The sequence below is a fragment of the Megalops cyprinoides genome, chromosome 5 (assembly GCF_013368585.1).
Source record: "Megalops cyprinoides isolate fMegCyp1 chromosome 5, fMegCyp1.pri, whole genome shotgun sequence".
NCBI lineage: Eukaryota > Metazoa > Chordata > Actinopteri > Elopiformes > Megalopidae > Megalops > Megalops cyprinoides.
This window is the reverse complement of record NC_050587.1, coordinates 26,590,164-26,732,987: the sequence shown is the minus strand read 5'-3', so window position 1 is coordinate 26,732,987 and position 142,824 is coordinate 26,590,164. Positions and strand designations below refer to the sequence as shown.

General features: G+C 40.9%; 3 protein-coding genes across 5 annotated transcripts; all 3 read left to right on the top strand.

Moving 5' to 3' along the window:
- The first annotated feature begins 10,082 nt into the window (after window positions 1-10,082).
- On the top strand, window positions 10,083-22,399 carry LOC118778282 (leukemia inhibitory factor receptor-like). The gene is made up of 17 exons (XM_036529751.1): window positions 10,083-10,131; window positions 10,432-10,583; window positions 11,267-11,420; window positions 11,630-11,926; window positions 13,079-13,202; window positions 13,446-13,594; window positions 14,620-14,750; window positions 15,346-15,499; window positions 15,926-15,990; window positions 16,415-16,655; window positions 17,539-17,721; window positions 18,307-18,408; window positions 18,980-19,129; window positions 20,069-20,209; window positions 20,346-20,439; window positions 21,467-21,533; window positions 21,748-22,399. Exons 2-17 carry the CDS (start codon window positions 10,443-10,445, stop codon window positions 22,351-22,353), a joined length of 2,799 nt encoding a protein of 932 aa, XP_036385644.1. The 5' UTR covers window positions 10,083-10,131; window positions 10,432-10,442; the 3' UTR covers window positions 22,354-22,399.
- An 11,233-nt stretch (window positions 22,400-33,632) lies between these two features.
- On the top strand, window positions 33,633-122,877 carry myo5b (myosin VB). Of its 3 annotated transcripts, XM_036528398.1 has the most exons (40): window positions 33,633-34,145; window positions 72,518-72,628; window positions 73,148-73,319; window positions 75,830-75,974; window positions 80,638-80,794; window positions 81,789-81,932; window positions 82,446-82,527; window positions 83,711-83,818; window positions 85,569-85,678; window positions 86,301-86,566; window positions 87,446-87,527; window positions 87,807-87,947; window positions 88,539-88,661; window positions 90,390-90,473; window positions 94,131-94,277; window positions 94,975-95,072; window positions 96,937-97,023; window positions 98,602-98,713; window positions 99,537-99,748; window positions 100,162-100,318; window positions 100,816-101,055; window positions 101,810-102,046; window positions 103,494-103,587; window positions 105,215-105,354; window positions 105,819-105,938; window positions 106,557-106,691; window positions 109,247-109,315; window positions 111,246-111,482; window positions 113,077-113,171; window positions 114,443-114,520; window positions 117,863-118,061; window positions 118,370-118,463; window positions 118,573-118,719; window positions 118,873-119,024; window positions 120,037-120,126; window positions 120,344-120,494; window positions 120,929-121,223; window positions 121,554-121,728; window positions 121,914-121,994; window positions 122,109-122,877. In XM_036528398.1, exons 1-40 carry the CDS (start codon window positions 34,119-34,121, stop codon window positions 122,259-122,261), a joined length of 5,547 nt encoding a protein of 1,848 aa, XP_036384291.1. In that variant the 5' UTR covers window positions 33,633-34,118; the 3' UTR covers window positions 122,262-122,877. The 3 variants fall into 3 exon arrangements, with proteins under 3 accessions (XP_036384291.1, XP_036384290.1, XP_036384288.1); XM_036528397.1 differs by lacking the exon at window positions 114,443-114,520; XM_036528395.1 differs by lacking the exon at window positions 114,443-114,520 and having other exon boundaries at window positions 113,074-113,171.
- Window positions 122,878-126,838: 3,961 nt separating this feature from the next.
- Window positions 126,839-138,772, top strand: LOC118777715 (SWI/SNF-related matrix-associated actin-dependent regulator of chromatin subfamily A containing DEAD/H box 1B-like). Its single transcript, XM_036528831.1, has 23 exons — window positions 126,839-126,909; window positions 127,526-127,649; window positions 127,964-128,102; window positions 128,433-128,499; window positions 129,137-129,228; window positions 129,369-129,467; window positions 129,696-129,774; window positions 129,930-130,462; window positions 130,695-130,891; window positions 131,651-131,741; window positions 131,983-132,082; window positions 132,192-132,251; window positions 132,373-132,448; window positions 132,940-133,075; window positions 133,238-133,369; window positions 133,905-134,000; window positions 134,152-134,269; window positions 134,516-134,631; window positions 134,780-134,968; window positions 135,209-135,327; window positions 136,569-136,751; window positions 136,845-136,954; window positions 138,681-138,772. Exons 1-23 carry the CDS (start codon window positions 126,849-126,851, stop codon window positions 138,740-138,742), a joined length of 2,979 nt encoding a protein of 992 aa, XP_036384724.1. The 5' UTR covers window positions 126,839-126,848; the 3' UTR covers window positions 138,743-138,772.
- Window positions 138,773-142,824: the final 4,052 nt, after the last annotated feature.

Here is a 142,824-nt window from a genome sequence, read left to right as displayed (position 1 = left end):
CAGATAGCATGTTAGGATATCAGACATGAATATCCTGAGAAGATTATTCATCTGATGGTCGAAAGCATACAATGTAAAGTCAAATCAGTTTTCACCGTGAACTGAAATTAGTCTGAATGTGAACTCGGTGAACTTCCACAGAACTTTCCATTCATGGGGCATTGGAAAGTAGTCCCAGATGTTGGGGGCTGGACTAATGCATACATAGCAGACAAACATATCAGGCAGACGTGTGGTTGCATACAATGTTTTTTTCACAGAAGAAGAAAGTGCAGGAACATTTGAACTTCCCAAGTTGGATGATCCATGAGTAGAGGCATTAAACAAAATACATTTGAATGATCAACTGAATAATGACAATGTACCAGGACTGAGCAGTACAAAATGTATGATTTGAAAGACCCTCTAGTCTCACCAAGGCATCTAGAATCTAATTTGATTTTGTAGGGAGTACAGGGCAAATGTTGGAATCCCTGGGTGTGCTGTGTCAGAAAGATGGACACTAAAGGAATTTACTTTAGGACCAACACAAAAAAGCTCAGATGGTTCTTACTCAAACTGAATATATGCATAAATACTGATTAACTATTAGACATTTTTGTAAATCCATCATGTGCATTAGTCTTAAATGAGATATGAAAGTGCAACAAGTATTGAAATGCTTTTTGTGATGTCTGCCAGGTATATGACTCTTCTTCAGTGCATGAATAAGCTAGGGTGTGGCAGTCTTCTACCTTTTCCACCACCATGAAAATATGTTAATACAACTGTGCTGTGCTCTGAAACCGCTCATGTGGGTTTCCACATTCACACACTGTACAGTGTCAGTTATAACTGTATTACCAAATATTATTTTTGATCTCAAAATGCTGCATGAAATACTAGTTTTGGTGTGTATGGCATTACTATGCATTACTAGGAAGAAACTGAGCTGTTGTTAAAAAAAAATATAAAAATAACAACACTTTTCATATTTTAACTTTGTGTGTGTGACTTGTATTTCTGCACATGTAAACCATATCACAAGAGAAAAAGCAAATTAACAATAAAATAATCTGTATAAAAGTATCCCATTTTACAAATATTTACAAATCAACTTAATTTAAAAGCCACAGTTTGGGGTGGTTTCAGTTTGTACATTATCAACAAAAAACCTCAACAGAATTGCTTTCACAATTGGCTTGACTTGGCAAAATGCTGTCATTGCTGTCACGCCCTTTCCTTGGAAAAACGCAGGATGAGTAGTCGTTGAGTATGATCTTAATTAACGCATGCAACTCCCCTTCTCGGAACGCCTTTTTTTTTTTTTGCTTACTTTTATGGCTGTTGGGAAAAAAGTGCTTCCGTCTGTCTGGGGCGTCTCTCCCATATTGGTTTTCAAGAAATCCTGAAAATATACCGTACGTTTCTCAGTAACAGTGGGTCTACTTTCTGTAGTGTTTAATATATGCTGTCACTCCAGACTGGACGAACTGGCGAGGCTGCTGTCTGGGTTAACCTATGTGCAAACGTGTGAAGACTTCAGTGAACCTCGTGTGTCACACGTCAGACTTTGATTTTTATGGGATTTGATTTAAGGGTAACATCGGAGACTGTGCCAATAGACTACTGCACACTCAGTGCTGATTACTGGAATCGTAACCGTAAGTACTGGTTTTTGTCAGTTGTCTGACAGTTATCGAGCGAATGCTAACTGAGAAGGCTTGGCTGGAGTTATTTTAAGGAGAGGGTTTTTTATTTATCCTTTTATATTTTTCAAAATATTTAGGAAGTGGGATTTATCAGTGGAATGTTTAACTTTTTTTTCTGGTTTGACAACATGGAGGAAAATTGAAGGCAGGATATTGGTGATGCTGTAGAGGTGCCCAGGTAGACTGGTATGCTGTTGAAGGAGACTGCTCCGCGCTGCCCAGCTTTAGTTTACTATCAGGTCAATGTTCAGCTAGATGGGAAGATGATGCTATTCTTCAAGCAGTGGATCTGGCGCACGTTACACCTATGAAAACTCCGATAAGCGCTCCATCGTACAGCTACATAGGAAGGCTTTTTTTAAGGTAATGGGAGCCTGTATACGAGTTGGAGCGATGTTGGGAAGGACGATACGCTGAGCGAGGGAATGACAAAATTGACAGTTGGAATTATGGAATTGAGGCTTCAAACTGGTTCACCAACACATGATAAGAGACATATATATGTATGTTTTTTCCTGTGGGCGTAAACTCGTGTCCCCGTTATCATTTTATATTATTGTAAGGTATTTTATGTTTTAAATTCATACAACATAGTATGTTTGTGTTTATGACGTGAATGCTAAATTACCGTATGGGGATAATGCATTGCTAATAAAATACTAATGATCTAATGACCTGTATGCCAAGGGCCGGGAGTCACATTTAGGCAGACTTTCCATTCCACAAGCGTGTAAAGGAGAGCAAAAAAATAGATAAAACACAAAGAGGGTTAGACTTAAGTTTCCTCTTTAACAGACTAGGTGATTGCCTTCTCAGAGTCTGAGCCCTAAAGGATTCACTGTGGAACCTTTCAGTGTCAGCCCAATTTCCATGTGTAGTATTGCCATGTATCATGGATTCTGTGTTCTAGTGACTGATATATCAGGGTATACTTGGCTCCCATTGTGTAGTCAGGTTGCACAAGTTAATTTATGGTAGGGCTTGAATGATGCTAAGCTCACACTCACTAGTCTGAGTGTTGTAAGCCTGGTCTGACAGTGTTGTTTATTTCATTTGAACGGATACACTCATGCTCTGTTGTGCTGGAAGTATCTGGCTAAATGCATATAATGTAAATGTAATGTGTACAAACATCTGAGTTTTTCCTCAGACTGTAAGCCACAATGACATTTAACCATATGCACATGCATAAGTAGTACAAGAAACAGGCTGTGTTCCAGATTGTGAATTGTATGCTACTGTATGTAGTTGCAGACTTGCTGGCATGTACTTCTAAGCATACATCTGAGTACATACCACCAAGTATATGAGCATGCATTTTCCACAAAAATGGTTAGATTGCAATGCATAGTTCCATAACCTTTGACATACTATGTAAGAAATAATGAGTAGATTTATCTTGCAAGTAATGAGTCGGCTTCATTGCATTCCAGTCTTCAGTGGACTGATGTGCAGTAGCACAGTTTTTTTTTTTCAAGCCATATTTAATGTGTTGGCTGCAAAGGTCCATACTCATGTGTCTACTAGCTAGTTAATTTGGCCATAATGTCTTGTATCTTAAACTGTCTGAGAGTATTTGGGGGGGGGGGGGGGGGGCTGTAGGGGAAATTTCATTAATGCTAGCCTTATGTCAGTGGACAGCTGTTTCTATCTTTAAAATTATAACATTCATTAGGAATATGAAATGTTTTTGTCACAGATCATTGAAAATTTGTTTCATTACTGGCTTTTGATTCTCCTCCTTGGAAAGTGTTATTTCTTTACAGTTTCTGTTTTTAATTGCTGAACTGTTCTTCAGTGACTTGAAGACAAATGCTGTTGCAATAGGGGTTTTGAGAGCAGGATCTCTATTCAGGCCTTTAGGTGTAGAGTAGGCATGGTTATATTTGTTTTTTCTACACTGATGCTAACAACTGAGGCATAAAATATTCATTGGTTGGGCGTGACATGAAAAAAAACTTACAGCATGAGGAGTGTAAATGTTAAGAATTGTTTTCCATGACAGACTTTGCAAATGAAGTAAGCATATTACAAACATGTTTTATTTCACAGTGCCCTCTTAACAGCAGCTGCAAGGACTTTGCTTCAGGAAGACAATAAGGTTTTATTTATTCATATTTTCCTCTGTATTCATTTCTTTGCCTTTGTAGATGAAAGAATGGCAAGCCTGTCATCTGTTATGCTTTGTTAACAGATGCCACAGTGGGTTGATGGCATCTATCTGTCATATATATATATATATATATATATATATATATAGGTGACAAATGAGTCAATGCCACTATCATTGGGGTTATGTTAAAAAAATGTATTAAATTCTGTTTGTGGTTGTCTTGTATTATTTCTAAGAGCCACTCTTGTACAATGTCTGTATATATACAGCTTATATATAAGCCATAGCTATTGACTTTCTAAGGAAAAAGTGTGTTGAATGTAATATATGAAAATGTCTGCATAAAATTGAGTTCACTATTTACATGGTTGTATGTGTGTAGTCTAGCAAATAATTTCATCGTTATCTCTAAAATCAAAAGTACATCAAAATTCAAATTTACTCGTATGCATCCCTTTTCCATGAGCTCAAGTAAAGACCTTTATTTCTGTAGAAGATTGTAGTGTTTGGACATTTGTCATTCTAGAGTAGACTGAAGATGGCCCTCTTAGGTCACAGTCCTTGTTCTCAGATCATAGCCTATAGTATCATAGCATGTAACTCGCTTAACAATAAAATTGATTCTGCAAGCCAGTCTTCACCTGAGTATGGGTTGGCTTTGCTGTGTGAATGTGGATGGTTTCTCATTCTCAGCTCCGAATTATAGATGGTTGCAAGCATCTGTACAGCAACCTTAGCTGTGTTGAAAGGGTACTACTGATCCGTGAAGGACAAAGATTGCTGTGGATAGGATGACTAGTGTATGATCACACCACATTCACAGTTTTGCACATGCCCCAGACAAGCTGTTGCCTGAAGGGCTTGTTTTGAAAAAAGTTAAAAAAAAAACGCTTCACAAATACTGTTACATGGTTCTCTCAGTCTGGCCACATGCTGTAAACGAATAGTGATGCTGATTGGCCATACATCCTTTTTTTAGTAGAAATGAGAGATGTGCAGGGCATGTATCTGAGAGAGGACTTAATTTAGGCATCTTAACATTGGTACAGGTAAGATGATTTGTGCCGGCTTTCCCTTCCTTAGGTTGCCAGACAAGCTATTACTTGCCCCTTCGTAGGTATTTCAGGTTCATTAAGAACATATTTTGTCTGTCTTGCTTATAGCTTTCCTAGTAACACACTGCACTAATGAATGTTGTGGTTTGTTTTAAAATTGAATGAGAAGTGTGAAGGAGAGGACTTCATCTCTCACTGTGTTCACAACATTTGTTACGGTACATAAGAATATGTGTTGCTTGTATTTTAAAGCAGTGGAGTGTGGTGCTGAATATTTGGTTAATTGTGGAAGGTTCCTGAACATCCACTTAGCATCCTACCTACAGAAGATTAAATCCATCAACCTCTAACTGTATAATCCTCACTGCGTGTGTGTTGAATGTGTGCAGATGAGTTAAATACATGTGTGTTCCTAGAGCAGATTGAGTTCAGTTGTGCTTCAGTTTAATACTAAATTTGTTTTTGTAACATGTACCTTCTGCTTTTTCATGGGTGGTTCATCAGCCAGCACAGCACAACAGACTATTGTGTTAATAATGCAACCCCCCCCCCCCCCCCCCCACACACACACACACACACACACACACACACACACACACACACACACACATACACACACACACACACACTCACCCCTACACATGCAGATCCGGGGTAAACATCACTGCAACTTTGCAGCTTAACAAAACACTATTCTACAGTCCCCACCATCATACTCAGTAACCAAATTTATGAGGTAAACACTGGGATGATATGCAAAATTTGGTTTTCAAGTGTCTTGTGTCTCTAACAAACCTCACTGTAGCATTTCCCTGAGATTAGTTGAATCAAAGGCTGCTTTTATGATCTTTACTATGCGTTACTATATGAATATAGGTAGGTAGATGGACAACATAGAGTAATGTGTTTTTTCAGTGTTCTGATGAATGAAGGAAGGAAATCTTAACAATGGTCAGAGAGCAGGATTTCACTGCTGACCTCAGCATCCTGTAGTGGCAGACATGTTCTTGCACTTTCAACTGTGCCCCACATTAATGTTGGGAAAAGTGGCAGAATTGCTCTTTACAGGATCAGACAAATAACACTGAAAGAATGAAGTTCCAGAAGTTAAACCTGTCACACCAAGATCAGAGCTGATTCTACTCATCTGGATTTGAAGACTGTCTGTTAGCAGTATAGTACTATATAGTTGTGCAGATACATCCTAGGTGCTTTTACATAGACATATACAATAAGTCCACAGCATGAAAATCCTGTTTGATTTGCATGAAAACATTCTGCCCTGTGTTGTGTCCTGAGTGGAGGTAGACAAAGAGCACTGCCATTTGATGTATACAGCATATAACCTAGATGAAAAGGCACATCTAATTTAGAACAATGTAGCAGAACACCTTTTGCCAAAATTATTCTAAATTTTGTGGCTGTTAAGGCATTTATGCTCCAGGTGCAAGCATGTGGAATTTTGTTTTTAAAACTCAACTGGTTCATGAAGTGTTTCCTTAGGCTATCAGAAGCAAGCAAACCTGCCAGATGTGAATTTGATATTTTTTACAATAAAGCATGTCTCTATTCTTCACAGCTCACTGTGACTATGGGCGGCAGTGTAGCATAGTGGTTAAGGAGCAGGTCTCATAACTGAAAGGTTGCTGGTTTGATTTGAGGGCACTGCTGCTGAACCCTTGGGCAAGGTGTTTAACCCATAATTGTCTCGGTAAGTATCCAGCTGTATAAGTGGATAACATTGTAAAAAAAACTGTAATTGAAATAAGTCACTCTGGATAAGAGCATCTGCTACATGCCAGTAATGTAATGTAATGTAATCGATTTTGTTTAATGTTACGCTTCCTGCAATTGGTACAATAATGTTTAATTTTAGAACAGCTGAGTAGTTAGCTGGGGACCTTCATAGCCATTGCATAGCTAACCAAACTATACTATATACTAGCTAGCTAGTATTGTTGCAACAGGAACAGCTGCTGCTAATGTGATTCATGTTTTAAGTTGCTTGAAAGTGGAGAAAATGTGCATAATTAGATGAGGTGTCTCACTCACGTGCAGTTCATGACTCCACTTCAGCCACCCACCTGTTGTGCTCAGGTCTCGCCTCCTCTGCATGAATGTGTTTACTGCGTAAATACAATTCAAGTAATTTCTAGTTGTGACACCACAACATTCTGAACAGGTCCTGGGTAAATTATTTTAGTTTTTACAATCTCTATACTATCAGTGTTACAGGGTGCGTTTTTACTACTTACCCAAATGTTGGGCATTGTCATATCATACCTGCCCCTGACATTTTTAAGAACTCTTTTTGTATATGCACCTTTACTGTGACTGTGTTCCTGTTTAATTTTTTCAAGTGAGCCTCAGTCAGTTGAGGGCCTTGTTCCAAGTACAGGGTGAACCCTACATCTCTGCCATGTTATTTGTTGACAGTAGTCAGAAGCCCGCCTTAGCAGAATAAGTTGGTTTTGTTCCACTGTGGTAGATTGAGGATATTTGACGGGGTTGTTGGAACATGTTCAGATGCCTGAGTTGCTCAGATGGCAGTCAGTATGCCCATCTTCTGTTACATGTTTGTTTTTCATGTACTGTGGAACTTGAAGCATGAAAAATAGTGGTGCTGGCATGCACATAGAAGATTTCTTTTCCAATGTCCTGTGGCCCTGTGTGACTGCAGGAGATGTTGCACTGGGAGATGAGCCTGACGCACAACTGGTGATTATAATAATTGTGTGGGGAAAAAGGGGGAAGAAATTAAGAAAAAAGGAGTGAAAAATGTTGTAGGAGGCCATAGAATATTTGCTTTGCTTATTGTGATGCTGAAATTTGCAGCAATTGCCATGTTATTTTTTAGTTTAAGAAGTTGTAGAAAGTGAGTAATGCTGTTGCCATTACAAAAGAGCAGTGAAACTGCCTCCAGTACATATCGTAAGATTTGTGGGAATTGAATCATTTCCTGAATCAGTGAAACTCAGAGAATAAACTGGGGTAAGTTTCAGTTTGAGACATGATTTCTCTCTTCCAGGAATATTTACTGAAAATCTTTCAGCAGCATACTGTAGGTCAAAGATAGGGTGCCCTGGTCCGGGATGTCAGGGTCTCAGCTGCTGCTGCTGCTTCCCAAAATAACCAACAGGCAGCCCTGATAACTTCCTGTCAGGGTTCCCAGCTACTGCTTCCTTGGGTAACCACCAGATGGCCTCACTTCCTGTTTGTTCCTGTCTCATTTAGCTAATGTTTCACACCTGTGTTGATTAGTTATTGTTGTCACCCGTGTTGTCTGATATTTAAGCCCTGCCCTTTACCGTCCTAGTTGCTCAGTCTTGAGTTGCCATGTTTTGTGTATCCACTCCTGTGCCAAGCATGATTTTGTGTTGTGGCGCTTCTTGAGTCTTGAGTAAAGAAAACTTTTTGAAGCAACATTTGTGTCCTGGGTCTTCTCTGTGTTTGGATTTATCCTGCTCCTTGCAACACTCAAGTTCTCCATGTGTTCTCTGGTTGTTGCTCCATCCAATTTCTAAATTGCTTACTTGGATCAATATTATGAAGAAATATGGATGGTGAAGTGCTGAGTGCATGAAGCACAAGGCTAGTTGCATTCATTTAGCATTGTAATTTACAGGATTTAGAATTTATAGAATTAGCTTGTCCTTCCTGAAGGTCATAATTCAATTTTCCAACTTTTGTATAACAAGAATTTCCATTGGTGCATACTGCACACATAGCCTTCTTTTAGATAGGGGCCATCCAGTTTTTACTATGATACTATCATAGATAAGAGCTTAGTATTTGATTTATATCCAGACTAATATGTCAAAATGTAAAAAGGACTTGGAGAAACACCTTGAATGTTTAAGACAATTGATTTACAGCCCACATCTGGTTCAGAGCCCTGGTACTGGCATACCAGGTCCTCAGCCATACTGCCCCTTAGATGTTGAAGCTTGCCTTGCCTTGCCCTCCATGCTAGTTGTCTGTTTGTTCTCTCTGAGACTCAACACTTATGTTAAGGCTTGGCTTTCCAGTCATGGAATGAGCTATTTAAGAAATACCTGAAGGTTTACCTCTAAAAACTGCATATGGGTTCATCAGCCTAACAGTACCACTCCAGCTGCAAAAACGCCTGGCTGCTGTTTCAAGTTAACATTGACAGTTCATGACTTGTAACTGGTTAATGCTAGAGCTTCATTTGGTGACTTGTTGAATTTTATCAGGTGGCTGTATATTTCCTTTTAGGCAGTTATATGTTAATGCTTATACTGCACCTGCTTAATTGTTATTTGAAGCCTGCATTGTATGTTCAAATTGAACAGGAAATAATAAAGAACTGTAGGAAAGAGAGCCTGCAATTCTGCACACATGGTAGTTTCAGGAGAAAACAATGACTTTCTTCCAGGAAAGTGGCACAAAGTCCTACCTTACTCCTCAAATTAAACAGTCATATGAGACATGAAGTCCATCTAGAGTGCAAGTACAGTTACAGCCTTCTTCTGTGTAATTTTGAGTATTTAAACTCCTTTTCATTATTAATTTAATAATTCACACAAATCAGCATTCATTTTTGTTGAAGGAAAAAATACTTATCTTTTTCACATTGAATTAAAAACATTTACATTTACATTTATTTATTTAGCAGACGCTTTTATCCAAAGCGACTTACAAAAGTGCATACAGTAAGTATAGAGACAGTACGGGGACAGGATGTGTACAGTTCCACAATGAGACAATTCTCAGCTGAGAGCAAGGTCTGTTTGAGGTCACAGTACTATCAGATTTGTACAACTACAGCGTATAGGACAACTAATACGATACACCTTCAAACAGCAAACTTCAACAACTTCAAACAGCGCAATGAGTGTCAGGGTAAAGGCGGCAACAAAAAACAATTTAAAAAGCATAGCAATTTACAACAGCACTGATTGGGGGGGGAGGCAGCAATTGTGTGCTGGGTCAGTCCAGGTAGAGTCTGAAGAGGTGCGTCTTCAGGCCCCGTCTGAAGGAATGGGGTGAAGGAGCTGTCCGTAGCAGGACAGGGAGTTCTTTTCACCACTGGGAAGCAAACATCTGCTATTGGCAAGTCCACCAGTCCTTGTGACTAATTCCATGGTCTCACTCATTTTTCCTCTCTTTGTGCAGTTGTAACTGGTGATTACTTTGCTCTCTCCCTGAGCTGGAACTGCAGCCCGATGCTCCTTGCAGATCATGCATAGCTGGCAGCTATTGGCTCTGCTTGTGGTCCTTAGCATTCAAGAGAACTATTCCACACATGGTGAGTTCAGAACCCGGTCCAGGATCACATCAAATCTAACCCACCTCTTGACTCTGTAAACTATAGCCTAACTTTAGGGCACACAACTAAAAAAAAACAGTCACACATCGGGAGAAGTTTAGTTTATGGTAATGAATGACAAAAATACTTTTTTGTGAAATTTGCACAATAGTGTTGGAGGGTGCTGAAATTTAGCTGTGGGTAGATAGAAATGTGCATGTTTATGGATAAGTTTGCCAATGTCATTGGTGACTATGGAGCAGTGCATACTGGGATGCTGAGGGGCAAATGTGTCAGCAGGGCTCCATGTGATGAAGGTGGATCCAGAGTGGACGTTGCAAAGAATTTCTGTCACATGGAGGGATGACCTTGATTTCACCAAAAACATAAATGGGAAATTTTACTATGAAATTGAAGTCCTCCACACTGAAACATACCATGTTCAGCATCATGTAAGTGCTTGTTTTTTACTAGAGAGAAAGAATATCTACTCATCTGAAGCAACAGTTGAGTACAATGTGCAAGACACAGCAGGATTTAATTAGAATATTCAAATTTCAATGCAATGCTTTATTTACAACAAATATTTCAAACACCTTGGAACAAGATTCTTCTCTTTTCCTACAACCACTTTGCATCTTGGAAAGGACAGCTTTACATAAACTGAATATTCAAAGTTAGTGTGATTCTGTTTTTTTTTTTTTTGTCCTTTGATCCTTTGACCCTATTATTGTTGCCGCTAATAATTGTCATATATTTATCAATATAATGAGCGCTTTGAATTATAGGGTTGTATGGCTTTTAAGTCAAAAATTACTCATAAACAGAAATGCTTTTTGTTAATTTTCTGTTCAACTGGTTAAAAACCTAAAATTACTTTTGAAAAAACTTTTAAAATGTATATAGATCTCATTCAAAACAATGCTATGATGTGTGACTTGTAAAACTTTATATTGTGTCTGAAAGCTGTGCAGATAGATCTGTGTATCTCTAAGCTATTGTTAACTTGCTACATTAAACTTCCAAGAGCATTTCTTTATGGTTAAATCAAAGTGGATGGCCTGTTTAAGGGAAAGGCATTTTAGGTTCTGACTGACAGTATAATTCATTGTGAGATGGTCTGGTAAATGCACAGGAGGCTATTGAGGTGAGACCAGACCAGGTTGGCAAGGTCCATCACTGGAACTGGACGTCCCCCATTCCCTTGGAATGCACCTCCCACTCAGTCAGAGTCCGCTCCCAACACCAAGGACGCAGCAGCCCGTGGACCCCCCTACAGACCATCCCTGGTCAGTATAATCACAGAAACATACTGTATATACACCACACAACCAACTGCCAGAGTGTTGATGTCATGACACATGACAGGCGTCTTAAGAATTCTCTAGTAGAAAGAGAAGTAACAGTTACATGTGAAATTCAACTAACAACACAATGACTCATTGAATTGCATTAAAAGCAGGATTACTGCACATGCTGCATTTTGTCTCCCTTCCAGGGAAAGATGTTTCCTCCCACAAACACATGCAGGTGTTTCCAAAGGATAGAGTGATCACCCCTGGCAGCAGCCTGATGTTCTGCTGCATACTGAGAGAGGGACATGAATTAAATACAATAGATTATGACATTATTGGGAAAACAAGTATTCACCTGAATGCCACCCAGATCAGCAATCGAACCTACGCCGTGGACATCATCGAGCACAACCAGAAGCCATCTGAAAGCGCTGGCAATGATGTGTTCTGTTCTAGTACTGCAGAGGACGGAACACAAGGTGCCACTGTATTTGTTGGCTGTAAGTATATTTCTCAGGATTCCTTGAGCTCCACCCCTAGAGCTGTGCATTTTGTTTTTTTTTTCAGAGTTTCACTAAATTGACTTAAGTATTTCAGTGGCCTATTTTCATTCCACTGAACATTTAAGGAGCTGTCGTTTACATTCATGTGTATTGCTCTGGCAGGTGCTCTTATCCAGAGTGACTTACAAAAAATACATTCGGCACAGTTAGGCCAGTAATTTCACCAATACTGAAGCATTAGTGGCATCCTTGAAATGTAGTATCATTTTGTGAAATATAAAGACAGTAAATCCTGCCATAAGGTACACAACCATATTATCCTACCACCAGTTTCCAGCTAGATATGGCCTCGTGCTTGTATGATCCCTCAGTCTTGTATGTCCAGATTGAAGTTTTTTGATAGAATTTTTCTTTTTTCTAATGACCTTGTGTGATTGGTTTAAGCTGTTCCAAAATGATTTTACAAATAATCTTCTCTTGGGGCCCTGCAAGAGTTCAGTGAAACCCACTGTGCCTGCTCATTTGTGGTCCCATATACCCTTATCATGTTACATCAGCAGTGAACCAAACATTGATCCTGATTTCTTTCCATAATTTCCTTTTTTGTTGAAATATGTTTTTAGATGTTTGTTTGTTCAGATATATTGATAGTACTCATACATATTTCATTCAGTTGAAAGAATTAAAACTGGTTTAGTAAATAGGGTCCTAGGACCTATTCTGAGGAGCACTGGTGTGGCCTTGAAGAACCTTCAGCCCACCAAGCAATCATGTATAATTTACATGTGCACATTAGTGGCTAAGGAATGATAGGGTTCTGGTTTTTAAGCTGTTTGTAAAGCTCGGGACTACTTGTTTATGTGCACTTTTTCTGGAGTTTGTCTAAAGTGATTGAAGCCCACAGATCTGCCCCACTGATAACAAATGAAGGATATATCAGAAACAAAATGAGAAACTAAAAACTAACAAATAATGAAATAATGAAAAAATAGTATCAATGAAAGTATCACATAAAGACAGTTGAGGTGTAGTCAAATTGAATGAAATGACTAACAATCAGTAACAGGATACAAACATAATGATAGCAAATTATGTTCGTTGGTTGGATCAGAGGTCAGATGATCGTGACTTGTGACCTCCTCCCTTTAGATCCCCCTGATGACCAGGACTTTGTGTGCGAAACGGATCTTGTGTCTGTGGAGTGTCAATGGAACCAGGGTCGGCCCACATACCTGGTGGGAAAGCATAGGACTCAGTACACCCTGAATGGAAGGTACAACACCTGCAAGCTGTCATGCCTCCAAGGTCTCCCAAAATACCTTCAGAGCGAGTTATGTAAATGACCTTGAGGTTAAGTTTTCTCCCGGTCTGTCAGTTGTATTCAGTGCACTGAATATGATTTTGGTATATGATTTTGTAACAGTGGGCCTCCTATTCTAGTTCTCACAGTTCTCAGACTCAATTAATGCCTTTTAAAATAATATTAATCTCATCATTTTAACCTACTACTTCTCAGACGTTGTGAGGAAGCTGAATCAGGTGGACCAGTACGGCATTGCAAATGGACTATGAATGGGAAACAGGAAGAGATGACCTGGAACTTGACTGCCAAAAACCAATTAGGCAGCGTGGAGCTCACAGACACAGCAGATCTCATGCACAGACGTAAGACCTCCCCATTCCACTGGTCCAATGGCACCAACAAGTAATCATTTGAGGGTCCATGCTGAGTTGAAGCTGTCCACTTTGGAACACATCCTAAAATCATAAAATCATAAAAATCATAAAAATATTACTCATTGCCATCACTTTCACGTGCCATGAGTATGTTTGGGTATTTGGTAATGGTGATCCCTTTGTTATGTCCTAACTCAGTGCTTCCAGTCCTGGTTCTGGATTTAGTCCTCAGGAGTTTTACATCATTGAAGATTGATTTAGCTTTTCAGCAAATAGTGGTCTGAATCTGAGGGCACTTGATTGCCTTCTGCTTTAACCCTTCCGCGTGTACAGTCACACTGGTGTGATTATCCCTTTCGCACGTATGGTCAAACCGGTGTGATTAGAACACTAGATTGGACAAATTCCAGCTAACGTTAGCTTTGAGGAAACAGTGATTCAATGTAACAAAGTACAGCAAATGCAGTAGTGATAACTATGAGAAGCTTAATAACAAAAACTAAAACATAACAAACCACGTAATGTAATACACGCTACATAACATTAAATAAGTCACATACGAAAGGGTTAAATAATGTTATGGATGAGAAGTGTAGTTGCATGTGTGCAAAACAATGCTCATTTGGATTGGTTTCGAATGAATTAAGATTCAATGGTTGTCCTCTTAATTGTGGTATGTAGCCTGGGAAATTAAAGAACTATTTTATTAACTGAGACAGTTTTGTTTGAAGATCAGACATTAAAAATGTAATTTGAAGAAAAAACTTAGCTTTTGCCTTTTTAAAAACACACAGCTCCATGAACTGATAGCAGATAACTGTCAATAAATGTCAAATCTAAACCAACAGTTACAAGAGTAGTGGTAACTTGGTAACTAAAGTTTGAAATACCCCTCTGTGGCAACTCCCAAGATGAGGTCTTAAGGCCTTAAGTGGTAGCTTTGGAAGGCAGCTTTAAAGTGTAAACTCAGGGTCCTCTTGCACCCACAGCTGGTCTGCTGATTCTCTCCACAGTTCATCTACAGGCACCATCAGACGTGGCAACAGAGGTACACGCCCGAAACGCCACTGTTAAGTGGAAATGGAATGTTACAGAGTACCAGAAATTGCCATTGGTGTGTCAGTTGCAACTGAATAGCAGTATGGTGAGTACCTGCTATCAAGACAGAATAAAAGAGACAAGACTTACAGAAAATATGTGGAGAACACAGCATTTTCTGTCATGTTGCTTCTGTAGGAGGCATTGATTTGAAGGGCTGCTTTCTGAAGGAGTGTCAGTGTTGAGTTAGGTAAGGTTTGTATTAGTTTTTTTCAGTCGTTCTCTGGAAAAGATCTAGAGACTTGTTTGAAAATGAATCCGAAAGAGGGTGTTGAGCCGGTTGTAATCAGAAAACACCAAGTTCGTGGTCCTTACAAGGCAGATTTATCTATCCTCAACACATGCCATTTCATCTGTAAGAGGGAGTCAAACATAATCTTCATATCTTCAAAAGCAATAAAAGAGGGAGCCCACATATATTTAGTTTGGATTTTGTTGATTTTGTAAGGTAAACTTACAGCTCTTCATGCATGTTCTATTCAGCTTGACTCCCCCTTTTTAAGTTGACTTTTCCTTTTCAATTATTTACTGAGCTGGATTCAGTCCATTAAATTGAAATCAGGGCGATTCTGTGACTGCAGTTCTGTTTTTGTATATTCTGTATATTTACACATCTGTTTCGTTACTTTTTTTTTTCTCAGGAGCACTACACTGGAAAAGGAGTGTCTCTGGTGCTGTTGAAAGATCTGCTGCCTGACACGACTTACAGCCTTAAGGTGCACTGTGGCTCAGATCAGAACTTTTGGAAGTGGAGCAGCTGGAGTTCAGTGCATGTCTTCCACACCAAAGAGGACTGTGAGTAACTGGAAGCAGTTACTACACGTTCATCAGTGTCAGAAGGGATTTTATACGTTTCCAGATATGTTGCCACAAGGTGGTGCCATTTCCATGTAAATCAAACCATCCGCTGCACTTTACAACTTTGTGGGAGTTCCAGAGGTTGTGATAAAAACACAACAGTCCTGACAAACCTCTGTCTACAAAGGTCAACAGACATGCTCATCCATGCTCATAAAATTCTCTACCAAATTATTAGATAAAACCTTCTTAGTTTAACTCCTGACTAAACTGTTTTGGTTCCTGAATTAGAATTAGCAGTGGTGGTTAGAGGTACTATTCCCCCCCCCCCCCCCCCCCCCACCCACACACACACACACACACACGCTCACACACACCTGCGTGATGTGAGATTAAATCTGATTAACCCACTTCTGTTTCTAGGTCCAAATGCCCCAGACGTATGGATACAGATGGACAGCAATTACACAGGTCTTGTCATGTGGAAAGTAAGTACAGTTTTAACCCCTGTGCCATGCATGGATTTCTCTGCTCGCTTTTCAGTGAGTCCAAATCAGAATTAGTGTCAGAATTATCACACAACAATGGTCTCTCTTGACAAAATAGAAGTATTGCTACTCAGGGAAATAATGACAATATTATCATGAGCCCTATCCTGAGAGCTTTAGAGAATAGGAGTCAAGACACAGTTGCGAGTAAATGAAATAACAAAGTAGAAGGTACAAGTCTGTACTGTATTTGAATTGCTTCAGTAACATCAGTGTACCATTGCCAAAATCATCAAAAATTAAGAGTATCTAAGACTCTTCAAGGACTTAAGATGTACCTGATATGTATATAATTCTGGTCAAAGAAGAATGAGACCAGGCAGCTGTCTTTAATATTTTTGTACTTTGTTACCCCCCCCCCCAGCGTCTCTCCAAGAGTGAGAGTCATGGCCAGATCTTGGGGTATGAGGTGACTTTGGGGAGCTCCATGAAGAGGGAGACAGAGAAGTCCACTGTGGCCTGCTCTGTGGACTGTGGTCCTCCAGGCCATTGCAGTGCCCCCTTCAGACTGGGGGACGGTGGAGATCGTATTGTCACGGTTAAAGCCTTAAACTCAGCCGGCTCCTCCCCTCCTGCCAGCATCACCGTCCCCAGGCTTGTGTCAGGTGAGAGGAGGACCAGACCTGAGGGTGGCATTGTAGCAGGGTGTTTCAGGAACAGGCCTCGTAGCCAAAAGGTTGTCGATTCGATTCCCTGCTGTGGCACAAGCAACCAAGATAACAGTCTGTAATTCTGCCCTTTTCCACGAAGATCGGAATTGTGCCTTGTTTTTCCTTATACACTGCTGCTGTACCCCTGGGCAAGGTACTTAATCCACAACTGCCTCAGTAAATATCCAGCTGTATAAATGGATAACATTGTAAAAAAAATTGTAACCAATGTAAGTCGCTCTGGATAAGAGCATCTGCTAAATGATAATAATGTAATGTAATGTAATAAGGTAGCAAAAGGTGAGAGGAAACAAATCTGGTAGAAAGAGACTGACTAAGCACTCTGCTAAAAGCAGTTGGAGATCAGCGGATGTAGAGTATGATGATGTAGGATATCAGGTAAAGAGGAGCAGACTGTCAAAGCAAAACATTATTTGAAGCAAATATCATGAAATGAATTGGGGCCATGAACTGAACCAAGTAAGCAGGTAGCTTGAATGCAATGTGGAACTAGACAAGCTGAGCACCAGAATTCTGTGTACATTAGGAATATAGAGATTAGAGTGGCAGCTGAATGACAGTAAGAGTAAAGAGAATTCATGTTTTTATTTTTAAAAATATGAATACTATATAAAAGAATCAGTAAGGGCACACTTGAAAATAAAGGGTGTTGAGAGGAAAAGGAAGGGGAAGAAAGTTATGCCCAGGTCTTTAGCTCAAGGGCTATGGGAGAAAGTGACAGTCTCCAGATATTCTGTTAGGTGAACAGGAGGGAGAAATATGACTCTTGAAGGGTCATATTCTGTCACTCCATCACGACTCTGTCTTGTGTTTGCAGATGATGAGGTCACTGTCTTGTTGGTCTCGGGCAGCAGTGGCCATTTTGACTTGTCCTGGCCCCCAGGTGCCAGTGCCACCTGTGGGTACATTGTAGAGTGGTACCCCACCCACATCAGGCGTAACTGCAGTTTCAATTGGATGAAGGTGCCCGTCGGAAACACAAGCACCACAATCCAGTCAGGTGAGTCTGGGAAAACAGCTAGCACTGTGAGTGGTTATGAAGTGGAGATGTACTCTTACAAATTCCTTTGCAGAAAAATTGTCAAAGACATTTAATTGTATTGTTTTCAATTGCTACTCATAACTACTGCTAGTCAACTCAGTGAAATAGTATGCAATATTTACTACCGATAATACGTATCGTAATTAAATTTCACATATTTGATAGTGTTATATTCATTGAAACTTTTACTTTTTTGACATTATCTTGCCACCACAGAATATTGTCAATGATGAAATGGGATCGTGGGAATAACAAGTCAGGAGAGGCTGGATTAGAGACAAGAGCAAAAGCCACTTCCCAAAGTACATCTGTAGTCAAAACTGATGTCGCTTTATTTTAATACACCATGGCAGGCCAAGGCTATTCTCAGCACTATAATAGTGTTTTGCCATTTCCCTTTCTTGGCTTGTTAGTGGCAGCCAAACGAAGGTGGGGCTTCCATATCATCTCCTCCCTGGATGGAAGGGTGGATGGGTGTGTGTCTCTCTTTGTGCTTAGTCAGAACAGAGAATTTCATGACTATATTTCTGCTCTCCTTCACAGGGACCTTTGAGCCAGGGGAAAGGTACTCTTTTTCCGTCTACGCTTGCACCCCAGGAGCCCCGGAGCCTCTGGCAAGGATGCAGGGATATGCAAAGGAGCTTGGTGAGGAGGCATGGTCTGTAATTGTCCATTAGCGAGCAGTAGCAGGGGTTTGTCTGTGTTCTATTCACACTAGCCAGATCAGTCCGTTTTGCTGCACTGTTAAAAGCACTAACATTTATTAATCATTAGATAAATGAAATGAATTTCGTTTCATGCACGAAACATGAACGAAATTAACAACTGCCTTTTGAAGAGAAAAGTGGAAAGACAGAAGGAAGGAAATTGGAAGGCCTATCTTATGTTTACTGAGGATGTGAATTGTTGGGCCCCTTATCGCTCAAACTGTGACAAACAGCTTTACACAGTATAGTCACAGTATATTGTCTTGTGTGACATTGCTGAGAGTAGGCCCTTTTATGGCTGTAAGCTTTGGAGTGTTGGGCTGTGGGGGTTCCTGCTTAGAAGAGGGGATTGTGTGTTTCTGTTTCTCTCATAGAAACACAAAGTGGATCTCTCTCAGCCGTTCAGATCTTTCTTCCTGTGTGCAGTGATGCTCTCCTTTCCCAGCGTATGTGGTGAATCCCCCTTTTTTGTGTATTAACACTGTTTTCTCCCTGTTCTCTCTGGGCAGCTCCAGCCGAGGCGGTTAAAAATTTGACGGCTGAGCAGCACGGGTCAAAGATTCTGCTCCAATGGGAAGGGATTCCTCTGGAGAAGCAGAACGGATTCATCCAAGGCTATTATGTGTATATAAAGAATGGTTACCACCTCATCTCCACAGGTAACCGCAACAGAGCACTGTGCACAAACACAGGAGGCAGGCATACAGATAGAAACAAAATGTGTGCTTGGCATTGAGTGACGGTGATGTTATCACAGTGATGGTATGGTACATACATTTTGTGATCTGATGTGATGTGGTGCTAACACGCTTTGTAGCTTATCAGCCAATGTGCTATTTAAATAACCATTCATCCCAGTAATGATTTAAATAGTTATTTACCTAACTAAATAGTAACTGACATTCAGAAGTTGATTGCTAGAGTTGCTTTTGATAAATGACGAGGGGCTCCTGAGGGACACAGCTGGCAGGGCTCTTGTCTTGTGCACAAGCTGAGCCCTATGGCCCGGGCTTGAAACCAGCCATGCTGACTGCCAGCAAGGACTGGGAGCCTGCGGTGCCAGAACACTTTTGATAGGGGTGGGCAGGTCAGCTAGATTTTCCTCATCTCACTGTTCTCAGGTACTATGCAATTTATAAAACATCCGCAGGTTGCTCAGGTCAGTCATCAGTGGAGTAGCACATATACTCCAATGAGCACCAACTTATAGTGTACTATAGTGTACTGTGGGACTTGTAGTGGTCAAAACAGCCATTGGCTGCATGTGAGTGTATCGAAGGATTCCATTCACCTCACCTCATTCACCAATGTATCCCAGACAGCTGATTTGGCCAGCAGGTCAGCTCTCTAAGACCAGGAGTGGAGACCATTGATACACAGTTTTTAACTTGACAAGATTAAATAGCCAATACTGACAAATAATTTGCTAGGATTAAATATGCATTATTGATATATCTATATCTGCTGTCGTAACAGCAGAGAGAGAAGACATGTTGCAAATGAGGAAAGATGACTGATGCAGGATAGTTGATTTGTATTAATAATACAATTATCTTTATCTTGTTTTCTGTTCATCTGTTTGTTTAACACTTTGCTAGAGAACATCACAGAAGTTGATGCCAAGAGCTACACATTGAGAAACCTGCTGTACGGTGGTGTCTATGACGTCACAGTAAAGGCTTACACATTAGGGGGAGAAGATGAGGGGGCCACAGCCGTCATCAAGTTTGACCCTCCCAGTAAGTGTCATTTTACCCTGACTTAGTGTCTTAGTGTCTTTGAGTTACAATAAGGTGAAGTCAGATTCAGGCGGGTAAATCAGTCACCAACCACCAATGGTTATGTGGCATTCCTGATGTGATCTTCTTTCTGCAGCTGATTGGCTGATCGTGGGGACCTTTACCACCTCTGCTGCATTGACCTGCATCCTAATCCTCATCATTGTCTCCTGCTACTGGAAAAGGAAATGGTAAGGGAGGCTGTTTTGTTTTGACATTTAATCAAGCAAATAAGGATGTTTGATTTTTGTTCTTCTTCCAGGAGACCTCATTCCATAAAAATGTTTAGGGAATATAACTCTGACTGGAACTAATGTTTTGTTTGGGAATTGTTGACTCAGTGCTTGTGAGTGGTCTTATGGTCTCACCTGAAACAGAAGTGCTACAATGAAGAGTAGGCACTGAAGAATACAGAATGTCAAAGGACAGAGGGACAGATATAATAAAGGACTGGGTGGGCTATTTGAGTGGCAAAGGCCTGAAAATCCATGTGCGGGAGTAACTAACCGGATGCAATGGGTGAAAGTCATGATGGGTGAAAGTGGCAATTAGAAACTGGAGGATAGCGTTTCCATGCGTCTTTGCCCTCGATACATTTGCATCTGCTGGTAAGGATATGTTTAACTAAATGAAAGCATTATCCATGAAAGGATTTAGCAAAGAAATTTCTTCAGGCTGACTAGCATTTGTATTTTATTTTATTATTTTTTTTTTTACCTGCACCACTTTTTAAGTAAAAGACAGTTTTTCTTTGGAGCACCTCTAACTATCATGCCATGTTCATTTCTTCAGCTTTTTGTTTTGTGATGCAGAGCAAGTTATTTCTTTATTTATTTATTTTTTGCATGACTGGTTTTAAAGTTTTGTTCTCATGTTTCATATTTTAATGCTGTAATTGGCGTTTGCGTTTGCATGTTTTCTCATTACTTGGACCAGGTAAGGTGCCATCCACTGTGTTCTGCGACATGTGTGCAATTAAATGTCTTTTATGTGGCTACATAATTATGTTTCAGTAACTGATTGTAGTAAATGGGCAATAAACTCCATGCTCATTGACTGCAACCTCATTTAGCCCTAATACGTTTGGTTCTGCCAAACACCTTAGTAAATTTCTCCTTGTGTCAGGGGCAGAACTGTCATTCTATGCAACTTATTTGAGCTGGACTCCACAATATTGGGTATTAAGCATTCTCTGTTCTGCCCTCTTTTCTGTGACAGGGTGAAGGAGAAGATTTACCCTGAGATCCCAAAACCTAGGCTCCCAGATGAATTTTTTAAATCACACGTGAGTCCTTATTTCCCTACCTGTGCTTCACTTTTCCTGTGCCTGTCTCCAGCTGTCACACAACACAAGGAGATCTGCTTCACCTGGATTCACAAAATTTGTTATCAATACCTTGGCATTTTCCATAGTTTACTTCATAAGCATCTCTGCTTTGAGTTATCATAAAACATGGCCACTGTTGAACTTCACAAAACCAGATTTTGCTTGTCCCCAGGGGTTGTTGGACATCCGGACACTGGATGTGAACCCGTGCCCTTACAGCAAAGTGCAAGTCATGGAAAACCCACTGGACAAGCTTGGAGATGTGATCTTGGTGGAAGATGGAGATGGGTACCACCCAATCGACACAGACACCAGTGGACCCATTGTCCTCAAATCCTACAGCCAGTTGGGCAACGATCTCCAGAAGCCCGTCAACTCCTCTTCTGACTCCTCCTCCGGCTCCTATGGTTCCATACAAACCGATATCACCTACACAAGACTCCAGTGTCCCACCGTCTACTCAAGCCTGTCCTCTCCACAGGGCACTCTGCCTTCTGATGTGTACAGGCCCCAGGAGACCATGTCCTGCCCCAGGCAGCCCCAGGGTGTCCCGCGTGACCTCTATCTCCATGGAGACTCTGGAGGGTATCAGCCCCAGTCCACCCAGCCACCATTGTCTCCGGTGACGGGCGGCCTGGACAGCTCCATGAGCAGCCCCACATCTGTCAACTCCTTCACTTTACTGCTCCACAACCCTGCATTAGAGAATGCCTCAGGGCGTGCCCCTTCCCTCTCATCTTCCCCTGCCTGGTTGCAAAACCTGTTGCCGCACAAATAATAACCCCATGTGTTGCACCACAGAACTCCAACCAGGGGTGTTTAGCCTGTGCCCAGGGTGTAATAACCTGTCTAATTTCTGTGCTTATGAAGAAATGCTCTGTATTGGCATTACAAGCACGTTACGATGATGTGAACTACTAAGTACAGTGCATGTGAGCTCAGAATCAGTGAATAGACTTGCATGAGAAAGGTCTTTTGTCTATGTTTATACAACTAGACCTGGAGCAGCTCACAAATGTCTTTTCTGTGATCACAACTGTCATCTTCCATGATCACAAAGAGTGCAAGGTTGGAGAATTGTAGTTACATCAACAACAAATTGCCCAGCACTACATGTACCGACATACACCGACTATAACGGTGTATATGGTATTGTAGACTAGCACAATAGGCAAGAAACAGATTGACAGAAGATTCATAACCTATTAGAGCATATACTTTACTAAAGAAGGCAATAAAGGGTACAGGTTATTGTGTTTTATGAAGATGTACACTCCATTAAGCAGGGACTTTACCAAAAGTGATTACAGAAATGAAGTCAGTTATCATCTGTGGCTATTAACAGCTTTTTTCTCAACTGCAGTCAGGATCAGCATGGCCACCTTTGACAAAATTAATTACAAAACATAGCTGTTGTTAACAGGGTTCACTCTAAAGTCAGCAAGAATACACTAAATCATACCAGCCTTCTCCATAATCCTTGTGTCTCATATTCCCAAATAAACAGTTGATGCTGAAGACAAGTGGCATGTATCAGTCCTGGTACTTTGCCGCAATCTTTATTATGGGGTCACACACAACCTGTATATTTGTCAACAGATTGTACCTCTGGCTCCTGTACACATTTCAATTGAATGATGGGACAGATCAACGGGACACATTACAGTCAGCTGCAAACTGTCAGTTTGGAAACAATGAGTTGTGTAGAATCCATATTTATGCTCTGGTGTTGCTTTCCACGGGTTGGTGCAGTTGACATTAATGTCAACATGGCATTCGGTATAAGGAATAAACACACAGGACAGTTTGGACTGTGACATTCTAAGCAGTCACAGACATGCTGCCTGAAACCTTCAGCTGAGATTTTAATTCATGCCTGCTTTTGCAAGATGTTAGAATACACATGCAATAATCTTTCCTGTAATTTCTGACAGCCTTATTAAATTGAACTGAGCATTTCTCTTTCATGTATTAATATATTCTCCTGCCAAGATTTAACATGTGTATACTCACATTTTTGTATGTGCTAGCACTGGTATACAGGTTTCTAAACATTCTCAGGTGCTTTATTGCACAAAGTGACTGCTCTACTACATTGATGCCCCCCGCAAATATTTTAAAAATGTAGTAAATGTAGCTCGCATTGTCTAGTAGATAACAGTTTGAGTAGCAAAGTCTTTTAGCTGGTACAAGTAGAAGCACTTCTGTACATTTCCTGTCTACTGTTTTGTTATTTTATCATTTTTTTCGCAGTGCTTTAAGAGTTACATTATAGTCCTATATTAGGATTGTTTTAGGTTTATGTTATGTTTTATTTTATAAACTAATTTTGTGGTAAGATATGAGTTTGTCAATTAAAGTAAGTTTAGTTGTATTAAAACTACAAATATTTCAGCATATACAAGTGGTCCTCATGCACTTTGTATTTGCTCTTTGTAAGTGGCTTTAAATAAGATTGTGATCAGTCAAAAACTGTAAACGAGACTGTAACTGTTAAACAAAAGTTTTATTTTTCTCAAACTTCTAAAAATTTTAGATTTTACCAAAGGCAAATTATTGTAAGTCCTCAGGTTCTATTTGCCTCAAAGTATAATGGTTCCAATGTAATGGTTCCAGTGTAATGCATTTACATTTGCCTTAAGATATTACTCTGTGCTTCATTCTATACATTTGTTTGACAGGCCATAAAGGTTAAAGTACAGCCCGTAGACCTTCTTACTGGCAATGATTCCGAATGAAAGCAGGAGAAGCAGCATGGGTCAGTACAATGAAAAATTCAATGGGAATGAATTGTAACAGAGGGTCTTATTTACATCCATGTAGCGAAGAGGGACTTTTAAGACTTTTAAGATTCCCTGCACAATTCAGGAGCCTTGAACCTCTACCTACCTGGGCATTTCCTGTAAAGAGGTTCATTTACAGTTCTGGTAATGACTGTCTGAACTGAACGTAGTCCTGTCTGAAAATATTTTATAGCCAGTGAGTCCTCAAGGTGTGATTACTTAAGCCTCACTGCAGCATAAACACAAAATTAAAATATTCTTTATTATGCAATAATTTATGCAAAGGGTCATTCTGTTGCATCTGAGGCAGAGTCTGTTTTCAGAAGAAGTGAATGAACAGCTGCCCAGGAAGTAGGCTAGACCATTTAGTCATTTCTTGATGCATATGAAACACTGAACACACTGTACTAGAACAGGTTTGTAACATGATGTCTTGCACTATGGTACATGTTGATCATGACATATTACACCTGAGATCAAGGGAAACACCTTTCCAGGTCATAAACAGTGCAGCAGGGGCTAACTGAACCAGGAGAGCTGTTTTGAGCTTATGGCTGCTAAGTACACTGGGCAGGGCTCAGAGTCTTAGCCAAATAGTGGTGTAAAATATTTTTATAAGATCCTTGGGTCAATGTTAAAAGTAATTATAACAGGTATGGTGATTATCCCTCTAGAGGACTCATGTTCTATCATCTCCATGGTCACCGGCTGTTTCAATGCTGACGCCTCTCTGCGGTCCCTGTGCCTTTGCGTCTTATGCTGTGCTGTACAGTGTGCACATGGCAGTAGCCACAAGCATGTATTGCTTTCATGAAGCCACAATACTCCATGTTATATGTTTCTGTTCCAATCTGTTTATAGTGTCTCTTGTTAAATAGGGAATGTGAACCATTTTTAAAATCAAAAGTTAAAAAAGAATTTTTAGGCTTGAGTGAGACAGTGACTTTTGAGGGCGTCACTGGAGCAGGCCCTTGTTTCTCCTGCTTAACCTCTTCATTGGTTTTACTCACTGTGTCCTTCTGAGCCATATTTGTGTGTTTGTGCTTGTTTGTGTATAATGTTATGTATGCTCCTGTGTGTTGGATATGTATACACTATGGCATTTCTGTGTATTGGCAGGGAACTAGGATGAAATGGATGGGAACTAAGCTGAGCCAGCTCTGTGTTGAAGCACTTGTCTGTATCATTGTCACTATCCGTAGCACTTTTCACCAATGTAAATGTAAAGCCATGGCAAAAGTTAATTGTGTCCTTAATTCTGGGCTAAATGTGTCGCATGTGAAGTAAAAGGGGTAGTGCTAGAGGACTTTGTTAAGATTCTGGAGCAGCTCCATCACCTGACTAATGAGCTTGTGATTGAGAGGCACACAAGGAGCTGCTCACTGTCGGTGGGAAGAGACATTTGGCTTCTTTATTTCAGCAATGCTGAGCAGGTTCATTCATCTTTATAGTAAGTTGACTGGCTGGCATAGTGGTGCCAGTAAACACAGTAAGCCAGCTAGATGAAGAACAGTAGATCTGCCTAACAAGTAAGCCCATTGTTTGGTACTGCTGCCTGGAAGAATAGTCTGAATAGCGGGGATACAGACTAGCAGAATAACAGGAAGTATAGACTGAACATTAATTTTCTTCATTATTTTGAACATGGATTTTTTTTTTTTGTGCTGGTTTGCTATGTTTTGTTCGTTTTTTGATATGTTTAAGTGTGTTTTGTTTGATGGAAAGGAATTCAAAGAAGGTATCGCTCCTAGAGAGCAGGTGTTTGATTTGTGTTTTGCCTTTTGCCTGACCCAGTTTTGAAATAAAACCCGTTCTACAACTCATTTGTCCAGACTTGTAGCCTGAAACTCCGCCTGTGGTCTGTGATAGTACTCAAAACTACTTAAAACTTCTCATCTGTAGTTGACCTCAAAAGTTATAAAATGACAACTCCCCTCACAGGGAGGCAACATTATCAGATGTCAGAACAAATGGTATGTGAAATTTACAGCTAACCATACTCCTTACCAATAGAAGAGTTCCTCTACAGGATCAGTAGTAGTAAAATGTACCTTCAGACTGGACTGATCCACACTTCTCCCCACTCACTATATGAACTATGAAACTTTCTAATCCACATTTAACATCACCCAAAGGCTTTTTCCTTCTTGGGATATTTATTTTACATTTGATTATTATATCTCCAGTGTTTGTGGTGAAGAGAAGACCCTCAGACCCTCATGGAAGCATTTTGGCTCAAGTCATGCATCTTCTCATTAGCACAGCTAGCTAGCTGCATTGAATAAGGTACTAAATGGAGTCAGGATACAGGGGTCTCATGGGATTTCTCCAATGAACTGCCAAATGACATTATCTCCTTATATATGGTGCACAACTGAAACGGCAATTCAAGTCTGACACTGAACAAAAAGTCTAAAGAAATCTAACATATTTTACCAGTATTTTCTCTATAAACATTATAAAGTCAGTATTCATTGTAATGAAACTGATTTGTCATTTTTTAAGTTGTGCATGAGTATTCCTTCTTGGACATATTTGTCAAATGAGGCACAAAATATTTTGGCCAGGTATCCTATTTATCTGATGTATCTTTTTTGCTATTGAAATGTTGGTTGGAAAGATTGGAAGTTGCTTAAATGCACAGATATGATTGTCAAATGTTTGGGATTGTGTGGTAGTATTATCTGGACCAGCAACTGTCCATGGAGGATTTGGGGGAAATTTAATAACATATGGGAAAACCAAAAACAGAGGGCAAGAAAATGTCAGTGAAACTATATGTCAAAACTGGTCCACCTCCACACTTCCATACAGCACAAGTTTGAGATGTGTATGCAAAATTGCATATTACACTGGCAAATATTCCACCTGATCCACCTCAACCAATTTGCAGTCTATGTGTAAGGGCTGAAATCACTATGTTGCAAGTGTTAAACTGTACTGACCCAGTTAGGTCAATTCTTGACATGGTCTGTGTGATTGCAGATCAGTTTGTAAAAATGAAAGGCAGGATTACAAAGTGGCGAACAATTAGCTCTTGTGAGCTGCTCTTTCATCAGTGCTAAAATGCACGCCCTATTTTTCCACCCTAGTGTTAAAACAAAAGAACACAGAGTGACTCCTGAATGTTAATTACATTTACATTTATTCATTTGGCAGAGACTTTTATCCAAAGCAACTTACAAATGAGACACAGCATAACACAAGCGAAAGCCATACACAGAGTCACAGCATTAGAATAGTAATTAGCTCAAGTGAAGAAGTACCTGATAACTATTTGGGTCTCTCTTGCAGTCTTAAGCAAGTCTGGTGATCTGTAACAGCAGGATCACCTGTTATTTTCTTAATGAAATGATCCAGGCTAGCAGTGAAATATTCATTGAAAGTGTTATTTTAGGAATGGCATGATTTTCCCCCACCATCTTCCTAATTCTCCAGCTGAATTTATTTCCAAATTATTTTGTAGAACCTCAAATGATTAAGGACACTGATTGCATAATCATCCTTCACACAGTGTAGTCCAAAGCATTGACAGGTTCTTGAAGCATTAAATCCAGAAATTGAACATTATGGCCACTAGAGGGGGTAAGAACTCAGTAAATGATGATCTGTGATGTAGAATAAGTGTTTCAAACTACCTTTTCATTTCTGAAGTGTTTTTGAGACTTTAAGGGAACCCCTCAATTTTCACCTTTTGTTAGAGATCTGTAGTGCTTAACCTCCCTATGAGACATGCTCATGGAGATACTGAGGAGCATAAGCTGGGAGAAAGTTATCCAGGCTTGTCAAAGTTTAAGTAAACTGACATGCCTGAGTAAAGTGATGCAAAGTCGGTTTTTACTGACCATGTCTGAAGCTAGGTAGTCTGATGCCTCTCCTCTGATGTATTCTATGAATGTGTGACGATCTGTTGTCACCAACACAGGAAAAATCAGCTGATAAATACCTCACATTCTAGCCACGCGACATTTACAGTTTTGCTCTGATTTTCACTTTCACTCAGTTTCACTCTTTTTCATCCAAAAAACTTCATCAATGTGTACATTCACAAGGTCTGACACACAACGGGAAATTCTCTATTTCTGCAGTGATGTTAGTTGATTGTGAATGCTCCTTCTCTATTGTTTCTGCAGTTTTCAGGACGGTGGCCACATTTTATTCCAGGCTGTTTGAATACCCATGCATACATATAAACCTGCATTTCCTATAAAGATGGATTGTCAAAAGTGCTGGAAGGTAAGCTCCAGGAAACAGGCACAAACTTGCATCCATTTCTCACCCCACAGCAAAACAATTAACATGGCTACTTAAGTCTGGCCTGATTTTGACTATGTCAAGTACCACATTGCACAGAGACACAACAGAATCCAGTTCCTGGTGATCTGTAAATGTGGCAAAATGTGACATATACTGTACCTGCAGCACAATCCAGGCTTTTGTAAACATCCTGTATGTCTCCCTATGCATTCATTTAAGACATACAGTATATCTCACTGTTTTTTCATTGATGATAAGATATGGGCTGTCCTCTTAGATGGAGCTCAGAGTTGCTAAATATGGGAGAGTTTAGGTGTTGCATAATCAGGATCTTTGCATGTTTGATTGCATCACATGCAATACCAAGTGAAATTATAGGGCTAAAGCACATTTACACAGTAGTTAAGAGTAACAGTAGAAACAATTACATCCCTGTAGTCTCTGCAGATTCTGTCAGCTCTTCTCCAGGTTAATTTCAAGTGGTGGCATTAAAAAAAAAGCTAGGAAAACAGTTCGCAATGGAGTAGGGAAAGGCCTTCTTCACATTTCTTACTGTGCAAGATGCAGAATGTCATGAGCCAATAAGGATATCAGACTGCTCTATCTCAGATTTACAGCATGGGAACCAGTGACGTGAACTGAAAATGTGAACACACCAACCACACAGGGTGATGAAGGCTTGAGCGTGCGTCACATGTGTTTTCACAAATACCCTGCGCGTCAAACAGAAATTGAATTAGCCCGAGGTAAGCATGTCAAATTGGTGGCTGATGTGAGCGAGGATGGCATGAGAAGCCTGTGTTCTTGATTAGAGCTGGAAAGGAAGGCGTATTGGGTCACCTAACTGGATTGACTAGATTTTGGTAGCATCTAGGTCGTTACAGTGCCAAAGGATATGCAGAGAACTTGTTTTATCTAGAAAGGGGGTGTCCATACTAAGGCCTAAAGGCCAAACAAAGCCCATCAGCAGGTCTAATCAGGCCTCTGCAACAATTAGATAAAATATGTCTCAACAAACACCATCAGATAAGAAGCAATAGACTATAGTAGTTTCCAAGGCTGGCTGTTCAGAGGACAAATAAATACCATCCCTGCTTCAATTGCAAGGGTTCTGCCACTATGTCTATGCCTGTCATGCACAGTTTATATATCACTGGGACAGTATATGACTTACTTTCCACCTACTGATTCTTAGGCTATAATGGGTAGCGAGAGGAAACCGCACACCACCTCCATTCAATCAAACAGTGACAGACTGGCCACTGAAAAGCAGTGATCTTGTGCACTGGGTTTACTTTTACCTTGTTTTTTTGCTTTGGAGAGCATCACAAGCCTCATGTCCCAAAATGTTAGATAGGTAGCCACAGCCAATAGTTTTCAGTCTTTATAATGCTACCCTTTCCAAACTTGGGTAAACACAGCCATGTTTCATGGATATATAAGGAAATGACAACAGATTACCTGCTGGGACAAGCCGAATGTCATTGTGGAAATAGCAAAGCACAGTAACCAGTCACATTTGAGGGTCATGGTGTTTTGATAAACAAAACAGTATAGCTTGTGAAATATTTCCGAGAGAAAGAGGAGTCTGTGTGTTTATGTAGATTATGTGTGTGCATATGTATAATGTAGGTGATATTATTTTTGCATAATACTACTTAGTCTGCAGTCTTTTCTTGTTTTGACAGGCCTTCAACGAAAATGGTTAGGACACTCACAGTCTAGTCTCTATTATGAAACATGTATTTTTAAAAAGATGAGCTGCTCCATGAGCTGTCCAAGTTTTATTGGCAGTATGGCTGTCAAATCCATCCATCCAGGGCTACTGCCTGTTACTGAATCTTATTACCTCAGCTTTCTCCCAAGGAAACCAGCTTCTGTTTGTTGGTGTTTCCCATGACACCATCATGATTAACAGTCCTGTTGAGTAACCTCTTCCTACTGTTCCTTGCTGTGGTATTTACTGACACACACAAGTATTGTATTCCTAGAGGCCACCTGAAATATTTACCAGCCTCTGCAATAATAGAAACATGAAAAACAGCAGCGTGTTCTACCTTGAAATCGTAATGCATGATTTACTAGCATTAATACATTCTGAAGATCAAGCACCACTTGATGTGCTGTCACTATATGTCTGTCACACCAGCCTTCTGATTTAATTACTGTACAGATCATTGCATCATACCTCTTCTTCATCAAGCAAATACTATATCATTCTCCACACTAAAAGACAAAAAACTGAGATCTGTAATCTTTCCATTAATAAATTGTTTTCGCTCACATTTTTTAAGGATGTGACATCCTCTGACTGCTGGACATGCACACAGAGAAAGGTGTTGTCAAGCCCAATCCCATGTGCTTTAGGACAAAACAGAGCTCAGAGGTGGCTAAAATGTTTGTCCTGGAAATGTATGGTCCTGTAAGTTGCTGACATGTCTCTTATCTAGCGTCTGACTGACACCTCTGCTTACCACTCAGTCAATGGCTTTGATTTACTACTTGTGGTCTAAATTAGAAAAAAAAGACTATTGCACTTCTGATCACCAAGGGACACTGCTGACATAAAGGCTGACACACGGGGCAACAGCTACAGCCACAGTAAGAAGACATAAAGCTCTGGATAGCTTTTATTGAACAGCTTGCCCTTGCATGTTTCTCTCTCTCTTACAAAATTCTGCAAGAGGACTTAAGGGCTTTCAGAATTGATGCCCCGCCATAATGACCTCAACATGTAAACATTAAGCAATATTTGTGGAGTGAATTTACAATGACTAGGACTTCACCTCCCATCAGCCCCTCTGAAGTACTGCATAAATGCTTTCCCAGCAGGACTCACTGTGTTTGCAGGATGATTCTGCTCTGAAATAAATCAATTTTGGCAGATTAGTTGGACTCAGTTCAGATTCAGTTTGAACTCCATCATTTCAGTAGCGAGAGGTCCTGTCATTCTTCTGGTGCTGTAGAAATGTAATAGATGTTCAGTTTCTGCTATTCACAAATTCAAAATTAATTATGGGTTATTTCTAAGATAGATGCTAGGACTCTTATGAGTAAAAATGTCAGTATGTCATGTTCAGATACTTAATTCCAATTTGAACGATGAGATGTTGCACACAAGACAAATAATCATTCACAGACAGAGGTTTTCTTGAAAATAGCAACAGTTGAGTCTACCATTATTTAAACTCAGTAAACTATAGAACTGAATTAAACTGGTCCATGTAATGATGCACTTTTCTTTGCCCCCATGATACAGAGTCTCTATATTTATACAGCTATATTTATGGGTTTTTCTAACCCAAATATCATTTTATTAAGAGGTGAATCATTTGACTTTCTCTGAAATAATCAAGACTAGACATCAACAGCACAAAAAACAGATTCCACTCTGTGACATTGCCTGCAACAAATATGACGTTCTTCAGATACCTGATGATCCGCAGGTTAGCAGATTAGCGTGTGGGTATGCTGGTGTTTCAAGCATGATTGAACCTCTGTTCTTTAAAGACCTAGTGCCGTAACCGGCCAACACAATTATTTTTGACCTTGTACTTATTATGATGGGTGTAGCTCTTTTTGTATGGGTATTTTTGTTGAAATTCCAAGTTAGCTCCAGCATGTTAAAGAAGACAGTCAACACCCCATACCTGGTGAAGGAGTGGTTTGGGAGTGGAGTGATTATCTGGCGGTGGAAAATCGCTTTATTCCCTGCAGAGCAGTCCAGGCAGGTTTGAGATATTGCTCAAGCCAAGCCTCTCACACAGACTTACACAAGCAACATGGGAACATGCTGAAAAATGGGATCTTCAGAACTGTCTCAGTAGAACACATTACCCGTTTGGACACTATTGAACATTACTGAGGATACAAAGGGCATCTGCAATACAAAGAGAAGGGGAAAAAAAAACAGTAGTGAACACACAAGATGACCGAATACGAACTGTACTGTAAGGTAATATGTTTTTTTCTATGTTGTGTCTGAAGTTATTTTAAGTACTACTAGTTCTTTTTTTAAGTTGTGTGATAATAAAACATATTGCAGGTTGATTGATACTTACCCTTTGTTGGACTTCGTTACTGTACCTGCTACTGAAGAGAGTTGATCAGAGAATGAAGACAGAAATCAATGGATGTATAAGTCATATGCAACAGTTATCTAAATTTGACCAACGTTCAATCAAAACACCATTGTATCCCTTTTATGGTTCAATTAATTCATTTGTGATACAAATCTCTACTGAATAGTTCATAATTATGAAATACTACAGATTTCAATCTCAACATATATTTGCAGCTTGGATCACTGGAATACATGCAACTTCAATTTGAGTACATTTCAATTTAATGTAAAAAGTGATATATTTATATAGGCTGAGCTGGACCAATGTGGCCAATTACCTCTCTACCTTACAATCTATAGATGAGATAAGATGTTTGGTTTGTTGCTTTCCCTCCCTGCTGGCAATTATTTAACTTTTAATAAATACACCTGTGTCGTTGGGGTGAGGTGCTGATAGCTGGTGATGAATGCCTTGTGAGCCGTTTGAACGACGGGGCATGAAACAATTTTTAATGGAAAGCACAATAATGGTTGACTGTATATACGTACACACATGCATGCATGCATATATACATAAATACAACTTTATTGTGTGATTTCTGCTACATTTATGTTGGTGGAGAATCAAAAAGTGTGATTTTTCATTTTCAACGTTTAGCTTCCACGTCGCAAGAAAGAGCGTGTTTCCACTCGTTTTGATTTCCAAAAAATAGCAAATGGTTAGACTATAAACCGTAGAAATTCACAATGCGTTGTAAACAAGCACACACAAGCAGAGAGAGTTAAGCGCGCCAGTAGCTGCACTGTAGCCTTGCTGACACATGCGGCAGTCCGGCAGCCCCTGTAGCGAGCGCCTGCGAAATGCAGTGGCGCGGTGCGACCTGAGGGTGTCTCGAGTGGTAGAATGTAGAAGAGAGACTGCGCTCCCTGAGCTTCGGCTGCAGTCAAGCCTGTCAACATGAAACATGGTTGAATCCATGGATACGGGAAGGAAGTAAATGGGAGTCATTGCTTCTGTAGTTTTTTATTTTTGCTTTTTATACTTTTCCCATTAATCCCTCCCCTTAAAAATGTGCTCTAACTCACCTTTAATTTGAGGCATTGGCCGTACCTGTGGCATAGGTTTATAGGGGGAGGGTGTAACATAGTTAGACAATTAAGAAAAAAAAAAAAGAAACACCTGCTGCGAAGAGGAAAGGTCGGAAGTAGCTAGCTCGCTAGGCTACTAAAACGACACGGTGAAATTGGCCGGGCTTCTTAACTCGGGAGTTGCTACCTACATATGGAAAATGGCGACTGGACAACCATTTCTTTAGAGAGAACACACTTTATGGAAATATCGATATAAACATTTTTTCTTGAACAAAACGAACGGAGGGGTTGTGACTTGATGTTACAGTATTTGTGGTGAGGCGGAGAGGGCTTGTGAGGTGGGACAAGATGTCAGTGAACGAGCTCTACACTAAGGTGAGTGAACTAATTCAGGTTGCTTCGAGCAAGTTTTGTTCGGATGTTGGGGCAGATAGAGAAGACATGTGTGCACTATGTGTGTACGTGTAACGTTTTTTAATATGTTTATTTTTTTAATATCATACCTTGGTACTGTGTGCCCAAACGCAGACATGCACAAACATTTTAACACCATCTCTTACTGTAAACGCCGTCTTTCAAATTGTTTGCTTCAATTGTTAAGACAGAATTACTATAAAACAAACTATAATGTCAATGGCCGTGATTTGAAGAGTGTTCATTATTGTATGAACCCCCTACCACCTTATAGTTTTATATCATGTTATTGCTGACACGTTTTTAGATGCTGTAACGTTAGCCCACGCACAGTAGCCTGTGTCTATCCTACACGTCTATCCTGGTGAACAGCATAACTGCTTGAACCCAAGAATTACTTAAACTGAAGACCTTCGAGCCGCCATATCAATCGGGTTATTAAACACGTTGACACATTTTTCACATTTGACTTTGGACTCCTGATGCTACATAATTTTCTGTTATTGAATAAAGAATGGTTGCGTGTGGTATCCTAAGTGCGAAGTTTTCATGCGGGGCAAGAGCGCCATCCCTCCAATACAAAAGATGTGTTACTGCAGCCCCAAGAACAGGTGCACAAGCAAGTTAGTTTCGGTCTGGTTTCGGTGCTACCAGGGAGCATGTGAAAAGTGGTGTTTCCCCTTTTTTGCGATTGCAAGTTAATGCGCTTGTTTTATAAATGTCGTGATGGGGTGCGTCGCATCTCGGTAAACATTATCAAACATCAAAATGAAACTGAGATACAGAAAAACAAAGAGACATTGCTTGCACAAGTGCAAGTTGAGTAAAGGTTGACTGACAAAGCGTTGAGACTCCGCAAGCTCCATAAAGCGTTTCCAGGCCAGTGGACGCCGTAGGATGCTGTCATTTCTCTATAAAATGATCACTACCTCGGGAAGCGTTAAAAGTGCAAACCAGCATAATGCTTATTCCAGTAATTTTTAAATGACATGTACATTTGTGAAGTGACTGAGAGGGAACGGTTAGAATAAACGCGTTCAATATACGAAGTGGGTTTTTTTGTGTTGTGGTGTTGTGCACATGTTAGCCACAAGAGTTATTTTTCGGTACACAAACGTGTAGGACAACTTGTCGGCGGCCCCTTCACAGGCACTTTTGTAGGTAATGCAGGCAATCTGTCTGCTCTGACAGTTTAGAATCCACTGCAGTGTGGGAGGGTTGATAGTACAGTTATCATCGACAGTCATGCCGTTTTGATGCTTTAATGCAAATTTACTATTCCTTGGTTTAAAAATCGTTTGGAAAGAAAAACAATCTGGTTGAATGTACCGAACGATTAATAATCTCATAGTGATTGATTGGTGAGATGATATTTAATTAAAATCAACCTAATAAAACAAGAAGGGACGTGCAATTTGTTGAGCAGGTTTGTTGGCTTTCTGGCTTGGCCTTCTGTCAACTTATACATGTCTTGGGAGGACACCCATACTATTCTTTCAGTCACAGTCATCCTTGAATTCTTTACTGATTTATGGAAGACAACTGTAAATGGATATTGCAGATTCTCCTTTGATATCAATATTTATATTTTGTAAGCAAAGGTAGCATCTTCAAAAGATCCTACTGTGTTTCCAAGTTACAACAGAACACCTCTTAAAGTTAGATCTTTCAACTTAAACCTCACATTGAATGTGCGTAATTGCCCTATTGCGAAGCATATTAATAATTGAAGAGAAAATGAGATTGTTTAGAGAGTTCTTTACTGCTTCTTTCTGTTCTTGTTTGTCTTCATCTTATGTTATTTATACTTTTTGAAAGTATTTAATTATTGTTGTGAGGCCAACTTACCAAACAATAGTTTGAGGCCAGGCCAAACGGGCTGGAAATAATGTTTTAGCCTTTGAAGGAGAGTGTGTGTAAATGGAGTCTACTTGCTTAATGTGGCAATCCTGGAGATTATCGACGTTCTCCCAACCATCAGTTACTGAATGAGGAGGTCTTATTAGTTAAGCCTTGGAAATGGATGAAAGAACACAGGCGACATTGTGGCTGACTTACTGGATTTCGCAGAACCAGCTCTAACGTCAATCGTAGCCATTCACAGAGTGGGATGGGCTAGAGTAGAGTAAACCATTGCGGGTGGCTCTGAGCTCAGTGACTCGGTGCGTTTGCTGTAGGGATGGCACAGCATTGTTCGCATAGAGGACTGTCCTGGGCCTTTCTGAAAGTCCCAGAATCGCAGTGAAGGCAGCACCCCTGTTTAAACAGCCCTGGGGTTGTGAGCTAAAGCTTCAGGAAGGGTGGCCGTTCATTCTGTTTTATACCTGACAATCCGGTGCATTGGTAGAGATTGAGCATTTCATGACGGCAGACGTTAAAGCTGTTGGATGTCGGCCTAATTGCGCTATGCATATTCCTATGTCTGGTATTTCTGACTTCCATCAGTGAGATATCATCAGCCCTGCTATGTTGTGAAATATTTCGAATACAAAGAAAAATGCAGTATGAGAATTAAGCGATTGCCAGCTTCTCTTACAGGTTGTTGAACAATAACTTCTCACTAATATGTATTTGTATTGTTTAATAGTTTAGTCATTTCTACAAAATTAATGAAACCTAACAAATGTTTTGTGCTATTCATGAATATTACTAGTAGGACTTTTAGGATGCTTTTGAATGCAGATTTTGAGGTCATTAAGGCAAATGATGATCATGTATCAATTATTTGATTGAGATTGTTCTACTACTGTCAGTATGGCAACTTTGAGTAAGGTGATCAAAGTCTGCACTATCATTTTAACTGGATATCTATGAGAGAGCCATTTTTGACAGGGAAGTTATTTCCTCAAACTTTTGTTCATTTGCAGCCCCTCATGCAATTCTAAAGGAATGTGTTCCATGCCTGCTTTTCCCTCAAAATTAGTCTCTAAACTAGAAGCTCACAATAGTGGAACAAATTTGGCTTCTTTCCACTGGGGATAGGGGTGAGTAGGTCAGCTGGGGTTTCCATGTCTCACAGCTCTCTGGCGCCCTGCAGTTTCAGACAACCAGGGAGTTGCCTCACCTCAGATTGGCACATATTTCATTGTGGTGCACTGTGGGACTTGTAGTACAAAAAACTGCCATTGGCTTGCGTGTGAGTGTGTTGGCGAACTGCATTTGTTTGGCTTCAGCACTCCTGCAGAGCTTGTCATGGTGAGACGAGCTTATTGCATATCTAATGAAAAGGCTTGTATGAAGAGGGGAAAAAAGCATAAAAAAAGCACACCCCCATATTGTGTGGACCTTGCTTTAAATGTTGGAATTCATATTGAGTTGGAGAACAGGCTCAGGTGACACATTGCTGTTACTAATCCTCCATGACTAAGTACTGGCCCACATACTGTTGTAATGCACATCAAACAAAAGTATTGTTGTTCTTGTGCCATTGAGAAACCCTGTGTGTGTTTGTGTGTGTGTGTGTGTGTGTGTGTGTGTGTGTGTGTTGCTAAGAGTGGAATCTTAGGCTGATGTTGCTTAGACCATGGGCAAGAAAAGGTGGATTATTGATTCCAGTGTATTTCTCAAAACGGCATATTCTTTTTTCGTGTGCTTTTCTCTTACTGACTTTCTTTTTGGATCCAGTTTTTACACAAAAGGAAAAAATTACAGTGAAGTGGGTGTTTCACGATAGAAAAGATCAAGGGAGAAGGAAGGAGCAAAATAAGGTTGACATTCTAGGTGGTAAATGGAATGTTTTCCAGAGTAGGTCAAAGGCTACCTGTCGTAATTGACCTGTCTTTTCCGTCAACGTTACCGGAGGAAACATATGTGTGAGGCTTTTTGTGAACCTTTGCAAGTCGGAGGGGGGGGGGGGGGGGGGACGGAACGGACGACAGCAGGCTTCACACATAATTAAGATATAGACCCAGTACAGAAGATGTTAGCACATCAGATCGGCATGTGGTACCCATGCAGTATTTAAATGTACTGAAAAGAGTTATGATTTAGTTTTGCATTACTTGACCTGTCCCATATTACATTTGGAAATGGGCTAACTCTTGAAAATGCAGCATTGAAAAAGACTCTGTGGCAGATAGGAGGAGCACATGAAGATAACCAGGAGCCTGGAGGCAGCTAGTATGTTACACCGTCACTGGACTGCCACACTCACAAATCAGAAACCCACGTCTTTCTACTTGGCAGACCAGGAGAGATTCAGTCCTTGCACAGTGTGGGTTTGTTTCAACAAACAATAATGGATTTGATGTTGTTTGAGGCATACACATTAATTGCTAACATCTCTGCTCAACCTTGAAATAAAACGCCATTTTGGGAGCAAGCTGTGAACAAACATAACACTGACCCTGAATTTCATATTGAAAGTTAAAACAGCATTGCTTTGCTGGAGGTCAGCCCCCCCCCCCCCCCCCCCCCAATTGATAAAGATGGTGTAATTTATATTTTGAATGAATTGAAACCTGGTATGTAAAATTTAGTTTTGCACAGTTCTCAAAATCTGAGTCTGATTATAACCAACTTAGATGTGAATTTAGATTGGAGACATTTTTATTTATGATTATGATAAAAAGAAACATAACTTGCTGATGAAATATACTTGATATACTTAAACTGTACAGTATACTTGATAACTGTACTTTTCTCTTAATTCATTACAAATATAGGCTAATTAGTTTGTGACAGTGCTTTGGATTTTCTTGAAAGATGGTTTGGAGAAATTTCTCTGAAAGCTTAGCCATGTTCACACCTGTGAAATCTCTGCAAGTGCAGAATGCCATTATTTTGGATTCCCCACCTCACTCTGAAACGGAGCTTTTGGCAATTGGCGATTCCCTGTGCAGTTGGTGTCAGGATTCCTGGCTCTGAAGCTCACTGTGGGCTTCTTCCCCACCCTGGGAGTTCTTTGCCTGCTTGCAGGGTTTTGCCCTGGACTTTCGTCTTTTATAGCCTCAGAGTGAGAAATCTGGAAATCCTCCCCAGCCAAGTACTTTCAAGTGATTCCAGTTAATATAAAGCCAGGCCTTTCGAAAGTTCTAACACTATCCGTTTAGTTTGATAAAATATTAAAAGGGTTATACAGTACAAGCTGGAGATGGAAATTTGAAATGGAATTACTTTTTTATCAGGATCCTAGCTGTTGGACAGCCCTTATTATTCAAAATGTAAATTCTGCAGCCTAGGTTTGGATGATTTTTGTGATGGTTCTGTAATGACTCATATCTCTTTGACAACTGGGTAGAGAATGGTATAGAAGCCTATTTGCTCAAATCCTCAGATTGTATCAGACAAAAACTCAGTATCCACATTTTTTTAAAATGAAAAATACTTTGCTTTAATACTTAAAATCTCCCATTAGGAAAACTGTTTCATATACCACTCATCCTGTGTAAGAGCTTTCTTCTGCTTTTGTAAATGTGCAATTCCTTTTGTTCTACAGTTGTTTTCCCAAGCAAAGCTCAGCATCTCCTGTGAATGATTGGACATAGCTGAAATGTTGACCGAATTATGTTGTATTTGACATTTATCACGTCCGTATTTATAGTGCTCACTGTTAAACATTGATTACCTCTGTAAAGGCCTTCTTTTCACTGATGACAACAGACACTTCCCCTGTTGTGCTTCCCTTTTTGTGTCTATGCCATGACCATCTGTGAAAACAGGAACATGAATACTTCGCATTAGTTGACACATTGAGCCTTTGTCCTAACATCACTTGTTCCATAGGCACAGGGCCCTTCATGCTCATCATTTTTTTTTTTAATTGGTGAATTGAGCAGCAAAGGATGAATGGTGCGTGTTCAATATGAGTGAGTGGATTCAGCTGTTGAACTGGACTCCTGGTTTGCACAGTGTGATTGATTCTAACCCTGACCCTAGACCTCTGGCACAGTGCATAGGTGGGAATAGCTACAAATTAAGCCATTTTGTGCTCTTCCCCAGTTTGTGTCCTCCTAATGCTCTCTTGTCCATTTGACCCATTCCTGATAATCCCATACAAAGGGGGAAGGCAAATCCAGAAATTCCATCTGTTTTGCACTGGAGGGACAAGCCCAGCTGTCACTCAGATTTTCACATACTGCTAAAGCCAAGCTGGCATGTACAAATTAACCCCCACCCACCCCCAACCATACGTACACACGCTCACATGTGCAAGGACCCCCCCAACCCCTCCCATGTGAAAGAGACAATGATCTGGAATGAGCTTGGAGTTCAGGGCATGTATTGCCTGTTGATGGACTGTGAAAAGAGAGGCTTGTATGTCTGAAAAATTAGTATTTTTTTTTGTCTTGTCTCCCCTTGATGGCTTACTGGAGCTCACCTCTTTCTTTCCACAAAAAAGTGATTTGGGGGGGGTTGAGTAGATTTGATCAGCTCTCTTTTTAACCTTCGCCATTCTCTCTATAATCATTAATAAAAAGAAAAACCCATCTGTGTTAAGAATCTCATGCAGTATATAGTCCATTCCATGATTGCCCTACTGGGTCATGGTGGCTGTCCTCACGTTCTCATTTGGAATGCTGTTTTTGTCTATTGTCAGTAGGACTGCAGTTGTTGTTGAGCTGGATTAGCTTGAGTCATAACCCCTGTGGAGAGGTCTGGTCATGCAGACCTTAGAGTGGCTCAGTCAACATTATTAATCAGGGTTGCTTCAGAGCCACTACACTTGACCCTCTGAAACAGTGATCTTCAGTTTCAATGAGAACACTTTGTTAGGTGATAGGATGTTGGTTTTTAGTGTTGCAGGTCAGTCATCCTCCACGTTTGAATGTCTGATACCTGCTTCAGTCTCCGAATGGAAGTCCTGATCCTCATTGTGGAGATATTCTGCTGTCTTTGAAACGGAGTGTCTCTGATTCTGTGTGAGCTGTATCAGTCTGGTGAGCACAGAGCATTACGAGGGAAATGATGAAAACTGACTGAAGAATTGAAGCCATCTGTCAGCTTCCGCACGTCTGAGTGATTGGCGAGGTGTATCCATTTTGGACGAATCAGTTGCTGAGTAGTTCTGTGCTGAGGCAAGGAGATGTGTTGTGTAGACAAGATTTTATTAGAATAACTGTAACAATCTGTTTTCTTAAGATGAATGTTTTCAGACATATTTATGCTTGGAAATCTCTCTCTCTGCCCCCTCTTTCCTCCTCATTTCGCAGTGCGCAGCATGTAAGGGTTGAGGTTGATGGATGTGTGTTTGCACTTATGGAGCCTGTCACTAGATGAATGCAATCACTTTAACTGGCTTGTCACTTCTGTTAGATGTTAGAGTGTTTGGGTAAATGCGGGTCCTTCACACAAGCGTTTGCGAGAGCAGCGCTGCTGGGGTGTTGGGTAGCTTTACAGTCTGAGCAGGCTTTGTAAACAAGTGTCTGGTTCCACGAGGCGGGAGCCGTGCATTTGTAGCTCCTCCTCCTTGGGGGGTTACAGGGTCCCAGAGCACCTGGCGTCACTCCCATTGTATGGGAGACCCCTCTATCAACACAAAAACAACAGGAGGGTAACAGGTTGGGGGGAGAGAGGAAGTGACTGTGTCAGAGGCAACCTGCTCTCCCCTGTGTGAGAGCGTTAGAGGGTGACACACGACTGGTTCTGCTGTACTTCAGACTCAGGCAGATATGGGCTGGACAGCAGGAATATGGTTACAGCACATGTACAGTGTGTGTGTGTGTGTGTGTGTAATGGGGGTTTTACGGTAGGTTATTATGCAATGGAGTGAATGGAATCTGGACGCAGTAATGGCTTCATCTGATTTCGTGACTTTTGTACCTGGAAAACATGCAAGAGTCAACGCTCTCGGATGAGCAGGCAGGTCAAAGTTTAGAGCTAATCTCAGCCAGTGAGGGAGAAAGTGATCACTTCCTCCTGGACACACCCAGTCTTTACACAGAGCTGTTGTCATTGTGCTGGCACAAAAAGCAGGGCGGGGTCATTGTTGTTCCCATGGTGATGGAACACCTCTATAGGAGGCTATTTGAAGTGGCGGAACAGCAGAACTGCGAGACAGATTCTGGTTGTCTTTGAAACTTGAGCACTCTATACTAAATTTACAGGCCTGTTACACTACCTAGTCTCTCTTCCCAGCATTTCACATACTGATGTGCTCATCTGTTGCTTACACTGAACACTGTTACACTGAACCCCTCTCATACCAGAAACTGATACAACCCCGTTTTAATAGCAATTGATATTTTTGCAATAAATCTTTTGTCAAAATTCTTTCCAAGTCACCCCTAATGATGACAATTTAAGGTTTTGTTTTTTGACAGAAGGAAATCTGTAGAGCTGGCACAAGTACAGACAGGTGAGATGACGTGGTTGGCTGTTTCTGTCAGGCGAGGGAGTCTCGGCTGCCTTTGTCAGAAGACATTGCGCAACAGCTCTATATCTGTCACGTCACTGCGGAACCTGAAAGACTGCTTCTTTCTTCTACTCCTCCACAAACCTCTTGCCTCTTTCCATTGCTTTCTGTCCCTCTCTCCCCCTCTCCTCCATTCCTCCCCTGCCTGGAAAATAAAGCACATCAAATGACCTCATTGCCCTGCAGTTCACTAAGGCCACCTGTGTGCCGAAGCCAGAGCTGTGTTAAGACTGGAGGCAGAGTGAATGGCCAGCAGGGAATTAACATTGTTACTAGTGTCATTATTATTAGCTGTAGTAGTAATTGCACCATCCCAGTAAGAAAATTAAAATCCAGACATGTTAATGAGCCCTAGATGAAGGCTATAAAGGCTTGCTGTCATGTGAGTAACGGAAGCAGCTCCCCTAACACATACACAGATGTACGCACACACAGGCACACCTGTCCCATGTGGTCATATTACATCAGCAGATCTCCATATAGGTAAATGAGGAAAGGAAGCTCCTCAAGGTCTCCTCTAATTTACTGTTATTGTTTATCTCTGTCCTGTTTAATCAATGACTATCAATTCACTTTTTAAATGGATAAAAAAATTTGATCTTTTAAAATGGTGAATTCTACTTGTCATTATTCCATAACTGGTTTATAGTGATTTTTCCAACTGTAGTGTACCAAAAAAGGAAATTACCAACAAAAATGAATAATTTTAAATTATCTGTAGGTATAGGTGAACAATTTTAAAACCCTTTCGTTTTTCTAAGTTGGGTGCCCTAATGAATTAGTTCTGATGAATTGATGTCAAAATGCATGTTTAATTTTTAAAAACTATTAGGCATGCAGCTATTTAGATATCAGCTAATGCTCATGTCAAATGCTGGTGTATGCTGGCTCCAAAACCAAGAACTCTAAGAAGTCTGGAGGAAATTCAATATGGTAATAATGATCAGTAAGACCTTTTGTAGGATTTTCGTAGTATTTTCTGGTAGTTTAGCTTGAATTTAAGCTATAGTGGCACTCAGAGTGTATACTTCTGTTACTTTTAAGGGTTGCTATTGGGACCTTAGAACAAGTAATAAAATACTACATTTATCTCACCAATTTTTCTCAAAACCTAATTTTCTTCCAGGGTCCCTGCTTACACTCAAACATACAGGGTTGATCACGTTACCTCCAGAGACTCCACCTAGTGGTGGCTCGGGTAATAAATGAACAAGAACGCGGCCTACCTGCAGCTGCCTTACCTGCTTTTCTGTTGCCACTATTTGTATCACAGAGTACAAGTGTGTGGGGATGGGATTAGTAGATGAAATGACAGATTTAAAGCCGGCCAGTTGCACATGTCAAAACAGTCTAAACGCAAAGCAATAAAATGCCCAAAGAAAATCTGAATCCTGGAGCTGTCATATTTTTCACTGCTGCATTTCCTGATGCCTTCCATGACATAGCAAATCTGCTGTATGGAGAAGAGGGTCAAAACAATAACATTCAAACCTTTCCAATTTTTAAATGGACAGAGATCATGCTAGTAAGATTTTCACTGCTCAGCTGAGGCCTCTGAGTTGACTGATCTAGGCAGAATGTGCACAGAATCCCGCAGCTCAGGAGCCCAGTCAGAGCAGGTCTCGATGGGCATTGTTTGCGTCAGTCTTTATCTGATTTTAAACACTCATGTCTATTTTTATGTGAAGTTGCAAAATCCAGGGGAAATGTCAGTCAGTGAAAGCGAAAATGGGCTGCATTAAAATTGCTCTCACGTTTTGCATATTACATGTACCTTTGCCCTCTTTGTAGGGTGCTCTGGAGGAGAGCATCAGACAGGGGATTACTTGTGAATGTGTTTGGCTTTGCAGGCATTGTTGTTCTTGGGCTCTTTATTTACACGATATCTACACATTCATGAATGTTTTGCATCTGTTATGTAGTGCCCAGTTCTCATTGAATTCAATTCAATCACAAAATGTGTGTCAGCAAGAATGCTTCCCATGTTTGGAGTAAATAAAATCAAGAGAATTCTCAGCTTTTCAATTGGTTTTGTATGTTTTCCTTCCTCATGTGGCATTCCAGTTGGGTTTACTGGATTTCCATTACTTTGTTTCAGTTGTATAGCCTAACACTGAATAATGTCAGTGTGAATTGAAGATTCTGGAGTATCACATGCTTTTTTATTTTTTTGCGAACTAAAAGAATGAATGTGGAGAGGTCCCCGTCATAGTGGCATGCTTACACCCTATAAAGAATTATGACATTAATTCTTTAGTTCCAGTTAAATTAAGTAAGGGTGGATGTTGCCTGAAGTAAAGGAAAATGTTTTGAACCTTGTATTTTTAAGAAGGAAATGACCAATGTACCCAGTCCTATCTGTCATATTTGTTTATTCTTCATAGACCTGCCAGCTATTTCAATAACTGTGTGAAGAATATACTGTTGAACTCTAGTTGTCCAGAAGGTGACTGGAATGTCACTTGCTTTATGGTACAGATTACACCAGTATTAGCTTGACTGAGTTGAAATCCCCATTGATTAGAATGCAAGTCATCCTTGTTCGTAATGGCCTATGAATCACATCTGTGTGGGCTGCATATTCAGTGTTGTGAATCCACTGAGTAAAGATTCTGGGATGATTAGAAAATACTGATGGCAAGCCGCTCTTCACCAGTTTGCCAAATGGGCAATTAAGGGTGGTCACTAATAGGAATGCTGTAATGGATGTGATGTGAAGCATGTAAAAATTGCTCTCAGATTGAAAAGAAAAAAAGACCTACCCGGAAACTGACACTCGGACACTGCAGTCCAGTGTTTTGGCTGAAAGGGTAATGCATAAAGGCACACATTTCGCTTCGAAGGGGAATGGTTTGGCTTTGAAAATATTTGAAGTGGATTAAGGTGAGATCAACAGTTACGCAGTGTCTCCAGTACAATACGTTATATAAACGAATGCCATTAGCGTAAATAAAAAGAAGCGTATTCACCTTCTTCTCTTAAGATTTTCAGCATTACCTTTTGACTACCTCTACGATGGCAGCACCCTTTTCAGAAGCTGTGCATGTAGATGGGCCTTTTAGTGAAGTGGCATCGCTACTGTACCAACATGCTTTGTCTTCTCTTTGATTACAATGTGCAGTTGCCTTGTCACCGCTTGTCTGGCAAGTCGGATGTATCCGGCTGTTGGTTGTCTTAAGCCACAATTTGCCTCAATATGCTCTTCCTCTCCCTAATAATACCATCTTGCCTAGTGGTGCTGTAGTTTCAGGCCTCAACATGGAAACTCCAATGTCTTTTGACTGGTCCCAGAAGACAAATATTGACCTCTTTTTTTGGACAAGTGTACAGTGGCGTGAGTGATTGGGGAAAATGCAGATCTTCATGTTGAGCATCAGTGATACTTGTCTTTGGAGAGGTTTTAATCAGTGTAAGTCGCTATGGATAACAGTGTCTGCAAAATGATGATAATGAATGTAATTATCTTACCAGCAAGGAATGTAAAGGAATGTTCCCATTGCAATTTCACTTTGCATAACAGTGTCTCATGTCAAAGTCACAGCAATGATCCCAACACCCCTCTAGACCTGCAATATGACAAAGCAGAAAGACCCCATCCCCCACAAACCACCTTGTCAAAATAATAAGATAAGTTGATCAGCCATGTTTGTCTGTCAAAGTCAGCAATGACCAAATGCACACCCGTTTCTCATCCGAAGACCTCTCCTGATTGCATCAACTGGAAGTGGTTGTTCAGACTAATAGAAAGCCATTTCATTAAATCAGCTGAAGGAGCATTGAAATAATCAGATTGACATCAGTACATCTGTCTGTGATTCTCTGCAAACTGGGTGTTCACAGGCTGGTGTTTTATGGCACAATGGATTATGGCCATGAAATGAAGACACACCCAAATGTGTGGCTTACAGGCTCAATGTGTATGTCTACAACACTTTTAATAAGAACCGCTTCTGAGCACAAAATAAAAATATCTTTTTTTTTTCCACAGTGACCATGCACAATTGTGACTAATTAAAGAGCCATGAATTTAAGGATATTGGTAATTAAATTTCTTTTTTCCATTTCTTTTAATAAGTTACAGTTAGTAGTTTATTTGCCCATCACAGTCTCAAAATACTTTTTGTGGCTCACTGCCTTCAATTGTGTGCTGCATTCTGGAGTCCATTTCCAAGCTTCCAAGAGAGTCGAAGGGCACTATGCCAATCTCCATCCCTTTTTTTATTAATAAAATTCTGTAAAGCAATGAAACTAATATCAGCAATAACATTTCATTGTAGTTGACTTGCATCCTTTTCAGTTCTTGAATCCTTCATATCTCAGCCAATCACAAGGCTTTTATCGTGTACATGTGTGCTGTCATGATTCATGGGCCTTCTGCAAATGTCAACTTCAGAGTAGAGATCAAATGGGTCGTTAAGCTTGAGGAAATGCGATTTCGATTTGAAATAAAACCAATGTACAGAAGGAGGCCCACAAGCCAAGTGTTTTAGAAGCCCTGTTGTGATTTTTTTAAGAAGAATTCTCACATACACTGCAGTTCAAACACATTAAATGGATTTACCACCCGATTTCAAGTTCTACATCTGCGCAATAACTCCTGAAATCTTGGTGTCATTGGAATCATTGGAAATGGAAATGAAAAAACAGAAGGAGGGTGAGTGTTTAACTTGAGATATAATTGACCCATGCAATAGTATGACTCGGACTACAATGACTGCCCTTGACTGAAAGGGTTCTGGTGTGCTTTACCAGGATTGAGACCTGCTTTGATACTGTTTTGATGTCCGTAGGTTGTTATGAATGCAGACTTGAATGACAGTTGAATGTGTTTATGAAGTGCAAAATATACAGTTTGTAATCAAGCCCCATAACTAGTGTTTCTAGTTGTCTTTTTTGTTTGTTTTTGGTTTTGCCATGTACTGTATAACTCATTTTATTTTCACTTCTTCTCCCTTTAACATACCTAGACTCAGTTCATTCATGCTGCTGTCTTTCATTTCCTAATTTTTCTGCTCAGCGTTCATGTTTCAGAGTCAATATCATAATATGGCTCACTCGCAGCCCTTCACTTGAACCTTACCGCTGTGTTCATGCCTGCTCTCTCTCGCGCTTTCAGTTCTGCTCATACCAGAGCTGCTCCTTGTGTGGCCGTCTCCTCTCTGGGACCCACAGAGCAGAGAAGGACATTCCTACAGCAGGATGATGAATATGTTGAGAAGGGAAATAACCACTGGCATAAGAGGCCCTGGGGAGACATCCGTTGGTAAATAATGGGGGTGTATAAAGGTTTGGGATTAGTGCCAGGGAAGGACTTGGATCTGTGGGTATAGGGAATACTGTACTGTGAAAAGTCATGAGCACTTCCCCATACTTCATTGTGCAACTGTATGCCTTCATCCATCATATTTATGCGCCCATTGCTCTGTGAGTTTCAGGGTCTTCTGGAGAGCCTGGATTTCAGGAGAAACGGCAAGATGGATGAACAGAATATTTGCAATCAGATCATAAAATCCCATATAAATAGATGCAGTGTTTCAAAGCTGAGAGCACACAAATTTGAAGATCTGAGACATTTAATCAGTAGGTAGGAATACAACTTAACTGTGCTTCTAAACTTGGCTGAAATAAATTTGTCTGCACCTGTTCTCTTTTGTTGATATGCTAAAGACCCCTGAGTGAAGATCTGTTTAGGTCCTGGAACATTCAAAATTGCATGCCTATCTAATATATTCTACAAATATCACCTTAACAATCTGATTTGTAATAAGCTAAGATTGCCCATCACACTGCACTGTTTTCAATGAAAGTGTGATTTTTGGAAATTTAGAGTCTCTTTGACAGGTAGAAATCTTCAAAGCCTTTTGAGTTCCCCTTTATGTACCAAGTCAGCCTGTTGAGGGATTGCTGGCGTGTATGAGGCTGGAAAGACACTTGGAATCGGTTATAATTGGTTTGCTTCGAAATGTGGCTTAAAAGTGTAGTTAGTTTCCTGGCAGCATGCACTCTGTCCGAGGTATGAGTGACAGTGGTCAGAGCATCTCTGGGCCAGTTAAGCAATGGAGAAACCCAGCAGGCTGGGCATGGTTATGGGATGGGATGCCCGGGGTGGCGTTACTGAGGATTACATCATTTTGTATAGCAGATTGTCCCATCTGGTAGCTGTAGTGTAACAGAATGCCAATGACTTTGGCTGTCAGAAGCTTTACGTGTCATTACTGTAATTCACAGCGCCCATATGTCTACATTACCATTTTTTTAAGTGCAAGTTAATTATAGACATTCTGGGGTCATCGTTATTTTCAGCGCTGTTGTTCAATAAAACAATCCATTTAACTGCCAAGCTGCGGAGACCTTTTGAAGTTCATCTACATTTTAACTTGGCATCACATTTTGAATTTTTTTCTCTTTATTGTATTGGCAGTTTGAGCAGAAACATTTTTGAAACATTACAAAGCTAAAGCTAACAATCCCATCACATATTATATAATGTATTTCAATATAGTGCCTGTTATATATAATTAAAGCTCTATAACAGTACATACCTTCCAGTGCAATATGAATTATTCTTGTTCTACATAATCATTACTAAATGCAAGGGAGATGTGGCAATCAAAAGCAGTAAAATTGACACTACATTGAAATGCAGTATGGTAAAATTAGTCTGTAAATTCATTTCACTATGCTTGAAGCTTAGTGTTTTATACAAATCCTGTACAAAGTAGGAAATATGAGTTTTATGTGCACTCAGAACCTCTGAATAGGCCTTCTGTCACGAACCACTGACCAGCGCTTCTAACCTAACATTAGTTATTCCCACGCTGATTGCTCGCTATCCACACACTGCAGGGTGAACCACATGGCCTGCTTCATTATCAGTCTTCATTAGCGCAGCAGCTGCTTCAGGATGGACTCACAGTAATGATTCTGAGGATTAACAGGTGGGACCATGCACTGAGAATTCCAAGAAAATGAATGGCAAAGTGGGAGGTCCCCTCTCTCTCATAATTAAGAATTATATTTGTCATTCTGTAAGTGAGTGTCTACCTCTGATGAGTGACCGAATGCTGCACAGTCTGCAGCTCTCTTTTTTCTTAATGCTCTCCCCCCCCAGTATGAAGCGAATGTATATTCACATGTGTAATAATGTCGGTGCTTTGGCCTGGGGCAGCTCGGGGGTACAAAGGGCCATGCTGCTTTTTCTGGAGCGGGAAGCGCTCTCTCTCTCTCAGCAGCGGGATGTGAAGAGCTCTATTGTGACAGTAATTGAATAGGACGGGGAGCCAGTCCGTTGGCCAGGCTGGTTCCGCCCCTCAACTCCAAACCCAGAGGTAATGAAATCAGGCACTTACGTAATGCCAGGCAGGAGCGATGCCCCCAGGAAGCTTATCTCCTGTGTTGAAGTAGTTTTTCAGTTTTCCTTGTTGACTTTGCCGTTCATGTTTAACCGTTTGCATATTCTCTTCCTCATATGCAGGGAAAGCTGTCCTGTATAAAGGGATATGACCAGGACTGTCCAAGTCGTCTTGTCATATCTCACTCCTTTACTTGGATGCAAATATTCGTTCTGCTCTTGGCAGCCATTGTTCTGATCAAAGCATAGAAAATGGCCTCAGGCCTCTCTCCCATTTTCTTGTGTGATGTGAAATCAAGCACCAAATTTCTTTGTCCTCACTTACAAGCTTATAGGAAAAAATGTAGCTTAGAAGTTTTCAAAGCTCTGCGGCTGCTTTATGTTTATGATAATGACTTTTTTTGCTGGTCTTTTCAGTGCCCTAATTAGAGCAGGAACACATTGCTCTGTGAGACACTCTAGATCCCAGGGCTGTTCGGCACTCTGGTCTGTTTCATCTTAGTGAGACTTACGCCTCCAGATGAACGGATGAGTTATGGGTGTGCCGGCACAGGGCACATCCCAAGTGCTCTGTGCCAGCCGGAGCAGGTAGATGTCCAAACCTGGGCAGCCAAGGGTATAGCTCTCTGTGTTTCCCTAACCCTAAAAGAAGAGGATGCCTCCTGTAGGTGATCCTTTGTGCCACAGCCTGGGGTACTGTAGAGAAAGCACAGCCTGTTGCGGTTGTGGTTCTACAGGGGTCTCACTGGTGTTTGGGCCCGGGTCATGCAACATGGATGAGGACCAGAGCCAGAACTATACAGAGAAGATGTATTCGGTGAACTTCAATATTTAATTGTCAGCTATCAATGATTCACTAGAGGTAGCTTGAGAAATGGAGAGGAGTAGTAAGAGGACAGAGAGAGGAAGATGGGATAGGAACAGAGAGAGCTGAGATTGAGATGAGGTGCTCGCGTTACTCATGTCAGGTCCGCTTGAATCAATGGCTGTAATTTACCGCTGCTGCTGCTGCCCCAGTGTTTCCACCGCTGATGAGCTCCACACTGCTGCTTCTCCAAGACCTTTCCTTTCACTGCCCCTGTCTCTGCAGCGGAGTGTGCCTGCGCGCGAGCGTTGGCGTGTCAGCACGTGAGTGCGCATGCACATGAGCCTGTGCGCTCCTCTGCGCATGGAAAAAGGGAAGGGTAAAACATAATGGCAGCAGGGGCATTGTGTTTGATTGTGATAATGCCATCACTGTCCATAAACTGCATGCCTGCTGGTCTCTTGCGATTGCCTGTGCTTTTGAGTTTGTTGTACTTTGTCTGGTCTGGTGTCAGTTTGCGTATCTCCGCAGTTTGGTATGAGGACAGTAAATAAAGACATTCCTTTGTTTGTACACCTGTGAATTCTCTGGATTCTTGACTGAATTGAATTGTCTTTCCTGCAGCTCAAAGCAGTCCCAGTAAGGAGCCTCTAAAAGACACAGGGCAGCATCTACCTGTAAAGTACCTAAGATATGTAACAGCTGTAAAACATGATGTAGTCTGTGTCACACATTGGGGCTGCATATATATACGTCACAAATCCATAACTGCAGTAACCATAGCTTTGAGTAAGGAATTGAGGAAAGCCTCACAATGCTTACACTTGTATTTGTGTCCTGATTGATAAACTTGGAAGAAAAAAAGGGAACATTGGCTAAAATTTAAGATTTTTTAAGGTTAAAGAGAGGTACTTTTCTCTCTAAGAAAATGTGTGTGTGTGTGTGTGTGTGTGTGTGTGTGTGTGTGTTGACAGCTAGTCCCCAGACCTCTCATTGCTTCACCAGATTAGAGCCGTGCATCTTATCAGTTCATTAACAGCTGAAACAGTTGCTCATTCCAGTGTCTCCAGCTGAATGAGGGACACCTCCAGTTCTGCAGGACCTGAAACACCTGAATCTCAGAAACAGCTGAATTCCTGTTGGATTTAAAATGTTATTTTACGTTGACCACATAGGATATGATTGTCAGTTTAAGAAGTTGTCTTTCAGCATTAGGGGAATGGAGAATGGTATGTGTATGTGTGTATATGTATATAAAATTAGTAATATGACAAGTTTAGATAAAATGTAGCATGCACACACAGAAAGAAGAAGAGAACCCCCCACCCCTCTCTCAGATTAGTTTGAGATCTATAATGCATTGTAGAATGCTTCTAGTTCTGAAGTGAGATGACGCTCTCTTAGCATGGTGGCGGGTGCACTGTGACATTTTCTACTTATGCTTTGACCATGGGCTGGACTGGATGAGGGGAAGGAATGTGTTTTACAAACCAAATGAGCTGTTGGAGTCTCTGTGCAGGCTTTGCATGGAGCATTTGAGGAACTACAGTGTATATGAAACCTTTGCACAGCTGTGAAGCCAACACTTTATATGGAGTTTCCTAGACATCTATAGAGCTTAGAAGCTTCCCCCGAAAGTCCAACAGATCACCTGGATATCACAGCAGCCCCCAATACCTGCTTGAGGCTATATGGTACATGTTTGTGGAGAGTGGAACACCATCCACACCACACATTCAGTTTTACAATTTCTCCTAAAGTTAACCAGGGAATGCCAATGTAGAACACCAAAAACCACAATGTTTGCGAGGAGATAAAAGAAATCCCACAAAGTCCTGTGGCGTTCCTGAGCCAAAGCCCTGTGCTAGCTTTGGGACAGAAATGGAAAGAGGCATGTGGTGCTTATCTCTAATGTTCCTTCCTTCCTTGTCACCATGGCGCTTTGTGAAAAGAGTTCCTCGTCATTTGGTTATCACCCATATGTACAGCTGTAGTTGATAGAATACTTCTGGCTGCTATGAGAGAGCATGCAGCAGACTCCCGATAACCTCCTGAAAAAAGTTATTGAAGTTCAGTGCCCTCTTGATTTTAGCATGACATGTAATGAAACCCTGTTTACAGAGGACAAGTTTCCCTGGTGTCCTGAAGATGTTTATTACTTCACAACTTTGTTCTCAGCTCAGCATGTTTGGTCTCTTGTGAGTTTGTCAGTTAGGCAAATTCCCTGACTTTACTCCAAAACATTTCTTCTGGCCATTTTGCATACAGTTTTAGGCACACCCTTAGAAAGCGTTTAGAAACACCCTTCCACCCCTCAGGGGTTTTTGTTTAGGTCCCTGCGATCTGTGATGATTTGCTGCGTGACATCCATTTTAAAGTTGTTTATTTGTTCTAATTTGTCCATAGAAAAAGTAGGAACTTAAAATAATTCAAATTTAACAATATCCTTAAACCACAGTGAAATTCAGATTTGTGCACAGTGTATTTTTAGCAGGGATATTGGCTAATGTCTACCTGGGTAACTGAGCTTTAGCTTCAAAAATGTAGATGCGAGCAAGGAAGAGAAGCTGACATTACAATCTTTATCTACAAATTTCTCCAAAGCACATTTTTTGGAGGACGAATGGGCCTTGGTTCTTTGCATCATAAATGGGCCTGTATTCATTTGGGGAAGCACTGCTGACTGATATATTCTGCCTGGTTAAGAGGGTGCTGGGAACAGTCATGTTATTGAGTCTACCTTTCTGAATTGCTTATGAGCTGCTTTACTCTCTGTCCAGCAGCATTGGTGCTTTCAGCTCTCCTGTTTCACATCCACAATGTCAGCTATGCTGGGCCCACATTACAAGCGTAGCTTGAGGTTGTTATTTGTGCTGGATCAGTTTTTTTTCAGTTCTGTCTCTTGAATAAATGCATTGTTAAAAAGTTAGCCTAATTTGGAGTATTTTTCTGATCATAATTTATGTAAGCTATCTTTTGCAGCAGAGTGACATCCTGTCCTGGAATTTGTTTCCTACTAATATGAGAGCTACAATAGAGTATCCTCCACAACACTGGAACCCAATGCGACATTCGCCCACAGCTTGCCGTTACCAAGACAACTTCTTAAAATACTGATTGTGTGTGTGAGAGTGTGAATGTTTCTCTGTGTGCGTGTTAAATGAATTTGAAAAAAATGTTACCAGGTTGTAGCTAACACATCCTCTTTTTAAATCATTGGGTTTTTTAACTGTTGCTTGCAGCTGTGTTTTTTTTTTTTGTCCCTGTAAAAAATAATGAACCTTATTTAAGAATCAAATCAAAGCTCTCTTTGAAGTTAATTTTTTTCTGAGCTGAAGGATTTTTATTTCTCTCATTCATGTCTGTAGTCTTCAGGTTTGCCCACATCCAGGCACCGGAGTAAACAACACTGGTCCTGCAGTGGTGGAGGTGTTTCTGGTTATTGTCCCATCCAGCCTCTTAATATATGCTGTAAATAATTGGGTCAGTTACTGCACTAAGTGAGTGTAGGTGACCATTTGCATTGGGTGAAATACTAAGCATCTCCTGTGTGTAGCCACCTGCATTAATTACTGCAGCAAGGGATCCAATTATGTAATTAAGAGCTCATCTGGAACAAAAACCAGGACCATGTTGGGCACTCCAGGACTACATTTACCACTATCCTAACATCTTCAGCTGTTCACTCAGGAACCACTGGACATAATGCTGCACATCTGTCATGAGCATGTCTGGCAGGGGAATGGTGAGAGAGGAGGACTGATATCCAGGTCCTCTCTCTGGCATAACAGGTATTTCCTGTTTTCATCCCTCCTGTCCTCCATCAGGGTGTCACAGCTGCTTTAACTGCCATTCCTGTCTGTATTGTGCAGTCATGAGGGAGGGAGACACCAGCCACTCTTTATTCTCATCCCTTCTCCAACTGTGATTTAGATTTGTTCACATTTTATACCATGTAGTATTCTATCCTCTGAGTCTTTGTCTTCTTCCTTGTAAACCCTGTAACAGATGAAGGATCTTGTATGACCGAAGTGAGGATTTCTTACACTCTATTTAGAGTTAAGGTATCACTATCTCATACAGAGGTTTAAAGAAAAGAAAGCTATGTGTCTCGGACTGTGACACTCATGCACAAGTGGTTCAAAATTGTAAAGTGGTGGTGCAGGCCTTGTGCTGTAGAAATCAAGATTGCCTCAGAGCTTGAAGATTTTGTCTCAATCTTGTAAACTGAATTCAGGTTACTGAAAAGGTGCTTTTAGTTTTGCTGAGGCAAAACTCCCACCCACAGGAGTGTTGGTGTGGGGTGTGCATCTCTCATTTAGTGCTGGAGGGCATCAGTGTAATTTGATTCCTCCTTGTCTCTTGTGGGAAACAGGAGGAATTTATGATGACCATGCACAATTTATACAAGGTGTGGTCCTACTGGAATTTCAGTAGTTCTAAGTATTAGGCAGTCAGGCTTGAAAGCTGCTATACAGATTAGTACTAAAGCCTACCCCTGCATTCTTTCATTGATTTAATAATCTGATTTATTCATGTTTGAAATACAAACAAAAGGAGTAAAAAAAATGAAGTGGATTAAGCTGTGTGATTACTTTTCCTAAGAAATACAGAATTGGATGTAGAATAGCTACGTATGATTGATTAATGTTTATGATGTAAAAATTCACCTCCTCCAATCCTAGGAAACTTGTTAGATGGAAGTGTTGTTTATGCAGAGAAAGTACAAATCCAGTGACCCAGTGTTGTGATGGGGACTCACTTCAAACTGAAGTTCTGACTCACTGTGTTCATTAAAGATGACTTATTGCAATGTGTAGGTGCCCTGGTGTCCAGCCAATATTCCAAGTCTGATTTCCGCCTGGTCTTCTAGTACAGAATAATTTGTTAATTAAATTCCTCACTGTGCCCATGTGTGTTGAGTGTTCCTGCACAAAATGGTTGCCGTGCATCATCTAGGTGGGCATTAACATATTAGCGGTGGCTGAGTCATTTTCTACCCCAGTTTGCAAAGTGCTTACAGGGTGATGAAAGATGCTACATAAATGCAATTCTTTATTTTACAATTATAACAAAGACGCTACAGATCTTGCTGAGTACATGGAGCTCATAACCAGCCTCTGAGACAAAGTTGCCTTACACATTCCCATCTGCAGTCCATAATTACTCATGCTACAGATGGGAGAGGTGGGAGAAATGGAAGGGAGAGTAATTGTCATTCCCACACACCCAGAGTCATTTGAGTCTCTTGCCAGGGTAATTAGGTATAACAGGCTGCATGCTTTCATTATAACTTGTATCCTGTGTTGTAAGAGGTAGTTTGTGTTCTTGCTTGGTAAAAATGAACCAAAATTGTGTCTGCTGAGCAAAATCCAATGTAACCTTTTATGGCTGTTTCTATGGCTAAGTATCTTACCCAGAGGTACAGTGGCAGTACTCCACCCAGAACTGGCCGCCTTTTGGGTTACAAACCCGGCTCTTCACTACTACACACTGCTGCCCATTCTCAGCTCTCTGAAGTCTGAAGGAATGCAGTGCTGTAGGGAGTGTCAGAATAGAGCAGCTGGAGCCTCGAGGTTGTTCCACTGGGCTGTGCGGTGTGAGGAGTGCATACTCTGGGCTTCGCTGTCACGAGGGCCCAATTAATTAATATTAATGTGTGAACATATGTACTTTATGAATATAAATGATAGTATTACTGAAGATTAGAGTGGTGCCAATTATTTCCTCTCTCTAAGCTTTAGAACAAAGCTGATAGAACCGTGCACCGTCTGTGGCTCAGCCTTATGGTGGATTAACAGAGATGACTGGTATACATTCAGTACATACCCTGTGATGATGGTTATCTTTTAAAGGACCAGTGTTATTCCCTTGGTATTGCAGAGAAAAATATAGAATTACATGCCTCATAGTAGTTGTAGTTACATTACATTACATTAATAGATAGATATTACTTTGTTTTATGGTCCCATACAGATTATTGACAAAAAAATCCAATTTCCACCAAAATGTGGCCTTAGTTATTGACAGGGTAAACTGAGGGCTCTCTCGTGTCTGACTCTCCCACATGGCCTGAACAGGGCTGCCATCCTTGCCATAATTGGTAGTGCAGCCTAGAAGATCTGCCTTGACACAGCTTAAGGCTCAATAATAATATGCCTTTGTCATGTCAAAGACTTTGCCTTTCAACCCCTCTGTCCCAGTGAAAGGAGAGAGTGGGATGTGATGTGACAGGCTGATGCAGGTGCATTTGAGTGGAGGAAGGGAGGGGAAAGAGAGAGCGAGTGGTCCATCTGTGAACTCTTGATTGGCTCTAAGACTTTGCCCCCCTTTGCCCCCCTGCCCTTCCATCTCTGCTGTCTCATCTCTGCCAGAGGAGACGGCGGTAAATTTGCCATGAGTCATGGCTGCTTTGATGTGACAGAGGATGATAGACGGGAGTATGAGGGAAGGGAAAAAAGAGCCAGTCATAGGTTCACAGATGGAGGTGAAGAACATTAAACAGAAAAAAAGACTGCTGTAGATTTCTTCCTTGCTGTTCCTGCTCTGTGGTGCTGTGTAGCTCCTTCCATTTAGTCTAGTGAGTTGAGTGAGATTATCTCTTCTTTCCCTCAGATCCTTTTGTATTTGCATGATAAGAATGTGTCTCTCTTTTTCCACTTTATCTGAAAATCCCCCACACAGATGTAGTTCCAAGATCACAAACCCATTCATAAAGCTGTATGTATGAGTAATATGAAACATGTACCAGTTTGCTGCAGTTTTGCAATTCGCCTGTATTACAGTTTCTGAGAAGCAAGGAATGCTGAAGCACAGTGTGACACCCAGTCACCCACACACACACACAAACAGGCATGCACATCTGCACGCAAACTCTGTGCCTGGGTGGAACAAGGCTGAAATTTTGCATATTTGTGTATTTGTGTGTTGTATTGTGCTAATACTATTTGTGCAGTTTTTAGGGGGGAGTCACTGTCCAAGCTGTCAGCCTTCACACTGTCTTGCATCACTGCTGACTGTAAGCTTAGAAAGAGCTGTACTGTGTAGGAAATAACCTCCATCTCAACTCCCTGTTAATTTTTTTTTTTTTTTTTTTTTGAAGCAAAGTGTACAGTTGGTTAGTCCATGGGTTGGGTTTGTCCATCTGTTCTGCCTTCTGGGTCCATTCATTCAAGTGTTTTAAATTGAGCTTATTCTAGACTTTATCAGTCTCTTTGAAGAGTTTAGCACTGGAGTAATGAAATATTTTACTGTACACTAAATTGATCTGTAGTTGAAAAATGGCAAAGTACATCTTCCGTCAGTCTGTCAGTGCCTGCCCAAGTCTGAGACGGCTTTTGGTTTGGAGAATGATAGGGGAAGAATGGAGGTTAATGCGTTTCTGCATGTACTGTATAGCCCTGCCGTTTTGGAGTGTTACATAAATGGAACCTAGAACAAAGTGAAATATCCTTTGCATTATCACTAAAAATTGATAAACATGCAGGATGTTTGGGAGACACAAGGATTATGTTTTAATTGAGATGTAACTTCTCAGTCTGATTCCCTTATGTGTCTGAGCATTGTGGAGTGGAAGGCATAAGCAGTAACTCACACAAAAAAAGCATTTGTCGGGGTTTCCTCTATAAATCAGTTGGTGCTCCCATCAAACCACACTCTCGGGAACTTACAGCAAAGATTGAAATGGACTGACCCTGTAAAGACTGCATCAGAGCTGAGAGTGTTTGTTCTCCAACAGACTCCCCCCTTCCCTGCTTTATTTGACCTTCCAGTGGAGGTCAGGCATTTCTAACAGGGAATGAGAGCTCCTGGTATCAGCATGTCCTCATGTTGCATAAACAATCTGATGGCTCTTTCTAACAGTCTGCAGACTCGCTTTCAACCACCCTTTCTCAGTGTGCCAAGAGCCTTATGAGAACAGTGAAGAAACCAGGTCTCATTTTATGCTGCATTGTGTATTTTGCTTATTTTGCTATTTTGATTTCTGAAGCTAGATCTCAGATTGCAAGCTCTGTGAGAGCATGGTGGTTCTCTTCTTCATCCTTTTGTCAATGGATTGCATTCTTCTCTGGTGATGCTACAGCGAAGTCAAGCACAGACAAAAAATGTTTGTTCATTTAAAGGTTGTTCATTTATTATCTCCTTTTTTACAAATGTGATATGATATGGTTCTCATTACAACAGTACATTACAACTAGCTTGTGTGTCAAAGTACAATTCTAAGTTGTTTGTCCATAGATATACTAACCACATATTTCTGACAGATGTCCAATGCAAGGTGTTGGAGTGTCGAGATGCTGATAAAATCATTGTAAAACTTGCCTATCGGGCTAATTTTCATATTGGCTCACCAATAAAATTACAGGTTACCATATGTAAAGGTATAAATGTGTAAACCCTCTATCTCTCAGATGCAAGTCACCTAGTACAGTAATGTCACTGTTCCTGGTTTGTGGATTAATAGATCTTGATTAATGCAGGGTAGTGTGTCAAGGGAGCTGTCAGTTCCGGATTGCTTGCTATATTTTTCATTGTCCAGTTAACGATTTTACTATAGAAGGCATATAGTACTTATTCTTTTTTAAACGCATCCCTCTCTGTCTGCTGACTGATGAGACCTGAAAGAAAAATGCCTGTTGCTCATTCAGCTCATGCTGAATGCTTGTCAATGTACTGATGGCAAGGGATGGCTTAGGATTTTTTTTTTTGCAAATATACTATGGATATTTAATAATTAAATGGTACGTGATATCTGTGCATTATTGCACTACTGTACTGTTCTGGACACTTGGCACTGGCTGCAGAGTTGTGCTGGATTATTAGGTGACATAACATTGCCTTTTCCCAGACCCATAGAGCAGAGCAAAAGAAAGCATGATCTTATCTGTGCGTGAAGAGGCAGGCGACAAAGCTGAGGCAGCAGTAGAGTAGAAAAGGAATTAAGTGGCTATTATGCTTGGAGAATATGCCAGGTCTCTTGTGATGCACACACAGTAGTTTGCTCTCCAATGCAATGTTATGTAAACACAGTTCTAGTAAAGGTATAACCTGCAGGTTGTTTCATGTGAACTGGAAAGACTTTTGCACGACCCTCCTACATCTTAAGTTTGGCTCCTACAGGCAGGTTTTGGGAGAACTGCATGTAAAGCAAGTCTTCAGTAGCTTTTTTGATTAACATATTCTGATACCTAGAGCACTTCACACGAGGGAATTTACTAGGCCTAACACTTATGTTCCACAGTCACGTACTGGGATAGTGAATGTGAAATGCTTAAGGGCAGATTCAGTGACGCTAAAACAATGTCCATGTGAAATACCAAGCTGCAAGTGAAGGTACATTTTACAGGAATATCTAGATTTTTCTTAGGTTATACTTTTTACACATATGAATCAAGGAGGGCATATAAACCCTACTGGCTTTCTACATACTATATGTCTGATGGGATGAAGCTTTTGAAAACTGGTCAGCAGGAGGAAATTTGTGCTTGAGCGACTGTGCACTCTAAACACGGTGACCCTCTAACGTGGCGCTCAGAGCAGATTTTAAGGTCTGATTTGCCCTCTGCTGCGTTCAGTAGCAGACTTCAGAATCTCTGAATCATGGCCTCATTGTGTCACTCTGGGTTTTGGAGACGCTTCCCATGATGAACAGAGCACTGTCTAACGCAGGGAAGTGCTCTCCTCATTTCATTTGATGATTTCACTCTACGGCACAGGTTTGGAAATGGAGGGCGTACGCGCTGCTTTATTTTAAACTTCAAAGACTAAGACTCATCAAGACCTGATGTTCTGGGTGCAAACAATCTTAAAGTTTGTCACCTTTGATAAAATGCTGTTCTGCAGCTGTATCTGGCATTAAATCAGTAATGTATTGACAGGTAAATTTTGTTTTCTAAGTGGATGCTTGTTAAACTGCATTTTGTTTTTGATATTATTAATAAATTCCATTCCATCCCACTAACAACACACCCCATTGCAGCTCATGTCCAGTATTCATGAGTCTGTAGGGACGAACTATGCCAACACGACAGACAGGCGTACAGACACGGAAATGTCCCACCTGACGCGCAGCTGTGCATGGGGCGGAAAGGCTGGACGTGAGTGAATAAAATGAACTGAAATGGAGTGAAATGGAATAAAATGAACTAAGTGCATCTGTGAGATGTGTGTCAGGTAGATGTAGTAAGAGTAGAATTTGGATAAACAGAACTCAAGTTAAGTGTCTCTCCAACGTTTTAAAGCACAAATTCAACTCTTACTAGATTGGTGTTTCTAATGTAAATCCATGTGGTTTCATTATGGCATACAGCATGCTTGTGGAGTGAGTCAATACTTGTAATATGGGAAAAAAAATTGCATTATGAGTGATTTTGTACTCAACTCTTTATTATAATTCTTGAATCTTTGAACTCGAGATTATAGCAGTTGCTTAGCAGTCCCTTTCAAACACAGGGGATTCATGTTACGTTTGCAAAAAAAGTAATTCTTTAAGCAGTAACCATTAAAATCTAAACTTTTTCCATGTTTTCCCTTACAATGTATTTGGTATGCATATGGAAAAGCAAGGTTTCACTGGGGAGAAAGCTGATGTGACATTTATGTTTTTATGCATGAGCAATGAATAAAAACTGATTTGTTGCTCCTTGCAACAAGTGCAGTTGAATTGTAAACCTGTGTTTTAGAAAGCCTATTCTTGGTCTTACTCTCTGTAATTCTGAACCTGTGTGAATAGTACAAATGTAGTGCAGAATAAGTCTTAGTAATTTTTTCTAGCTAAGCTGTGGTCCTTGACCTTTTTAGAATTTCTGATGATGTAGTTTGTCCACTTGGGACCATACACCATGTGGGTTAATTTTGCAAATACCTTTATTATTATTTGCAATTGCTTTGTAAAAAAAAAAAAAAAAAAAAAAAAATGCAACATTTAATTGTTTGGTTCAGATTTATTTTTTGGCTCAGTGGTTTGTATTAACAGGCTTTGTATTTGTAGGGGTTCTAGTCTGCCTGAATTAAATGGTACCACAACTTTGCTATGCTTTTTTTAATTTCAATATGAATGGGAAGCAGTCCCAGACGAGCTCTTCATGCATTATTTGGGACATCTGTGTGGTTTCCGCAGAATATTTCATCAAAATTCAAATTGTAGGTGCTGTGTGTGACTTTTCTCTCATTTCTTGAAACCTGAGTATAAGAGTGGTTTGCCCCATACTTTATCACGGTATATTTCACAGAACAACCACTGTTTTTCCTTTGCATTGTAACCAGACTAAAGTCTCTAATGCGCCAGTGTGTAGTCCTGCGTTTCCCAAGTGCAAACTGGCCCGTGAGATCAGGATTTATACTCCAATTCGTATCTTGCCAGGACTGACTGTCAGTGCCCATTTCTGATGGTACTTGCAATGCCAGGCTGTGCTGCAACCCCTCCTCTTTGGTGTGGGAAGGATCAGATCTGCATAGAGCAGAAGTGAGATTTTTGTGTAAAGTAAGACCCCCTTTCCTTTGTACTTTCTCTGCCATTCTCATTCACTCCCTCTCTTTCTATGCGCTCTCACGCTGTCTTGATTTTATTCCAGAGAGGACTTACTTTAATTGGATTATTAATTTTTCATTTATGGATGAAAAATGTCCCATAAATGAAAACTGGCACAGGCGAGTCGAAATCCCAGATAGAAATGGCAATAACATTTCTCCTGAAAAGACCGAGAGCAGACAAACAGTGGAAAGTAATCCTGATGAAATGGGCTGTGGAAATGAGAGCGGGAAGCATTTACCCACCTCTTCTGAAGAGCTGCCAAGCAACAGTCAGCCCTCATTCCCTCTGTTGCTCACACTCTTGATCTCCTACTGATTTGCACACTCCCTCACTCTGTTCATGGGATGCGTTTTGTTTTCCCATTAAGCTAGGTGTTTTTAAATTGGCTTGTTGTAACGTCAGTTTCATGACTGGAAGAATCTCCCCTCTCTTGAACCTTTTTCATTGAGTGAAACGCGCTTTGATGTATTTGATACCGCGTACCTTGGTCGTGAACATGCTTTAGAACCTACATGGTATGGTAGCATCCCAAGGAAATGGCAAGAGAAGACAAGAGAAGACTGTACGTCTGCATAGTGACTCAGCCTTGTAGTGTCTGCATCAAGTGAGGACATGTGAACAGCACTATCACTACACCCTTTTTACTTTTATTAGTACATCTAAGCACATGGTCAGTAAAGTGCTGGGTTGTTGAGTAAAATCATCTACTGTTGCTAGTACCTCCTCCTAAAGTGTTCAGTAGAAGAAATATTAAAATTAATGTCTTATACGCGCCAAATGCTGAAATGCGTCATGCCTCAGAACCAGCATTTACCAGTTCTAACTCGATCACTACAGAGAGGCTGAGGTGGGTTAAATAGGCGGGTGGGGAAGCTGTTGAATCAGATGCTGTAAACAGTTGTCAGGCCTTGGAGATTGTATGGAGTATGCTTTATTCATTTCGCGTTGTGACTATACATGTAAACGGGCCTTAATTTGTAACCATTAATACACTAAATGTGAATTTAATTGGCTTTTTGCACTTAGTCTACTCACTAAAGGGCAGTCGGTATAGAGACAGATTCCCTAGCTGCTCAAAATTTTGGCAGTAACTGTAGTAGAGAGTAATTTAAGAATTTGCTATGGTATATAATGGCCAGCTAGAGTCCTAGGTCACCACAGTCAAGCAGGTTCTCATTCTCTCTTTATACACCCAACAGTCTCTGACCTCGTAAGGTAGCTAAATTGATTCAGTTCAGACAATGCTTACAGTTCGTACATGAAGTTGCTGACTGTTTCAGACTGTGGCCTTCCAGAGCCAGGGTTGAGTAGCTCCACTGTAGACATTGACTAATTCTCATAGCTAAGACAAAGCTGGTAGTGTTTGGTGATATTTCCCGCTTACACCACTGATTTTTTTTTCTTTTTTTATGTGTAGAAGAGTTCTTATGTTCCCACCTCAAGTTTGAAGAGCTCTGGATTGCTGAGCAGCACGTGCACGTGCACACAGGCTCTCATGTGAAGTTGGAATGCGTGTAGAATTAGAGATACCACGGTAGATTGCACCACTACCCAAGGTTAATGTGCATCACCACAGCTCCCCCAGTATCAGTCTTCCCTTTATTAAACGGGATTTAAAAAAAAAAAAAGCACTGCCGTCAGCGTGGCTGGCTCAGATGCGGAGTGACTCTGCTGCCTCAGGGAAGATGGCGTTCGAAGTTCAAGCACAGAATTAGATCATAGATAAGGGGAGGGGGGGACTTTGCTTTAGCAGGTTTTGCTCTTATCTATAATGCAGTCATACAGGGGAGCTAGCCTGGGCCTCACAGGAGAGTGTGACAGGTGTATATGATCCTGTTGAAATATTCAGGGCCTCCCAACAGCACAACTTGAAAGTTGCATTTTAGGTCGGGACACCGTGTTCAGTCTGTCATTGTGTGCTGCTGCTGATCCCTGTAGTGGTGAAAAAACTGCACTAAGTGCAGCACTTCTAACATTCTGTGCGACATCATGTAGAACACTTAAGGTGGGGTATTCTCATATTCAGTTTGTATCCCTCGTATTGCAAATGATGCATCACTTTTGGCTCATGAGTTATGGGGCTTTACATTGTAAAGGATCCAAAAAGAGACTCCTGGCGTAAATGTACAGTGTAGCAATGAGGGTGCTGAATCTGAAAGATCCAAGAGCTTAGATCCCGTGAGGAACACTGCTGTTGCATCTTACAGTAACGAGCAGTGGCTGATTGCCATTGTGCATAAATGAGTTATGTAATATGCCTATGGCCTGAAACGTAAGCTGTTCACGCTTAATAAAGGAATCTGCTTAAGGAAAGCAAATGAAAACATACCAAATGGGTGAGTGAAGGAATGAATAGTTCAATGTTCTCTACTAAAATGGAGACTTGTTTTCAGAATTTGTCCCTCATGGCAAATTTGTTTTCATGTGGAAAATCTACAGTACTTGACCTAAACACATTCCTGAAGGACTGTTCAGATCCTGGATAACATTGTTTATGCAGCTGTAATGTACACCATACCCGTTCCTCGTTTCACCCTTGGAATAAGTCATTTACTACCCTACACGTCTGGTGGGAAGATGGTGAGTAGAGGCAGCTTTTCCTTTTCCTACTTTCTGTCATCTGCTTTGCGGCGATGTTTACGTGATGTTGAGGTGATGTCAGGACGATGTTTTTCGGGGCGATGTTGAGAGAGCTGCATCCTCTGCTGACTCAGCTGCTACAGCCTTCTCGGAATCCTCTGTTTCCTCACACTCGCTGCTGCTCTCCTGACGGCACATATCGATATGAAAGGGCCAGCTAATAAGATGTATGGATTTTTACCGGGCTCCCACTATGAACCTCTGACACGCAATCTGAGCTCAGTGGGAGAGTTGGTTGTCGTAGGGGAGGTGAAGAGATTCCTCCCACCAGTTTGACTAAAATCAGCCAGCTGCAGCTGCCTTTAAAGCGATGCTTGTTTTCCATTTGAATGCTGTTTGCTGTCATATTTATCATTGCCTCTAGTTTCCTGTCATGGCTTTCATTGACTGTAGTATTAGTGTTAGTGAAGGTTTTATTGATGTGATGAATGTGAGTATCATCATAACTGCCAGAAAGAGATCATCGTGAGTCAGAATTGTAATTCTGATATTTTACAGAAATGCAGCATATGGTTATATGACTTGCATGGTTTGACTTACTAATGAAGTGTGTACCAATAACAATAAAAAGAAAACATAAATACAATAAGTCTTGTATCAGGTGTGAAGATAATGAAGTTCCTTCATTATCCCCCAAAGAGTAGATGCACTTGTTTAGCAGTGTGAGGCTTTTTCACATGCTTTTTGCCTCACATGGAGACTAATGTGTTATGTATTACTGCATGGTATGTATGTGTAAAGGCGTTTAAGGCCAAGACGCTATCCTGTGAAGGTTCTCTTAGGTCATAAAATACATTCACTTCTTCAGTCAGTTCTGGTTCTTTTTTTTTTTTCATTTTGTTTGAGGAGGGAGTACAGCATGGTGTACAAGTACCCGATTAGAACTAATCCAGAGTGGATCGATTGCCTGAAGCCGCAGTATCTGGAGTGCAGATTAGTCTTGTCTGGGGTGATTGGGCAGAGAGGAGAAAAAACGTACCCGTATTAATTGGACAGGAGGAAAATGGCAAGGTCAGACAAGGCTCATCTCTCTCATTCTCTTTCATGAGCTGTTGAGCCCTGAAATGGTTTAGAGCCTAGAATTGGTCCTCGGAATCTCTCTTTGTGCTACTTGTAAATTCAGGCAAACTCTTAACTGGTTATGATAATGGGAAATATATTATGCTTTTAAGTGCCACCATGATTATGTCTTTAAGCAGATGCAGCTTTGGCTCAATTGTCTTTACCTTGTCTTTGTTTTACCCAGGCATGGATTTAGTTTCTGTAATCAGGTGTCCACACTGTCAACATTTAGAACTATGCTGTGATTGTCTGTCTATTAATCAGTACTACGCAAATATATCCTTTTTCTAAAGGAGTTGCAGTTGACAACATCATATTAGTCATGAGAACTGATCTGATTGATTGGCAAGTCCTTGAATTAGCTGAACATGAAACATATATAATGCATTATGTAGCCTAAGATGGCATTAGAGGGCAAATCGTTCTAACTGGCTAATTAATCCTGGAGATCAATCAGCAGCTCATTACTCTCGTTACGCTCATTAATCATTAATCTCATTGGAAATGCTCTTATTGTTGAAACCCACACATACAGATATTCATTGGCACTTAGTTCAGGCTGTCCTGGATTAGAATTAGTTTAGTACAGTTTAGTACAGACTCAGTTTGAGGAAGAAAGCAGTAATGATTAAAGGAGAAATGTGTGTGAAATAGACCACAGTTAAACGTATGTTTTTGAAGTATACATAGATATAAACATGTACTTGACATCAGGCTGGTCAGGATCATTTATTCACTATTGTGACTTCAGAAATTCAGATATACTTGAAGTTAGTGTGGACCAGCAGAGCATGCTAATTCACTTTCCCAAGCAAAGGTTTTTAATTTATACTATCTTTGTCATCTCAAGTCAGGCTTAGTTTTTGCAATGAGGTTAAATTTCATCAATTTGCAGCACATACTTTAGTGAAACCATAGTGAACATGATCAAACAAATCACTGAGGCTCAGATGTCTTGTTCTAGATGTCAGAGTTAATTATTGCATGCAATCACACATGTTACAGGCTATAACAATGTGTCAACAGTCAAATTTTGGTATGATTTTGAAATTTACAGTAGATTCTGCAAAATACAGTCAAAAAAGGAGAATTTTACCTCTACAAGATGGAAGCTTTTTGAATAGTGTTACCTTCCTTTTCCACTCTGGCAGGATTAGCACCTAAACTGTTGCTATTGCTAAATAGTTTCACAATGACAAATATGTCATTGTTTTGGTAAGTCATCAGAGGTTTTTTCAGTACCTTATAAGAAATATCCGATAGATCCGACAGCCAGTAGATCAAATTTAACAAGTTTAGGTTAATTTCAATGAATGTATCCCATGTAGTTACTCATTTACTTTAAGAAACTGGGAAAACTTGGAAACGCTTGAGATTAAGTCAGGACGTTATCCAACTGCAGTAACTACTCAATCTACCCTGGTGAAACTGCAGGCTGGAATTTTGAGCATGTTATTCTTGTTGCCGGGAGTCTGTTTGATTAGCACACAGCGCTATCAATCTGTGGTCAGGGTCATGTCTCCTCCAGAGGCCATGGAACACAATGTCAGATGTCAAAGCAGTTTTCACAGTGCCTGAGTGCTAAACGACTTGAAAGATTGTATTCCTCTTGAGGGCACAATTCAATTACAAACCTACCCGCTGCCTGCTTAAGGAGAAAAGAAGTCGCAAAATAGCCAGTGTCACCAATAAAATTCCATGAGACCCTTGTACTGTTCTCACTGCATATATTTGTTGTGAAAACACTTCACAAGAGGTTCAAGGGGGATTAATGTCTTAATCAAACATGAGATATGGGTATGATCTGACTTCATTTTTTCAGATGGTTGTGTTCAACTCTAATATCAGTCAAAGTATTGATTCAATACAGTCACAGTGTGGTGTCCTACATTTTAAACAAACCATGGGTCAATTTGCTAGAACCAGAATTTTTAGTAAATGGCCATTCATTTTGTATGGGCGGTGTACATTGATATGTTTAGCCAACATGTCCATTCATCTACATGTCATCTGGCCAACAGTAACGAGAGTATAGTAAACGCATTCTATGATTGATGTGTCATTATGGAGTATTATTATACATTGCAGAGCATTGTAGATGCATTATATAGCATCATTGTAGAGGTACTGTGTTAATTATTCAAAATGTAGGCCTATCTTTTCATACCATAATAATATACCGTTCTAATACCTTTTTTTTCCCTACTGTTGTCTAAAAAAAGTTAAAGGAGGATTGGCTGATGGGTTCTCTGGGGGACAGACTGAGTACACAGGTCAGAGGCAACCAGACAGGATGATGGTATCATTGACAACTCGGGATTCTCTAAGCGAAAGGTGCAAAACCCAATTCCAGAAGGACAGTTTGTTCTAATCAATTCCCTGGACTCAACTGGTTCCAGTTGTTCAGGAGGCACATACATTTTCTGTGCATTTAATATTTCAGGAAAATATGTTAAAATATTTATCTAGTATGCATTACAAGTATAATCTTAAAATGTGACACATAATTTACAAAAACAAAAAAAGATCTGACTGATTAAGTGAAGGAGGAGAAAAAACATTTTCCAAGAACGGAGCTTGGCACTGCTGCTGTACAGGATCTTGTGTTCTCCTCCCTTCATTACAATAGCGTAGGCGGAGCTGGCACGCCAAATGATGACTGTTGTTTCACCCCATGTTGCTGCCTGTATATAAATGGAAATAACTGACTTTGTTCTGATTAGAATCAGTAGGGGGCCCTTGCAAATTTTTGGGGTCACATCACAATTTACGTCAAAAATCTGAATCCTGCAAAAGAATTAAAAATGACAAAAATGTAGTGCAGAGAAAGGTGGACTCAGCAATGTGTGTTATATGAGTATTACAGTATGTGTGATATTTTTGAAAGTTTTTCTGCAAGCAGGATGAGGAAATGTTTGTCTAAGGCTTCAAAGCAAAACAATAAGAAAACCTCATCTCTGGAAATGATGTGTCAGCATTTTTCATCCTGCTGTGCATTTTGCTGAAACGGAGTGTAGGAAATACAATTACAGCTATAAAAATATGTCATGCCCTTGACAACGCATTTTTCATATTCATTTTTAGAAGCAGTCGTCTAAATTAGAGTTGGCATGTTTTATTTTTGTCTGCATATGCAGTCATTGCAGAGGTTCATATTCAGCAATTAAAAGATAATGAGATTAAAGGATGAAACTAATTATTCTGGCTAATTATATAGCAGCAGTGTGTTAACGATACTCTTATCAGTTCTATCATCTGTTGCTTTCATCCTCCTCAGGCAGAAAACGATTATAGACAAAGCTGTGTGTGCGTGTGCGCATGCGTGTGTTCGTGCGTGTGCATGTGCGTCTGCATCTGCTGTTGGACTATACTGTGCTTTTTGACTATGCATTTATTATGAATACCGTGTTATTGCATCAAATATGCACTCATGGTATCACAGCACATCGAGGTAGTTAGCAGAGTCGACATACCATGCCACGCTGAGTACTACCCGTTCTCCCACCCCCCCCCCCCCGATTCTCTGCAGTCTTGAACCGAACCACACACTCTCTCAGCGACAGAATTTGTATTCTCAGCTGTCCCCTTCATCAAAGCTTACATTTTACTCTGCCCTCATATCTGTCTGAGCCTTTACATTAAAGGTAGGGGACATTAGTATCCAGCTCCATTGTGAGTGGAATCTGATATCCAAAACACAACTCCACACAACCAATGTGAATGGTGCTCAATCCTCTCGCAATCTGCCATCAGAGGATTGGAGGATTGATCCATTTGCCTCTCACTGTGTGAATGGCTCAGATTGTCACAACCTCCCGCCCTCACACTCTCACACTGGGACCCTGGGTAGCCCAGGAGGCAGTTTCTGCCTGGTCAGGTGCAGGAGAAATTGTGTTAAGAGGCAGCAATAAAGGAGTAGGCACCTCGTATCTGCAAGTTTTAATCTCTCTTCCCACGGGCGTGAGTCACACTGTTAAGTACTTTTTACTGTAGATCTTGTTATCCATGCTATTATAGTCAAAGGCCACTCCACTTGATCTGTAGCTCAGAGTCAGGTCCAGCAGTACAGGGCATACAACAGATTTGTGTTTGTTACTGATAAGTATAGCATAGTTTCCCTCTCCTCCTGTCTCCGTATTGCAGTAGTGTACTTCTGTTTGCCAGGGGCTGTGATATATGTGTGTGTGTGTGTGTGTGTGTGTGTGTGTGTGTGTGTGTGTATATATATATATATATATATATATATATATATATATATATATATATATATATATATATATATTTTTTTTTTTTTGTCTTCAGATGTCATTGTGTATAGGGCTATTGCTGCAGCATTTTCTAGAAAGTGTTTTCTATTGTTTACTAGACAAGCAACAGAAAATTGCCTTCTCACAAGACACCATTTGGCTCAATTGCAGTTTGCTGGCCTGGGGTATCATAGGTACACTGAGAGGCTGGGATGTGGGTGTGTGTGTGTATGTGAGTGAATGGAAATTGTGGATTCCATATTATGTAATCCCATCATTAAGTAGATAATGTGATGTGGAATAAATTCCAATCAAAAGTGATTTTGACTATGATTGGAATTAATAAGATAATAGATTTCTTTTTTTTTCTCTACTGTCCTGTCCTGAGTCAGGTTTTTTTAAAACTCAGAGTTAAGCAGAGAGACTTTCTGTGTATATTTGCATATTGCACCAATAGGCATTTCAGAGGATCCCATGCAGATGTCAGACAATCTGAGATAAAACCCAGAACAATCTCTCAAGGGTGCTTTTTCAAGGCCACTTACTTGCTTATGCATAGCCTACATTACTTCCAATTGTTATTATTAATTTCCTTAGTAGATGCCCTTAGTCAGGGCTACTCATAGAGCATAGACTATACAAATTTCAGTTATAATGCTGGGGGTTTTATTGAGGCATTATCATATTCATTGCTCTTATGTGTGGTGACAGTGCTCCATCTACAACATATACAAACAGTGCTTGTGTTTGACAAGTAAATTTAATGTTTTCTCAAGCATTTCTGTGCAGGGTGCATATATCTGTGTAGATGAATGCATTGTGAATACATGTGAATACTTCTGAATCTTAAGTCCCTCATGCCATCTCCATGTAGTAATAATATAGTGTGTGCATAAACGCGTGCCATGTGATGGTGAGGGCTACACAGTGGAATGCTGGGAGTATTATCCTCACAGTGTTAGGACTATTGACCAACATGGTGTGTATTTTCCAGGATCTATTCCAAGCAGTCAGCTCTTTCATACGCAGGCAAGGTATTTCAGTTCTTCACTCTGTAGAGGACATTTGGTCTCTCTTGTGCTCCCCATGTCCAGCAACGTCATTGGCTACATCTCGGCTGGCACCCTGCAAATGACCAAATCCACATCACTCAGGGAATAGTTGCACATACAGTGTAGAAATCCTTTTCACAACATGCCAGCAGAAAGTGTTTGCGCATTATATTGTCACATGAGTGATTAGCTCATGGTAATGTCTGTAAAATTACTAAACAGATGTCTCTGAACAAAAAAAATAAAAATATTAAAATGTGCCCCATTTCATTGATTTTGAGATCTTAAGGAAGGATAGAGACACAAAACCTCCAATATATGAACTGGGGATATTGTGCCTCATTCCTTGTGGTCATATTCAGGTGATTGAGGATCTGCTCTCTGTCTGCTGCATGCTCTTTAATGTTGTAGTTTGCATTTTCATTGAATTTCCACAGATATACCTGATCCTGGGTCTGGTCCAGCAATAGTTTTACTTGCAAATATAGCAATGGTTTATAGATGTTGCTAGAGTTAGCTTAGTTATGAAGATAAGGAGTGGGTTCATGTCACAGCAACATTATCTTGTCATGACTGAATAAAATTATAGTTCACTTGTCAGATATTGCTGAGTATAAACTACTGATATTCAGCTTCAAAGAGGTCGGTATCCTCATTATTCATAGGAAACCAAGCCACAAATCTCTAGGATGCAGATATATTGTTTTTATCTGGGATCAAACGTAATGGATTTCTCACATCTTGTTTCATGCCAAGCGAGGTGAGCATATCAGGTGGTGATATACGCAAAAGAATAACTACATTAGTGCTTTAATGAACACTTCAATGAATGTTGCTTTCTTAAATGTGTAAGAACGCACATGCTATACCTCAACCTATCCAAATCCAGGACCACTCTGCATTCTTACATCGTGGATGAAACGCCATTCATAACAGCAGGACTGCTGGATGCAACAGTTATACTGTGCATTCTCTATATCGTTCCTCTCGTTTCAGTATGTCCTGCATCAATGCAATGAAACCAAAAGGCAAAAAGACTTTTTTTCTTTTGCCGTTTGTTAATTAGAATTTGTGATTATTTAGGTTTTACCAAAAGGGTGTCAGTTATGATAGGCACACACTAATTATGTGTGGCCAGGCTTGAAGAACATCAGTGACTTACACCATTGTTACACAAGCGTTAGGACATGTGTGCACTGCTAAGGTGGTCATGTCAGGAGGGCAAATTAACCATTTAATCCATGAGGTGGTTTGTGCATCGCTCAACTCTGTTCAAACTGTATGTTTCAGTACACCAGGGTGTGGATCCCGGATCCAGAGGAGGTGTGGAAAGCTGCAGAGATCATCAAAGACTATAAGGAGGGAGACCCCATCCTGCACCTCAAGCTTGAGGATGAATCGGTAATCTCTCCACCCTCCAGCCTCTCAGATTCTCTAAATGTTCATTCTTCTTTAAAGGCCACTATTGTCGATGCTGTACCTTGACAAGTGAACAATGAACCTTTTTGTGGAAATGAATTTTTATCTGATCTGATTGACATAGTGTAAAATCATGTGTGTCGTTAACTGTGTTTTGGGAAGACCTGCAGACCTGCAGGTTCTGAGCATGTGAGGTGTACTTTTTAAATAACAATTGATTTTGCTTGGAGTATCATGAATAACTCATTTAACTCAGTACATTTCTCAGTTTGGTAAACTGATTTATCATTCCTCAGTTACATGGCTCTGTTAGTCCCACTGCAGGGGGAAGGATAGTAGGCTGTCAGTAATGATTGATTTATCACTTACAAGCCCCTCTTTCCTCCAAGATACCAGTTTACTAGACTCAACCCTCCACAGTATAGTCACACCTTAATTATTGAGCAGAGGGTTTATAGCGGGTTTGTTTTTCCCTTGACTGACCTCAACACTTTGTCCCAGACGCTGGAGTACCCTATTGGGCCCAAACACAACCAGCTCCCCTTCCTGCGAAACCCTGATATCCTGGTAGGAGAGAATGACCTCACTGCGCTCAGCTACCTTCATGAGCCGGCTGTGCTGCACAACCTCCGGGTCCGCTTCCTGGAGTCCAACCATATCTACACCTACTGTGGTGAGTCTCTCTGGATGTGGGATTCGCTCTGCACCTTTGAATACTTCAATGAGCATCTGTGGATGCAGATTTCATCTTACTCTTTGACAGCTACAAATATTGGGTCCTGGGAATTGGGTCTCTTGAATCAGACCCAAGGCTTTAAGAATATATCTACTGCTGATGTTATTGCTTTACAAAAACATTCCTGTTAAACTTCTGTTTCTCTTAATCAAACATCCAGCAGTGGGTTAGGTGTTTGTGCATTAAGAAGCCTTTCATACAATAATCTGTTGTGTTTATAGTGACCTCAGTGCTAAGACTACTCTCCAGTCATGCCTGTCCTAAAATATATGAATGCCCTGCCAGACAGCTAGATATCATGGTGCTGCTAGCTTTATAAAACACGAATCAACGCACATAATGACCTTGGTGGTTTTATGGTTACAGCTTTTAATTGCATTGTTGCCAGCACAGACATTGTTTTCAAATTCCAGGAGCAAGTGTGTGGGAGTATGGCCATCATATGTGTAGATGATATTTACCTGTATAAACAGAACACATGTTCATGGCTAATTTTTGTTAATTTATGTTTTCAGTCAGAATGAAATGTCAGAATGAACAATATTGCTAAGCATAGTCACAAGCGATTATGACAGTTTAATTGAATCCTGGTGTACTTTTCAATATCAGCTGGCCTGAGAGTATGGCAGATTGTTTCTTGTGAAGATTTCTACAGTTTATTGTAATGTCACAGTCCTGTGGCCATAGAGCACTTGTCTCATTCCCAGCTGTACTTTCCCTCACCTCTCATCTGCTGCTGTGGCTTCTGCCAGTGTCTCTTTGCAGCCGTGGCCGCTGCTGCAGTTCATTGTGTATCGGGGCATTCATTACACTGCTGTCACATGCTGTTAGTGATAACACTCAGGTACCTTATCCACTCTGTTTTCTCTGTGTCGCTGTAACATTGCTGTATTCTCTCAGGCCCTCACCTTATTACGTCTGTTTCTGTAGTGTGCATCTCTCTCTGTCTCAGTTCTGAGTGTGCTGCAGACAAAACAAACATGTCCTCACAGAAGCCTGTTTTGTGTCCCATAGTGAGGGGATCTGTCCAGCTTACACTCTTTTGTAATCCACTGAGGAGGATTTATTGAAGAAGGTCTTATCAACTCTTATTAATAAAACCCCTGTTTGTTTTTTTGATTTACAGTCATTGTGTATTGATGTATGTCTGTGTGTGCGCCTGTTTGTATCCCTGTGTTTAAGTGTGTGTGTTTGGGTGATTCTGAGAGAAATATGTGATGAGGGGTATACCGGTAGCTGGTGCAACTTAATATTCCATCCTTTTCACTGCCCTCGCATCTTCAGTTTATATCTCCTTTGAAGATTTATGCAAATCTGTTTTAGTAGCTAAAAGGTGTCTGCACCCCCCCCCCCCCCCTCCCACAACTTCAGATCTCCCCCACCCAACTTCAGATCTCTTCCACAGCGTCGGTGTAATACTTTTACTGAATATGCGCAATGTTCCAGTTCTTCTCTGCAGACAGATCAACTGGGCTGTCTATGTCAGTACATAAATGCATAATAAGTAAAGGCCATGAAAATGATAGATTTGTGCTAAATATATTTGCAGTGGTGTTAGCTTATACATTTAGTAACGACACGACAGGACCGTATACCGCTGCTGCTATCTGTTAATTTTATTCAAGTTTTCTGCCCATTAATCATCACCATAAAGCTGGGCCCATTGTCAGCAGGTTAAGGTAAATGTCCAAATCAAAATAAAAGACAAGGAGTGATGTGTTATTAGCTCTGTTTTGATTGTTATGCACGTTATCCACTGTTTAAATGGGAAAACATGACACTGACTTAATGCATAGAATTATGGCAGGATTGTGGACTGCAATGCTGGGCCAAGATCCGTTCTGTACAAGGGCAAGATGGGGCTGAAACACTGAGTTCAATAATGCTGTTTAAGTGGGTCCAAGCTAATATTTCTGTGAAGGTTTTAAAGTTACAGCTTTAAGAGGACCTGGTCGTGCAATCTTGCTGTTATGTATAGATGATGAAATGAGTAGTGATTCTCAGTGTAGTTCAAATATACAGAAAGAAAATAATATGCAAAAATACTGTAATTCCTGTTAAAAAGCCCTCCTCTCCTGGGTATATTCTGTGCCTGACTTATCACAGCGACTACAGAAAAACAGACACTCCGTGCTCTCTGGGAAAGCTAAATGTCATGGTTCCACTGCAGCCTGCAGAACTGGCATGATTTACCCCTGGGTAATTAAAAACCAGAAGTAATTACTTAAGCGAAGAATCTGGTCGAAGGAAATGCTAATCAAGATACGTATCGACATTAGAAATCTGCTGATTCTGTGGCTGTTTTTGTTTCGCCGCCCTAATAGCTTACAAATTTGGACCCTTAATTTTGGTTGCAAAGTTTTAGAATTATTCCCATCTATTGCAACCTGAGCTGCTTGGTGTCTTTCCACTTCAGATAATTGACATGCTGTGTCCTCTGTCCGCAGGCATTGTGCTGGTGGCCATCAACCCCTATGAGCAGCTGCAGATCTATGGAGAAGAAGTCATCAATGCCTACAGTGGGCAGAACATGGGGGACATGGATCCTCATATTTTTGCTGTGGCTGAGGAGGCCTACAAGCAGATGGCCAGGTGATGAAAAATGTTTGCCTATACAGAGGTGATTTCTGTTCACCCAGATGCAAGGGAATGCAGCACTGAACCATAGGCACTTTACAACAGCCCTGGACTGTTATCCCATAATCTTCCATTTTATGATGATATCAAGGTACAGAAGTGTCATTTACTACTCTGTGAGAGCACAGGATGCCAGGGGATGCCTCCTCCTTGTCATTTATAGCATAATTTGTCACAGTTCATCCACATTTATGAATGTACTTTCCAGCTGAACAATCTGTGGTAATGGCAGAGGTTGCCCCCATTTGAGCAATAATTTGGGGGGGGAATCTGACCGGCCCTACTCCTTTTAAGTAGTAGATGACCCCTGAAAACTAAGTTGTCAAAATTCGGTAACAGACAATTTAGGGCATATTGGATCACAAGAGACACATATTGAATTCCAAATATCAAAGTACATAAAAGTATTAACCATCTCCATTATTATCCATCTTTGGCTGAACTGGGATGACATCACCTGAACTCAAAACAAATGCAGTATGTCAGTGTCATATCTGAATACGTAGTTCACATAGCATTTTATAGTCCTGAAAGTTGGCATTAGACACTACATTGTGCAACTCAAAAACAAAATGGGATTCCCTACCCAAAGGTCATGTCAACTTGCATTAAGTCTTCTGTTTATGTATAGGCCAGCAATATATCTTAAATGAAAATGTTGTGTACGCTACAGTATAGTGTACTGTAAGTGATGGTTGTTGAGCCTGTCTCCTCATGCTGTACACATACCACCAGTGGAGCCTTTTATCTCAGTGTCATCACTTCTGCCTTAAGAAGTTGGACTCATTTCTACAAATTGCTGCCTCCCTAACCCTTCCAGTGTCAGGGATACATGTGGAGACATTGCTGTAATCATTGTGTAAGTGTTGTGGGGTTTGGCTCTGAAACTGACTGAGAATGCCAAGTGTCCCTCTCTTTCATTCCAGCGCATGTCTCAGTAGTTTAATGTGATCCACCAACCCCTTGAGAGTTTCATGGGTTTTCATTTTCTGCAGTATTGCCCTGCCATGGTTTCTTTGTTGTTTTTTATTCCCGCTCGACTATCACTGTCTATTATCAAAAGCACTTCCAGAGAACACACATTATTCAATTTGCTGGTAGGTGCTGAGAGCACTTTAAATGAGCCTGTATGGTTAATAGTGAGGAAAGGTCACAAATTTGTAGAGGGCTGGGTGTGTGATTAGAGTTCCATGAACCACATTTCTCCTGACTGAGTCATGAGTGGGCTGTGATGAGAGGATGTTAGCTAAGCGGCACCATTCAGAATCAGAAGAGGCCATTCATCATAAACCAGGTGATTCCATGTGATCATCATATATCAGCTTAAGCGCTGATCATGAGCTGAGTGTCTCGCCACAGTGTACTGCTTATGCATGCATATAGAAAAGGTGTTTTTTTTTTAGTATTTTTGTAGTTATCATTCTACCACACCACACCACTTGTGAAGATACTATGCCAAAAAATAGTCTCTTCCCTGCTTTAAAAAAAGCCGAAGACCATAGTTTCTGAATGCAGTTTCTGACAGTAGTGTAGCTATCTTCACACCTCTTTTTTGAATAATGTTAATTTAATAATGCATACGCATGTAACAAGTGCACAGTGCTGTAAACAGCATTTGTGCATTACAATTTGATGCATTTACAGCATATGGCATTTTATCAGAACAGCATATAGCCAAGTGACTAGAAAATCTCCTTTGGTGTGCAGTGTATAGGCTCTTCGGGAAGGGACGTTATGTGGTTCTGCTGTCAAGGGGGAGCAGTGACTAAAATAATCCCAGCCTTCACCGTCAAGTTTGTTGGGTTCCATAATGGCGAGCGTGGGTGGATAATTGGAGTGTTCATGTCCACCTTCCTGACATGTGCTGCTTTTTGTTGCTTTGTTCTCTGGAACACAGAATGGAAACATTCCTATATCGAGCTCTAATCACCACCTGAGTGACCTATACTGCAGCAATGTAGTTCCTCATTCACATAGGCTATAGCAAAGGGGTTACTACATAGAGGGGGACAGAATCCTCACACTACTTGCCTTGACAGCAAGAGGGAGGGAATGAGAGTAGGATGTATTTACCATATTTTAACCAGTTTAATATAAAACACAAATACAAGAAGATTAGAAATAAAGGTAAGAGTTGAAACAGAAATTGGAAAAAATAGCAGGTGCTTCTTCATAAGTGTGCCACACTTAAGTGGTCTCTAGGTAAGAGTTGATAAAATTATCCTACTGAAATGTACTAATACCCATGTCAGAAAAATGATTAACAGAGGCTCACATTCAGCCACAGTCTACTTCATCCTGCAGTTTGAGTTAATCATTTAAGAAAATGTCAGTATGTATTAATGTAATATTTTGAGCTCAGCTGTGCAATTAAGAATTTGTCAAAAATGTACATGTATTTTTATTGATTTCAAGGTTTTAATCCTTACAAAAGTTGACTATAATACATATAGAATTAATCTGGGCCAACGGTCTCCTATGTCTCACATTTCTCACAATGGTGTAAAATGTAGCGTTTTTCTGGGTTAACAACATATAACAAAGGACTCTTCCACAGGGTGCAGACACTGGAGAAGAAACCTTTGCAAATATACTTTAGGATATATACTGTTTCCACAATGTAAATAAAAGCAGCTCTGGAGTAGGATGTAAAATGGTACACTAAACAACGTATATTGAAACAATATAACTGCTCTCCCTCTCCACAATTACTAATGTGCAATATAGCTTGGACATTGCATTACACGTTTATTTTCATGAATTTATTCACTTAAACCGTTAAAACTACATAGACTACTACATTACGTATTTTTGCTTTGTGCCCCGTTGCCCTTACAGCTTAATTTGGGGAAGGTAGTGAGACTCATCCCTGACACCTGTCTTTCCAGGAGACCGTCATGTGTAATTTATTTTGCTCTGCTTATACCTCTAGGAAAGAAGGATGAGCTTTTTATAATGATCACTCTGTAGGAGCAGACCACTGACATATCTCTACCCTAGCAGAGTTGCTCCTTTCAATGTGGAGATTTGCTCGTCCTTCTGTGTTTACCATTTTACCATTTTAGAGTTGAATTACCTTGTTTAATATTCAACCCCACATTTTACCAATGGAAGTCTAATTTGTGACTGAAAAACCAAGAATGGCTCATGCTGTCCCTTTTAAAATGAACTGTGATTAATGCTGTTTGTATTTGGACATGAGAGCATGTTCAAGAGTTGATACATAGCTGTTCCTAATTAGTTAAATGTTCCACCTCAGTGCAGTATCATGCAGTATGACAGCACCTCTACTACAGTGTAGTCTGAAATGGATGCAGTACCTGACATACTGACTCTACCAGCTGAACAGCCTCTTCAATTATCCAGCATCCTGTAAAAGCGGAGCTCTTCCACAGAGTTTCTGCATCCAGCCTGGAGTCCCAGGAGTTATATGACTGTCGGAATGCCTAGCTAGCCTGTGCCACTGCTTTGCAGGGAGCTGAATAAATCCATTAGGAGATGACAGGGCTGCACCCTGGAAAGTGTTGACATGGCTGCAAGGATGGAAGTGATGAGGGGGACATATAGGCAGCGACAGAGAGCTCAGCAGCTGACAAAGTGAAGACGAGAGAGCTGGATGGATACAGAGGATGGCTAATGTCAGAATTGTTTTGAGAGATGGGGACATGTATGTGCATTGCACTGCTATTGAAAGTTTGTCTTTAGAGGAACTTTATGTATTTAGTTATTGCAAAAAATGTATTTGTGTTTTTAATTATACAGGAGATCCTAAGCACTTTAGCAACCCATGAGGCAGCTGCAAATCACAGTGATAAAGTCAGTTCATAGATGTGCCTAGCCTCTAATCGACGTTTACTTCACTATGGTGCTTTGTGGGACCTGTATTGTGAAAAATAACCATTGGCTGTATGAGAGGATTGCATTTGTCTCAGAGATGACCATAGAGGGTGTGTGAAGAAACATGTTTACTATAATAGGTAATTCCAGAACTGGAACTGAGGGGGAAAAAAGGAAAGGGCTTTAAAGAAATAATAGTGCAGTGAACAAGTTATTAATATGTGTATGTATGTATTGATGCAATCAATATATAAAATGAGAGGCTCTCTCTAGCCCTGGAACAGGGAGTCCCACCTGATGTGAATACCCAGGACTGCCAAGTGGTGAGGGTCTCCTGTGTTCTTTAGAGGGTGGTTCTTTGGGGGGTACTTCTTGAGCATTAAGCACACCTGGGTCCTCTCCCATGGATGAGTGTGGGACTATCTGCTTAGCCATGGGGCATGAAAGCAGAGGCTGAAGGAAAGTTTTGTGATAAGCAAAAGAATTATTACAGGAGAACATCGCAAGCGGCTGCTTTCAAACACATGGCCAAAAAAAAACCCCATTATTTTGCACTTTGGACTTCAAAAGCCAAGTTACTCTTCTGTGTCCTCTGTTCAGCATGCTACAATACTTTGTTACATATTTGCTCTACTTTACTGATATGAATTTTCCAAAACAGTGAGTATTTGCCCAATAATCCCATTTGTGCTGTGCGCTAAAAATAACGACAAGCCTCAGGAAAAACTGCAGCGAATAAATGCTCCCTTCTCTTCTTCTCCCTGTTGCTCCTTCTGTACAGAGATGAGAAGAACCAGTCAATCATCGTAAGTGGAGAGTCGGGGGCAGGGAAGACGGTCTCTGCAAAATATGCTATGCGCTACTTTGCCACAGTTGGGGGATCAGCTAATGACACTAACGTGGAGGAGAAGGTGCTGGCCTCCAGCCCTATCATGGAGGTGAGAAAATGTTTATTGGGTTTAATTAGTGTGTTCATATGAAGCGTTGATAGTTTTTACAGAAGGGCAGTGGCAATGGGTGGGTGCCTTATCCTCACTCAGGGACTGATCTGTGTGCTACAAAGCTCTGGCTATCAGCGTGTCATCCTCTTCCGCAAGGACTTGACCGTGACGGGATAATTACATGTGCAAACTGGATGCAGTGTTTGTTTTCTTGTGGGCTTAAGGACTGAGGTCAGAGTTTCCATAGCCTGCTGTCCTGTGTGATTATGTGCTGTAATAGATGAATTTTGTAGTATTAGTAATGTATTCAGTTGGGCATAATGTGTGCTATGAAAACTAGCCTTCAGTATGCAAAAAAACTAAAATAGTGTCACCTCTCCTCTCCTTTACCTGTACAAGAGCACAGACACACAGAGAACCACCTTGTCAAAAAGACTAGGCAATAATGTCCCTGTATATGCCTGAAAAGATAAGACCAGGACAGGTGCATTGTGGGAAATCACTTGTCCTTTAGGAAATCAGTCTGAGTACCAACTCGAATGGCAGCATCAGAGTCAGTTAGTGGAATTGTTCCAGCCAAGTGAACCTAGAAGATACAGTGGACTGTTCTGTATGCAGAGGAAGTCACATCTCAATTGCCACAGTATAGCAGAGTGTAGAATGACCAGACTGAGAATGAACATTGGGATCACTAAGGGTGAAATTCATTCTCCAGATATAGACAGTAATTACTTAGGGCAAGAACAAAAACTTAAACATCTCCATACATACCCTAATATATGACATGTAATTCCTCACTATCTCACGCTCACCTTTATCTGAACTTGATTTCTAACGGACACAGCCTAGGAAAAGCACAATGCAGAACAAAGAGGAGGTGTGTTTGCTTGCATTTTTCATTTGATCACTTTAATTGATGATTGGTTCATCAAACCTTCCCAGCTCGACACCTCCCCTTTCTGCTCCCCTCACTCCCTCTTTCTCCACTCAGGCCATTGGGAATGCCAAGACCACCCGCAATGACAATAGCAGTCGCTTTGGGAAGTACATTCAGATCGGGTTTGACCGGCGATACCACATTATTGGGGCTAATATGAGGACATACCTGCTGGAAAAGTCCAGAGTTGTCTTTCAGGTGAGTATTGTCGGCGTCTATATATGCATACAGCTCTTATCCAGACTTATTGATGGAGATGGCACCTAAGAATAAGGCTGTTGATACTGTAGGGTTGGAGGTATACTAAATGTTTAAGAAACTGACCTGTTGCCATGATAGTATTCATTGCATGTAATCTTTTTTTGTAGCATTGTTAAATTCTCACTTACGTCACATTTTCAATGATGGGGTTAGTTTTAATAGTGTTGAGCATTGTAATTGAAGCTTGCTTGTAAAATAGATGATATATAATCACTGCACACTGCACAAACAGAACGTTTGTCTGTTCTTCAAGGCAATTAGTTTAACCCTAACATTGCGAGTCCATCCATGGTTAAGGAAAGCTGAAAGTGTGGGGTGATGCAGGTTACTGCAGGTGTTTGTTTAAAACATGGCACATCAGAATAACATTCCTGAAGGCATTCCTGATGTCCTTTACTGCTCGTCAAGGATACTGCAGTGTCAGTATGCTTGTCTGTTTTTGTGGTGTAGGCTGAGGATGAGAGGAACTACCACATCTTCTACCAGCTGTGTGCCTCCGCCAGCCTCCCAGAGTTCAAAGACATGGCTCTGAGTGAGTGTCCCAGCAGTGAGATGTTTCACTTGTTCTTCATCTGTCACTCTGTTGCTGCTGAGTCTGTCAAATTGCCCACTGTAATTCTTCCTGTTTTTTCTTTACTCTTAGCCTGTCCAATTGTAATTCACTTCCTGATCAATTCTTGTGAGTGCTGGCAAAGACCACCTAAACTTCTGCCGTTTGAAAGATATTAAATGGGCACCGGTGTCATGATTACTATCCAAATGAGTTCTACTGAGGAAAAAGCATATTTCTGTTCATTAATTTCTTATTGAAAACCTATTTCTTGTTTATGGATAGGTGCTTGAATTGTTGATGAGAAATTTAATGATTCAAACTTTGCTTGCCTTCAGGATTTATGACATCAGCTTACTTATTCTATTTATTACTCTAGATTTTCTTGGCAGGTCAATAAACAGCCAAACAGCAGCATATGCCTCAAGTATTTTTTATGTCCTGCATGAAATAACTGAATGTCAATGCTTTGTATTCTATAAAAATGATATACCAAAGAAAATATTGGCCCTGCTCACTTCCTTTTGTTGCTATATTTTATGAGGATAATATTGGTGTTTTATGATTAATTTAATAGGATTTAGAGATCTTACAGGTTTTCCTCTATAGTAACAACATGGTGACACACATGATTAAATATTTCATGTGTTGCAGTAAATCTTCAGTTCACTTCTGGCCTATGAAAATCTGCAGGTTTCTCCTCCTCACTGATATCCTCCTCCAACTTTGTTTGACCTTCTCTTGAGCAAATGACTGCACACTCCTCTCACTGCCTCTGGAACAATAGAACTTATGAAATTCTTTATTACATAATTTATTCGCAAGAGGTCCCTCAAAGCAAGGCAGAATCAATACTGGAGATTCCCATACAGGTCCTAGCTATTGTACCACATGCAGGCAAGCACCTCTGAAATTTTAATAAATTGAGCTGCTGAGAGTATTCCGCAGTGCCATGGTGTGTCTGCCTCCTCAGGCTAATTGGATTAGCACGGGTGGCGTCAGTCAAGCTTTTTATTGCCGGTCCATTAAGCTACATGTTGTTAAGCTTGTCATTTTTTATTATATTGCATGTTTAATGTGTAATTACATGTGTGTGTTCTGATTCTTTCTCTTGTACACCCTCCTCTTGTTACATTTTGGCCTTTGCTCTTGTCACCCTCCCCAGCCAGTGCAGAGGACTTCACCTATACATCTTTGGGTGAGAATATCTTCATCGTCGGGGTGAACGATGCTGAGGACTTTGAGAAGACAAGGCAGGCCTTCACTCTGCTAGGTAAGGCCCTGAATCCTGTGCGGTTTACTGAGCCAATGGGATGGCACAAGGGAATGGCAGTTAGATTCTAGGTATTGGCTAAGAGCATTGGCCAGAGTGCTAGGGGACTGAAACCCTTGGTGGGACTGCCTGCCTGGAGACAGCTGCTATGGTGAGGTCAAAGTTCCTGGTGTCTGCTTTGCTTGCACTGTGTGGGCTCCCAGGCACTCACCTGCAGCCACATTTCATGCATGCATAACTGTGTGTGATTTTTCCATTTTGGTATAAATTCATATGAATTCACTCACAGCTCTCCTCTGTCAATCAGATACCCTTCTCAACTCCAAAAATGTAGGCTTATTGGATGGTGAAATGATCAAATCAGATCTTTTGCCGGTGGATTTTGTGCACATATATTATTCACAGAAATGGTTTGAGGTTGCTGAAACATTTGTGTTTGTACAGACCCAAGGAGCCAAATTCCTGATCGGTGCATGGGAGATACACAGTGCGATTTTTCTTTTTTTTCTTTTTTTTTTTTTTTAAAGCAGTGTGCCTGTTTGATGAAATAATATTTTTCAGTGAGAAAACCACAAGGAGCAATCGATAGAGCTACAGCACTTTATTTGAAAAAAATCCACACAGTTACTTGCTGCTGCTGCTGCTGCTGTTGTGGATTTCTGATGAAGACAGCATTCATTGTTGCCAATTAGCCACACAGTAGCATTTCTGTATACTATATATACAACTATATATTCTGTATATATGCAATAATAATATTTGTTTTTTTAAATTCAAAAACAGCTCTGTTTCTGTGTGCATCATCTATCCTCTGGATGAGTCCAAATTTAAATTTAAACAATTTAATGGTTTTGATGTGCATTGCTAATATGTGAAAAAACCCATTGAGAGCCCTGGGCATGAATCTCACTGAGAAATCTGATAAACAGATTTGCTAATCTGTTTGAGATGGTCCTGGATAATTTTGTCACAGCGGAGCCTCATACACCCACATGATGACTGATTGATTTTGTAGTGAGTCATTGAAAAAAGAATTCTTTCCAGCATCAAGTGATTTTTGTTGTCAAGCAGTAACTAGAGGCGTCAAAGCCTTGGATTGACGTTTATTGTATTCACTCTTTTATGCTTAGCAACAGAGCCTACTAGAACTCACCTCCACTGTGTGCATTAGCTTGTGTTTTTTGAAGCTGGGGTATGGGTTATCAAGTAGGGGTTCTGCACTCTGGGCTTCTATACAGTTCATGTCCAATGTGTTTCCCACACAGATTTACATTGTTGCATTAACTTTGTCCAGAGATTATTTAGCTGGGGAAAGGAATACTCAGCTAGGCAACCGTAGCTGTCATTTTGTTCTTCCTTAAGATCTCAGCTGGAGGCGACTTATTGTAAATTCACATGGGCACACTTAAATTTCAAGGATTAATAAAGCTATAAAAGGTACAAAAAAGCCAATTACAAACATGTAACTCCAATTTACGATTGCTTTGAAGAAACACATAATCAGTGGTTGACAACGAAATTTGACAATAAGAAATACCGTTAAGTAAGTTGAGTATAAAATTAGGCACAATATTGTAGGACTACACTAACAGTGTTTAACTGTGTTCATTTGCTTTACTCCTCAATGATACTTTGCTTGTTTTATACACTGTCTGACTCTGAGAGTCTGTATATTTTCATTGGCATCATGTGTTATAGCATGAGTATGGCAGCACACTCTGGTACATGTTATGCATTCATTGCTGAACAGGTGTAAAGGACAACCACCAGTTCAGCATCTACAAAATCATCGCCTCCATCCTGCACTTGGGGAATGTTGAGATTCGCTCTGAGAGGGATGGAGAGTCCTGTCACATCTCTGTGAGTGACCCTGTGACCCCTGTGTCATACTCTTTCTTGAGCTGATATTGACTTTTCATAAATCTTAATTTATTTGTTACATTTGTGGAGGATTTTTTTTTTCCTCTTGAAAACTACCCCTTCTCAGTAATGACTAATACCCACAATCACATTGTGATCTGTCATAATTTAGGTCATGTATTTTGATCTCAATGGAACATGCGGGCTTTACAGCTGAAACTTCGCTGCTCCACTTTGATACCTCCAGTTTTCTGTCTGTCTAGTCCTGCCTGCCTTTGCCATGTCTTCACACTCTAATGGGGGTGGCAGTGTAGCATAGTGGTAAGGAGCAGGTCTTGTACCCGAGAGGTTGTTTGCTTGATTCCAGGCTGGGGCACTTCTGTGGTACCCTTCGGCAAGGTACTTAACCCAGAACTGCCTCAGTAAATATCCAGCTGTATAAATGGGTATCTTGTGGAAAAAAGTAACCTATATAAGTTGCTCTGGAAAAGAGCATCTGTTAAATGTCAATAATGTAGTGTAATGCCCCTCTCTGACACCTCTGTCTGTTACTCTGTCTGTCTCCCCTTGCCTTCCCATGACATGTCTTCACACTCCAATGGTCTTCTCCTGCCCCCTGCAGCGGGACGACCCTCACCTACACCACTTCTGCCGGCTGCTCGGCGTGGAGCTGGAGCAGATGGAGCACTGGTTGTGCCACAGGAAGCTGGTCACCTCAGCTGAGACCTACGTGAAGAGCATGTCCCGCTCACAGGCGTCCAATGCCCGCGATGCCCTGGCCAAGCACATCTACGCCCACTTGTTCGACTGGATCGTGGAGCACATCAACAAGGCCCTGCACACCTCCACCAAACAGCACTCCTTCATTGGCGTTCTCGACATTTATGGGTAAAAATGCTCTTAGGATCTTTAAATTTGTTAGAAACATATGCAGTGTTTCAAGCAAGGTGATTTTCAGTTTCATTTCAGCCTATTTTTATAGCACCTTTCATGTGAAACAGTAGCACAAAGCATTTTACAGGCTTAATGAATATAAAGGAAACGAGAGTGAAGACAGTTTATCAGGTAAAATTAATAAGAATTACATAAAACAGAAAAAACAGGGCAATTTTGGGAGTAGCGTTCTTTAGATTTATCTGGGTTACACTATAAAAGGGTCTGTCAATAACACCCTATTTTCCAAACGAATACAGTGAGCACCAGAAGCTCTTTTTCCAGATGAGCAGCAATACCTGCTGACTGGCTCATAAATGAAGTCATGACCGAAAAGTATCAAACTTAAAACTGTGCTATTGTGTGAGCGACCTGCTCCTTTCCCTCCTCCTCTTACTCAGATAAGCTACAGCTTGTGAAATGAGTTTTTACTGAAGTGTAGCCACAGTGGTCTTCCATAGCTTGTAAAATGTGGATAAAAACTAGCATAAACCTGAGTCTGTACGGGGCCATGTGTATGTGTCTCTCTGTATGTTTATATATGTTCTTCGTGTCTAGGCCTCTTCTCATTGCAATATGGAATAAAGCCCCTTTGACTCAGAGAAAGTGGCCTTTGTATCTACACTGCCTTATTTGACCACATGCTTAAGTGGATCCCTGCAGCACTGATAAACACTGGAGCAGTGAAAGCAAGGAACTTCTCACAAACATTGAAGCCTTAGCTGAAGAGAAGCCTTGTTCTGTTTCTTGCGCCTTATAACACATGGACCTCAGAGGAAGATGCACCTCATGTGTCATTAATCATGTATCCATCTTGTCTTTGTTCCTCAACAGGTTCGAAACTTTCGAGCTCAACAGCTTTGAACAGTTCTGCATCAACTACGCCAACGAGAAGCTTCAGCAGCAGTTCAACTCGGTCAGTTTGAGTCAGGATGACTTTATGTGCTTTTTTTTTCCCCTCTTTTTTGGAATCTCCAACTGTAAACCTGGCGCATCTCACCATGGCAACCCTCACCTGGATTGGGACGCACCCACGGACTTGATTATTTGAGGAGACTGCTCTGTGAAAGTGCCAATTATGCCTGATACATCACCAAGAAGATGGGGTCTTCAAAGTACTATGCTACATGTATGTAAGGTGCTTTTGAGAGAGATGGGGAGTTTGTTTCAAGGCTGGTCCCTTGTGTCTTTACAGCATGTGTTCAAGCTGGAGCAGGAGGAGTATATGAAAGAGCAGATCCCCTGGACTCTCATTGATTTCTATGACAACCAACCTTGCATCGACCTCATCGAGGCCAGACTGGGAATCTTGGACCTGCTGGATGAAGAGTGCAAGGTGGGGGTCCTGAAGTAGCTGGGGTGGTGGGGGGTAACAGAAACAGCTTTTGGGGTGATGCAGTTGTGTGAAAAGGGAGTGATGGTGAATTTGCATCGTCTAGATTATTATGAAGGGGGAAGAGTTATGGAGATGAGGGTTTGCTGGGTTAATGGGGAAAAATAGAGTAGAGGGAAGTAAGACAGGATGATGCAGGGCAGAGGACAGCGGGAGTGTAGCATTTATTTATTTTTAATGTTTGACATGAACTACTCTGAGTAGAGATGCTAATGTGATAGAGGGATACATTGTTTACATTGTAAAGCATGTTGGGATTGTTGGATTATATCTGCTGTCTCCATCAGGATCAGTGCTGAGCGTTCTTTCTGTCTGCCTATGATGCCCAACAGGTCCCTTGTAATAATGAGATTATTTATTCATTGCATACCTCCCACCTACTCCCAGAGTCTTTTGAAGTTATAGATGATAATTTGGAACAACATGAAAAGAACAAGCCAGTCCTTCCCTTCACAGGTAACCCAGATAAAGTTTTAAAACTTTCAAACAGTCCATGTCCTCATGTTGCTGTTTTCTGTTCCTACCCTGCTGTAGGTGCCAAAAGGAACAGATCAGAACTGGGCCCAGAAGCTTTATGATCACCATTCAAACAGCCAGCACTTCCAGAAACCCAGGATGTCCAACACATCGTTCATAGTGATCCACTTTGCTGACAAGGTATGTAAAAGATTTGGACCATCAGTCCATGTCCACTTTTTTCAGTACATAAGTAGTCAGTTCGGGGGAGAGGAATCCCGTTTAGAGGTATCAGTAATATTTCTCCCTCCGAAAACTATGTATAATGTATATTAAAGCCATTAAATATGGACTCTGTGCTTGAAGAGGAAAACCAGCTTCATCCGTGCTTTGAATTAATGACATCTGTCATGACACTTAAATTCTTAAAATGGTTTGAGATCTGTGTAATGAAGGCTGAGCAGTTTGGCTCTTTAAGTCATCAATTAATAAATCACGCACCCTTCTCATATATGCACATCACAGGAATTCAGTATTGCCCCGCTGTCATTTCAACTCAGTAAAAATTAAATGAACTGTTCTGAAAACAAAATAACTGATCAATGCTGAATATCTGTAGTACTTTTATGTAACCTACCCACCTCACGTCCTGCAGCAGGGATCTGAGCTGTTTATCTCAGGGAAGAGAAACGCACGATTTGACAAAAAAGGAGACTTTGACCTAAGCCACTAAATTTGAAAACATATTGCAGAAAAGCCCAAGCCCAAGTGAACGCACGCAAAGATAAGTGTTTCTAAAGATAAATGTTTTCCATAAACATTCTCCATGCTGTTTTGTAATAGTTTGCTCGGTTTTTGACCAGGTTGTGGAGCTATAAATATGAACACTCACAATTCAGTGTGGAAGGGCAGTGTGAAATATTGTGTGCCCCACCAGGGTACACATGTAATATTGACTTCCCCACGAGACTGTTCAGTTATTTGATGAGGTGATCGGGGGCCCAGGCAGCACAACCTATGCTAACAGTACTTTATGAAAATTAGTAGGGTTGTCCCCAGAGGCAGGGTGATTTCTCAGTCTGTTTATGCCTAAAGCTTCTCAAGAGAAAAATCTTGGGTTAGTCTCATGGGGTTTTCCTCAATCTGGCCTGTGGATTTCACTGAGTCATACACAGACTCCCTGGAGGAGTTTCGTGATTTGAGTGAATGTTGTCAGCCGGCACCTGCACTTGACCTCATTACAGCGTACATTTTAATTGAAATGCGGGTCACACTTACATTTAGTTCATTTATAGACCTCTCTGAGGAGGACTGCTTGTATGAATTAAGTAAATCGATGAACTATTCGATTTTTTTTTTCTTTACACAGAATTTTACAAAAGCATATCTCTAAAAAAAGATGACATTTGAAGTAGGTTTTCTCTGTGTAAGAGAAGGCAGAGGAATGTAAGAAAAGTGATGCAGAAGACAGCCTCAGGGTGAGACTGCTCCTGTTCTTTTTCTCCTGTTGTCTGATTGCGTTCAGGAAGGAGGAAATATATTCACTGTCCTCTTTTCAATCTGCTACAAATGTGTAGGCCAGAAAAAATGTTGTGCTGGAATCTGGCTTCTTCCCCCTTTTCTCAATGGCTGTGACCAAAACACACTGACCCATTAACGACAGTTGTTGATGGACACAATGGGGAATAAGAGCTGCCTCTGGTTGAAAGGCATTACTTGGTTACTTGTCTTTGTTTAATCTGTCATATAATCTGGGTTTCTTGACCCTTCTAGGTTTTGAATATCCAAAGTTGCTGGAGTGTCTTTCCTGATGTGTGTCTGTGTGTGTGTCTGTGTGTGTGTGTGTGTGTCTGTGTGTGTGTGGGTTTTGGATTAGTACCATAATCTGTATTACCTTATGTGATCACCTAACCTGTGCCTTCCTTGCAGGTGGAGTATCAGTGCGATGGCTTCCTGGAGAAGAACAGAGACACTGTTTACGAGGAGCAGATTAACATCCTAAAGGCCAGTAAGGTAAGAAGGTGACAGAAAGGGCAGAAGAGAGGAGTGAGTCGTGCATGACTACCTGAGGTGGCTGTCCATGAGCCGTCAAAAGCCACATGACTTATTCTTTCAATATTTAGCAAACGCAGTATGAACAAATAGTACGTGGGAACTGTATGTACAAGGAGAGACAGGTGTATGCTTTTACGGAGGATTCTCTTTTGGAAGAATGTTTATTTTTCTACCCCCTGTTTATGGAATGTGGTCGCCTTTTCAGAGAAGCAACTGCCCAATTTCATCAAAGGCACAATAACAGAACCAAAATCTGAAAAGAATACCTGCATGCTGCTGTTATGCTCGAAAGTGATTTATTTGATTTTGACAATTTTGACAATGTTTTGAAAATTTTACACTGAAGGGTGAGGTCAAAACATTTTCACTGCTCATGGGTAAAATCAAATAAATTGCTTCGGAGTGTAATAGCAGCGTGCAGGTATTTGGTAATTTTGTGTTATTCTTTGTTTTCAAGCACCTGCATAAATAAAGGGATGTGCATATGCCCATGAAACTACAATAACAAAACCAACCATCACAGCTAGAGTATACATTCCTTGTCATAATTGTAGAAGCTCTCTGAGCAGGTCCCTACCCTAACAAAGAGCTCAATTCCCATTTCTTTTATCGGGCATTAAGATACCAGGTTGCTACCACCAACCTGCCAGATGTGACCCACCTACTTGGCAGGGCCAGAGGTTACTGGAAAGAGAGAGGGAAAGGGATGGAAAGGTAAAAAAGGAGTGCATTGTGGAGTAGAAACTTTGGTAGATGCTGATTAGCAGAGACAAGGAGAACATAATGAGTAAATGTCAGTGTGGAGATTTTTGTCAGCATCATCTTTCATTTAGACAGGGTTTTAGTTTGGGATCGGGGAATGAGGGATTTGCTATAGAGAAGAACTAACCACCAAAAAGGCCAGAAGCAAGCTAGTAATGTACACCATCATACTGTCCTAGAGTTCCCTTGTGCCTACACTTTCCTCTTGCAGGTAGGCAAAGTGATTGAAAACTCACATAAGCTTTTGTTCCATTGGTGTGGCCTTTTTTACTCTGTTAAATGATTGAATATATGGGCCTTGACTGGGGAGAACCCAGCTGACTCAGGGGGACTCCAGGAGCAGGATTGGCACGTACTGATTTGTGCCATTGATCAACAGTCGAAATAATTAAAAAAGATATCCTGCAGCCCATTACCTGTCTTCGTTCTCCCTTAATGTATAAACATCTTTCCAGCTTCTTGTCGATGAAGTTTTCTTAAATCTACAGACTTGTACAGCGAGCAAACAGAAGAGTAGCATAATTGCATAGATGTGAACTCAACACTGTAATGATGAATGCCCTTGTTATCTACAAATGGATGTTTTTTTTTTTTTATTGAAAGACAATCAAAGATTGAAAGGGCTGCTAAGTTGTGTCAGCGTAATTTATCTTGACTTTATATGATAAATATCAATGTATCTGTATTTGTAAAGCCCTCAAGTGTCTCCCCTGCCTTGCATCAGTCTGTGAGATTTAGTCTGTATTACTCTATATGCATTTGCTGATCATCAATGAAATAGATTAGACAGCAAGTTACACCAGCGTCTCCAGGGGTAGGTGTGAAGAAGTCAGCCATTAATTAGCTATAGCTTCTGAAGCTCTGTGTTTACCCAGGGTGACACGGGGCTGGTTAATGTAGCTCTGAGGAGCTGTACATGAGGGGCAGATACTCTCATAAAACATATGCATACGCACACATGCAGGGAGCACCCATTTTTGCTGATACAAAAATGGAATCTACTCAAAATTCAGCATTATATGGAGGTTCAGGACAATGGAATTGGTTTCTGCAGCAAAGATTCAGCTTATAGTCACTCCATAGTATCCTTCAACTCATTTGGTGATACAGCTGCATATTTATTGGGGCAAGTCAGGTTCAATACCATGCTCAGAGTAGAGCAATGCCACACTTGCAAATTGAACTGGGAATGTTGATGTTATAAGGCATGTTCCATACTATGATATAACAGTGCTTCACAGTCTATCCATGATTCTGCATAGCTGTAGATAGTGATTTTTTTCAGTTTATTTCTCCTTTATAAGAGTTAGTATTTGCACTAGAAAAGTATTCCAGTAGTTGGCTATGTGTAAATGTAGCACAGGATTGCAGCCATTTTCTTCAACATTTCTGCATGATGACAGACTTGTCACATTGAGATGAGACTGAGGTGTAATTTGCCATTCTAAAGGGGTTGCAAAATGGGGAAAAAAACATTAAAAATATTCAAGAAAGTTATGAGAATTTTGGAAAGAGACAAACAGTCCCTCATTTCCATGTTCCCAGCCTTTTCTAAATCTCCTGTTGTGGAGAGCTCCCAACACTGTTAATAATGCAGTAGCCTCTGAAACCCTGTAAATTAGGAGAGTGAATACTGAAGGGGCTATTTTTCATATTTCATGTTTAGGAAATTTTGAAATCTCACTCAGCTCAGAATAAATATACCCCCCCCCCCCCCACCCTCCATGATCATCCTTGAAAATATAAGAGGAAATAAAATTGAATCGCTTCAAAAAGCAAAGAGAGGAACAAGAGCACTTCTATTCTGTACTTCCTTCCCTCACCACACCCTGTATGTCTGCCTTATCCGTGAGAGCTGTCAGGAGTGGGGGGCTAATAGACCATCTGTATGGATGGGCCCTCTCTACCATATTCTCAGAGCTGTCCAACCGTACTTATCTATGACAGGGGAATTATAATGTCATCAGTATTCTTTACAAGATGCCCCAAAACTTGGCTCACCCTTTGAACAGTTACCTGATGCAGTGTAAATTAATGTCTCCCCCTTGAGTAGCTGCACTAAATGCCTAGGAAATGACAAAGCACCCTATAGGGAAGCGTCAGCTTAAATGTAATATGTTGTTCCTTATCTTTACTATAGTGGTATCAAATCTGAAAAGATCTTCATTTCTCTTAACAGCTGTTAACTCAAGCTCGATTGAAATGCCTGGTGTTTGTGCACCTCACCTGTACTCTTGCATTATACAAATTTTGGTATATGTGTCAAAGAAAAAACAGCTTTGTTCTAGACTTATGTTGCTTTTCCATCTGTATACCTACTAAACTGTTATGTATGGAACAACATATTAAATTTCAGTTTTTTGGGGGAAATGTCTGTAATGAGCTGAACACTGCAGTTTGTATGAAAAACTATCGTATAGTTTTTATCGTATTGGCCTCTTTTTGTAGGCAGACTCCAGTTATAGTGTATGGCCAGTCATATAAATCCTCCGGTCAAAGTCAATGTGGAATGCAGTCCATAAATCCTTCATAACGACAGCAATACTTTATCATTTCTTGTGGTGTTTGATATTCAGTATGTTCGAATCAGGGTAGAGGGTTCACATTTTGGATGTTTCCCTAATATTTATTTCTAAGTTCCTGCTGTATGACAAGCCATTATAGCTGTTTTGCAGACCAGATGCTGTTTTAATCATTTATCAATTACATTTAACATATTGCTACCATAAAAAGCAAGATTTCATCTGGCTGTACCCTGCTTGGGTTCCTCTACAAGAATATGCTTTCCTCTGACCTCTGCATCACAATTTTGGCGTGTTAATGCTCCTCGTTTGATGTTTTTCTCTGCCTTAGTTCCAGCTGGTTGCAGATCTCTTCCAGGAGGGGAAAGAGGCCCCTGTCCCCACGACCACCAGCAAGGGCTCCAGGATCAATGTGCGACCTGCCAAGCCTACCCCCAAAGCCCCCAACCGTGAGCACAGGAAGACCGTGGGCCACCAGGTGAGGTTTGGGTCCAGTGGTATTGGTGAAGATTTTACTGTTGGGTTGAAAGTGCTCTTTCACTTGGTCAGGCCATGGCATAATTGGCAAACAATATTCCAGAATTAATGATAAACAAAAGACAGCAACGATTGTTTGCATTCATAAACAGGTTGCAGTCTCAGGGATAAAAGATTTATCATAACTTTGATGGGTTTTCTTCTCAACTGTTTCTTAATTCAGCACCCAGAATTGTTCTCTGCATAATACAAACTCAGGGAAAGTGGTGTGGACATACAAGATATCATACATCCTTGCAAAGACCATTTCAGTGATTGCTGTTGTGTACCTTCAACCAAACATTTTCCATGGATTTTAATTATGAAGTTCACAAATATGAAATGGTGTTATCTTCTACTTGTGCATTTGGTGATGGTAAGCCAAAGTTCCTTTTCAGAGAACTTTCTTTAAAAAGGTACTTGTAAAAAGTAAATTAAAATATAAAAAGCATTTATGTACATTTTCATTAAAATGATACATGCAGGAACATAACAAACCAGGGATTTTCTCATATTTTGTTTAAAAAAATACAAGCTATAAGAAAAGAATACCTCTTGCATGCCGGTCTCTAGTCCATCATAACAGGCATATAGGGCCCTTATGAGCATGCATGCCTATTTGTTTGTCTGTCTGTTAATTGGCATGTCTGGCTGTCTAGTTCCGCAGCTCCCTGCAGCTGCTGATGGAGACTCTGAATGCTACCACCCCTCACTATGTGCGCTGCATCAAACCCAATGACGAAAAAGAAGCCTTCTCGTGAGTGCTTCTGTGTTTGTGTGTGCGTGTTTGTCTGTCCTCGTATGTCTCATTTGGTGTAGTTTAACTTCCACTTAAACTTCCTCTTTGATAAACGAATAAATGCAGTCAATCGATTTGTTATTTCAGAAGCAGTTAACTTCTAGAGAAAGATGAGAGGTGTCAGGTTTGAAGGGAAGTATAGCTGTACCAGAGCGTAAAAGTTAGTAACAGATTTGACCTATGCACCTTAGTTATGTTTCTTTGGAAACTCAGTATGATGGGAAACAAAGAAACCAATGTTTTAATGTGGTCTCACAAATAAGATCACACAAATCTGACTTCAGTCTAAGAGTGAGTGTTCTTTTGCATCAAGTTCAAGTTAAAAACATTTTGCAAATGTAGAAACCTATAAACTAAACTGGCTTATGCAACACACTGTGGTGGGCAGGCAATCCACTGGTTCTCATAAACCAATTAGGAGATGATAGTTGTGTGCAAATGATGGTAAAGATGTGAAGAAGTCTTTAAATGGTGTGGGTGCTCTTGCTGCAGAGTTGGAGTTTCATGTGGTGAAGTACTGTTTGTTTCTCTCACTCTCTCTCACACACACACACACACACACACACACACACACTCATGTGCTCTGACCCACATTTAGAATTCCTTTAACTCGCGCAGTCACATTCTTGTTCAGTTCCTCATCTCACATGAGCCTCTCAGCAACCAAGACGGCATTGTTTATCTGAAAACAGTAACTCCAAGACATTTAAACGAGCACAATCTAAACATCAACATGTGTTGTTCAAATAAAAAGAAATGTCTGATTTATTGCGTTTTTGTGTCACTGCAGTCAAAGAAATCAAGCTGTCTTGTCCCATTCATTGTAATCACTGAGCAAGAGATCAAATAAATGCGTCAAATGTGGAAAAGGAATATCAAAATCTATATTTATATATCTGTATATTTTCCTGCTGAAACTGTAGAAGCTGTTTTGTTTGCATCTTTATTCTCATACATTCTTTTCAACAAGAGCCCCTTCATCAGAGGTAAATTGAATAATGTCCCTCTGTCACATGTTGGGAAGTTTGTTAGTGAACACACAGGAGACTGTAAGTGGAGCACAGACAGTCAGCTTCCCTGTAGACAGCAGATCTTACATGTATTTCTCTATAACTCTGAGAAAATGTGTTCAGCCTTGAAGAGCAAGATCAGGTAGGCGGCTGAGATACGTTTTGTGCTACGTGTGCTTCTGTAGGTCCCTCTCTTCACCTCATGTCAGTTCGGGACTTCAGTTCAAACAGATGTCTTAGTATTTAATAACACCCCTTTTTGGAAAATTTGTTGCTGTTTTTGCAGGTTGATTGGTTACATGTGATTTTTTTTTTTCCTTTTTGCTTTATATATTTGTCTGTACATTTTGCTCTTGGCACAGAATTTGATACAGTACTTGGCTTAATAAGCTGTTGGTGAGGTCTTTTCAGTTATGTCCATTCTCATAGGTTTTACTCATACTAACATAATTAACCTGAACTGACACTCGCTGAATATTTTCACTAAATGTTGACAAATAGGAGGTACAGCAATGTACTGTAACTTAAAATTAACTTAGGATAGGTACATGTCTGTTTGTGTTTGTGTGTGTGTGAGCACACGTGCACGCCCGCGTGCGAGTATCACTGTGTGTGTGCACGCGCTTGTGTGTGTGTGTGCATGCATATGTGTGCCCAAGTGTGCATGTACCTTTTTTATCAGTTGTTTTTCCCTCTGTAAGTGTGTGTGTGTGTGTGTGTGTGTGTGTGTGTATCTTTGTATCTTTAAACCAGTCTCACAGTATACTAGTCGCTCCTAGATGTTTTACTTTGGTGGTTCTACTGTGCTGCAGGTTTGATTCCAGGAGGGCTGTACAACAACTACGCGCATGTGGAGTACTAGAGACAATCCGCATCAGTGCGGCTGGATACCCATCCAGGTGAGTTCACCTGTTATTTATGTGTGTATCTTTTTTTTTTTTTTTTGTTTTTTTTTTATATTGGCCTGTGGCCCAGACCTCACCTGACTGAGTCCACTCTGACCATTCTGACCTTTTACCCTTGTCACTCAGTACTGCTCGAAACAGCCTAGTATGAAGTGGAGCTAAAGCTGGCTGGCCTGGTGTGGCACAGTTGCTTTTCGATTGCATTACATGACGTCATACAGAATGCTGACATCTGCACAGATAGTTGGGGCTGCCTGGTCTCAGTGTAGGCTTAAGTCTAATTTGAGTTGTTTGTTGTTATCAGCAATAGCAGCATGTTCCCTTCTCCCTTATGTGTTGTCTCAGTTTTTATTCACACATCACCTGAAACCAGAACTAAGCAAGCAAGCTTGGCTTCAGTTCTGCTGGCACTCATCTTACTAAACCTACATGTGGCACTGATCAAACTGAATTCATCTGTGACACTAACAAGAGCTAAGCTAACTGTAGCATGATTTCCGTGAGTTAATGGCATCCATTTTAAAGTCTTCAGATACTCATTGTGGATAATTAAATCAAGTCAAGTAAACCTACTGATGTTCTCTTAGCACAGATGAGCACCATGTTTACACTGACCATTCTAAATCCACAAAAAATCTCTTCGTCTGTGTTTATTTTTCTCTCATTAAGATAGCTTCCTGGCTTAAGCAGAGGAAAATTTAATTGCAACTCTCCTTACATGTTTCACCACAGGCAAAAAGAAGAGTAAATTACCAGCAAGTTTTCAGAAGACAAGAATCATATTTTAAAAGTTAACTAAAAGCTTGAAAAGGGCAGCGTGCACACTTGCACTGCTGCTCTATGAATAACCTTGCTTAGACATGCATTTTATTAAAGAGCAGTTTTCCCCTTGGTCTTAAGATCATTATGAAAGCCTATTTTCTCTTCAGTGTCTTTTTCTTCATTATAATGACTCAGATCCAATCTGGACCTACTGAACTAAAGCAGTGGAGAAACCAGCTAGAGAGAGAGAGAGAGAGAGAGAGAGAGAGAGAGAGAGAGAGAGAGAGAGAGAGAGAGAGAGAGAGAGAGAGAGAGAGAGAGAGAGAGAGAGAGAGAGAGAGAGAGAGAGAGAGAGAGAGAGAGAGAGAGAGAGAGTGAGAGAGTGAGAGTGAGAGTGAGAGTGAGAGTGAGAGAGAGAGTGAGAGTGAGAGTGAGAGTGAGAGTGAGAGTGAGAGTGAGAGTGAGAGTGAGAGTGAGAGTGAGAGTGAGAGTGAGAGTGAGAGTGAGAGTGAGAGTGAGAGTGAGAGTGTATGGAAAGTAAGGAAAATGTCCTTGAATATAATAGTGATAATTTAAGTCTGCTCTTTACCTCTTTTTTTCCTCCCTACCTGCGCTAACATGTGTATGTGATTATGTTCATTTTTTTTGGTAAGATTTTTCTAGAATTACTGCCCTCTAAACAGTCCTAGTTTTGTATTTATAGCTTTGATGGCACAGTTCATAACAAATAGGTTTTTTGGTGTTGGTGGTGTGTAGGCATGCAGATGCAGTGTAAAGTCTGACTGTGTGAGTTTGTTTTCTTGGCCTCAGGTGGACATACCCAGACTTCTTCAGCAGATACCGCGTCCTGATGAAGAAGAAGGACATGGCCAATGCTGACAAGAAGGTTGTCTGTAGAAACCTGCTAGAGACTTTGATCAAGGTGAGCATAATCTCCTCTTAGTTCCATACTCACACCTTAACTTCAGCCCATGCCTAATATTGCAGTTCAAAAGCAAAAAGGATGATGAAAATGAAAGCAGGGTGCTGGGGTGCTGTGCAGGTTTAAAAATCACAGATTTATGTGTATGTGTTGTCAGGATACCTGATAAATTATAGCCTTTAAATATTTAAATCTGTGGAATAAAAAGCCTGGCATCAGTAGCCTGGGATATGAGTGCTATATTGCATGATGTAACAGTCTGTTACAACAAGTCAATATGTATACAGTTTATACTGTCTCCCCCACCAATTCCAGGCCTGAAGTCAAAAATATGATTCGTCTGGAATACTCCTTATGGAATTCTGTGTATTGTTTTTTATGTTTCAGAGCTTCCTCCATCTCCTGTCTGCCGCTAGCATCTCATAATGCATGTGGGCAAATAGCATGAATAACTTATGTTTAATTATAATTTTGTTCTGCAGGATGCAGTACTACAGGAAAGTGTGTGTGTGTGTGTGTGTGCATGATCATAGTTCTATTTAATTGCTCTTCAGTCAAGCTTACATATACTCTGCTGTGCCCTGCATATTTTACCCACTACATGGTTTTTATTGTTTTTGAGAGAGTTCTGGATATAAATGTTATGTATATTCCTATAAATGAAATGAAGTGCATTAATTCAAATAACATTGAGGTTCAGGCTTTTACAAATGTCTTTTAAACTACTCAAATCATGTGTGATCAGTTAGCACAAAACGGCTATTAAGTAGAGCATGACCTGAAAACTAATGACTCTCTCTCCCTGGTCCTCCTCCTCTCCCAGGACCCAGACAAGTTCCAGTTTGGGAAAACCAAGATCTTCTTCCGTGCAGGCCAAGTGGCATATCTGGAGAAGCTGCGTGCTGACAAGTTCCGTTCTGCTTGCATCAAAATTCAAAAGACAGTGCGAGGCTGGCTGCAGAGGGTCCGGTACCGCAAGATCCGCAAGTCCGCCATCACCCTGCAGAGATACGGGCGGGGTTACTTGGCTCGCAGGTGAGAGTAGTGGGTAACAACCAGGTTTGTCGCTTCCTGGCCTGCAGAGATACTTGTGCGTTAAGTTACGCAGTGCTGTATTTCTGTCTTGGCAGACTCTTTTGTGAGTAAAGTAGAGTGGTATTGTTTACTTATAACAAAGATTACCCAGTATTTAAGGCATTTACTTTGTATTTTGACTAACATTTTAACTGTGACATGTCATGATGACAGATGGATTTTATTTCTGCATTTAAGATGTGCTTAATGCATATTAGTAGTGTCTGTTCACAGCTTTTTCTTTTCTGTCTCTATTTCAATTTGTCATCCTACTCTCTCCCTCTTTTCCTCCCTCTCACTCTCCATATGTGTCTTCCTCTCTTTTGCTCTTTTTTTCTCTCCCGTCTCACTTTCTTACTCTCTTAATCTCACAGATTGGCGGAGCAGCTCCGTCTCACTCGTGCTGCCATCATATGTCAGAAGCAGTACCGCATGGTCAGAGATCGTAAGGCCTATCTAAGGGTCCGGCAGGCTGTGGTAACAATCCAGGCCTTCACTCGGGGCATGTACACACGCAGGATATACCAGGAGGTACTGTCAAGATTTTGCTTTTTTCCCCTCCCTCATGTCTCTCTCATGACAATAATCAGCAGTGAAAAAGAAGGAAGGTACCTTGTAACCCAGATTTACCTCAGAGCAAGTGAAATTGATGTTGTTTATTAAAGAAATACTTCACTGGTTCTCACAAATGGCAGGGAATATTTTCAGAAATCACTGCTGTCTGTGTCACTGTCCATTTTGGAAATGAGGCACGCAAGCATTAGATTGAAACACATAATAAACTTCTCGTGATTGATTAGGATCAGGAATACTTCCCACTGATCTCCAAGGGGAAATTCAATTGCCAGCAGCAACTTGTCATCTGAATAAGCAGATTAAACTGTAGCAAAACTGTAGCATTGACTCTTTCATTGACTTTCCTGATCTTCCTTCTGCACCTGGTACATTGTTCATATCCTTTGCATGAACTGAATTGGAAATGGCCAGCAGGTCATTCCCTGTCTTGACTGTGTTTCTTCTCTGGCCAGTTCCTGCTCCATCACAAGGCCATGATCATCCAGAAGACAGTCCGGGGCTGGATGGAGCGCAAGAAGTTCCGACGGGCCCGAAATGCAGCCATTGTGATCCAGTGCGCGTATCGGCGTCTGCAGGCCAAACGGCAGCTCAAGCAGCTGAAGATCGAGGCACGGTCTGCCGAGCACCTGAAGAAACTGAACATTGGCATGGAGAACAAGATCGTCCAACTGCAGAGAAAGATGGATGATCAGGTACAGTCTTCGGCCTCTTAACTGTATCAGTGTTTATATCAATATGATGAATTGAGGCTGACACCAATACTGACTATAGTGCTGAATCAGATTTTCTTTTCATCTTTCTTTTCTTTGTTGTGCCATATCTGTAGATTTATGTGTTCTATAATTATGCATAATATGTGCCATGACACAATGAGAATTTTTAATTTTTCAGCTAGTTTGATGATTAATCAGCTAAAGTTGTTTGCCGCTAAATCTCCAGGTTCAAGCCCAGTTAGCAAATTGATTTAGGTATGTGTCAGGGCTAAAGGTGTGTGAGTGGCAGGAAATAAAACTTGTAATGTAATTACCACTGGGACCTACATTCTGTTAAATTGCGAAAGCTAAAACTGTCAAGCTAAAGGTAGATTCACTATTAACAAGCATCAAACTTGTAAGAAGTTTCTTGTGAGAAGTAATCAATAAGTCATCAGAAAAGCATGACTAGGTACCTAGCCATTTACTCAGATTTGGTATTAAGTGATGAATAGGGTTGCGTTGCCACCTCATCTAGCTAGCTATGTCACTAACTTGGTAGGTAGGTAGAGTCTGTTAATTTACAGACTAATCAAAGAAACAATGAAAATTGACAGTTTTTTATGGATTGCTTGTCATGTGTGCCTTACTTGCATATTACCAACCTTTTTGGCATAGCTGATTGAGGAGTGAATTTGTACCTTTACTGTGCTTAGTTGATGTGAAATTTAAATGTTACATTTATTTTTCACAGAACAAGGAGTATAAGAGTCAGAATGAGCAGCTGTCAGCTGCCAACACCACTTTAGGCGCAGAGGTGAACAAGCTGCAGAAAGAGCTCGATCAGCTTCGCAGTCGCCAGGGCGACGGCAGTCAGCTGAACTCCCTGCAGGAGGAGCTGGAGAGGCTAAGGGTGGAGCTGCAGGAGGCACACACCCTGAGAAAGAGGCTTGAAGAGGAGCACAGCAATGAGAAGGAGGACCTGGAGCAGGTGAGATGACGTGTTATCATAAGGCCGAGAACGTACAATTCCTGACATAATGGCAAGACTTTTTGCATGTGTCCATTCCATCCCATGTACTTGACCCTGGCACATTGTTTGGAGAGGGTTTCATGTATGGGTTTTTCTGGGTTTAAAATGGCAAACATTCCTGCCCAAGTTGACAGTCAGTCTGGATCTTGAGGATTAGAGAGGCATATTTGCCCCAAAATGCATTTGAAGATCTCATCTGTATAGCAATGATATACAGAGGATGCAAAATCATAAAATAGGAGCACAAGGGTAAATGTACATAATAAATGTGCAGTGTAATCCCATAGCTACTGCAGGAGTTTTGGTTCAGATCTGCTCAAGTATCACTGAAGCAGTTTTGATCACAAGGGGGCGCTGGACATTTTTGAAGTTGCTTGGTTGGAGGTTTCACATTTCAGAGTTTCAGATTTGATTTTAGTCCTTGGTATGATGAGGAGGTGGAAGTCATTCTGATCTCAGAGGCCCTTCCATGTGTTTATTATTATAGGATGTGACAACATGCACCATGAGGTACAGCTCAGGACAGTTGCTGATTCATATGATTAAAAGTTGTGGTTGTTGTTTTCTACTGTTTTGATGTTTTATTCAAATTGCCACAAACTCTGAGTGCCAAATAGTGTTGCTTCTCTGAGAGCATCTGTTGGGATGAATAAAACATTTTTGTCTGGATCCCATCAGAGAAGCAGAGCCACTCTTCTCAGACTCCAAGAAACTGTAAAAGAAGCCGCTAGCAACACCTCCCCTTGTTCAGAATGCTAAACACCTGAGTCTTCAGGGAACTCCCTGGAAGTTTTACAACACTGCACAGACATGAAATGGATTTGCTTTGTCACCAGGTTCTCACCAAACTCAAAACCCCACCCTTACATGATTAAGTTGATTTTAATTTACTTTAAAATTATTTATTTTGTATTTAATGTATTGGTAGCATTGTTTTATTTGTTGAATCTGATTACCATCCAGCCAAGAATCTAGCCTGGCCATTGATGTGTGAATTAGGAGGGGATGGTTGCTGTTTCTCACACAAAGGGGGTAGATATTCAACACCCCTCTCCCCCTCACCCCACCCCTCTGCCCAGGGCTGTACCTCCATACAGAGGAGGTAGACTGGCCCTGACAGAAATCTGAGCTTGCACAGTTGGATGTAGATAACAGACTCCTCTTTGCCCCAGTGAAACAGGTTCACACAGAGAAGTCATGGATATCTGCAGACAGACACCTATAACAGCTGCATAGCTGAACATATTTGGGTTGTGTGTGTGCTGTTAAGGTATCCAAAATTCAGTTTGTCTCATTTGGGGGTTTACTAAAGGTTTTCTCAGCAGCTGTCTTGAATTTGGAGGGCCTTATATGCCTGAACTCAAACTGATAATTGCTGTGTTTTATGTGTTCCTTTCCTGCTCAGAGGGTTGAGGAGCTGGAGAAAGAGAACTCTTTGCTGAAAGAGGAGAAGGAGGAGATGAACCAGAGGATCCTCAACCAGTCAAGAAGCACGGAAGGTGAGCGTTTCATTCCTCGGTTCTAGTTTTGGAGATGCCTCCCATCATCCGCATGCATCTGTATTGTTCCCAACTTGATCAAGTGAATATGGCCTAGGTTACCCCCAAGGGCAGGTATCATGTCGTTTTCACACACAAGAAGGGTTTGTCTGCAGAAGCAGGCCATGTGAGGTTGGAAGAGCATTAGGTTTCAGTGGAGCTGAGTGTAGAGGAATGGGAGAGTACAGCTCTCAGGTGGTTCTGTGAGGACAGCCTTTGTTTCCCACAGCTCCACACAGGGAAATTAGTGAGTATACCTGTTGGATCGAACTCTCAAACCATTTGGGCTTGCCTCAAGAGGATTTTGCTTCAGATTTGCATTATTACATTTGTTCAGTGCCATAATGGTCCAGTGTTCACTGTTTATTTTAGTGTTCCTGGAATGTTGGATGTTTCTCTGGAAAAATCCCTTTTCCAATACATCTTGGTGTTCTTATTAGTAATCCTATAGGGTATATTGTTTGTTTCTTCTGGGATTAGAGCTCAGATTTAGAGAGGATTTGTTTGTTATGCATCAATATGCATTTTAAGAGAAAAATCAGTCACCCACATGACACAGTGAGAGCAGACATTCGGCTGCAGCTTATGTTTGCTGTTCCTTGTTATTTCCTCTGATCCCCCTGTCATGACACCCCTGAGCCTAAGGCTGCACACTCAGCATTTACAAAGAGTGATGTTTCTCCTCCCATGTGGAGAAAAATGGCCATTATCTGTCCTTTCTTATGATGACAACTGTGAGTAGGTAATGAGAATGAACCACTGCCAAAATAGCCGCCCTCTACAGCCTGCTGGGAATCACAGGTGCTGTCAGGGGTCCCAAGCTACGCCTACCTGAAGAGAGTTAGTGAGGAATAAAGCACATTACAAACAGATCGAGCCCAGAACAGGCTACAGCCAGGCCTGGATCCTGTACTGATCCATGACACAACGGGGACCCTGTCGCTGAGTGGCAGTGTGCAACAGAACCAGGAGAGCTCTTAGGCATGAGAGTGTCATCAGTCATCAAGTCTCAAACAGAGCAAAGGAATGCTTGAAAATATTAAAAAGTGAATTAAAGACATTAATATTACTGTGGCACAGTGCTGCTCTGGTCCTTATTGTATTGGTATAATTTAGTTAAGCCCCCCGCCCCCACCTCAGTAATAGTGGGTAGAGATTTTCTCGCAGTGAGAGGAAGAGATACTGCTAGGACACTGCACATTACAGCATATAAAAGTAATATACTGCATGGATGCAAATAACATTTCAGCAAGTCATTAGGGGGTTGGTTTCCCATAGTAAATCTGAAGTAACCTTGTAAATCTGTGTTAATGCTGAGTCATATACAATCCCTACAGACTGTAGGATCCGGAGCAGCAGCACTGAAGCTGACACACTGAGTGTGATGAAACTGCCAGGAATAAGTGAAGATGGGGATGTCAGAGTGATAAGACAAAGTTAAAGCTTGTGTTCTCTTCTGAAAGATCATAAGCACCATGCTGTAATCATTAGCATTCTTGTTTGTGGTGCATTAATAAAGGAATGGTGTTTGGTGAGGGCTCAGTTACTGAACGTCTTGCCTGATATTGTGTCTGTGTCCATTCCCCAGACCAAGAGAGCAGTGAAAAGGAGGCACATCTGCAGGTGGAGCTTGACGAGGAGAGACAACGCTACCAGAACCTGGTGAAGGAGTTCTCCAGACTGGAGCAGAGATATGACAACTTGCAGGAGGAGGTTTCCCTGGCCAAGGTGAGAGACATGAGGACGGGGGGGGAGAGAGATGATGGAGATGAAAAGGGAACTTGGAATAATACAGATATGAAGGTCTATGGAAGAAGGAGGTGAAGGAGAAACGAAATGCTTATGGGGTCTGGAGGGAAGTAAAGGAGGCAGGCAAGGAAGAGGGAGGAGAGGGGAATGGAAAGGGAAAAAGGGTGGAGTTGCATCTGCCTCTTTTCAGGTGGTTGAACTAATTCTGAAAGCACATCTCTGCCTTTTTAGTACTGATAGCCATCAACTAGTTATTATGAACTAATTTATATTTCAGTTAACCTGAGAGATGATTTCTGTGCATATGATAGCCCTTCACTGCCTTTGTAGTAGTTGTAAACTTGAAGAGTACATTCTTATTTGCTCTTTGTATTATGCACTTTAATTGCTTAAGCTCTGTAAGTTACCTGGATAAAGGACACCTGTCTCTCTCTTTATGTTAGTTCCAGCCTGGCCACAGGAGAAACCCCTCAAACCAGAGCAGCCTGGAGTCGGACTCCAACTACCCCTCCATCTCCACATCTGAGGTCGGCGACACTGAGGACTCCATCCAGCAAGTGGAGGTGAGTCCAACCCCAGCTGATCTTTTTTGATCTCATCCTACCCTCAGTGTCTCTGATCTCCAGTTTCAGTGAACCAATGCCCAATGTCCACTGAACTTGTTGAACATAACCACCACAGTACACATTGATTTCAGGTGATATCACTGTACTGTTCTACTCTGAAATCATATTTTGAAGTCAAAAGACAGGGCTTCACCAGTGGTATGGGTGTAAACCTCTGGCTTAATAACAACATTGATACTTAAACAATGACATGACAGAAAAGTAAAATATGTAAACATTAGTTCAGTAAATGCCATTGAAATAAGACTCTGTGACAAGATAACCAGAATTGTTGCAAGTTCTCTGGTTTCATCCAAAGTGCTTCGCTAATATGAAAAAACAACTGAAACAAACTAAAATAAGGGGTACAGATCCATTTTCATATGCAACATCAATACAGCTGGATTGTTGCTTTTGTATCAATGTGCCAGTACACATCGGTGCATCGTTACACCCCTAACAGGTGGTATGTTCTGCTCCTATTCCCCAATCTTGCTGGAGGGTTTCCCCTTGTGAGAGATCTCATTCTTTGAATGTTTACGAATGGTGCTGACGGGCACTGTCCTGTGATCACAGGAGATGGGTCTGGAGAAGGCAGCGATGGACATTAGTTTGTTCATGAAGTTGCAGAAGCGTGTTAGGGAGCTGGAACAGGAGCGGAGGAGGCTGCAGACCAATTTGGACAAGATGGAGGAACTGGTCAAGCGCAAGGTGGGCATCCATCTGGCTGCTAGATTCTAACCGTTCCCAGTTCTTCAGTGCTCATTTGACCTTTCCTCATTTCTCTCTTCTCTTGGCCACTCTTGTTGTGTGTGTCATTTCTCAGAGTCCCACATTTCCTCCCTCCATCTGTCATCCCATTTTTCTGTGTTGAGCTCACTGTAACTCTGTATCAACTTTCTTGAGTGCCCATGCGTCTCTCTCTCTCACCCCTAAGCACTGCTTACTGTAATGAAATATCATGCCCACTTGTAATTATCCCCCAAGACCACTGTGCTTTTACCTTAGTTTTCCATGTCATGTATTCATGGTTTGCAAACATACCAATCCTAGTCACTGTTTCATCAAATGTTAATGTTGCTCTATAGCTACTCCAAGCTTTGACTGAGTTCTATTTTTCTGTCTAAAATTCATCACAATAAAAAATTCAGAAAGTGAAGGGCATCTTTAAAAATGAAAATTACTGGAATAAATGTATTGACGGCAAAGAAATTCCCCTTGGATGAAGGAGAGAGAAAGCTTCTAAATGTGGAGATAGTTAAGTATTAATATGCCCTGTTTTCATAATGCACACACTCTGGCTTCCAGAAAGTATAATACTTCTAAAGGCCACTGGGGGTGCACTGAGGTCTGTCTGGGGGTGCAATGCACCCCTAAGCACCTCCATAGTGCCAAGCCTGGTTAGATCAGGTTTTTTCTGTTGGCTTTGAGTTGTTGGTGAGATAAGAACATGTGAAAACATTTTTAGCTAGAATTACACGCAGAAGAGAAAGCAAATAGGAAAGTTTGTAATGCATTTGTTATTTTTAGAGATGTAGAGAATAACACTCCCACCTGCAAGCAACATTCAGCAGATGGAGGAAAATTTGCTTTCATGCTCATACAAAAACAATAATATGACTACAAAAACCATCTTTACAGTCTGTATAGTTGTTCAGTTAGCAGCTGATAAACAATTATCATTGTCATCTCTCCATCATACTTCGTACTTCTGTGGGTTGTTGTATTGTACACTACCCCCTCAGATATTTTTAGGGGGTTTGCTATAAATTCTTTTGTGAAATTCTGAAAATTTTGTCCTAAGAGGGGGAAAAAAAGAGTGTTCGCGGTTTTGAGGAAATGCTTTCACTGGTTCCAGCAGGTCATTATGTAGCCGGTGTATAAATGTGTATTTTGGAAGTATGTTTTAAAGTTTTTTGAGCTGTTTCATTTTTTTCCAAATGTGAAGACGGAGGCCATACAATGTCAACATCCATTGATGGCATACTATTTGGTTTATTAGGGACAAATGTTGACGCTGGTCAACTTCCAATGTGTTCCAGGAGGTGGTGCTGTACTGCTTGTGTCTCATGATTCTCAGGTAGTGTTGAGTGTGGAACTACCAGTGGAGATTTTAAATTCCATTATAGACATATTTCTGTTTGAAGGGGCTGAGTAACCAAATCTGCACTTCTCTTCTGTAGCATTGAACCATATTTAGTCGTGAAAATTTCATATTCATTTCATTAAAAATTTGTTTAGAACTTAATGTTGTACCCTGGAAACGAAACACAAACAAATCCAAATTCTCAAGTTCTTCTGGATCTTTGTGTTTACCATCTGTTGTTCTTATGTTTTCACCTTTCTTGTCTTTACCTGGTTCAGCGTTATTCATGGCAGAATTCATGTTGGAAGCCTACACTATAGTTCTGGTGGCTGTTAGTGAGTGTCCAATAGGGAATGCTTTCCAATCTACAGTGCTCTAAAAATGCATTTGCCTTTTTGGCTTCAGTGGTCTGTGGTTTATTGGTAATAATATTTCACACATTAATTATGCAGATGCTTTTTTCCCAGTGCAGCTTGTATGGTTTATTATGCTGTAAAATGGAATTGCCAGTACCATAATATGCAGTTTTTATGGTAATATATAACAATGACCCACAGTAAATAACAATGACAATACAATACATGTTGAAAAGTACATTAAATAACCCAAACAACTGTGGGAAAAGTAAATATACCAATATACCATGCAATACATTTTGGTATATGTAATGTAGCAGTCACATTAGTAATAATATAGGCTAACCTAATATATAGATTTGGAGAACTTCAAAGTGGCACAAACAACAGCAGGTTTAGAAAAATAATCAACACCTGTTAATTGTATTGTTTTAGTTGCTTTACTGTTCAAGATAAATTAACTTGATAAAGGATGTTGGTTGCAATATATGAATGTGTCAAGCCATTTTGCACAATATCTCAGATCATTTCTATACCTTCCTTAGTGTTAAAGCATGGGATAACAACCCTAAATGCATTTGATTATGCATGTGATCCTTTATTTAAAAGGGGGATGTGTGGTTTTTGTTGTCTGATTTGACAAAAATCCAAATTGGAAAACAAGCCATTTTCTAATTTTCCTAATTGTGATCCAGATCAATAGATGGACATTCACAGAACCACGTGTTGTGTGGCAATTCCAGGAATTGGTTATTGATACATATCTTAGATATGCTCTTCGTTATCAATGAAGGTCAGACTGTGTTTGCTGTGTTATCTTTCAGGGTGCTGAGAACAAAGGTTCCACGTCGGAGCAGGACTACAGTGCAGACTCTGCCTACAACAGTCTCAAGGTACAGATCTCACGGACAGTATGTCTGTGCTTGTGTTCTTTGATTTCTTTTGTACCCTGGCCTGCATGGTGCTGCTAGCCATCCTGCCGGTGAAGCTGTGGGTGAGTGGCATTGTGAAGGGGAAGCCACTCACTGTTGGGCCATGTCTTATTTTGGAGAAAGAGTGGTGGTGGTCCTCTATGGAACTCCACCGGTGCTGTGGGCAAGGGGAAATTTCAGTGAGGACAGTTGGCGATTGGTTCCTTGCAGACATGTACTGTTCACTGGGGAGGGGGGGGGGGGGGGGGGTTGCGGGCGGGGTCGAAGGGAGGGGGTGTCACTTTGTTTATATGTAGAGATGCTTACCAAAGTAAAGTGAAATCCAACTATGTCTACGCTTGGAAAATGGCGAGAAAATGCTGACAGATTCATAACACTTTTGCAAAGATATATTTTTTAGGTAGCTTTAGGTAAATGTAAAAAGAACAATAGGATATACATGTAATAAACATATCTGTCTTCTGCCAATACTAAAAATGAGTGCTTTGCTATCAACTGTGTCCTTCAGTATTAACTTAATCTTTTTGTCAGGCTGATGCAAACTGCATGACAATTTAATACAAGTCTCAGAAATTTGAATCCTTCTGTAGGCTCTGGTGTTCCTCAAGCTGGAGCCAGTACAATGTGTTTAATGTCTGTTTTATCTTGCCAGAATATGCTTTGATGAAAAGCGATTTCGTCACCTCAGCTTCAGTGATAAGTTATCACAGTACTTGTCAGTCATTAACTTGTGTCAAAGCTTGATGACTGACAGTGTGATTCCTTCAAGAGTTAATGGGCAGACATCAGTGCTTAGTGAGAAAAGACAGGGTAAAAGATATTGAAATGTATATCTGGATGGTGCTGACACAAGTGGTTCAAAACTTTCTGCCTTTGTTCATTAGCCAGCCATTTCAAATTCTTCTAGTCGATTTGAACATTATGACATCAATTTATTTATGTTTGCTGCAGTTTAACTTGGTTGTGATGTAGTAAATATGTTTCCCTATTCCTACCCTTTGCATTTTTCTAGTCCATGAGTTATTCTCTATTTGCAAAAATCCTTCAGTCAGCCAAGTGTCACACCTTAGGTATGAGCCATTCACATTTGAGGAAGTGGTTGATACTGTTCAAAAGACATCCGCATGGCAACTGGAAAAACCTTTTGAAACAGTCTGCTCAAAACTATGGAAACTCATAGCAAGAGGAGTTAGCTTGATGAATCCAGGACAGTCTTCTCTACAATGGATCTATTACTAAGTATTCTGTAAAGCTATTCTGGCCTCTCTAAAAGATACACTGTGTAATCTTTATGAATTACAAGAACTAGTATTGTAAATGTATGTGATAAATGATCAGGGTGTTGATGCCTTTGGTAAAATTCTAAATTTTGTTCAAAATTGACACAGAATATTTGAAGGGGAAATGTTGTGCGAGATACAGACACAATACTTTGATACTAATTGTTTGTTGTAGGGTCACAGAATGAAAAAGGGGCCATATATTTTACCTTGTTTAAAATCTTAATCTTACACAGCATTCTTGCATTAATTTCTTTGAGTATCTTTCTTACTTGTATTGTAAACCATTCATAGATCATATCTTTACAAAGACCACAAGGTTAAATCTGAGCCAGTGATCATGAAAAGTTCAATGTTCTAGCTGTTCTGCATGTATTGCTATATCTTTTTTTCCTCAAAGAATTGAGGGTTCTGTGCTTCATGTTTCATTTCTGTTGGGATTTCCTTTGTAAGTGTGATTGTAGGTTACATATGAGTTTGGCTGCCTTATGGTTGCCAGTAAGCACATTTTGAAGGACTTAATTACCTGTGGCAGAGACAAACACATCTAAGTGATCTCCCAGTTCTGCTTTGCGTTTTTCTCACTTCCCCCTGCTCTCATTTTTGCACAGAGGCAAGAGCTGGAGTCTGAGAACAAGAAGCTCAAGAATGACCTGAATGAGCTGAGGAAAGCGGTGGCAGACCATGCCTCTCAGAGCAGCACCAATGAGCTACAGGATAGTTACAACTTGCTGCTCAACCAGCTCAAGGCAGCCAATGAGGAGCTGGAAGTGCGTAAGGAGGAGGTCCTGATCCTTCGGACCCAGATTGTCAGCTCAGCCCAGCAGAAGGATACGGACAATCACATTGTAAGTCACCATGTCAGGATCACTAACAAACTGTTTCAAATGTCTCAAATGCTTACCAGTTCAGACTTGATTCATAGTTTAAATTTTTTTTCCTCATATTAGAATCTCCTGTAAAGAATATATAGTGTGACACTCAGATTTGGAGTTTAAATGTGTCAGATTTTAAGGATTTACTCAGGAGGGAACAGTGCCACCACAGGTTAGATACAGATACAGCAGATGTTGATTTTTAAAAGTTGAAATTGTAAAGCACCCAGCTCTAATTATACAGTGTGAATTTAATACTCTGCAAATCCAATTTTCATGCAATCTATTTGCTCCTGGCTCTGTTTGCTTCCTTTACATTCTGATCTCAAACTTTCATGCATGAAAGGCTTCAGGCTTTAGAGGATTTAATGCTTGATGTTGATGGATTGAAGACGCCAACAACAGAAATTGCTGTAGGAAGAATCTGTGAATTTTGGAGAATATGATTCATTTTGTGGGGTTCAGACAAATTGTGGGATAGCCCAGTTCTTTATAGAGGTCTGTTGGGACAGAGGTGGCAAATGGAGATATTTTGTGGTTATACACATGCAGTTTGTATTACAAGTACGTTGTTCATCTTATTTGTTTAAAAATATATGTCACACCTGAAGAAGGCTGTAGCTCCTGGAGTATAGCAGCATTTTGCTAGTTTATGCAGAGGAAGATGCTTGTTTCAAATACAGTCCATGGCATTTGCGAAGTTCAGGTGCAAAAAAAGTTGGCTCTGGCATCTGGGGATTTCTAGAAAGCAGTTTGTAATCAAAACAAAGTGGCAATATATTGAAAAGGCTGCAGATTTTAATTCCAGTGGCCACTCCTGATTGTAGCTGTAACACAGTTCTAGGGTGGATCACTCCTTTTCTGTGGCAGTTGGGCCACATTGTCTGAAATGTCCTGGGATACCATGTCTTGAATTATATGAATGATTTTATTGTTCAGTGAGTTGGAAGGACAATTCGTTGACACGGTACATTCACATGATGAATAGGTTGTTTTTTTGCAATATTGTTTGCATTTATTGAGGTTGGAACTGAAATGTTGATTTATTGTATCAGTAATTCATATCCTAAGTACCCCAAAGTGAGGTGGTGCATATTGGTGGCTGTAAACATCTGGTGCTGTAAACTCAATTTGTATGAAGCACTGGCAGTGAAATGTTATTGGAGGTAAAACTACTTTTGTTTGGAGGCAAAACAGTTCATTTTCTCTATGCATAACATTCAGCTTCTTGAGATGTTTTTAGTTTTATTGTCAGTATTTACTTATTTGCTGAACCGTTTCAGTGTGAGAGTTAAACACGTGGATGCATTCACAGTCTTGAGTGTGTCACCACTCTGACATCATTTCATTTGCACTCACGTGTATCCCCACTTGAAAAAATAGGACATCGATGTCTACCATAAAAGGGATCCTTGCTGAATGAGTGACGCAGCAGTTTCTATGTTTCTAATGCTGTCATGGGGTTGTGTAAAATGTTTAAACCAGAGAAAACCATCTCCATGCCTTACCCTACCTGTTTGATGTCTTTCTCTCTCTCCCTGACCATTATGCATTCTGTTCTCAGCAGGAGACCAATAGTGTACCAGAGTGGACCAACAGCAACAAGCACATGGACAAGGATGAGGCCCTGCAGGCATACCATGGAGTGTGCGAATCTAAGAAGTAAGTGAAAACACTAGGAACGTGGTGAACTCCATGGTAAAACTCCATGCCTCCCTCTCTCACTGTCCTGTGGACTTTCTTTCACTTTCACTGCTGTCTCTGGGGAGGGTAGTATCTCTCATCCAGAGGCCTACAAGGACAGACTGACCTCAAGGTCCATTCTGGTGTTTGAGAACGGTAAGCAGAATATGTTGTTTAGGGAGCTGTCAAGTGCAGATTACCGCAAGATCAATTCTAAATGAAAGGGAAATGACTTTTTGACCACCCTCTGATCTCTTAAAGGCAGCTTAGCAACCGAAGAGGAGATCAGTCTGGTTCCCTCTGATGTGTGCTTTTATTTTTCATGGAAATAGTGGATTGTAGTTTTGTGAAAATCTTCCCATTACCCTGATCAGACAGATGACATGTACGGGAGGAAATGAGCCCCGTGTTGATCAGACAGTTATGGTGGCAGACACTGCGATGTGTCCAGAGAGGCCATCTAAATTCATGGCCTTCAGTGTCACTGTTACCGGCGCTCTTATGGCCCAGCGGTGAGTGACAGGCAGGAGGTGAGTCAGAGATTACCAACAAGGAAAGAAATTGGTGTATCCTATGAACCGGTCACACAGCGATCTGTCTTTATGATAAAACTCATTTTTTATTCCTGCTTTTATTCCGTTGCTTTTTTTCCTGTTTCTCATTTTCTGTTTGCTGGGCAGAGATGGAAAGCTGAGGCACAGTCTTCCTCTGTGGTGTCAACGGGGCAAACTGTAATTGAGGGCACTCAACACCGCCTTCTAGGTTATGATAAAAGGACTGGACAGATAAACGGAGATATGAGTTTCAATGACAAAATAACGAGCATCTTTCCCTCAAGAAAACTGTAAGAGAAGGAGGGTAAATGTCCTCACGTGTCTAAGAGCAGAAACTGCCCTGGGGAGGCCGGCAGAGCAATGATGAACCCAACAAGAAAATAGTTTCTTAAACAAGTAAAAGACAAAGTAAAAGCTCAGAAATGAGTCTAATGGCATTCCGTTGATGCGTCGTTGTATAGGTTTGTGTTCGGGGGCTCAGTAACCATGATTTTACTGGTTTTGGCTCAAACCTCCAGGTGGGAGGACTTGACTCTACAGTTCAGCAATGGATCTTCACCCAGAATTTCTCAGGACCTTTCCTGTTTTCTAGCAGCTTCTCTCTAATGCAACTGACCTATCTTGCTGTGTTCTCTCCTCTCTGTTCTCTCTCTTCATCGTGCTTATACTTGCCTCTCTCTGTCCCGCGGACCACAGCAGGGCACAGGACTGGGGTTATTTAAATGAAGATGGAGAGCTCGGGCTGGCTTACCAGGGGTTAAAGCAAGTTGCCAGGTTGTCGCTTCTCTTTTCTTCCTTCTGCCGTTTTTTCTCTCGATCCAGACCAAACTTCCACTCCTACGCTAATTGCAACCTAAAAATATATGTGGCAGCTAAATAAAATCAGAATTTCAGAAACGGCATTCACAAAAGTTCCTCGTTCAGTGTTTTTCTTAATAAAGTTCAGGATGAAGAGTCAAAGAATGCTGCCTTCATCAAGGAAATTGTGATATTCTGTTGGCAACCTTCGTATATCTACTGTAACTCAAACATGACCACAGGTGTACCAGATAATTAGAGAGTAATTAACACCTCTGGCCTCAGGAAGACTGTTAACAAGTCCCACATTAAAAATGTAACTACTTGTAATGGCTTGTACACCAGTGGGGATGTTTTAAGGTAGCCATATAAAGGTAGCCAAGAGGGGAAAAAACATTTCATTTATTCATACAAGTATGGAGATGTTTGAAAACCATTGAGTCTAATTTTATGTTGATTTAGCAACTGAAAGGGTCATTCATTTCTACTTTCAACCTATAGGCTGGAGTAATACACCTCTGTTAAAAAAGTGGAATATGATATAAGTGAATTGTGGAAGTAAACACTGGTGGTTTATCATGTCTTGCACTGTGTACATACATACCATACTTACCATTGCTATTTATGTATGCTTTTTGCACTTCTGGTTAGATGCCAACTGTATTTCATTGGCTCTGTACCTGTATGCTGCACAATGACAATAAGGTTGAATCTAATCTAATCTAATCTAATTTGGAAATAGAAGCAGGAGTGAAAGTCTGGATTTTAGCTCTCTGTCTCTCCCACTGATCCCTAATCTAGAACCTTTAAGATCACTGTGCTATGTGATTTGTGTTTCCTCCTAGTTTTTGAGAAAGCCATTACAACACATTTCTTCACTGTGTGATTTTAAGTGCTGTGTGATCAGCTCAAAGCTTGTTTTTCCAGATCTTATTTTTCTAGAGAAAATAGTTAGTTCAACACTGTTTTAAGATTATATATGAAAGTATATTTGTGTGTATAAATATGAATATACAAATATACACGTGTGTGTGTGTGTGTGTGTGTGTGTACTGTATGTGTACTATATGTATACATGTATTATCACACAATTTCTGTTGGTAATGATTGCACCTGATGTGGCATTACAGGAGCATTTTTTAGATTAGCCCACTTATCGACTTGCTTAATGTTACATTTTTGGCCTTTTAATATCTCTAGGAATCCCTCTGAGTGTAATCAGTTATATCCGATTATAGGTTTTTTTCTGATCTGTATATAATTATATAGTGTTAAATTATTTATTTTTCCAACAATGCCTTACTTAGTTTAAGCAACACTGTGAACAGCTAATCAAAATAGATTTTTATTGTGTTACGAATGGATATCATCAACTAATCTAATAGCGAGCTAATATTTGTGAGCTTGTCATAACTGCGCCTGAAATGTCTGTACCTCCACTCAACTCAAACAAGTTGCCTTTTTATACTAATTTCAAACTTCAGCTAACACATCTCAGGCAGTGTGAGTTGTCTGAGTTACCATCACTTAGTGATATGTTATTGCTAAAGTTGCCATCTTGTTTTCAAAGGCACTGGTCTGTTTGAACTTAAATACCTTTGCAATTTATATATAGGGGCATTGTATTATATATGACATGATATTAAAGTACTGTACTGTAAGATGTATGTTGTAACTTCCGTAAGCTCTCCTATTCCCGTCCATACCATTCACTTATTTACTCCATTTACGCCATAGAAGTATCCTGGAAACCAGTGTTTCATAATATCCAAGATCATTTATTTAGTCAGTTCAAGCTGCTGTCATTATTTGTATTGTTGGAGCCACGTAACTGGATAGACTGTCTGCATATAGACAGCATGGCCAAGTCCAATGCCAAACAGCAATTGTATTGACTAATGATTGGTGAGCATAAAAAAATCCCAAATGTCAGTCATGCTCTGTCATGTCCCTCAGGGCCACTCTTTGTTATACCAAGGCCTTCTTCTCCATCTCCTACCCTCTCATTTTCTATGACTCCTTCACTCTCTGTGTCTGTTATTTATGTGTCATTTATCTCTCCTGCCAAATCCTTATGCAGAGAAGCAGAGACATTGTCCCGGAAAAGAGGATGCCCTTAATGGAGAAATGTTTAGATAAAACAATGGGGAAAAACTACAAAAGAAAACTAGCAGAAATGCCATTCTTTCACATACAATATGGCATGCTGTTGTACTGAAAACCACAGGTTTTTAATTTGGATCCAGCTTTACAGAACATAGGTGCAAAACATCACACAGGAATATGAAAAATAATCAAAATAATTGTCTTAAGAATCCACTAGGGTCTGCATGAAACATAGGAAAGAAGCAGTAACATTTTATCTTTTGACCATATGTTTATTGATGGAAATGCCTTTAATATATTGCTGAACCATTTGCATACTTCAGTTTATCCATTATATTACTACACTTATTTCTTATCTGTAATGAATGCTAAATTTATTGCATTCTGCCAGAGGAGATGAGCAGCCATGCATTTTATCTGAAAAATAAATATTATTTTTGTTTTTCAATTATGTCTGAGCAAATGCGTTTCTTATTTCAATTACGTTGTAACTGGATTTTGGATGTCCCTTGACAAAACTTTGAATGAATACAATGCATTTCTATGACCTAGATCAGACCCTTTTTAAATTAATAACCAGTTGAGCCTTTTCTGTTCTGAAAATAAAGGTTTAGACGTGCTTAAAAGAAATAAGTAATTAAATAAATAAGTAATTCGTAGAATTGTTTGTGTTCTTGCATTTGATAACGTGAACAACTGCATGTCATTTGGCAAATTCAGTTATGTTGGCATGCTGTGACTTCCTGGAGTACCTCCATCTCCATTCCTATCCAAATCAGGTGACTCCAACCTGCCCCCCCCCTGTTAGCAGCATTGAGCACTGCCTAACCCTTTTGTTCTCACTCCAAATCTGGGGCCGCTGTGGCTCCAGGGGGTCGCTTTAAAATTTGGAATTCCCAATAGCACTTTGTGTGTAACTAAAGCTTAAGTATTGATTGAATTAATTACATTTGACAAGTTTTGATTCTCACTACTTCAGTGTAAACATGGTTAGGTTTTGCTCAACGTGACTTTCTATACTGGTGTCGTACCTGCATACCATTTTCAAACTGAAGTGAAAATGAGGGGTATTTTTCCAACCTAGAGAAAGGTATTTGCCACTGCATCCATTCATACATGAGTGTTGTGACACTTAGGAGCCGGGTAGACCTTAGCCTTGAGCTTCAGCCTCTCTGCATATCTCCTGTGTAACCCTCTCTTCTGCTCCTCAAGGCTGTTAGAGGCACAGTTGCAGTCGCAGTCCCGACAGCACGAGGATGAGCTGGAGGCCTTGCGGACGCAGATTGAGCTCCTAAAGGACGACATTGAGAGGAAGCAGGAATTGCTCAACCACACGCTGGCACTCTCCCCTGATGCCCAGGTGGAGTTCAGCATCCAGCAGGAGATCACACGGCTCACCAACGAGAATCTGGTGAGAGATCCTAGGATGGAGGGATGGCTGAATGGAAGGGAGGGAGAAAAGGGAGGAAGAAGAAAGTCTAGAAAAGAGGGAAGAGACTGAGGAAAGGATAGAAATAAATGAAAGCAAGGTGATAATGAGAAGCACGATTTTAGATCTCAAGCAGCCTTTTTAAAGTACATATTATTTGCACCAACTGTTATGTACTAAGGTGCTAAACCGTGAGAGCATTTCTGGATGGTTCAGTTTGACCAATAACTTTGTAACTTTGACCAATATGCAGTGGCATCACCCAGCCTTCAAGATGTGTGTTTTTGTAGGACCTGAAAGAGCTGGTGGAGAAGCTGGAGAAGAATGAGAAGAAACTGAAGAAGCAGCTAAGGATCTACATGAAGAAAGTGCAGGAACTAGAAGGTATGAGACGGAGACCTTCTGCAGTATGCCAGAGCAAACAGTTGAGCCAGGAGATGAGCTGATGCCCCCGGGGACATGCTCAGTGACAGTGTTGTCTGCACATCCACAGTGTCCCAGGCGGCAGCAGTGCAGCCAACCAGGGCTCGACCTGAGCTGAGTCGCCAGGTGACTGTCCAGCGCAAGGAGAAGGACTTTGAGGGAATGCTGGAATACTGCAAGGAGGACGAAGCTCTGCTGGTCAAGACCCTCATCACAGGTCAGTATGAAGAGTGGTACGCCAATTTCAAACATTTGGGATCCTTTGATATATTTGATTGTATTGTCTTCAGTGGAATACCTTGCTGAGCATGTAGCTTGGCAAATTGATGCCACAATCTGAACTTTTTGTCCCCTTCTCTCCCTCCCTCAGACATGAAACCCCACACTGTGTCAGCGACGGTGCCCTGCCTTCCAGCCTACATCTTGTTCATGTGCATCCGTCATGCAGATTACATCAATGACGACCAGAAGGTGCACTCACTGCTCACCTCTACAATCAACTCCATCAAGAAAGTCCTCAAGGTATGGATTGCAAATGCACTGCCAAATTCTTATGCGTGCTTGTGCATCCATGCACAAACCTGTACACCGTTTCTGCACCAGTGCACCTTTATACCAAATCATTGAAAAAATGGGTTATTAAAAGAGAGAATGGAGCATCAAAATGAGTAAACCTTCTTTTTACAGGAGCATTTTTCAGCGATACCCATTATATTAAAGATTTTGTTCCTAAATGATGATAGAGAAAAAATACAGATTTGTTACACAGAAAACGGAGTCAGCATTTGATTAAGTAAGCATACAGTGCTGTTAGCAGAAGACAGACAGAGCAAAAGGCCTCATGATGTAACTGGCCACCATCAAAAAATGACAGATGAATGAGCAAAGAATGACATGGGGTTAGCTGTTAGTGTGAGCAGAGGCAGAACAATATCAGGTTTTCAGTGGTGACAAAGTACACAGCATGTCTTAATCATATGATACATGCTCAGTTAGACTGGCTGTAATACGTGACGTGATTTGGAAAAAGTACATTGTTTCTAGCGGGTGTTAAATGTTTGACACATTTTCATTATCTGCTGCTTTAATAAATTTAGCACAGTAGCAAGAACCCAGCAGTAATATCAGTTTCTATGCCTAAAAGAGGTTTAGAGAAGGCTTGCTGATTCTGCTGTAGCACAACTTGCAATGCATGTTATTTGCGCTCTTGTTTATGCTATAAACATCAAGCATTGCAAATTTATATGTAATCTACAAAGAATACTTTATTCCACTTTGAAGTTCTCTTTACCCTGGTCCTGTTCTCTGCCCTACTGAAAATGAATGTATCATTTTTCTGTCCCTCCTGTTGCCAAGACCTGTCAGAGAGAGCTAACATAGCGGAACAGACACGATCATCATGCAGAACTGAGCCTATCATTGCCAGCTCTGCATTCTGTCTCCCTGTCACCTGTTAAGTCAGAGCAGAGATTTTCCACTGAGAACAGGGTACTATCCTGCATCTGGCATTCTTTTTCTTCTCTCTCCTCTGCAGAAAAATAATGACGACTTTGAAATGACCTCCTTCTGGCTGGCCAACACCAGTAGACTCCTGCACTGTTTGAAACAGTACAGTGGGGATGAGGTGAGACCCGTGCTCAGTCATATAAAAGTATACAGATATATAACACTGTATAGACAATACTGTATCCACATGGAACATCCAGTGCCTGTAGCATTGCAGAGCAAAATGAGGTAGCCCTCATTTGCCATTTGGGTTTCAATCTCCGCTTTCTTGCCTCTCCATGTCCTGTGTTTAGTTGGAGCATAAATCCATCTGATTTGTCTAATCTTTCTCTCAGGCTTTCATGACTCAAAACACTCCTAAGCAGAACGAACACTGTTTGAAGAACTTTGACCTGGCAGAGTATCGTCAGGTGCTGAGTGACCTTTCCATCCAGATTTACCAGCAGCTCATCAAGGTGGCAGAGGGTATTATGCAGCCCATGATTGGTGAGTCAAGCCCCTCTCCTGATGACCTGACCTCACATTCCCCTTCCCACATTTCCCCTCCCACTACGCTCTAAAGTCTCTCAATTAAAGTTTTATTAGTTGAAGAGAAAATCCTCATTTCCATTAGTAGAAGAATCTCATAAATTTTTTCTTTGAATTTTAGTCTGTATGGTATTACATGCCATGTCTGGTTTCTTTCACCCATGGTTGGTTAAAGTGAATGATCACAGGAAATAGCTTTGCTGATTGAGAGTGCTTTTTTAATTTGGAAAAAACTGGGTATTGCTCAAAAATCAAAAGGGCATGCAGCATGTGTTTCTCTTTTTTGACAGACCTATGAAAATACCAGATTCACGTTATAATGTTTCGAACTCCGTATTGTTTTATCTTGATCTGTTCGGATTGAAGAGTAACTTGTCCATACCCCCTTGCAGTGTCAGCCATGTTAGAGAGTGAGAGCATCCCCAGCCTGGCAGGGGTGAAGCCCATGGGATACCGCAACCGCTCCTCCAGCATGGACTGTGAAGGGGGCGGACCGGGTGGCTACACCCTGGAGGCGCTGATCCGGCAGCTTGGCCAGTTCCACACCATCATGGGTGGGCATGGACTGGACCCAGAGATAGCTCAGCAGGTGTTCCGCCAGCTCTTCTACTCCATCAACGCCGTCACCCTTAATAACCTGTTGCTGCGCAAAGACGTCTGCTCCTGGAGCGCCGGCATGCAGCTGAGGTATTGTTTTTTAGGGGGGGAGAGATGATGTGGACGAGGAGGGTTGGGAACATGTAACAGGCCAGCTGTTCTCTGATGTATTCAAAGCTTAATCCACCACTGATCGTTGTACAGCTCATTGCACAAAAAACATGTTGCCTTCTAGTGATGGGAAACAAGAGTGGGGAAATGAAGCTTATGGGAGAGCAAGACATACAAGAAAAAACATGAGAGGAAAAGACGGGTGAAGACAGCACAAGACCAGCCACCTGTGTTTTCTTGGAAAATTTTGATGAAAGGAACTCCTACAGTCTTGATGCATATGTGTGACACATGTCTGTCTCTGAACAGATTCAACATCAGCCAGATGGAGGAGTGGCTGCGTGGGAAGAACCTGCACCAGAGTGGGGCTGTGGCCACCATGGAGCCCCTGATCCAGGCAGCGCAACTTCTGCAGGTCAAGAAGAAGACATCTCAGGACGCCGAGGCCATCTGCTCCCTCTGCACGGCTCTCACCACGCAACAGGTAAGGTGGGGTGCAGCACTGTAGCTGTTACCACTCTATACACTGAATTCACCCTTCAGTTGCAACGGCAGAAGGCCTGCTTTGGGTCCTTGGCAGTTCAGCTGCATTTCTACATGCTACTGTGTAGACTGGTCGTAGAGACCTTGGAAACACGTGTGCTAACTGGAAATGTCTTCCTCTCACAGATTGTGAAAATCCTCAACCTGTACACTCCACTAAATGAGTTTGAGGAGAGAGTCACAGTGGCCTTCATCCGAAATATCCAGGTGAGGATTTTTGTAATCACTGCTTTCTGCAACAATTGTTTGAAATCAATTCTGAAGGCAGTTTGCCCTACTATTTGTCTTCCCTCCTCAAAGTAACTATTTATCTGTCCCCAGAGTCGACTGCAAGACCGGAATGACACACCACAGCTCCTGGTGGACACCAAGCACACCTTCCCAGTCCTGTTCCCATACACACCCTCGGCTATGAGCCTGGAGACCCTGCATATCCCTGCCTGCCTCAATCTGGACTTCCTCACCAGAGTCTGAGGCCCCTGCCTCGGTCTGCCTGAGCGAGGCCATGGTCTGAGTCTGGTGGTGTAAAACCCAGCAGCATCACAGCTCCCAAGGCCCTGTCTGTCTGCCACCTTTTCCTAGCTGCAGCAGGCCTTGGGCTCATTGACTTAAACTGGAAAGGAATACTCTCTTCCATGACTTATTATAGAGTGGCTACACTTAAGGATCTGTCTGTCTGAACTGAGAACTATGCAGGATCCCTGTCTCCTATTTGTAAACCCCTTTCTTCTTTGAGCCCCCCTTGGCCTCTGAAGTGAGTTGACCAGGTATAACGGATCTAGAACATAGAACTATAACATCTACAATATCTTCCCCCAGATTTGTGCAGGAATGGGGGAGGAGAGATGCTAGGGATACTACAGAGCCTGAGTCATCCATTCCTTTCCTGACAACACGAGAAGATGACACCAAATGTCTGTGTTTTGCCAAGTCGGGTGAGCTTTCTGCCTGGTAACAGGTTTAGAACAGGGAGAGATTCCTGCTAAGCTCTTCATTGCTCTTGGTAAACATCGTAGGATGGGGCAAGATAATGCACAACAAACGGATCTGGAATTCCGCTTGATTTTTTATCTCTGAGTTGGCCCCTATAAGAACCGAGGGAACATCAGTTCAGTAGAAAGTGGTGCTTCATGAAGGTTGATTGAATTCTCTTCCAATAAGGAAATGTCACTGGGTAGTGTCAAGTGTTGGTTTGCCGAAGCACTGATTGCTGTGCCATATCATCTACAAATTCACCAAGCTTTCAACAAATATGACGCCTGAATGAGTGAATGGCACTCCACCCTGGGAGCGATGAGTCAATCAAGGAAAGAATTCACATTATGAAATGCATACTACATTAACTTTTATTTCCCAGTTCCCAAAATGACTGGAAAGACAAGGTCGATTTTGTGATTCTTGTCTTTCGTCTTTGTAATAAAAACCAAGCCATAGTCTTTTTAAGTGGTTAATTTACAAGTTCAGTAATTTGATACAGTAATTTGTGCGGCATAGTAAATTGAAATTAGCATAATGAATTTAATGGCACCTTAATGGTATTTGATAGCTCACAGCATGCCATAGGTTGAGACATTTCTACTTTCACCTCAAAATTTCTGACTCTGAGAAAAGAATTGTTGGATAAATCAATGATGCACTTTCGTTAGGGATCATTCTGTTTTGTGGTTTTTGCCTGAAGAAATACTTTACCTTAGAACTCCATTGATATTTTCAACTTTGATATTCTCTCCAGTAGCGTAGAGGACTGGATTACCTGCAGCAAATTGTTTCAGTATGTTTCCATGTCCTTAAGGGAAGGCCGGGGACTACACACAAGTCATTTTGGAAGACTAAGAGTATGTGTTCTACACGTGAAAATATCTGCAAGTCAGGAGGGTGGGAAGAAGAAAGTAGCAGAAGATGGAGAGGAAAATGGCGAGGATGGAGAGGAGAATGAAGGAGAGAGGGGAAAGGAAGAGCGAGTGGACTGGAGAGAAATGGGGAGACAAGAGTGGAGAACAGCAGACTGGAGAAAATCAGGACAGCAAGGGGAACGGGATAACAGAAAAGAACTGAGGGGAGAGGGGAGGAGAGCTTTTATTGTGATGCTGAATAGGGCAGAGTGAAAAATGTGTGATAGGCAATCCATAAGAAAGGGGAAATGTATTATATAGTGACTTCAGCTTGAAATTTCATCTTAATAGTTGTGGAAAATGCTAACTAATTGTAAGATGTTTTATAATCCCAGTCATTAGCACAAGACATTTTCCCTCTTTTTAAAAAAAGACACAGAGAAGGTCATGCTGCTCATCACTTGTTGTAAAATTGCAAGATAGGAGAGGTAGAAGGATATAATCATAAGCATCATCTTGTCACTGTGTCCAACTGATGATGTAAGCCTGTTGAAAAATGTTAAGGGGTAGAACAATGTTTTTTGGTAGGTGTTGGTTTAAGTGCAATAGTAGGATTATAATAGGATTATTCAGAAGTTCAGGTTATAGACATTGCAGATCCTCAGTAAAAAGAATCTGTGAGCAGAAGTTCCCTTCCAATGTTTTATAACTTTCCCATACATAGTAAATTCAGAAGATCAACTCACTGTTTTAGATAACTATAGAAATAAAGTCTATTACCCATACAAGGGTTGTCTTTCAACTTCCCTGATGGATATTCAGATTCAGTGTTTGCAGAGTTTGGTGTTGGTGAACTGATATTGAGCTTAATATTGACATTCCTCCACTGAACTTGAGGTGAAGGTGCCATTATACATTTTCCTTCTTTTATTTTGATGTCAAATGTTTCTCTTTTTTTTCATTTTATTCTTGTATGAACATGGTAATGAAAATGTTTAATTTTATTACTTTTTGTATTTCTTAATGGGGACAGGGCATCTCATCATCCGCAGATTCAAGTAACAAAGTTCAGTAACGCAAATGTAAAAGTGTTTTCTGCTATCATGTGGCGCCCCCTGCAGTCGGATGTGTGGTAATGCACAAGACTGGTGATGATAATTAAAATGCCATGCAACATCTAAAGAAGTCACTGTGAAACAGCTGAAATCTGGACAAATGCACATACATACAGAAAGTGTGGTATATTGCTGTCTTGCAGGATAAATGATACTTTCCCAAACTGTGCATCTCAGAAAAGGCCTTCATCTGTTAACGTGCCATAACAATAAATATATTTCTCACAGCTTTAGCCTCATACATAATGCTATAGGACAACTCAAAATCCACATCTAACTTTGGAAACAGCTTGTTTTGTTCTATGTATCTGTATATGATTCCCACACAGTTATAAACTACATTCTTGTGTGCAGGAACATTATTTAAACTGTATATGCTCTCTGAAGACTGGTTCATACTTAGTTTTGGCACCCGCTGGGGTTCCTTCGAGTGGTACAGGATGCTGTGTTATGTGTGTATATACATATATATCTAAATTTATTTAAAATTAAGAATTTCAGTAATATTTTGTGAACTACAGAGATGTAAATGCTGACAGAAGCATTTTAGAGGCTGATGGGATGTTATTCTCATTTGAGATCTATGAGATTATGAAATTACTTTTCTGTGCGAATGAAAACTTTTACAATTTGAACAAATATGTAAACTGCACAATGCTGTCTTTATGGAAAATCTGTTATACAACACAAGTTGAATAACTGACAATAAACATGATTTTTAATACAATTGTGTTTTCTTGTTTGAGTAATTGAACTCCGTAGTGAATAGACACTACTGCCCGGATCACCACCCATGGACTGGAAAAATGATCATGGTGTTGGGAATGAAGGATGTTCTAGTGATGCAATTTTGTATTCTCGTCCCTGCTTCCTTGGGTAGACGCCACTGAATGCCCTCTAGCTCCAGTCTCTGTTAAGGTTAAGTTAGTTTATATTAGGACTCCGCAAGGTCATTGTGGTTTTTCTGTGGAAAACTGCAAAGAAGATCTTGTACTGTTTTAGGGTATACCCCACCCAACCAATCCAGATTTAGCTAGTGACACTCCTCCTATCCCAATAGGCCTATGTGTATGACCGTAATGTTAATATGATCACCTATCAAGTGGAATGTTGGGATTGGAATTACTGAATTGTTAGAACTATTGATGTTTCCCCGGTGGTTTGCATTATTTTGTTGTGTTATATTTTGTTGGTTTGTTAATGCTGGTTATTTACACAAACAAGGACTAGCTGATGGAAACACAGAGAAAAGCGAGTACATCCATACTTTATGATCCCAGTACAAAGGTTTAAATAGCCGTTCCCCAAATCTCTCCTGGAGGACCCCTTGCCCTGCATGTTTTGGATCTCTCGCTGCTCCAACACAGCTAGTTCAAATGATCAACTCGTTCTGAATTCCAGAAGCTGCTTAATAAACTGATCATTTAAATCAGCTGTGTTGGAGCGGGGGGGGGGGCTCTAAAATATGCAGGACAAGGGGTCCTCTGGGAGAGGTTTGGGAAACGCTGATTTAAATGATAAAACTGTGATATCCCTTTTTTTAAGTTCAGAAATGCCTTTAAAAAAGACTATTAAGTTTCTTGAAACACAAAATCTAGTTTGCCCCTCTTCCTAGTCATACTTAACATTTCTTTTGACTTTTGGCACAAATTACCCTCCATTCGTGTCTGAGCAGCGTGACGCCATTAAGCACGACTGATGCGTTCACATTGTTGCTGCTTCCACACTGCCGCTGCAACTGCTGCTGCTGCGCGTTCCTGAGCTGGCAAAAATGCCGGTCTATAGATAGCTAGCTTGTTTAATCAAAATGTGGCGTTACCTCGCTTGTTAGCAATATTGAAAGTGTTCTGTGTTTGAATGTCAGTATCCAGCTAAAGCTACTCTCCGACTATTTCCATTACCGGTTTGTGCAGGAAAGAATTTTTACAATGGCTGCAGGCAAGCTATCTTGCTAGCTGAATCACCAGCTAGCGAGTTAGCATAGGTTATTTAAATCTGAATTATGTCTTGTAGCGCTAGATGTTTAACCAGCTAGTATTGCATCGGAGAAAATACGACTTCACTGTATCTTGACCATATAGTTCACGGAAGGGTTAAAAGCGCAGTCGGTAACGATGCATGAATACAAAACCTCAGCTAGTCCTGACTCGGAACAGGAGAATAACATAATATCAGGTGAGCACCAAATACTTCGCATTTTTAGTGTAGCATGGTAAATGCCTGTCTGTTACGACTAGCCGGCTATCAAAGCATATAGCCGGCATATAGGCCAAACCTCCTGGATAGCTAGTTATTTAGTTCCGACCGCTTTTCGGCATGCTTTCTAACGTATGAGTTTGCTATCTAGTAAAAGGTAAGGTCTCTAGCCCTTTCGCGCGTACGGCTACACCGGTGTGATTAGCCGTTTAGCGCGTATGCAAAAGCGAGTGCGATTAGAACACGAGATTGGAAATTTTCTAGCTATTTAAAGCATTAAATAAGTTACGTGCGAAAGGGCTAAAGACTGACCTGCGTAACCCTTTGGTTAGGTCTAAATGGTACAAAGTGACTGAACAAACGTGGATAAAATATCATTTTATATGAATTACGTGTAATGTGCTTGGTGTTATTGTTTTACTTTTGTATGCATAACCGCTGAAGAGGTGTCTCTCAATTTGTGTAATGCACGATGTAGTCAGAAGGCCGATAAGACGTCTGTTAAATTTAGAATTTAGTGGGCAACTGGCAATACACCAGAACACTGACTTGCTCCAATACTTCTGCCATCCTTTTGGGGCCTCCGTGATCACAGTTCCAGAAACTCCTGAAAGCAAACGTCCATCTGGGGCTGGGGCAAAGATCGGGAGAGAAGTGGTCGTCCTGGACTCCGACTCAGACGACGCAATCTCAGGGGTATTATTGACGGGGAAGGTCAAGTAAGTGTGTGAGCATGTGCCAGTTTGTGTTACTATTGATGTGTCTTCTGGTGCAGTTTGGCTCTGTATCAGAGCTTGATGAGCAGGTACACCTTCCCTGTGTCCACAAAAGTGGCCCCGAAACTCTTAGTCCAGCTGTGTGCCATTATTATGTACTGTATGGATTCAGTTCATTTTTATGCTTCACTTTTGGTTAACAGTGGTTGTGCTTTTGAGTGATATGTTAAATTCATGGTGTGCAAATAATGTTTCTGCGTATTTTATAGAGATAGGTTGTGTGTTGCTGAATACTTTTGATGTTTTTTGAGAAGCAGGACAGCACAAAGGTGCGTGGAGTCAGATGTGGAGGAGGTGATTGTATTATCAGATGAGGAGGAAGAGGGTGAGCCACCAGAGGTGAAACCAGCTTCACGGCAGAGATTCTTCCCACACAGAGGGAGGAATAAGCCCGAGGTAACGCACCACTACACTTTGCCAATATTACTGAGTGTGCTCATTCAGCTAAGCAATCCACCAGTCTGTTGATCAAGTTATCAAATATAATGTGCATCTACAGAACAAATGTGTCATTTGGTGCTGTACAATAAGGAAAGAAGAACAAAGAAATTACAAGCAGTGGAATAACCAAAAAATTATCAAGGAGCCATATGACAGAACAGATTCTACACTTGTATCAGAGAAGAAATTTATACGGTGATCTATAAATTAAACAAGACTGAGAGCGATGACCACAAAACCACATTTCTTCATTCACTTTCTGTGCCCATCTCCTTTTCACTTTAGGTAGTAAGGAGCACAAGTTCTTTGGATGCATCTGCAGCTTCTCGTGTGATACATTTAGGAGATCACGGTAATGGCCAGATTGCTCAATCCATTGTTTACACATTTTTACATATTGTGTATTACAGTGTTTACATGTCCTCAATGCTGATGATACAAGAAGTTCACAAAAAGGTAAAGGGCAGTTTAGTGTAGATTAGATGTCCAGTGTAAAATCTGGTGAATTCCCAATACTTGACGCCTAAGATACAAGTGCAAGCAATACTGACATAATGCTGTAACTAAACTGAATTTAATAGATTGTCACCCAAAACTCCAGATTGCAGTGCTATTGTACTGCATTTGGATCAGGGCTTATTATCCTGTGGTCCATGGACCCCTAAGGGGTCCCTGGGTGGGCCTCAGTGGGTCTGCGAACAGATGTCAAATGCTGATATGGAGACTTTGTTTCATGCCAAACAAGTGTAAAGTGGCCTGGGTTACTACTGTACACTTTCAGGGATATACATTTGTCATTGGCAGCATGTTATGATGTCTAGAATAGTTTCTGTTTGATAGGAATTAAAGAAAACATACCTGTTTGTAAACATTGGGTCACAGTGAATGTTAAGGAAAAAATGTCTTTTGAGGTGTTTATTGTATTTTTTAAAATTCTAAACTAGTTATTGTAATGCTGTTTAGTACTATCAATGCCTCTATTGGTTCAGAGTCAGCCCTTAAGCGGAAGCAAAATGGATCCAGCGGTGGCTCCCAGGACAGTAGTGTTTTTCACATGATTAAAAAGAGAAGAGATTCTGTGGTGAGTAAAGCCTCTCTGTTACTGTTGTTTGTGGAGTTCAGAGTGGACAAGCTTACTTATTAATGGGCTTGTTGGTTACTTCTGAAGGGATTTGTCTGTTGATTGGTGTGTATGCGTGTTTATTTTCTATGACCTATCAGACAGATGACTCTGAGGAAGAGGGGCCAGAGCCAAGCTGGAAAAATCAGGAAGACATGGTGAGGCGACTGCAGAGAAAATTCCCCACCCTGGACAAGGAGGTGGGTATCCAGTCATTCTTTGAGACTCATAATTACATCGTCCATGTCCTCCACCAGGTCACCTCTCTAAAACACCCCAAAACACAAGTATTCAGTTTTGCCTGACTTAAATCAGTTGAATGATAGAGACACTTGAATCAACTGTAAGGTTTAGTGTCTTGTCATAAGTGTGCTGTTCGTTCTCACAATGTTCTAACTGTGCATAGCATGTGGGTCTTCTCCATACAGGAGCTTAGGGATGTGCTCCAGGAGCATGACTGGCTCTTCGAAGACACTCTGGAGGCACTACGCATGTTTTCGGATCCAGGTGAGATTACCTAAACTATACATGAGACCATTCTCTAAACAGGTTGCGAAGCTTGCAGTTGAACTTGAAAGTGTGTGAAATGTTAAATGTCACATGAATGAATGAGGTATTAAATTTCTTGCACTCATTTTGTTTACTGATTTTTTTCACTACAGTTGAAGACTCCAGCTTACCTGAACGTGATCGGGAGAAATCTAGAAACTCTGAGGACACTGAACTTTCTACCCCGTCTGAACACACATTAGATACAGAGTTAACTGGAGACTGTAGAAATGCAGGAGAAAGCAGAGAGGGGAGCATCCACGAGGGCAGGCTCTCTGGTCCTGCAACATGGCCGACAGCTAAAGATCCACCATCATCCTCCTCTGCAGTACACAATCAACACACAGTCAAAAAGGTCAGCACAGTGATGCCCAGGGTATCAAAGAGAAAGAGGCGAAAGATAATGCCAGAACAAGACAGCAGCTCGGAGCATGGCAGCTTGGTCAGCAGTGAAGCAGAGGAAGAGGAATTTTCCGGAAACTCAGACTCTGACACAGATGACAGTGTGGACTGTAAACTGAAGGCTCAGATTCTTGGATTCTTCCAGGAGGCATCAGTTGACGAGATGTCACTCATTGCTGGATGTTCTGTAAAGAAGGCCAAGAAGATAGTGGAGCTGAGGCCTTTCACTACTTGGCAAGATTTGGTGAGAGAGACAACACCCTCCTTTTATAATTTGTCCACCTTGCTCTATTGTCTTTTCAATCCAAAAGGTACATTATGTAGTCTTCCTTTTTCTTTTCAAATTAATTGGTTTGCATTAGATATCTGTATAAGGATTAGTGATATTTATGCAGCTCTCCCAGAGCTCAAGAATGAGGGTCTTTAGAAATAGTAGGCTGGGGGTTACTGACTATTTCTGCATCTCTGCCCCACAGTGTGAGTCATTCCACAAGGGGAACGGCCTGTCCTCTGAACTGCTGTGGGGATGCCGTGTGGTGCTGAAGGAGCGGGAGGTGGTGCTAGGCCTGATGACCAAGTGCGAGAACATTGGAAAAAAGATGATGAAGACGGTGACACAAATCACAGAGGGAGCGCTGGGCTCCACCAAGCAGCCAGAAATCCTGAGTAACAAGTGGGTCAAATACAGTCCTCACACGTACTCGTCACACTCACACATCTGGTCATTTCTAGACTCGCGCACATGCTGCACATGTGCATGTGTCTTCAGCCAGGCTCCAGAAATTCATATTCTGCAGTCTTATTGCACCATCTTCTATCTTGATCAGCTGGTGTGTACACACTTTCCCTGTTTGGAAAGATTTAATTTATAGCTATTGCTTGCCTTATCTTGGATATGTTTTATTACCCAATATCTGACCGGTCACGAAATTTTGGGGAGCTGCCTCTTTTAGTTCAACAATTGATTGTTTCAGGCCCTATTAAAAGTCTGATTACTACAAATTTGAATTCCTGTCAATTTCAGATTTGTTTAAGGGGTGTAAAGGAATGGAAGTAAATAGGAGAGACACATTTGTTTTCATCTGTTGGCATAAACACTGTTACTAACAGGTGATATCAAATCCGTCAGTATTCATTCATCAGCTCAATCAAACCTAACATTCGAAATTCCCTGGACCAGGTGTGGGAAACACTTCATTTTCCTGAGATACAAGAATATTTGTTTTGACATGTCCTGCTTATTTTTTTAAAAAAAATTTCTGCAGTTGAGAGCCAAATTGTGTGTTCCTTGTCTGATGTTTGAGTAGTGTACAAGCTCTGAGCCACAAATGGCCTATTCAAAGAAATTTCAATTTTTCTTCATGAATTCAATGTCTCAAGTTTATTTCCAGTATTTATTGTAGAACTGTTTGCGGTGTTGTGGTGTTTTAAGGTTCCAGTTGAAGCCATACCAGCTGATTGGTCTGAACTGGCTGCTTATGCTGTATCAAAACAACCTGAATGGTATCCTCGCAGATGAGATGGTGAGATCTTCATATGTCCTCATACTACAGCCCAGCAGTGGTAAAAAGTTGGGTGATGCCTTGTACCCAGGACACAGGATACAGTGTCACGACTGCACGGATTGAGTTCGTTAGGTGTCTCATGGAATGAGCCATGACCTTGGTAGATTAAATCTAGTAGATTTCATTTATTAGCTGCTGAGTAAGGCCCATAGCTCATTCTATAATTGAGGCTGTGTAATGTCCTGCCTACTTCACACAGGGTTTGGGGAAGACCGTCCAGGCCATCTCCTTCTTGGCCAGTCTATACGAAGAGGCTATTTATGGCCCACACCTCATCACTGTGCCTGCCTCAACCCTGGGTAAGAGATGAAGCTGGAGTAGGTTTCCATGTATACCACCCATGTATACCAATGTTTAAAGATTAATGTGTCTGTGTAAGATACCACTCAATTCCCACTTGCCTTGCAGATAACTGGGTTCTGGAGCTGAATCAATGGTGTCCTGTCCTAAAGGTTCTGGTCTACCGTGGTGAGCAAATATCCAGATCCAAAATTCACCTTTTGCCTGTAATATTGTCAAGATGTTATTTAAGATTTTGTGTTCTGTAATAATGAAGCAAGCAGGAAAAGTTTAACTGGTTTTTGTTTAGGGTCTTCTGAGGAGCGCAGATACCTTCGACACACAATTCTCAACAAGCAGGTAGACTTCAACGTAATTGTGACCACGTGAGTGCTCCTTTGTACTATAGGTAAAGCATAAAGTTTAAAAGACCATATTCTCTTAAGAGATGGTCAAGTTGCACCAAAGATTAAAGTAAATTGATCTCACTTTATCAATAATGCATGTCTGTTTTTTAAATGATGTGAATATTTTTATTTCATCCCAACCTTGAAAAACAGTCAAGCGATTGTATGGTGAAGTACAATTGTGGAAAAACTGTATGCTCAGCATTATTGCGCTGTAATCTTATGTGTAATTTGTGTCTGAGAAAATTCTGAAGTAAATAATCTTATTGCTTGGAAATAATCTTCAACTTGGTACCCATATTTTGCAAGATAAAATCACCAGGCTTGATTTACAAAATGTCCAGAATTTTTGAAGTTGCTAATTCAGCAAATAGCTTTGATGTGGTGGGAATAGGTCTGAACCAAATTTACCTGCTGAGTGTAAACCTAATATTTATGAGATTTGCATTCCATGTCCTCCTGCCTGGCAGGTACAGTTTGGCGATTGGAACGGACAGTGACCGCAGTCTGTTTCGGAAGCTCAAGCTGCATTATGCCGTGTTTGACGAGGGACACATGCTGAAGAACATGAATTCACTGCGTTATCGTCACCTCATGGCCTTCAACGTCAGTGTGCTCTGCTGGCATATTTACCATTTTTGTGGATATTAATGATCATAGCTCTATTGTTAACGAATAATTGATCCCAGAATGGGCAATGTTACGAAATGTGTGATCACATAATGTGACTAGATGGGCTGACTGGATGCCCCTTCCTGTATTCCACAGGCCAAACATCGATTGCTCCTCACCGGCACCCCTTTGCAGAACAACCTCCTGGAGCTCATGTCTCTCCTCAACTTCATCATGCCCACCATGTTCTCCAGCAGCACCTCGCAGATCTCCAAGATGTTCTCCATGGTAGGGGCAGAGCACAGGGTTGTGACTGAAGCTGCTATTTGCTAGTTAAACTTGGCTAAACAGCCGTTTCTCAGAATTATGGAGGACCTCCCATTGACAGTAACCACGTCAGTGAAAAAAGTATTATCCAGTGAACAAAATTTTGTGTTTTTTTTTTTCTTTTCAAACTTTGTGCTAAAACATATTTTGTCCTCATTTTTGGTTGTGACAAATATATTTGTCTCCATTCACTGGACTATATTCACTACACTGGTCTGTTCTCCGAATTTTAAGTGCACAGTAGCTGCTTACATGGTAAGGAGTTACTGCAGGCAAATGTCCCTGTAGAGCAGAGGAATCTACTCAGGAATCAGGATAGCATCGCTCTGAGTTAATTATCAGCATGAACTCAATACAGACCTCTTCAGACATGAATTTCACTTACCAAGGCAGTTGACACAGTTGACACACTTATTGACAACTTTAGTCACAAATGCCTCTCTTCTAAGAAAGCTAACATGTTGTCGGTTTTTTTTTTTTTTTTTCTTTTCTGCAGAAGTCCTCAGAGGAGCAGAGTACATATGAGAGGGAGAGGATCGCTCAAGCCAAACTCATACTGAAACCTTTCATCCTGAGGCGTGTCAAGAGTGAGGTACAGTACACTGCTTTTAGCACAGCAAAAGTGCATCACAGTGACAGTGTAGAAAGAGCCAGATTCAAAGGTGCACTGCAGATACAATCTCAGGTTAACCACAGAACACTATACCAATGGAACTTTCATGGGTTGACTTTATCCACATCAGGTCCTGAAACAATTGCCTGCCAAGGAAGAGCGTGTGGAGTTCTGTGCCATGAGTGAGAAGCAGGAACTGCTCTACGCTGCCTTATTCCAAAAGCTGAAAGGCACCACCATGGGAGAAAGTAGGCCTGGAGCTCTGGGGGAGGGACAGGGGCTGTGTGAGGGGGAGGAGGGGTAGGAGAGTGGGACTGTGTTAGGTGGGAGGAGGGATGGGAGAGAGGGTCTGTGTGAGGGGAGAGGAGGTTTAGGAGAAAATGTCCGTGTGACAGCGGAAGAGGCTGAAGAGAGAGGGTCTGTGTGAGGGGGGAGGAGGTTGTGACAAGGGGAGTAAGGCTATAGATTTAACCGCCTCCCCCTTTCCCTCACAGAGCGGGAGCTCAGTAATGTGATGATGCAGCTGAGGAAGATGGCAAATCACCCCCTGCTGCACCGGCAGTACTACACCACTGAGAGACTGGCAGCCATGAGCCACCTCATGCTTCAGGTCAGAGCTTTTCTCACCTCAAGGGTCAAGCTCAAAATCCGAGTCCATATAACTCAACTCTGAATAGCACAGCGTACATGTCATGCGTACATGAATTTGTGCCATATACTTGAATAGATTGATTACTGTTTGATCTCCTCCTCCATAGGAGCCGACGCACCGTGATGCAAACCCTGCGCTAATCCAAGAGGACATGGAAGTGATGTCAGACTTTGAGCTGCACCGCCTTTGCCTGCAGTACCCTGCTCTGCACAGCTTCCAGCTTCACACTGACCTGCTGCTCGACTCTGGCAAGTTCACCTTGCTAACCCAACTGCTGGCCTCCCTCAAGGAGAAGGTGGGGGCTCGACAGGAGCTGGAAAGCCAGGCTTCCATATGACGTGTTTGCAGGAGAAAGGAATGCATGGTTAACACCAGCTTCCACAGCGTGTGCTGACCTGCAGAAATCTCAAACATAAGAAAGCATTGAGAGCTTCCTGCGTACATATTCACCCATATGTTAATGTCTGTGCACTTTCTATTTCCATTGCTCTGTGACATCTTTTGTACATATACGCTCTGTGTGCTCTCTTTCCAGGGTGATCGGGTTGTGCTTTTTAGCCAATTCACCATGATGCTGGACATTGTGGAGGTTCTGCTGAAACACTTAGGCCATTGCTATCTGCGACTGGATGGCTCGACGCCAGTGGCCAATCGGTTGGTACATGTGAACCTTGTCAGCATGTCGGCATATACCCTCCCTCTCGATCACCTTAGTCAATGGTCCCTCTTAGTGATGGGACTAAAAATGAGGGAATAGGAAGTAGGGTCCCTTCTGGCTGAGTGGGTAAAATTGCTGATTCTGAGCACAGACTGGGCCCCACAGCACAGCCCTGCTGGCAAAAAGCATAAAAATCGTCAACCTGTTGAGCAAAGACAACAGTGAATTTGTATGTGTAGAAAAGGATGCCAGAATATTCGAATGCTCCGTGACTGTTGTAGTTGCATTTTTTGTATGTTGCATTTTTGGACGCTTGTATATTCCCCAAACAGGTGTGATAATTTCTTTTTTTTTCTTTTATATTTTGAACAAATGTCTTCATTCTGCACCAGACATTTTTAAATATGTACAAGCTACCTAAGTTTTGAAAAACACAAGATATACACCAAAGTCTGATCTCCAAAGAGCCAGCCAGCAGTGTTACTGAGGTTTCAGCTGAAATTAGCCCTCAATATTTTGTAAGCTTTGCAGACCCTGATGACATACAGATTTTTCTGGCCTGTATATATTTAACAAAATTGTTGGCTTATTCCTAACAGTGACAAAACAATCTTTCAATCATGTTAGTGTAAATAATTTGCATAACTGAAATAGTTGGTAAACCCTTCATTTCTCCCCAAGTCTGATTACTTTTTCCATTTAGCTGGTTGGGTTCATTGTGAGGTTTTCTAATGTTTTGTAAGCCATGTGTTTCTCTCATTGTTAAAAAAGACCATATGTACAGAACAAATGGCACAGTCATCATTGGTTTACCTGCAAAGAATAGGGGCTTATTAACTATATCTATGTGTGCATCTACTACTGTCTCCTAATCTTTTTTGCACTGTTACACCGACTTTCTTTAAAAAATATTCTAACCTTCTAGCTATGTTTTGGTTGGAGTAATGTTTAAATATAGACCTGCTGCTGCTGCTGCTAGTGATAGGATAGTTTCCCTGTTGTCTCTGTTCAGGTAGAAATGGGACACCTTACATCATATTACATCTAATTTTTTGTCAGTGGCTTTGAAAATTCTGAGCATAAATGCATCCCTACTCTTGTGGTAAGATTTTAAGCATAAAAAAATGCTCAGTTTATGTCTGCTGTTAACACTATTTGCAAGTATACAGTGACTTGTGCTTCACCGTGTGCATATGATTGATACATCTCTCTCACATCTGTCTCTGTCCTGCTGCAGGATTGTACTCATCAACAATTTCAACACAGATACTGACATCTTTGTGTTCCTGCTGTCAACAAGATCTGGGGGCCTGGGCATCAACCTCACCTCTGCTAATGTGGTCATACTACATGACATTGACTGCAACCCCTACAATGACAAGCAGGCTGAGGACCGCTGCCACCGGGTTGGTCAGACCAGGTGAGAGGGATACGCCAAGAGAAGAAGGACGGAGTGGAAGCCTCCGTTGAGAAAAGAGGAATAGTGTTTACTTTCTCGTTTCTCCCTTTGCAGAACAGTTAAGGTGATTAAGCTAATCAGCAAGGATTCCATTGAGGACTGCATGCTGCGTGTGGGCCAGAAGAAGCTCAAACTGGAGCGCGACATGACTGCTTCTGAGGAGGGTGAGCCTGCAACCTCCCTAAACATAGTCAAGCCACACCCCTCCTCACCTCACTTCATTGGCTTCCTGTTATTGCTCGCATCCAGTTCAAAACCTTGGAGCTGGCATAAACTTTCGTGAATGGGACAGCCCCCTCATACCTACAGTCTGTCTTAAAACTGTACGTACCGCACAGATCACTATGCTCTGCAACCATGGGGCAGCTGACTGTCTCATCCCGATGGGGTCTCTCTTCTCAGACGTGATGCCTGTCTGTACCGGTCCCCTAGTGGTGACCAGCGTGAATCAATTTCCCATAGGGGTCAGGACAGTGGAACCACTGGCCATCTTCCGATGCAGACTGAAGATCCACCTCTTCAGATTGCATCTCAGTTGCACCTCAATCCCCACCCCCTGACACCCGCTGCTTGTATTACTTGCTGTTTATTTTGCATGTAGTATCGCAATGTGCTATGGATTCTGTGATCTAGTGAAAGTGATGTAAGGTAGTGTGTGTACTTGGCTTCCCTTCGTTTCTAGGCTGTCTAGGCAAGTTAGCACAAGTTAACTTGTGGAAGGCATTGTATGGTATTGTGCTCACAATGATCTGGGAGTGTTGTTTGCCTGGTCTGATACTGTTGCTCATCAACTTGAATGGATACAGTTCTGTTCTTTTGTGGTGGAAGTCACTCTGGATGAGAGCATCTGCTAAATGAATGTAATGTAATTTACCACTCAATTAGGTATTGCAACCTGTTCTTCCAAAACATAACTGTTTTTACACTGAGGGGCATTGAAAAACTGCGCTCAGATAGCGGTAGTCGGTTTAATTCTTGTAACTTCATGGATGCGTTAGCCTGTTTTCTTTGTTAATTCAATTCATGGTTTTCATTCATTTACCACATGAAATCACCTCATAGCAGAGATGAGTGAGTTGAGGCCAAATAATCCCAATTTGTCAAGCCAACAACTAAATGAATGAATAGCTATAATTATTAGTATCAGATTAGTGTCTTGCATGGCATCTATGTAAGTAAAACATAATTGTCAGTTATCAGTTTTTTCAGATTAATATATACTTGGGAGAGTAGGTTTCTGAAAACTGATCACAATTAATGGAAGGTCTGATTTTAAGGCTGCTTCTGCTATTTCAGCTGTCTGCTCAGTGGTTAACATTAAGTTGTTATATGTGGTTCCTGAACTGCTCCAGCTTCACAAAACATACAGATTACTCCGGCGTTGTCCAAACCTCTCCTGAAGGGCCACTTGTCCTGCATGTTTTAGATCTCTCCCTGCTCCAACACAGCTGATTTAAATGATCAGTTTGTTATTAGGCATCTTCAGGAGTTCATAACGAGTTGATCATTTGAATCAGCTGTGTTGGATCAGGGAGAGATCTAAAACATGCAGGACAAGTGGCCCTCCAGGAGAGGTTTGGACAATGCTGGATTACTCCATTTGATCTCATGGCCTGGCTAATTTCCACAGTGGAGACTGAAGGGACAGCTTCAGTCTTGTTAGCATTGTTCGTTATTAGTTGTAGTCTTTACCCATAATGTTGCTAATGTTAGTGATGAAGCTGTGATTCTGATCTAATTTTGTCTGTGCCCTTGGGTACATATGCCTTACATTTGAACTGAGGTGCTACTGACCTGTGTGGGGCTATGTGGTGTCAGTGACCTGTGTAGAGATTGATGGTGTTTGCAGATGTGGTGGGGTTATGACCAAAGGTGTTTCTATTTTGGTAGGTGAGGAGGGCTCTATGCCTGAGGACATGGGATCTCTGCTGAAGGCTTCTCTGGGACTGTAACTGCTCCAGACTCTCCCAGCTCCCACAGACATGGCCTGCATTTAAACCTCAGCTGGACACCAGGAGACTGAGGCTGGTGATGTCCCTGCCTGAAACCCTTTGTGGGGATTTGCACTATATAAGAACAGCTATGTTCTATCAAAACTGCTGCTCTTCGATCCCCATGGCCTACATGGGGACATGAAACAACAAAATGTTTGTTGTATAGTAGACTGTGTAAAACACTGTAATCAGTGCCTTATTCATTGTCACTGAAAGTGTTTGTCTTTTGCGTAGCTCCTGCAGGTTTTGATGTTTAAAAAGTAAAATATGTCTTTAAAGTCGCTTGTTTCTTTTCTGCTTTTATCAAAAATTTAAGTAAAAAAAGGTATGAACATACACACACAGGAACACACATAATTCTCACATAGTTTTCATTCCAACATCCTAATACTGACCAGGGTAATATGTGCATAAACTGTCATCTGACAACAGGCCTGCATAGTAGTAACATAACAGTATAATGTCACTGTATGCTTTCCCCTTTTCTTGTGCTTGAACTTGATAATAAGTATCTGCATCTTAAAAGCTGTTGCTGCAGTAATAGGGATGTGAGGTAGACTTTACTGAACACTTCAGGGCACTAAGAAGGGGATCCTTAGCCCTTTTTCAATGAGTTGGTTCTGGATGACAGATTCAGGTGATTGGTAAGCAATCGTTGATGAAACATGAAGTGAGTTGGGGACATGCTGTTACATTTTTTAAAAATGTGGCCTGTTGGATGAACAGAACCGCATTGTCTTATGGTACCTTATATACAAATGGGTGCTGAAGAACATCTACATGGAGGTTCTTAAATTGTCTACTGTTTCAAGTGCACAGAGGGCACCAACATTGCGCAAGTCAGCTCTCATCAACTATCTCACAGCTACAATTTTTTTTTCCAAACTGGAAGTGCTCCCAGACTACTTTGGTTAATCCCATCATACCTTCCCCCGAGGAATTATTACTGAATTCCTGCTGCATAATAATGAGACCCTGTAGTCAGTTATATAATTGTATTTATTGGTGTATAAGAGCATTGCACACACCTTCATCCTGTGCAAGTGCAGAATGAAAACATTTTACCCCATCAATTGCTGATGTTAAGTGCATTTCTATTTTTTGTATTAAGACCACCTTATAGGCAAACAAGGTATTCCAAATACAAAAGACCAGTACAAAAAAGGAAGTTTTCATTTATGTTGGCCATATAGTCCAACAAGAAAAAATAATGTAAATAAAACATACATTTAAGACCACAAAACCTTAGGCTTTTTTTGTTGGAGCATCTTCTGCGCTGTTGTAATGGGTTTTAAATAATGGAATGAAAAAGTAGGTTTGAACAGAATATAATGAACAAAGTTATTCTAAGGTATTTTGGAAGATTTCAGTGCAGAAACGTCTAGATGGTTTATGGTTAACAAGTGAGGGAACAAAAACAGCTGTAGTAAAAACTCCATGGTACAAGAGGTAAGTAAATTGGAGACAATAATAATGAGTGCATACTGTATAAAGTAATGATTAACTACTGCATAAAGTAATGATATCAGAAAGAGGGATCCTAACCGCAGACTGCTGTGATCCCAAAAGCTTACCATCTGGTATAAAGGGCTAGGACCTAATGTAACCAATTAAACGAGTTCACTGGACGGCCATGTTGAGAGCCAGGTAAAACGGGAACCCACCCCTGCACCTTTAATGCCTTTAATTACTAGTGGATGTGGTGACACTGTACTCATGATGAAGGAGTGCAGGGACCCCTGAGCCCAGCTGGACATCCAACAAAACCTGCTGGATACGAAGTCTTGCCAGTTTTTGCATTTGAGCATTTTCCATGAGCCTCAGTTCTGAAGCGACAAATTTACCAAAAATATCAAGGGCGTCTTCCCGGGGAGGGTCCTTGACATTTCCCACATCTGATCTGTCTTCGTCTGCCAGCCTTATCCGTTTCCCTGTGACAGTCTCGGTAACGTGGCTGCTCGTTGGCTGGTTTGACACAACGCCTTCTTCCTGTGCACTGATTTCGTTTTTATCAAATCTTCCCTCGGTCACCTGCAAATGTGTGAAAAAGGTGAACAACAGATGATGTGACTCTCCTGTATCACTGACAATGTAATATGCAAATAATCACAGATCCCATCTGTCATTAATACTATCCATTAAAAACACCTTGTCTCCCTAGGAGATTTATAATGGGCCTACAGTATTTTCTTGTGTGATATTACACAAACTATTGTTGAGCATTAGAGAACCAGTAGAGGGCACTCTTCCTTGAGATCATGATGAATCCAATACTAGAAACAGTAATAGTGAACCTGCACTGTTAACAGTGTGTCTAAAATTGAACTTTTGTCTTCTAAACACTTCATCAAGATGACATTCGATGTATGACGTTTTCTTGACATCACCATGAGGGCAACCAGCGTGTTCAGGGATCATTGGGTACAAATAAGCACTCTGGATAGACTGTAGACTCTGCCTAGCCAGATACAGCATAATTGTTGTGCTATATGAGTTCTCAGTTGACCCTGGTGGAAAAATAAAGGCTAAATAATTTAGGAAAGGCACCTTTAAAGTCATGCCTGCAACTTTTCCTCAGAGTCTGCCTGAAGATTAGATGAACCTAAAGTAGTACAGCTGCTGATCACTAAAAGTTGAATACATGTTATTCACAAATCATGTTCAAATGATTTTACTCAATAAAATACCAGCGTCCCATTATCCAATATGTACATTTTTTTCTGTTATGTGATGTTTTAACAACCAATGGCATTTTTATTTCTGGTATTTAAAAATGGAAAAATAGGAAAAGTGTAAGTGACAGAAATCAAAACATTCTGTTTAATCAATCTAGGTTAAAGATAATTTAAAATATACACTAAAAATGTGATATAGTCCTGGGTAAGGGCTAATTTATTACTGACATACAAAATCATAATTCCTGTTGGTACACAGTTATTGTTGAATAGTATCATGCATGTTTTTGAGAAGAACAGTCTGGTAAGTGTCCTTCTACAAAACTAGATTAAAAAAACTACCATGCAGTGTAAACTTCCAGCATATTAATAACTGGGTTCACATATATTACCTCTCCAATGACTGCATCAGCTGAGACGGAGGCATCTGATTTCTCCAGAAACGTCAGCATGGACAACAAGTACCACTTGGATGAGGACACTTGACAGTTATCACTGGCAGAAAAACATGTCTTTCGTCTCTCTCTGCCATATTGAGTTCTTAAGTTCTTCATTTTTTTCAGGAGTTCTCCAACTGTTAGGGAGAAAAAACATCATGCACATGCACTTGACTCACCATAGACTGTTTCTTTTTTTAGTACATACAGGATATGAACAATTTTAGTACAAACTACATTGTACATCCATGCCTTTGAAACAATGATATATCTAATATATAAAGTATGTGCATGACACCACATATGTGTATACAGCAACTTTTCATGTCAAATTCAACAAAGGCAATGACAGTGAATGGCTTACAGTTATATTTTGATACAGTAACAGAGAAAGCTCAGTAAACACACAGCCTTAACACTGTGGCCCAACCTAAAGACCGCAGATAATGGGCCGATATGCAGTGTGCGAAATACCCGGTGGCAATCGGGGGGTTCCCCCTACCCATACCCGCCAACATTTAGGTTTCAAATACGGGAGGTTTTTTCGCCGGGGGCGGGGTGAGATAGTAATTAAATAAGTAAATAAATAACTGTATGTAGTGTGTGGATTAACAAGAGTCTTGGGTGATCCGATCACAAGTGGACAGCGCTAAGCACAGGTGTGAACGCGCCAGACGCATTTAGGACGCATTGAGATCCGATCTCATAGGATTTCGGTTTTGATTTTTTGACAGGTAGAAGTGTTTATGACAATAGATGTCCGAGAGAAATTTGGAGACGATTTTGAGATTTGGAGAAGAGAAGTGTACGGAGAAGATGGAGTGACTTTAAGGGAGGAGCTGGAGTTTCATAAGTAAGCATTTGGGTTACATTAGGTTAGAGTTGTTCTAGGTTAAAGTGGAGAGTCAAGTATATATATATTTGCAGC

What these genes read in the sequence shown, in the direction of transcription:
- LOC118778282 (XM_036529751.1), top strand. Translation starts at nt 10,443, where the DNA reads ATGAAGGTGGATCCAGAGTGGACGTTGCAAAGAATTTCTGTCACATGG. An exon ending in TGCCACTGTATTTGTTGGCT is followed by an intron (nt 11,927 to 13,078) that starts GTAAGTATATTT and finishes TCCTCCCTTTAG; the next exon opens with ATCCCCCTGATGACCAGGAC. An exon ending in CTTCCACACCAAAGAGGACT is followed by an intron (nt 15,500 to 15,925) that starts GTGAGTAACTGG and finishes TTCTGTTTCTAG; the next exon opens with GTCCAAATGCCCCAGACGTA.
- myo5b (XM_036528398.1), top strand. Translation starts at nt 34,119, where the DNA reads ATGTCAGTGAACGAGCTCTACACTAAG. An exon ending in TCAAGCTTGAGGATGAATCG is followed by an intron (nt 72,629 to 73,147) that starts GTAATCTCTCCA and finishes ACTTTGTCCCAG; the next exon opens with ACGCTGGAGTACCCTATTGG. An exon ending in CCTCCAGCCCTATCATGGAG is followed by an intron (nt 80,795 to 81,788) that starts GTGAGAAAATGT and finishes TTCTCCACTCAG; the next exon opens with GCCATTGGGAATGCCAAGAC.
- LOC118777715 (XM_036528831.1), top strand. Translation starts at nt 126,849, where the DNA reads ATGCATGAATACAAAACCTCAGCTAGTCCTGACTCGGAACAGGAGAAT. An exon ending in GAGGGAGGAATAAGCCCGAG is followed by an intron (nt 128,103 to 128,432) that starts GTAACGCACCAC and finishes TTTTCACTTTAG; the next exon opens with GTAGTAAGGAGCACAAGTTC. An exon ending in GTCACCTCATGGCCTTCAAC is followed by an intron (nt 133,076 to 133,237) that starts GTCAGTGTGCTC and finishes TGTATTCCACAG; the next exon opens with GCCAAACATCGATTGCTCCT.